General features: G+C 33.7%; 3 protein-coding genes across 4 annotated transcripts; 2 read left to right on the forward strand and 1 right to left on the reverse strand.

Annotated features, from left to right (window-relative positions):
- The first annotated feature begins 13,068 nt into the window (after positions 1-13,068).
- On the forward strand, positions 13,069-39,314 carry LOC124363195 (cytochrome P450 4g15). Its single transcript, XM_046818354.1, has 12 exons — positions 13,069-13,222; positions 23,268-23,507; positions 26,051-26,157; positions 28,174-28,447; positions 29,258-29,327; positions 31,389-31,515; positions 31,612-31,816; positions 34,493-34,602; positions 35,672-35,740; positions 36,628-36,796; positions 37,131-37,316; positions 39,057-39,314. The coding sequence occupies exons 2-12, from the start codon at positions 23,288-23,290 to the stop codon at positions 39,242-39,244; spliced, it is 1,725 nt and encodes a 574-aa protein (XP_046674310.1). The 5' UTR covers positions 13,069-13,222; positions 23,268-23,287; the 3' UTR covers positions 39,245-39,314.
- Positions 39,315-41,035: 1,721 nt separating this feature from the next.
- Positions 41,036-49,891, reverse strand: LOC124363196 (39S ribosomal protein L33, mitochondrial). Its single transcript, XM_046818355.1, has 3 exons — positions 49,677-49,891; positions 45,335-45,438; positions 41,036-41,208 (listed from the first exon to the last, which is right to left on the reverse strand). The coding sequence occupies exons 1-3, from the start codon at positions 49,718-49,720 to the stop codon at positions 41,099-41,101; spliced, it is 258 nt and encodes an 85-aa protein (XP_046674311.1). The 5' UTR covers positions 49,721-49,891; the 3' UTR covers positions 41,036-41,098.
- A 3,014-nt stretch (positions 49,892-52,905) lies between these two features.
- LOC124363197 (zinc transporter 9-like) lies at positions 52,906-103,778 on the forward strand. 2 transcript variants are annotated; one of them, XR_006922527.1, is made up of 15 exons: positions 52,906-53,078; positions 55,413-55,513; positions 58,138-58,377; positions 61,510-61,674; positions 62,558-62,750; positions 64,434-64,516; positions 78,210-78,339; positions 84,930-85,068; positions 86,339-86,494; positions 91,111-91,222; positions 92,751-92,961; positions 95,156-95,348; positions 95,443-95,560; positions 97,870-97,949; positions 99,064-103,778. XR_006922527.1 is itself a non-coding variant. In XM_046818357.1 (15 exons), the coding sequence occupies exons 2-14, from the start codon at positions 55,423-55,425 to the stop codon at positions 97,912-97,914; spliced, it is 1,872 nt and encodes a 623-aa protein (XP_046674313.1). In that variant the 5' UTR covers positions 52,907-53,078; positions 55,413-55,422; the 3' UTR covers positions 97,915-97,949; positions 99,064-103,778. The 2 variants fall into 2 exon arrangements, 1 of the variants encoding a protein (XP_046674313.1); XM_046818357.1 differs by having other exon boundaries at positions 52,907-53,078; positions 95,443-95,556.
- The last annotated feature ends 4,408 nt before the right edge of the window (positions 103,779-108,186 follow it).

Here is a 108,186-nt window from a genome sequence, read left to right on the forward strand (position 1 = left end):
ATTTCTAGGGTTGCAAAGGGAGAGATATAACTGTGGAGATGACACAGTCACCTCTATAATCATAAACTGTGTTTACCATACGTAGCGCACTGGGACTGGCTGCAGCTCAGTAGACGTCAGTGACTTCACAAACAATCATTTGGTTTGGCAGGTCCACACATCTCACACTGAGCTCTTTCATCATTCACGGTTTCAGATCAGAGTCAATATTTCTAGGGTTGCAAAGGGAGAGATATAACTGTGGAGATGACACAGTCACCTCTATAATCATAAACTGTGTTTACCATACGTAGCGCACTGGGACTGGCTGCAGCTCAGTAGACGTCAGTGACTTCACAAACAATCATTTGGTTTGGCAGGTCCACACATCTCACACTGAGCTCTTTCATCATTCACGGTTTCTGATCAGCATAATGCGGTATTATTATCTGTAAATTAATTTAATATAGCCAGTTCTTCAAAGTAGTCAAGAGGAATTCTTCAAAATAGACAATAGGGATTATTCATGGTAAATATAATGAATTGCTCAAAGTTGACAAGAATGATTCGTCATGGCAGGCAGGAGGAATTATTCAAGGTTAACAAGAGGGATTCTTCGTAGTAGCCAGAACGGATTCTTCAACAGGAATTCTTCAAGAGAAATAATAGGGATTGTTCGTGTTAGATAGGAGAAATTCTTCAACGTAGAAAGGAGGAAGGTTTAATGTAAACAAGAGGGATTTTTCATGGTATACAGCATAATTGTTTTTACTAAGTAATGAGGAAATCTTCAACGTAGACATGAGGAATTCTTCAAAACAGACAGGAGCAATTATTATATGCATTCAGGAGGAATTCTGCAAGGCGGGTAGGGTGAATTCTTCAAAACACTCAGGAAGAATTCTCTTAGGCAGGCAGAAGGTTCTTAAGCCCGATTACTACCTTCAATTTAGAATAGCGCTAAGGAATTTGTTTTGCCTTTGTAGTCAAATTTGATTTGTCAGGACTATTATTAAATGTTCTTCTTTCTAAACAAGCATAGGCGTGGAAAGCAAAGGACAGAGTGAACTGTGATCGTGTGTGATGTATTCCTACTAGTTTATATCAATTATGCGTTTATATCAATCTCAAGTTTGTTATTAATGGCATCTATTTTTTTAGTTAGCTCTTAGATCTCCAAGGCAAAACATTGTATTCTTTGCTACGTTATACAACGTGAATAGAATAGTAAACGAAGATTTATAACTCAGGGAATGTTATTTTTATTTTGTTTTGAGGAGAATACGTCCGAATATTCAATGTAGTAAAGGGCATTGCTATCAATAGCAGCCAAACAATGTGTATCCATAATACATCTGTTTTTATACAACTTTCGTATTTTTACACATTCCGACTATTCTTGGATCTCTTCAGAGGAGGATGGCTCTAGATTCCAGAAGTCAAGTCTGTTAGATTTCAGATGCTCCACCAAGAGGAAGATGAGCTGGAGCTAAGTCCAACATCCAATTTTTAACTTTTATTGCCTCCACAAAACAATGAATTCCGACTTCTCTTGGATCCCTTCAGAGGAAGATGACACCAGATTCCAGAAGTCAAGTCTATGACAGCGTCAGATTTCAGACGTAGTGCAGCGTGAACTGGACTAAGTGGAAGGTGAACTGGAGCTAAACCAAACATCCACTTTTTAAATTTTTGTTGTCTCCACAAAACAATGAATACCTAAACTACTGGTGACTGTAACATTTTACAACCAGATTTGAGATGCCAGAGATTGTTGACAAGAATTATCTACACTATTTAATATTATTTAAAGATACCCAACTAGGTAAATAATTTTAACACCGGTATCGACATCTACTTCAAGATCAGGGTGTGTTTGTGCTCAATTTGAACTGCTTCACAAGTTACAATGTTATCAGTTCTATGAACTTCTCAAATCGAAGAAAGCTCAAGGCTAGACATCTTTCAGGGAATAGAAACTATGACCAGTGGACCATACTCGTTAATCTTGCCCTAAGTACCGCCAATGGTAGTACTAGGCCTGGCCATTGGATCGTGCTGTGATAGGGTGTTCTCGTGAGATTTATGTAGTTTTTTTAAGAATTGCATGGTTATTAGTACCTCTTCGGTATGTGGCGCTCTTGTTGAAGTCGCCTCTTAAGAGCACGCGGCAGGTGCGATAACTGAACCCAGAAACTATTAGCTTGTTTACGCCGCGGCGCGGCTGTGTTTAAATATATAATCGCTTAGTACACGCTGTAACCTCTCTCTCTTGTGTAAGTCCAATTACGAGTGGTATGTGAACCGGGTATTTCTGTTTCCGGAGCACAAACATTGTAAATATTACCTAATCTCTTGTTCCTCGAAGTTTCTGGCCCAGACCGCCAACCTGAGCTGCTAGGAGGGGAAACTTTCTTTCTGCGTTATCGCTTTCCTTGTCTCGTTAAACCCGCTAGCAAGCGATGTTCTTCACAAAGACGTCCAACTGTCAGATTCAAAGTTTAAATCACACAAATTTTATCTGAAGTCGGACCCGTAAAATCGTAACGAAATTATTACCGACAAGTAAAATAAAGTAACTTCAACTCATGTGTTACTGCGCCGCAAGGAAAAATGCTACACGATTGTGCTCAGTTTGTTTACCACTGCGTTAGTCTACAATTTTCTCGTTGATCACCCATAAAACCAGCATTTAGCCATGATTTTGTTTGTTTCTGTCGTTTGGTCAGTAAAAATATTATTTTGACAATATTAATTTTTTATTGTATAAAAATATGACAACACGTACATTGTTGTTGTTTCGAATTATTTGAATGCAATCTGGATGAATCGTTCACTGCAGATAAATGAATAGTGCTGTGACCGATCAAATATTCTTATTTAAATTTTACTACAAGTACAGTCAGCGTAGGCTCAAGAATTAATATACCTAGAATATTTTGATTTTGTTATTAGAGCCTTGAACTATAATCTTAATAAGTACAGAGTAAATTATTCAGTCTAAGTGTAGTATGTTTTAAAGACAGTCCTGTCAGGATTGTTTCTTTCCTTAATATAAGATAATAACGAGGAAAGATATAATTCTATCCTTAATACGAAGGAAAGATACGAGCCGACTCCGTATCCTGAGACTCTGTATCCTAGGAGGACTGTCAGTAAATAAACCAGCCGCCAGACATGTAAATAAACATTAAACCAACGTTTGCTTAACATATACAGACCCACAAAGTGGCAACTTCCAGTCTCTTTATATATTTGTTTTACGGTGATATAACTGTTATTTATGCGTCTGAAGGTCGGTCTAAGTTTATCAAGCTAGAAAAATTATCTCGGAGAAAAAAATATAATATCATATTTTAACCCTTTTGATGCTATTTGTTTAGTTTGTATTGACGATTAAAAATTTCAAAGGATAACAGGATTGCGGAAATTTTCCATCGTTATATATTTCAAAAGGTATAATACAACGTTTCGAGGATTTGAATCTATTCTCTTCGTCAGGTAGGGGTTATTAATAAAAAAGCCATTGTTAAGTGTCACTTGTAATTAAGTGACAAAGCCTGGAGTGGACTCCAAGCAGCTTTCGGGTACGTTTGAACTCTTTTCATTCCCTTCTTTGTATTCTTTATTTTTGCATGTATCAATAAAAAAAAACCTGACGAAGAGGATAGATGCCATTCCTCGAAACGTTATATTATACCTTTTGTGATATATAACGATGACAAACATCCGAAATCCTGCTATCCTTTTAATGGCTATAATTTTATCTCCACAAAACTAATGTGGCTGGCGATCGATTTCTTTCTTAAGAAAAGAGTCTCTGTCGATTTAAAAAAAAAACAGGTAGTGTGCAAAGTAGCTATTGGCTTCTGCACTATAACTTGCAGTACATATAACGAGGGGATGGTTTTCAAAGAATTAAAAAATCATCAATACAAAATATTACAATAATATCAGCTATACATTTTAATAGAGGGCCTAACTCTCAGACCAAATGAGAATGGAGTAAGAAATTACGCAGGATCTGAAACACGTAAACTCATGTAAATTTCGATATATGTAAAGGAGTAAAAGGTGAAGTCAGAAGACAATATTTACAAGTCAATGATAAGTATGATTCCAAGACCAAATGTGGTCATACTAGGTAAGAAACAAAATCAATAATCTTTTTGAATCTTTACAGGCATTTGTCGTGTTTACAAAAATATTCTTCTATCCCTGACTGCCTAAATATGGCAAGTACATAATCTAAATTACAAAATGGAAACGTACATTTACGCGAGTCTGAGTAATAAAGGACAACTTTTATCAAATCTGTAATTTATTAAATTAATATGTTTGCCACGGACACAAACAGTAAAACATATTATGATCACAACACACAATAGCAACACATGCATAGACCAAATGTGTTTTGTTTGTAGCTTATTGATAATAATAACCAGAAGTGTATATCAGATAACACAGGTTGTATCTCATTACGCCACCACCTTCACCTAAAACCACCCAAGCTTGGTTTGATAAATCAATGCCGAATGAGACAAAAAGTGGCTGGCTGTAAATGAGATCACTTACCATACCGTAACGGAAGCTCCTCACATGATAGAGGTCAAGGCTGCCAACTGACCTCTCACTATTGTCGTCCATCCTACCTGAACTTTACGTAATCAGAAGTTGGCAAAACTGAGTGACTTTAAATAACCTATTGATTAATTAATTATGAGATTATTGGTCTCTTACTTTGTCTAATAAATTAATTCAAATTGTTTGGTAAGTGAATTATTATTTTCTGTTTAAAATCGTAATTGATAAAATAATTGAAGTGCAATACGAGTTCTGACTTTTTTGTGATAAGAAGCAAGCAGTAACGATTCCTCTTGGAAAATTCATCCAGTTTGTGATAAGCACCCGTAAGTTCACAGTTCACTTCAGTTATAATTGTCAACATTGCGAGATCTCTTTACAAGCACGGTCAAAACTTTGTGCATAACAGACTTTTACAAGAGCCTACCTCTTATCCGGCCTTCCCCGGACTGAAGGTCCGGCCGGATAACGATTTCCCGGACAAACCCGTGTGCTCTAAATTCATTATACTACAGTTTCCTGTAATTAATCTAACAGTCACACATTGAAAAACGACAAGTACCTTACAACTATATCGTTTATAAACGACGAACCTCAACAAACCACGAAAATCGGTTCAGTTGAAACATAAAATAGCCGTTCATTTCTGGACGATCAAGACCGATCGAAACGGTGTTTCTTTTTTTTAAATTGCCGGATAAAGGAATGCCAATGTTTTGAAACCAGAGGCTGTTTAATGCATTAACTGATTGAAAGACATTCGGTTAAGATGGAAACTACTGTGAATATTACCAGATATGGGTTTGCCACCCCACGTGTCGTAACAACCTTCGCTAAGGTTTGCATACAAAAATTTAAAATCTATGGCTCATTTGATTCTCGAGATGCCCTCCGTTCAGATAGACAGACAGATAACCATATAAAAATGAAGTTGACGCATTATCAGAAAACTCATCATTGTAGAAATGAAGATTGATGCAAAATATAAAGTGTACATGTGAAATCTTTTTCGAGATATTTTCCTACCACTTGGTTTTTTTGTTTTTTTTTTTTTTTTAATTAAATTTCGTTTTATGTCAGCGTTTAAATAATAAACCTCTACACACCAAGTCACTTTAAAATCATGTTGTATGTGTGGAGATAGTTAGGCTGCAAGTGTTAATATTTCACCCGTTGGAACCTCTCATGGGTTGTATTAAGTTTCCTTACAAATCTATTTATTCTGCTGTTATCTCGTTACCATCATGGTTATCCATATTACCAATATAAAAATATCCCTTAACGCTCAGTCAAATCCAATAGAGTGACATGCACCATCATCTAACTCAGTGCCTCTCATATAGAAATGAAGCTTCATACACAATTTCAAGTATATAGGTTAGTTTTTTTATAGAGATCGTGCGGACAGACAGACAGAAAGAAATTAAATTTTCCAGCCCTATACGTGTTAGATTTCGCTAAGCTCAGCCAACTAGAGAAACACTCGAAACACCAATTTGAGGTGATTTTTATTCACCTTTACAGTTTTTTTATCTCAGGGTTTCTGAACTGAAAGTGGACATATTTACAGTATTTTAATCAGAGTCGTCTGCCCGCATTACCGATAAATCGATTCGTTTGTACATATGTACTTTTCTTGTTTGCGTCTGTTTCCAAATGTATTCAGTTTCAATTAACTAGTTTGAAACCGAAACAAAAACATGTTCCGTTGGGATAGTTTGGGTACTGAAAAAAGATCAGAGATCTTACTGTATAAACGAGGACATTGCTTCTCATAGTTATATAAGACCAATGTCTTACTACATGGTTACACACCGGTATAAGTAAATACTATTCATACTGTCTGACTAAGCTACCAGCGTGAGTACAGTTCAAAAATAAAAACAGCGTCAAAACTGAGTTAAAACCTTCTACGAAAATAAATAATCATGGCGTTGAAGACTACCTAGGAACAACCCTTTGAAGAGTCCTACCAAACATGTACTACTATGACTATCTTATACAAAATCCGTAATTCATCTAAAAAAGGTTCGCGACTTATCTCCGTCTGATTGACTACTCCAAATCGCAGACTAATTTTCTTTTTGTACCCACTTCTACCAAAATAAGCACGAAATCAGTTAATCATAGACCACTCCCTCCTGAAGAGGTTCATCTTCTATTGTGGGAAGGGTTGATTCAACACGAATGTTGAGTTCACCTCCATTTCACCTTCCACTTAGTAGCACTTGATGAGACAATTAGTTCATCTAGATTACTTTTTTTGTTGCCCACGGGTCTCTGATGACGAAACGATTCAGGGTTCTTTTTGACCTTGTGCGTCACTTTTTGGATCTCTTCAGACAGAGATGTTGACTCCAGATTCCAGGAGTCAAGTCTGTGACAGCGTCAGATTTCAGACGCTGCACTAAGCATAAGGTGAAATGGAGCAGAACTCGAAATTCTTATCCATAGGCTACGCTGTTTTGTTATCAAACGAATCCCGAAGAGGCATTGAATAGATGAGATATCCGTTTCCTCGAAACCTGCCTGTACCTTTGACCTTTCCTAACAGTATTGAATTGCTGTTCCTGGAAGCTATTGCATAAGCCATCCAGTACTCTCGTTACCCTCTGAGTCTTACATAAACTTTCCTTACAAAAGCACAAATCTTTCCATTAGATGCACGATATTTTTTTCTAGTAATACATATGTGTATATTCGTGTGTAAGTTTTTGTTATTTTTGGAGGCAATATGTCTGTAATTGTAGAATAGATAGTTCTCTACGATGTACCCGTATTGTCGTCAATGATTCTATTTTTATTTTTATTCTTTCATTCAAACACAATCCAAAACTAGACAAAACATCGATGAACAGAACGTGGTAGTGCTGTGCTACATTCCGTTAATGGTAGTACTAGGTCTATCCATCGGTTCGCGCTTTGAACTGTTGTTCCCATGAAACAACGTTTCCTTTTTTCTATTTTCTTTCATTTTAATTACTATTTTGTTTTTAAAATTATGTAATCTCGTTGCTATTGCTAGATCTTCATTAGGATTTTCTAGTATATATGATAGGTATAATTGTTAATTTCGATAACTACAGCAATATCTACACATTTAGACACTTCAAGCCATTATTCAATTCTATACCTGCTAAGGGTTTTCTGTCAGAAATGTTCAAATTTTAATACTGTGGATTTTGTCATCACAACCCAACCAATTTATCATACCACAAACGTGATTTAATTTGTTGAGGTCGAAAGTTTTAACTTTTCAAAACGTTAATTCTGGATAAGCAACAAAATATAGTATATTTAGTTAATATTATAAATTAGTGTTTTACTAGAGGATTCTTTCGAAACAATAAAATTAAACGATCCATCAGTATGCGAAAACATTAAGCTGGAAATATTGATATGGTATAGTACTTTATGTAATGGTCTACAATAAAGGATGGAACAGAAAATCCATAATGCTAGCTTATAATACGCTGTACGAACAAACTTTCTCAGAATCGGAAATCTTTACTGGGTGACGAGTTATACAGCTGAAGAATGTCAGAAGAACCATCTAAGTTACACTTACTCAAGTCAAGTGTTCATATCTAATGTCTTCTGGTTCACATTGCGTACAAGCATTGCTATTTTGGTATATTCTTTTCGCTGTGAAGAGCACCATTCAGTCAAAATATGTGTATACTAGTGTGTATATATTATGACTGGCTATGCTCCTACTTATTATTCAGGAAGCAGCGAGTCGTTCGCCATGATCATGATATCCTAGTCCGATCGTCATGGGTACCAGTTACTCAAGGAGTTCCACAGGGATCGGTATTGGGCCCAGTACATAAACGACCTCCTACACGTTTGCTCATGATTATGGTTTACCTACGACTAACGGCTACAGTAGACATTACATATATCTCCCCCTTCACATCCACCCTTGGCAGTAAACTTGAAAAAAAAACCTGTTGACAGGTACTGGACTACACTAATGGCGATGAACATTTTAATTTAATAGAGACTACAGTAGCTTTGCTGTAAGAGATATATCAGTGCTACATTCCTTGGAGATTAGTTTGTATATACATACTATCTATTAATAATACGACTCTAGCCTACGCACAGGCTGCTTGCCCATGTAGGCTAATTTCCAAACGCTATGTATAATACTTTTGGTTATTTATTGTACATATATTTATTATCAATTCATATATTAATACTAATTGTAATAGTATTGTCATTGTAACGGAAATACTTTCTATCATTTCATTTTATTTCACACTCCTTGTCGAAAGCGTCTCCCATTCTTTTTTGCCGACGATACCACACTAACAGTTACACATTCAAAATTAGACGACCTCAAACGTTTATTGGTTCTAACTTTAGGCGATGCAAACCTTTGGTTTTCTTCGAATGGGATCAAATTAAATCATGTTATTAATTTTACGATCCAACTGTGAGGAAAATGTTATATGCAAAGATATAGTAGTGTCTTCGCAAAGTTTTTGGGTTTCGTAGTGAACAGTCATATTGGCTGTAAAGTCTCATATTACTTTTTTATCAGGTAAACTAGGCTCTGCTTGTCTTACCTCAAGAGACTTAAGTCCAGTTGTTAAAGTTGTACGCTTGCTTAGTACGTACACGTAGGCTATACTCTCCTATGAGATACGGTGGTTTTTGGGACGACTCTGTAGACTTCCGCGCAATTTCTAAAACTCGAAAAAGAATAACAAGAAGTATGTTTCAGTTACAGTACAATGACTCTTGCAAACAACTCCTCGAAGGATAACAGAATTTCGGACATTTGCCATCGTTATAGGTTACGAAAGGTATAACGATGGCAAATGTTCGAAATCCTGTTATCCTTTCAAACCTTCCATCGTCAATAAGAAACTGAAAACAAAGAACTCTGCAAAAATATGAAATTCTAACTCTGCCTTACATTTAAATTTACGAACTGCTATCATTTCATAGGTCAAATAGTAGTAAAATATAGTACTACCACAGTTACCAAGACACTGACCACTACCGGTTAAGACATGTCAACTTACACTATCCAATCTATGATCTAGCATTGTATGAACGGGAAGCATTTTACTCTTCGTTCAGATTATAAAATAAACTTTCTGTTCATTTAAATTCGAACAATCTACCACCAAATGCAGGAGTTCTTTAAAACAGCATCTTATTGTCCGGGCGTATTACAGTGTTTCGAAGTTTTTTAATGAAACATAAATTATTTAAATTTTTGTTCATTATATAGATGAGTAATTTTATTGTAGATTATATGTATTAATTTTAATTTATTTTAATGTAGATTAGCATAATTTATATAGCACAAACTAAAGTATGTTTACCTAAGCTTAAGCTTGTCATTATGTACAACATGACTAATAAAAAAGTTATCCCTGCCTCATTGATCTTTACTGATAAACATTTTGGTTCTGTGCCAACTCATATTTGTGTCGACAGAACAAGACGACCTTGAGATTATATAGGCAGGGTAAAGTCAAAACACCAACCCCCAAATGCCTCTTTGCACGACTCTCTGGAGCTTAATTTTAAAAGAATATTTTTTTTTCGTTACGACTCAGAGAGTCCCTAAAAACGTTGTTATTGGGTTTTCAATTCTTTTATTAAAGAAATATATCTACGTACAATCATAACGGGTTTTACTCAACGATTATTATTCAATCAACAGACAAAGATTACTTTCTTGTGATACTGTCACAGATATATTAAAGAACGCCTTGAACCTTTTTGAATATCTCTTTTCAGATTTAAGACCTTCTTACACGCTTATAAAGAAGTTTCCAAAGACACTCCAATACAAAATATGTATATTATCATTTACTCTCCGACGCCTAAAACGCGTTTAGCAACTCAGGAATTTTATAGTGTTGGCGTTTTCTGGCGTATAACTGGGAGACCACCCATTTTGCTACCGACACCGGAGCTGGGACTGGGATTGGAAATTTGGCGAGTGGTTGAGTTAAACGAATGTAAAAACATTGTGAGTTTGAGTGAGAAAAATTGTGGTGTGAGTGTCAAAATTATCAGTTGACTTTTGCAGCTTAATACTTTTTATTGTGTCCTGCAATACAAGAATTATATTCTACTTTTGTAAATGTTAAAGTGGTATAATCGATCTTGGGTTTGGAAAATATTTCTTATTTCTTATATTTACTATTACCCGCGGCTTCGCACGCAATCTTAGAACCAAAGTCCTTATATTACTTAGTAAAAGCAATTATTATTATGTAATATGATGGGAGTCATATAAAAAATTTAAAACGTAAGTATGCATACATCAGGTAGATATTATTTCAGTTCGTGATAAATAGTATCAGAGTTTAACTTAGTTATTACATCATGTTTAGCACGTGTAGGAGCATTTCTGGTTTTAATTAATTATATACATAACGTCACAATTATTATATCGTGTTTGGCACGTGTAGGAGCACTTCTGGTTCTAATTAATTATATACATAACGTCACAGCTGAATCTGCCTTGTCATTCCGATGAAGAAAACACAAATCTCAGATCACACAGGTCTCGGAAACTTACTTCGGTCAAAAGGCGTATATTTCCAGTCCTTGTCATATATTTCAGGTCTAAGATATTTCCAGTACTATAGTAGAGTTTGCCTTGTTGTTCTGACGAAGAAGAAATATATATACGAGTACTTACGTAGGACCGAGATGCCTACTTCGGTTAAATAGTGCCTACTTAAGACCATTTAAATTCACTTACCTACTATGCCACAGTTTAGCTTGCCATATTGCCTCGATCAAATTTTTATATATGTTCGATTATCTAGTTCTCGGAAATCTACTTTGGTCAAAATCGTGTTGACATAGTTGAGTTTACCTTGTCCTAATGAAGAAAATACACACATAAGTAGGACTGAAAACCCTATTACGACCTAGGGGAGAATCCTACTTACTTACTATGTACTTTCGGTATAAGAGGGAAATTCTTATTAAGGTTTTGCTACTTTCCAAAATAATCGTTATTAAAGTTTTGTTTTACACTTGTTTTTTTTTGTCTTTAGCCAGGGAAAGAATGAATCGTTGAGGCATGTTAGTATTCATTTCTCAGTTTTTCCATTAGCCATTGTTAAAATGTAATATCATAATGTCAAGGAAGCCCGCCAGTTTAAAGTAACATGTGAAAACATTCATAACTTTGTTCATTAAGGTTAGTTTTATAACAGTATTTAATGCATTAGATGATTTTAATTCGTCACTGGCGCAATCTGGAGTAAAATTTATATATTAATGTTTTATTTACTATTTGCATTACACTACCGATCAAGCACTGTTTACTTATTATTGATAAAATTCAAATGTAAACAGATGTTTCAGAAAGTTTGTCGAACTATAGCTGTCAACAGCTGTCAAAATACGTTTCGTTCTTATCATAACATTCGAATGTAAACAAACTAATTTTTTCAATTTGAATTCGACTTTAATTGGTGAAATGAATGTGTTATGGGTGGTAAAAAGCACTCTAAATGTTAATTCAGACCAAAAGCTATACCTGTTCCAAATTTCAGCGCAATCCGTATAGCAGTTTCAGCGTGATTCGAGGACAAACCTCCAAACATCCAAATATCCAAACATTCAAACTTTCGCATTTATAATATTAGTGGGATAGGTCATTAATATAACTATTTACAGAATTTTTAACTATAACAGAATACATAAAAAATTGAAATGTCTCTACCACTCCAGGTGAATGAAATTCATAACTTTATGAGATAACTTCCCTGAATACATAAAAAGTAGCCAAATTTTTTTACCACTCCATGTGAAAGTACAGGCATTTAAAGTTGAAAATTTAGGAAATTCTGTAATCAGGCCGAAATAAAAACGGCTGAAGGTAAAAATGTGAAATCTTGTAGAATGTACATGAGCATACTATATTGTACTATAGTATCTATATAGGATAGTAGAGTACTATAATATACTACATGCTTCAAGAGAGTGATATATTTATCTAAAAATCATTTAAATTCGTACAAAATTTAAAGATATGTCATTTTTTAATATTTAATCAAACCATTTCAATTTTCTTAAGTCATAAATGAATAACAAATATTAAAATCCCTAAAGCAAAATATTAAAACTCCCGTACATAATGCGAACATTCCACATTTTAGTTTTTCAGCCGTTTTTATTTGGGCCTGATAATAACATTGACTAAATTTTCAACTTTAAATGCCTGTACTTTTTCACCTGGAGTGGTTAAAACATTTGTATACGTTTGATGTATTCAGGGAAGTTATCTCATAAAGCTATGAATTACATAAATAATCTAAGCAATGATTTTCAAATTTGTGACTTAACAGTAAACATAACAAAGGGGTCTCTTCCTTAGTGTGACACTGTTTTATTTGCAGTGTACCTCAGCTACTAAATGAAATCATCCTTTGGGGCCCTTTAGGACTGCCTTTAAAATGCATAACTTTGTGAAAATGTATGAACTAGCGGAAATGTTACTTTATAGTAACATGTTACAGTAACACACGGCGCGGCGCTAGATGGACAACACTGACCACGACACTGTGCAAGTCACGCTGGACGCAGACTGAGGTCGGGTGTATATAAGGTGACCTCTGCAGAAGTGCTCAGTGTTGTCGCCTTCCCCCACGTGGAATACTCTACACAGGTACTATACTACACAATATCATTCTATACTATACAATATCTCCTTGCTAGATCGTATATTTAATATTCATCAATTAATTTTATTGTTACAGAATTTAGTATTAAAATCATTTTTGGACTGACGTCGATTATTATGTTAATAAATGTTCTAGATTTTTATGAACGATGATGGGAAATTCTCATAATGTTTAAAGTACTTTGTAGAAATATTTCAGAACAGAAAACAAATATGGAGAGAACTGAGATGGACCAAAAACCCAAATTTACATATATATATATATATATATATATATATATATATATATTTTTAAGCGTCCTCTTTGGGTGTAGAATTAAAATAGTCAGTTGCGTGTGTCGATCTGTGTATGCGTTCGTAGTCATACCAAATTGTGAAATTCTCATAATTTAGAGATACTTTGTAGAAAAATTAGAGAATATAAGAAACTATGAGAGAATTGTGATGGGCCAAAACAGCAATTTTAGGTTTTCTGTAAAATTGTCCACTTTTGGGGTGCGTAATGTAAATAGTGAGTTTGGTGTGTAAATCTTTCGTGATCACACCAAATTATGAAATTCTCATAATTTTTAAAGTATCTACTTTGTACAAAAATTGCAGAATAGAAGAAATTATAGAGAAAATGTTTATGGGCAGAAACTTCAATTTTTGGTTTTCTATGAGTTTTCTCTTTGGATGTCTCGATTTGAAGTGAGTTAGTGTGTCAATCTGTGCATGCGTTCGTGATCACACCAAATTATGAAATTCTCGTAATTTTTAAAATACTTTGTAGAAAAATTGCAGAATAGAGGAAATTATGGAGAGAATTGTGATCGGCCAAAAACTCAACTTTAGGTTTTCTGTGAAAGTGTCTTCTTTGGGTGTAACGATTTTAAATTTTGAGTTCCGTGTGTCAATCTGTGCATGCGTTCGTGATCACACCAAATTACGAAATTCTCGTAATTTTTAAAATACTTTGTAGAAAAATTGCAGAATAGAGGAAATTATGGAGAGAATTGTGATCGGCCAAAAACTCAACTTTAGGTTTTCTGTGAAAGTGTCTTCTTTGGGTGTAACGATTTTAAATTGTGAGTTCCGTGTGTCAATCTGTGCATGCGTTCGTGATCACACCAAATTATGAAATTCTCGTAATTTTTAAAGTATTATGGAGAAAAACTGAAGAATAGAAGAAAATGTGGAGAAAATGTTGATGGTCCAAAACTTCAATTTTTGGTTTTTTATGAATTTCCTTCTTGGATGTCTCGATTTGAAATAGTGTGTCAATCGTTATATGCGGTCGTGATCACACTAAATTATAAAGTTCAAATTGTAGAAAAATTGCAGAATAGAAGAAAATATGGAAAAAATTTGTGATGGGCCGAAACACCAATTTCAGGTTTTCTATGAAAGTGTCCAATTTGGGTTCCAGAATTTAAATAGTGAGATGAGTGTATTAATCTGTGTACGGGTTCGTGATCGCAACAGATTATGAAGCGAAAGGATCATTCGAAATTAAATATCGGTCAGCTTATTTTGAAAATAATCTACTTTTATATATTATTTTCTCATTACTGAAATGTTCGGAGTTTTTATATTTACTACAGTTTTTTTTTCAAAAATTAAAAATTTTCTAAAGCTAAAATACCTACATTATATAATTATTACAAATTTTAATATTATTAAAATTATTATTAATATTATTTAAATTATTAGACGTCAAACAGATGACATATACACTAACCCAAACATAATTGTTCAAATAAATAACAAGAAAAGAAGACAATCTGACGATTCTGATGTATTTTTGATTGCATTTATAATCTAAGCAAATATAACAAAATAATAGTTACATAAAAATAAAGTACACTAAGTTTCAGATGTTAAAAAAGGACACCTCTATCTGCTTTTCGGTCCAAACCTGACTCGTGCTCAATCTTCTTTCTAACCAGCGTTTTAAGATCGGTAAATAAATGCTGGTAGATTGTTTTTTAATTTAAACTACCTATTTCATAAATAAATTAAAACTTATTAGTTTATAAATGTTGAACATAACCTTAAATCACAATAATAAAATATGAAAAAGCTTATAAATAACAATTTTTTATTTTTAGACGCTTAAAGGTTATGATATAGGAATGTGGTATTGTACTGTATAGGTAAAAACTACCAAAAATTAGTACTTATTTTACTAAACTACTTAAATTTTACAGCTAGCGGCCAGTATGGTTTTAGGACCATAAGGATAATACTAAACCTAAAACACGTCTACGCTTTTTTGTTGTTGTAAAAATTATTAGAATTGTACCATTTTTGAGATACAATGAATACACATCTTAACGCCTAATAGTTGTTTTGCATTTTTATTGCTTATTCAAATAAAAGTTTCAACGAATCTATTTTTATTTTATCGCTGCAAGGTATAAAATAATCCAAAAGGTATAACATTTATAATAAATAATGTTGAATTCGTATTAATCATATTCTACGAGTATTAAAATTAAACATCTTTACATATTTACAAAATAAAAATAAGAACTTAGAAGTGTTTTATGGTTTATCATTGTTTTAAGGTTAAAACTCAGGGTGGTTTTGCTACAAGCGTCTCTAAGCCTATTAATACAATAGCCTATTTGCCCTCGGCGGAGTGTAACGGGTACAACGGTTGTCGCAAGATAACCGAATCAAGCAACGTCGAGCGTGGCTGCTGCTTGGATGGGTGACCGCTGAGCGATCCTGTCCTTGCAAGCAGCCCGGCCGTTGGTGGTGGTTCGGAAGTCACCTTTAAGCCGCTGGTCCTCAGATTAAGTGTTACAGAGGGCTTCTTAGCCCTAACTTCGCCTGGTAAATAAGACATCTTTACTTTACTAAAAAATCTTTGGAAACGAAAGCTTCTCTATAACGTCAAGACAAAGTCTGTGCTTTCCTAATGTCATTTTAACGGTTGTATAGTAAACGTGTCGTTTTCTTTAGAGGATCAGACACTAAAACCACTAACTTATCTAGTATCAGACGATAGGCCCACTAGCTTCTTAAGGGTCAAAGGCTATAACTGTAGGCTTCTCTAGGATATGACGCTAGAGCCACTAGAATCTTAAGAGTAGGACACTAGAACCACAAGTTTCTCCTTGTTTAGGTACTAGATCTGCCAGAGTCTCTAGGGCCAAACGCTAGAACCACTTGCATCTTCAGGATCAGACGCTAGAACCACAAGTTTCTCCTTGTTTAGATACTAGATCTGCCAGAGTCTCTAGGGTCAAACGCTAGAACCACTTGCATCTTCAGGATCAGACGCTAGAACCACAAGTTTCTCCTTGTTTAGATACTAGATCTGCCAGAGTCTCTAGGGTCAAACGCTAGAACCACTTGCATCTTCAGGATCAGACGCTAGAACCACAAGTTTCTCCTTGCTTAGATACTAGATCTGCCAGAGTCTCTAGGGCCAAACGCTAGAACCACTTGCATCTTCAGGATCAGACGCTAGAACCACAAGTTTCTCCTTGTTTAGATACTAGATCTGCCAGAGTCTCTAGGGCCAAACGCTAGAACCACTTGCATCTTCAGGATCAGACGCTAGAACCACAAGTTTCTCCTTGTTTAGATACTAGATCTGCCAGAGTCTCTAGGGTCAAACGCTAGAACCACTTGCATCTTCAGGATCAGACGCTAGAACCACAAGTTTCTCCTTGTTTAGATACTAGATCTGCCAGAGTCTCTAGGGCCAAACGCTAGAACCACTTGCATCTTCAGGATCAGACGCTAGAACCACAAGTTTCTCCTTGTTTAGATACTAGATCTGCCAGAGTCTCTAGGGCCAAACGCTAGAACCACTTGCATCTTCAGGATCAGACGCTAGAACCACAAGTTTCTCCTTGTTTAGATACTAGATCTGCCAGAGTCTCTAGGGCCAAACGCTAGAACCACTTGCATCTTAAGAGTAGGACACTAGAACTACAAGTTTCTACTCGTTTAGTCACTAAAGCCACCAACTTCTCAAGGGACAAACGCTAGAACCACTTGCATCTTAAGAGTAGGACACTAGAACTACAAGTTTCTACTCGTTTAGACACTAAAGCTGCCAACTTCTATAGGGACAAACGCTAGAACCACTTGTATCTTCAGTGTAAGACGCTAGAACTACTAGCACTTCCAAGGTGAGACGCTAGAACCACAAGTTTCTCCTTGTTTAGATACTAGATCTGCCAGAGTCTCTAGGGTCAAACGCTAGAACCACTTGCATCTTCAGGATCAGACGGTAGAACCACAAGTTTCTCCTTGTTTAGACACTAGATCTACCAGAGTTTCTAGGGTCAAACGCTAGAACCACTTGCATCTTCAGGATCAGACGGTAGAACCACAAGTTTCTCCTTGTTTAGACACTAGATCTGCCAGAGTCTCTAGGGTCAAACGCTAGAACCACTTGCATCTTCAGGGTAAAACGCTAGAACCACTTGCATCTTAAGAGTAGTACACTAGAACCACTTGCATCTTAAGAGTAGGACACTAGAACCACAAGTTTCTCCTTGTTTAGACACTAGAGCTGCCAGAGTCTCTAGGGCCAAACGCTAGAACCACTTGCTAAAACCGTAAATCTCCGCGTATAGACGCTAGAGCTAATAGTTTCTCTAAGGTAGGACGCTAGAGCTAACAATTTCTCAATGCTACTACTCTGATTTTATTTGTAACAACCAGAACGAAAAATAACAGGAATATTTATTTTTCTTCGTAAGCATGTTAGACGTGTTAGCATCCTATCCTGGTTTGAACGATGCCTGTATGTGTTGCACAAATACCAAGGAGCTAACGAAAATATATTTAGTTTATTATTGCAATAAAGTTCAAAACCAAATAATTTTGAAAAAATTAGAGAATATATTATTACGTAGTATTATTAAACATAACGGAAGTGTACACAGTGTTTTTGGTTTTACTACTACTTTCTAACAAACTCGCACAACAGTGGTGTAATCAATGGCACTTTTAGACATTTTTTAAGACGGAAAATAGAGAAATCATTTTTCCATCATGGTATTCCTCCATCATATTGAATAATCATATACAGTCTGATGTTTTACACAATTCTCATGCTCTGGTGATTGGTCTATAACACCATGGTCCAACTTTGACCAACGTGTTTTTTTATGACATTATTGCTCACGTTTTTATCCACAACGCACTCTGATTAGGCAAAATTTCTTTAGCTATCAGTGAAAATAACTTGTAATGATTCAATTACCTAAGTTTGGTTCTTCAAGTCATAATGTGAAGCATTACAATGATGATAAAATAAACATGTAATACAGATAAGAAAATAATGTATATCAAATGATGCCTGTATCATATAACGAAAATGTACTACAAAGAATTAAATTTGCTATAAGTTAGTCGCAGTACGATATTTTCCTGGATAAACAACTGCATCACGTACAAAAATTATGCATTTAGATGACACGGCTATTTTGGTTGCATAATCAGACAAAACTATAGTTTGTTTCCTGTTGTCGTCGCTAGAAGTAAGCGTAGTAGAAGATTACTATCCAGAATCTGGAAGATTACTTCCAGCTATCGTTGACTGGAAGTTTTGTCTAAGCGGAAAAGTACTAAATCTGGTACTGAGTATTTCCTTAATTATAACCGGCGGTTTTGCATGCAATTTTGTAGGCCTTGCACGTGTATGAACATTTCTCATTCAAGTGAATTATATGTCCGACGTCAATGTTGAGTTTCCTTGTTTCCCCGATGAAGAAAATATACGATTACATACATACAAAAACCTGAGAAGTCTACTTATGTCAAAAGACAATAGAGATGACTTTTATAACATTCTTTAAATTTATAGTAAAGTGAGATAGTAACTTTGTCTTTGATATCTGCATGACCGTCCATACTGACCAACCACTGCTTACCTAATATTTGCAAAAATGTACAGTTTAAAAAATATTTTAGCAAAATTTTTTAATTTTCTCCTCTGGATATTTTCTTACTCTGTGCACAACAGCGGTTGTACAAAAGGTTGAAATAAGAAGCATCGTTACTATTAATCTTACTCTATGCTTTCAAAACTAGGAATGTAAACAAATTGAAAATCGTGGTAAAATTAAATAAACATATTTTTACGAAGTCCTAAAGCAATTTTTACACAGAACAGTCAATTAATAATATTTGTTTGCTGTAATGCAACTTTAGAGACCAAGATGGGATTTTCTCAATTTTAGTAGCCCGGAGGTATTTTCGAAATAAGAACAGGCATATATGTTAACCAAAATGTTCATGCAAAATGTCAGTGCAATTTATTCATCTACTTTTTACGTAATTTAGAAACACAAACACGAATGCATAGACTGACATTAGATTATTATATAATAGTATAGATATAGACGATTACAAAAAAACGAAGTAGTTATTTATACATTACATCGTACTAGAGTCATTACAGATTGTACAGGATGGAAGAGTGTAATGCATAATGCATAGCTCAGTGAATGTTTGTATGGAAAGTGCTCCTACACAAGCTAGGTGAAGGCTAGACTCTTCTGCATATATACAAACACTATTTAACTGCTGAATTTTAATTAAACCTCCATTTCTCCTTTGTTTCTGCATTTAACCCGGATGAGAAGCAACTGTTAATCGTTGAAAATTTATTCAAGGAAGACTCTCGTAGTGCTTTTATTTAGAAAGTGCGCACTTGTTTTTTGTTGTCATGCTTGGTTTTGTTTGTTCAACTGTTTGTTTACTTTTTATATTTACAGTGGTATACATTTATTTAAAACAGGCCTCGGTGAAAAGTAGCAAAACTACCTGCGAGATTGTAAATACATAAATATAGAAAGTCGGTGTATACTGTCTAAATTGCTTTTTCCCCATTTATTTCATTTATGTATTAAAACTTAAAATAATATTAACTTATATTTAATGTTCTATTACACAGATAAGTAGTTTTTTGTAAATCATGATGTATATGAATGTTGAGTTTAGCTCTAGTTCACCTTCCTCTTAGTGCAGCGTCTGAAATCACTGACGCTGTCACAGACTTGACTCCTGGAATCTGGAGTCATGTTCGTCTGAAGAGATAAAAAAGTCGGCCAAAAAGAAGCTCAAATAACACTCTACTTTGTTTTGGCATCAGAGACACCTAGACTACAATGATGTAATCTAGGTGAAGATGTGCTATCATTATCTCATTAGTAGTGCACTATGATGTTCTAGACACGATCCCAAAGCACGGGTTGATTTAATGTGAATGTTTAGTTTACATCAACCCTTTCCAACATAGCTACGTTATTGGTATGCTGTATAATGTGGTGAAATTTAAATTTATTTTATCTTACAACAAAACAACATGGCGAATAATACATTTTGAATAACAATAATTTATTTATAAAATGATTTTAAAGCAAAGTACATTGCTCATTTTTGATGGCGTATAATCTCATTACTCTTGGAAAACACAATTCTTTCGATACCAACATCCCTTTTTGTCCAAAGCAAAATGTTCATATGACAACATGAAACTCATTTTTTGACAAATAGGGAATGGTGCGCAAAACATTTATTTTGTAAACCTTCTATTTTTCTAATTTTTACACGATAGCTAAAAAAGAATAGGAGGTTAAAACTAAAAGAAACTTCCCTTACTATATCCAACGAACCCGGTATATATTTAATTTGTGAATGTTGATGTGGTATGAACAATCAGAACGTGAAAATAATATATGCAGTATATGTGTGTGTGTATATTTAATATTAAATCGCAGCCTTAAAGACACAATTTCCTGCAGGCAGGAAAAACGGAATGCAAATATTCCTACATTCCACGATAAATTGCAAGTGTTTAAATGTAAAGGATTATCTATGAGCACTCATAATTTCGGCAAAATCTATATATATAAAAATGAAACTGTTCGTGTGTAACAGCATCACTCACAAACGGCTGGACGGATTCGCCTAATTTTTTTTTTTAATTTGTTCGTCTTGATCTGTAGAAGGTTATAGGATACTTTTTATCCCTTTCCCGATTCAGGATTCCGCCCCACTGGTTACAGAAATACCCGTAAGAAATGCATTGCAGCAAACATATGTTATTAAGTGAAAGAGTCTTTTCAAATTTTTAATCAGCTGTTCTTTGTAAACATATATAATGCGACAAAAAATATATTTATATATAAATTTCTTTACACTTATAGTTTTAAAGCATAGAGTAAGCTTAAGAGAAACGACAAATTTTGTTTAAACTGTTTCTGCAATCATAATATATAAAAATGAATGTTTGTGTGTTTGTCCTTTATAGACTCAGAAACTATTGGACCGATCACTATGAAAATTTGTATTTTTCTATGTAGAAGGTTTATACGCAATGCCCATTGATGTAACTAACCACCAGGCTGTACTGCAAGATATAAAAGTTATCAAAGCGCCTGCACATTATAAACTGCAATTACAACACAGTAGTTACGTATATTAAAATATCCAAACACTATTTGAAGGCAAAGAAATATACGGGCAAAGCTTAAGAGACGCGTGCGAAGCCGCGGGAAACAGCTAGTAAACTGTTAAAGATAAATATGTGATTTTTCAGTGTGTGATATTTCAGCACAATATGACTTTTATTTATAAAAAGATTACTACCCCTTAAATAGTATTTTATTGCAACGTGTAATTTTCTTAAATTTTATTTCATTTAAAAATACCACTTCCTTAGATTATACATAATTAAAAAACATAGGTATAACTCTGGTACCTACTGTAAAATATTAAAATTTAATCTTCAGCCCAAACACAGATACAAAATTGTCTAAATTTACACTTCAAACGCATATCCAAATATATCTTTATGTTTTTGGACCTGATTATAAAATTTTTGAAGTACACTTTAAACACCCACAATTTCGGGTAAAATAATCCAAATATTTTTTTCAACTTTTGTGTTTTTTTAGGGAAGTTATCTTAAGAGCTGTGAGTTCGAAATTTTAAAAATTTCTAAGGCAACAAAAACAAAATGGTATAACGTATCTGTTTAAAGTCTATTATTGACGATGGAAGGTTTGAAAGGATAAGGGTTTCGTATATTTGCGATCGCTATATGTTACTAAATGTATAACACAACGTTTCGTGGACTTACATCCAACCTCTACGTCAGGTGAGGAGACTACATATACATGTACTTAGAAGTCACAACAGCGGGAATGGACAGCCACTAAAAACCAAAGATAAAGATATGGATAGACGTTTGAAGTGGGAAAATTAGACAATTTTGTATTATTTTGTGTTTGGGCTGAAGATGAATATTTGTAATATTTTACAGTGTGTGCCAGAGTTATGCCTACATGTATTTTTAATTGTGTATAATCTATGGAAGTGGTATTTTAAAATGAAATATAATTTAAGAAATTTATACGTTTCCAATAAAATACAACTTACGGAGTAGTCATCTTTTTTATTAATAAAGGTCATATCATACAGCCCCCAATCATCCTTTAAATGCTTACTGAAAATCACATATTTATCTATAATTTTTTTATTTTGGCGAGTTTATAAGATTGCTCATAAATAATGCTTTAAATTTAAATGCTTACGATTTCTCGTGCAATGTTGGAATATTTGCATTTGGTGTTTCCTGCCTGCTGGAAGTTTTGTCTTTAAGGTTGTGATTTAATATTTTATAAAAAATATTCTTATGACATCCCGATTGCATTACCAACATTCTCAAATTAAATATATACTCGGTTCGATTATAGAAAAAGAAGTTTTTTAAAGTTTTAACCTCCTCTTCTTTTTTTAGCTATCGTGTAAAAATTAGAAGAATCTTGTGATAATTCCATGGCAAGCACCTAGTGAGTGAAATTGATGAACTTCCTTCTGCAGTAAGGTCACACTTGCTTACACATCTCCGGAAGAAACTGGACTAAGAAGAAAACTGTTTTTGCTGAGCGTCAGCGAAGCCTATAACCCGAGAGGCTGGAAATTTCATTTGTCAGTCTGTCTCTGTAATTGTCGGTATAACTTGTGTGACATTGACTGTTATTCTTGTCTGTAAGTTTCTGGTGTGATTCAGTTTGACAGCGAAGCGACATAATGGAACCGGTGGTGACGTCTGTGGGGGCCGAGGCTGCTATGGGGGCAGTGTCGTCCACAGCGGTGTTCGTCTACCTGCTAGTACCCGCCCTAGTGCTGTGGTACCTCTACCACCGCCTCAGCAACCATCATCTGTACGAGCTCGGCAACAAGCTGCCGGGACCTCCCGCCCTGCCGGTCCTCGGCAACGCCCTGGAGTTCTTAGGCCTCTCCAGTCACAGTAACTATTGCATTAAATACATATACCGTACATTAGACTGGTCGGTTTAGGGTATGGAGCCACTCTGTCCCTATCTACTACTTGATATTAAGCGATATAAGTAGGTTTAGATTAGGTCATCATAAATGTGTTACTGGTAGTACCAAAGATAAAGTTAACCTTTACGAGTGTTCACGTGATCTGAGCTTGAGTTTGGGTACTACCTCATGGGATGTTTTTCATTTCCGCCAGAAGTGCGGGGCCACCGAAGCTTTTATTATACTTGTATTTTCAATCTGTACTTTACCGACCTCAGATCACGTCCCAGATCGTAAAACATTTTCCGACGACAGATCACGTTAGACGATCTGCACGTGATCTCAGGTTAGGAAAGAACCGCTCGGAAATGCCCTTGGCCATCAGTAAGAACTTCGGTGGCTGCACTTCTGGCGAAAAAAGTAATACTAGTAAGTAATAAGTAGTAGGTATGAATATAGTGGTCTCCGTATAATACCAAAGTACCATTTTTAGCCATTGCTCTTTAAAAATGTCTTTTTCTCAAGAACAGATCAAACCAATTTTGATAATTCTACAAGGAATGATAATTCCTTGAAAAGATACTATCAGAAATATGGCTGAAAATAAGGAAAGGGGTTGTTACAGTATGTATATGAAAGAGAACTAAATAAAATCGCATGTTTTATTGCAGTAATATAATTTCTTTGCAGTAATATAATGTTTTTTTTCTTGCATTATACTTCACTAACAGCATGTACAGGGTGGCGTATATATCAGTTTTTCCATAAATTGGGATATTTGTTTCGATAAGTTGGTAACAATGTTAAGTGGCAGCAACACGGAGTAAGTTTACTGTTGTCTGTTCATATAATAAATTTGTTTTCTTGCCTAAAACTGTTTTATTCAATTAATCTGTAACGCATTTAAATTTCTCTTCTGGGTAAACTGACATTATAGCGCCACCCTGTATTTTAGCCAAATTGTTACTTTCGAATAGTTGGCCACATGTAGAGTATTGTATCCACTAATTCAGAATCCACTAAGTTCCTTGGAATGTACATTGATCGAGGGCTGACATAGGATCACCATATAGAAAGCGTTTGCTCTAGGGTTGCCTCGGGTATTTATGTCATGCGCAAACTTGCAAATATTTGTTTTACGGTTGTCTTAAAAATTGCCTATTACGGTCTGATACATCCACATCTTTTTTAAGCTTAAGATTATGGGGCAGTTGTTCCAAATAAAAACTTGAAAGAGATTTTAAATCTTGAAAAAAAAAAAACAGGGCGTTATCTTGAGTAAAGGACAGGACAGGGATGTCCAACAGTATAGAACAATAGGCAGAGGCAGCTTTAGAATCGAACAACACAGAACGCTTGCAGCCTCAAGTTGGTGTCAGACTAATCAATAGGCTCCCTGTATTCACTCGATGACCCAACTCGAACTCGAAACTCGATGACCCAATAAATCTAAAACTTGTCTGAAACACCTATTTGTGTCAAGGGCGTTTTATTCTGGATGATTTAATGATGAGCCGCTGGGAAGACAATTCTTGAAATGTTGAAAACATTATCAACATGAAGCCCGCGGTTCTGATATATAACAAGAGTTGTACGGTTTTATCTTGACTAACATTATTTAAATGGTGTATTTCCCTTACCTTGCTCTGTTAATATTGTCTCAACGCAATAAATATTATTATTATAGCTAGGCAGTAGGCTACTTATTGTACATAAGTTAAATACGTTGACTGCGACATAGCCTACGCCCTAGCGTACTGGACGGATAAGAGTACTAAGTAACATACAGAATAGAGGCGCGAGTTGTTGTTTCCTTGTCATAAATTATTGCTTTAACATGTCATTCCCTGTGACCATGACTGTCCTGTGTGTGCTGTAAAACTTCACATCCTTATCTTCAACTCCGTCTCGCTAATAAAGGAATGTTTAATTCACTCAACCAATTTGTTTGGGCTTGATCACCAAATTGTCCAAACATTTGTAGATTAACCTCCTATAATTTAACGGGGTCCGTAATAATCTATATTTTGAAATAACCTATAAAACCCAAAAATAAAATAGGCTAATGAGCCCAATATAGGCTACTGAAACAAACTCGTTTAGGCTACCTACATCGTAATAAATGTAGTCATGTCAGTTTTTATTGTAATTAGGCTAGGTGTAAATTTTAATAGCAGTCATGTTCAATCAAGTTGCTAACTTGTTATTGCATGTTCAAATATTTGAGGTATTGATAAACGCAAAGAACAAAAGTTATAAATAATCCTAAACTTCTAAAACCGTTTTTAATTTTGCTATACACTGAGATATTAATATTCTCACTCAAAGTCATTATCATCTATCCCTACCAATCTCTTGTCTTGTTATTTACCAAAAACATAGCTTTCGTTTTAAAAACCCAGTTTTGGTAAAGGTTACTTGTACCCATGTCTTTATCTAGTTTTATCAACTAGTCTAACATCACAATAGTTTATTTCTATTAGAAAATATATAAACAGTTTAATCGAATTTTATGATTATTTTCAGGGATGTTCCAAAAACTATATGCCAGAAGTTTTGAGTACGAGAACATCGCGAGGTTATGGATTGGACCACGACTGTTCGTTTTCCTCTCGGACCCAAGAGACATAGAGGTAGGCCTCTCAGTGTTATTGTGTCACTGAATATGTAACAACAATGATTAAGGCAGTCCAACGTAAATATATTGAATTAAATATATTAGTGCTTTGACAATAAATAGATCAAAGCAGTAATATTCGCATGTACGCGTTTCTCAATGAACTCTTAAGGACCAAATTAAAGATTAACCTATTTACGCTGAAAATTTCAATTCAGTTCAGAATGGTTAGGGAGGTTTCGTAATTTAAAATATTAGGCGTTTTCACGTATTAACAGAGTTGAAATATGAATATTCAAATAAAATGAAATGAAACGTTTATTCTCTCTTCACAATCAATCAATTGTAACAAAGCACCAATAATGTTATATTTCTATACCTAGTTTTTGATAAAATAAAATGTTAATTAATTAGGGTGTATTTTTATATTCTTGAAAACTAATGTTATAATAGAATGTACAGATAAACGAAACAGAAATATAAGCTGTTGCAGAACTGCTGAGGGAATAAATACACAAGTTAGAGAAGATAAATTCTTCTGTTTTTGCATGGGAGTCACCAGTATTTTATATTTTCAATGTAGATTTTTACTGTTTTCTCCTGTTAACCTAGACAAAAACAAACACACACATCCATACATACAATATGAAAACATATGCTATCACATGTAATATTATTGCAATAACTATTCAGTCGTATATCTCTTGAGGCAACTACTTTTGAGGCAAAAATAATTTACGCAAAAGTAAATTTGCTTGTAAAGCTATTTTTAAATAGATTGTTTTAGTTATTCTTTAGAGGAACATATTATTTTACATGTTTGGTTATTATTATTATTGTTTAAGAAAAATGTTGTATGTGTGTATGTGTTGTTAAATGTATTTTAACCATTTCGTAGTAAAGATATTAAAAGGTGAGAAAAAAATTGTATCCAAATATAATATAACTCAGATTGTACATATTTTGTCATTATAATGTGAGTACGTGGCATTTGGTTTTCATGAATGTAGTCTACACTAAGTTACGTCCCAGACCTACGAATCAAATTGTTCGCAACAGTCACCGAATCGTTCGCGAGCACAGGTGCGTCAAGTCGAAATCCTTTCTACTGTGTTTAAACGTGTTATGACTAACATGACTGGTCGGTAGCTCATAAGTCCCTGAAGAAACGTCAACCTCTTCCACCATGCCTTGGGGATCATTCTTTTTATTGGGACTATAGCAACGTGAGGTGACACCCAGCAGGGATCACTTCTGGCTGGTTTATACCTACCAGTTGAACCCAACACTGGGCACAGCAAAAACCGATATGCCACTTCAATCTGGGCAACCTTATGGATGTCCAGTAGCGGCACATCACTAACCGCAAATGTTGAGATTCTGGGGTTCATGGGCAATTCGATAGGTCTGGTCTACTGTGGAAGATGACTGTTGGAGTTGGTGGGGTTTGTTCCCTTACCTCAGAGGTTCTTGTTAACCTCAACAAGGGTGTACCACCCCCTGCCTACTTTGACTGGAGAGGCTGGTTCAGAGCTGGCTTCCCTTTCTTTCTTCCGGGATGACTTTGAGATTAGTGCCCTAATTCTTCCTCATGGATCTCGATAGGAAGCGGCCCCTACTCCCTAACCTTACCCATCCTGAATATCCTATCACTCCGGAAGCAGCGCAAAGGTTCTTACAGGACTAAGTGCAATTTATAAGCTTCTTGTCCTAAAAGAACAAAAAAAAGGTGGTGGGGTGACCGGTTGAAAATCAGGCGCTCTGAAAGACTGTGTATTTGCTCAGTCCACATAAACATCCCTGGTCCCTCTCGCAGTCACAACTCCAAAGCTTCGCCACGCTTTGGGCAGGGCTTCACTCCCAAAACTCGGTTAATCCAATATAGCATTGCTGCATAAAGTGCAACACAATTCAATTTAAGGTAGTTCCTTCTTTATTTTTGGTGTAATACAGTTGAAATTACTTTCCATTTTAAAAACTTATTAGGATTATACATAAGTAATTAGTTTTGTGACAACTATTTCCTGTTCAGCTAATTCTGGGAAGCACAGTCCACATCGACAAAAGCCCGGAGTACAGGTTTTTCAAGCCCTGGCTTGGCAACGGCTTACTGATCTCCACCGGAGAGAAGTGGCGAGCACATCGCAAGCTGATAGCACCGACTTTCCACTTGAATGTTCTCAAATCTTTCCTTGATCTCTTCAACGCCAACAGCCGAGATGTCGTCGAGAAGCTTCGCAAGGAGGGCGAGAAGGAATTCGATTGCCATGACTATATGAGTGAATGCACGGTGGAAATTTTATTAGGTAAAGTATGCATAAATTGAGTAGTTTAGTTTCTACTTCGTGTATCTTTCACAAAGGGCCCTTATTTCTATTTCCCCAAAATAGTGAATTTAAGAAAAGAACAATACTGAAAAAATTATGTTGCATTAATAGATATTAAATGTTGTATTGCATTTAAACAACTTTGTAATTGATTCTAGACGCCATTATATTTCTCAAATTATAACTTACACACACAAAGTTAGTTTGGTTCAGGTTGCAAATTGGTTAGACTTCCATTATTACATTCAAAAATGTTACAAGTAGCAAAATATTCTTGAGACTTTACTTTTATATATACATATATATACTGTATTCTAGTACTTTTTCTCCATTATGATGAACCAAGGAAAAGGTAAAATAAAGCCAAAGGTTGGTGAGATATTAGTACCAGTAAACCCAAAGGGTTGTGAGATGGAATGTCAGTAAAGCCAAAGGATTGTGAGATATGGGTGCCAGTAGTCAGTACGTTTTCACCTTTTTGTTTAGTTGTTATTGACTAGAGATGTTTTGAAAGGATAATATGATTTCGGACATTTACTATCGTTATATGTTACAAAAAGTTGTATACTTTTAATAACCAATAACAATGACAAATGTCCAAAATCCTACTATCCTTACATTACCAGTTTTGATGAAGATAGGATAGCAAAACCGAAGTCTGGTAAGTAGGTTTAATTTTTCTTGTAATGTTTGATGTAGCTTTTAATTCAACTAATCCTTGATTTTGTTATAAATTTCATTCTAGATATTTCTTTCTTGTTTACCGTTATGAATCTGGATTTATTTCAGAAACCGCTATGGGAGTCAGCAAGAAAACACAAGACAAAAGCGGATTTGAATACGCAATGGCTGTTATGAAGTAAGTGTGACATTTCTTTACGTCTTGCAAACCTTTATCAGATCTAAGACACAAAACGTTTCAGAAATTTGAAACTAATATTACGCTGACTAAAACATTTGGACTTTTACTTCTGATCTTATTGTTAATTTCATCTGTCTGTTCTACTAAAATAAATAACTCATATACCATAACATTTAAATCTAAAGAAATAATTAATTCACTTGAATGTTAACTAATTTATTACGAAAGTAGACCTAATAATGTTCAAACAAATGTAATGTTCTAGCTCTGTATTTTGTAACAGAACCAGTTTGCACTGTATAAACACACAATCTAAGTTCCTTGAAATTATTAGAGAAATCTTTTCTGAGGAAGAAGTTGATCCTGAGCTATGCTAGTTTTGGTCGTGGTCAAAATCGAGAGGGATGCAAATCATACAATGCAAATTAACTCTTGGTTCCTGGGCTATAACACTTGTACTTTTCTAAACCACTGTGTACACAGTGCTGATTATGAATTTTTGAACAGTTTGAACCGATTTTTGACAAATTTAGGTATACCACAATTGAACATTAAAAAGAAAGAAAATGTAGTTATTTTTACTTTTACACCATCAATCAAACAAACTCAGAATTTCAAATGTAAAATATTAATATTTATATCATATAGTTCATAGTTTTAGAGACAATCAAGAAGCTATAACTTGGCACCATAATAATGTGATTAACAATACTATTAATTTGACAACAAAAGTAACTCAAATATTACTCAGATTTGCAGAGCAATGCATGTGATTATTATTAGAAGATTCGCTCATTGCGCTATAGTACAATTAGTCTGGACTACACTTATAGATTCACTCATATTACACTACCATTAGTCTGTACAAATCTTAGAGTATACATTCATGTTGCGACACTACCATTAGTCTGGACTAATCTTAGAATATTCACTCATGGTGCGACACTACCATTAGTCTGGACTAATCTTAGAATATTCACTCATGGTGCGACACTACCATTAGTCTGGACTAATCTTAGAATATTCACTCATGGTGCGACACTACCATTAGTCTGGACTAATCTTAGAGTATACATTCATGTTGTGACACTACCATTAGTCTGGACTAATCTTAGAATATACACTCATGGCGTGACACTACCATTAGTCTGGACTAATCTTAGAATATTCACTCATGTTGCGATACTATCATTAGTCTGGACTAAGAGTATTCACTCATGTTGCGACACTACCATTAGTCTGGACTAACTTAGAGTATTCACTCATGTTGCTACACTACCATTAGTCTGGACTAATCTTAGAATATTCACTCATGTTGCGACACTACCATTAGAATATACACTCATGCTGCGACACTACCATTAGTCTGGACTAATCTTAGAGTATTCACTCATGTTGCGATATTATCATTAGCCTTGACTAATCTTAGTATTCACTCATGTTGCGACACTACCATTAGTCTGGACTACTCTTAAAATATCCACTCATACTGTGACACTACCATTAGTCTGGACTAATCTTAGAGTATTCACTCATGTTGCTACACTACCATTAGTATGGACTAATCTTAGAATATTCACTCATGTTGCGACACTACCATTAGAATATACACTCATGCTGCGACACTACCATTAGTCTGGACTAATCTTAGAATATTCACTCATGCTGTGACACTACCATTAGAATGTACACTCATGCTGCGACACTACCATTAGTCTGGACTAATCTTAGAATATTCACTCATGCTGTGACACTACCATTAGAATATACACTCATGCTGCGACACTACCATTAGTCTGGACTAATCTTAGAATATTCACTCATGCTGTGACACTAACATTAGAATATACACTCATGCTGCGACACTACCATTAGTCTGGACTAATCTTAGAATATTCACTCATGCTGTGACACTTGATTAGTTATGAGTTGTCTGGAATGTTCTGCACTGCATGCAAAATGATTCACTATTTAATCCACATCTGTTAATATATGTTATAAAATCTGAATAAAAACAATTGGAAATTCATTCTTCATCATTTGTTATGGTTTTTTTAGGATGTGTAATATTCTGCATTTGAGACAGACAAAGGTTTGGCTCAGACCTGAACTGCTGTTCAAGCTAACACGATACGGAAAGGATCAAGTACACTTATTGGATACGATTCACAGCTTAACGAAAAAGGTAACTGAATACAGTATGTGTATAGTACAGTTTTAATATCACAAGTAAATATTTAAGCACGCTTAAAATAAATATTCATACAATAAATGTTTACAGGTACTGAAGAGGAAGAAGGAAGAACATCAAAAGGCAAAGAAGTCAATATTAGAAAAATCATCTCTTGAAAAACTAATTGCACAAGACGAAGAAAAGCTGAAAGAAATGAAAACTAAGGCCTCTAAATCGTCTGCAGAAGACAAGTTTTCCTATGGCCAAGCTGCCGGACTCAAAGACGACTTGGATGTTGAAGATAACGATGTGGGCAAGTTGATAATTACTACTACAAAATTATTGTGAAACTATTGTAAAATCTATTATTACAAGGTCATTTTTAAAACAATAAGTCAATTTGTAAATATTATTCATTAGAAGTAACTAACCACTAATTAACTACATCAAGGTTAATAAAACCAGCCAGCCATACAGAAAACCCTAAGATTGGTTGTCTAATAATATTGCTACACATAATTAATTAGGTTTTTAATATAATCTCCATTGTTCAATATTACAGTACTAAGATAGGACCCACCAATCCAATAAACTTCAGTCAAACCAACCATATTTTTCTGAATATTCTAGGGCTTGAGCTGGAAAATTTTCTCGCCTGTCTGTCTGTATATCCGCAGGATATCTGAAGAAGGAATTCAGCTATGACTTGAAATTTTGAATAACACAGTACAACCAGTTCGATGATGGTGCATGTCCCTCCATGGGATTTGGCTGAGCGTTAGAAAAGGGTGATGTCTTGAGAATGAAATGAGCTGTATACTTGAAATTTTGTATACTTTACTTAGCTATAACTTCAGGTTCTGGCAAACTTCTTCTCCTGTCTGTCTAACTGTTGTGTATCTGTTTTCTTCTAGATATATCAAGAATGAATTGAGCTGAGATCTTAAGATTTTTTTATGTAATGTCATTTCTATGTAGACAACAGACTAACTATCTGTAGGATATTACGAGAATGATTTCATCTGTATACTTTAAATTTTGTATGAAACTTCAATATAGACAAGAATTAGTTTGATAAAGGTGCATGTTTATCAATATGATTTTACTGAGCGTTATTGAAGTCCACCACTTAGTAGTAGGCTGGCATATTTTTTTCTTCTGTCTGCCTGGGTGTTTTAACCCGAGAGTGGTCGCGCCTATGTCGCACCTGAATCCGGTCGCTGTGGGTCTAGGTGACCCGCAAATTAAAACCTTGTTATATCTGAAAGCTCTATTACTTATTTAATTAATATTACATATATGTTAATTTAGGAGCTAGTTAATAGAATTTAACATGTTTCGGAAACATTTTTTATTTATTTACATGTTATTTAAAAATTATGAAATGTATGTCACAGATCTTAGCAGTTTGTGTTGACTAATTTTCTAATGTCTGTATAAAAATCTAGTTACAAAATATTTAAATTTTAATGATTGTATTTATTGGTTTAAGATACAAAATACCTAAATAAAATTTAAAACACATACATTATTTCGAAATATTTTTAGTAAATTCTCCTGTCAAATTTAATAAAATAAAAACTAAAACCTAAGTAGAAAATTATTAGGTAAAATATTAAAACAACTATGAAGTATTTAAACCTTACCTAATATTGCATATAATTAATTTTTTAATAACTACATCTTAAAATAATCAAAACTTATCACTATTCTTAAAATATTATCTTGAGAAAAATTTTTGAAGTAAAACAAGTCGGGGACGCACTCGTTGAGACCTGAAAATAAATTACATTTTTCATAAAACTTAAAGATTAAAGATTTTCTCTTTAACTTGTTATTATAATAAATTATATTACATGAGTAAACAATATGAGGTAATCCTAGGTAATGTTCTCTATACGCAAGAGGAATTTCATCATCCGACACAGGTCCATCATTTTCCGAATCTTCGTCACTCTGCTCTGTATCTGAATTTCTGCAGGCATCGTCCTCTCTTTCTTCTATTTCATCTACGTCACTTCCAACATCAGTTCAGCTCCAGTTTCAACATCGGATTCAACATCTTCTTGCAGGGCCTGGAGAATTCTGTTTTCATCCAACACTACACGCTCTGCCGCTCTAAAGGGAGCACTTGTACTTGAGCCTTCAGCCATTTCACTTAGTTTTTGAACAATAACATAGAATAAAAAATTATATGCTATAAATGTTAATAAAAATACCATAAACGCTAAAAAACACTGTTCAAAAAATAATTTGATGTAAGACACTTTGATAACGAAAACGGTCGCTGCGGGTCACGGTGACCCACACGTGTCTATCCCGGACACCAGTCTCGCATAAACTGAACAAAACTGTCTTGAGTTATAGTGGGTGGGGAGGCAGGCAGGTATGCGAAAGGCCGGAAAAATTAATTTTTTTTGTATAGGCAGGACAGATGACAAAAGTCACGTGCGGGTCACTATGACCCACAGCGACCACTGCCGGGTTAAAATCTATTTTCTGTCTGGAGGACATACAAGGGGCTATACTTGAGCAAAGCCTGGTACGGAAAGCAAAGCTTGTGGTGTCGGAAATCCTATCTTGTTTCCATGTGTAGTAAACAAATACTGATTTCCTTCTCACTTTGTCTTATTAGAAATTCAGGGAATGCACAAATAAGCTGTGATTTTTATTTTCTCAGTGAAAAGTTTCCAAATTTAACATTCCCTATTTTTCATTAAACCTTCAAACACAATGTTTAGGTTGAAAACAAGAAAAACTACACTTTTTTGCTAAGCTTAAGTGGTGCTTCCTAACGTTCATTTCACACTTAGCACATAGGAAACTAATAAAAACGCGCATACATCATATTCAACATTTTTTCTATGGACTCAAATTTACTTCGCTTTTTATTTCATAGGAGGTAAGGAAATGTTAGAGGCTTATATTAAACTTCATGTCTGTCTTTAATACCTAAGTATTCATGATTATAAATTCCTCGTGTTTTTAGGTGAGAAGAAGAGATCAGCCTTCTTGGATTTTATGATTGAATGTGCTCAGAATGGAGTTGTCCTCACCGACGATGAGATCAAGGAGCAGGTTGACACCATTATGTTTGAGGTACTCAATACTTATTACTTAGTCGTTTACATCATAATGCAACCTCTATTAATTAATAAGTACAAACTTTTGAGGATATTAGATCAAATAAAGCTCATTATGATTGTTTTGGCAAGTCAATAAAATTTTGAGAGGAGTAAACATTGTATCTTAATCTTTATAACTTTGATATGTTTAATACAATTTTCTAATGACCTCTAGCTTCTAACCTATTTCAGAAAGAAATTTTTTCTAACAATAACTTAATGTCACAAAATTAAAATATATTATTTTAAATATAATTCCAGAAGTAAAGTAATAAAATCCAATTTTATGTTGTAAACCATCTAAATCTACATCACAAGATGTTGATTACTTGTACAGATTGATAAAAACATTGTTTTGTGGTAAAGAGATACGTAGATTTCGTATATAAAACCAGCCTATGAAATTATCTTAAATGCACTTAGAGAAAACTTCCACATCACTTCACCAAACAATATGACAGGTTTGTTGGTCACCTTGGTACGCCATTTTGTTACAATATGACGGTTGTTATTTACAAAACCAAAATTCACAACTCTGTTACTTATGAACCTAAAGAAAAAACAAAAAATGTTCTGGAATGCTTAAACACTTTTCAAAACTAAACTAAATTAGTTTCGATTCCCGATTCAATGTGCTGGAAGGACTTTTTCAAAATTATTTCAGATAGAAAAAAGAAGCTTTGGAAATGCTCAAAACATGAAAACTACCTCTGGATATCTAAATGACATCTTCTCTAAATAGTACTCTTGTAATGAGGTAGAGGTGGCAGTTGAAGTCAACATGGACAAATCAAACATAAATCGGATCTGAAATTCCTCGAAGATACCTAATAACTGGGTAACATCAAAAAATTAATGGTAAAAGGCCCAAAGTGTAACACTGAAACAACTGCTAAGCACAGCGGCATAGCACAAGTAAAAGGTAAATTTTCATAGAATAAACCTATAATGTTCCTACACAAAACACAGTGTAGTACATATACTAATTTGAATCAATATTAAATTAAATGCCAACTGTAGTCTATAGCATTTTTGTGTTACAGGGCCACGATACCACAGCAGCCGGAAGCAGCTTCTTTTTGTGCATGATGGGAGCCAGGCCTGACATTCAGGTATGTTGCAATCATTACTGATTTTAATTACGCTTTAATTTAACTCCAATTGTGTGTTTGTTGTTCACCTAGAACAAGAAGTAGGGAAGTAAGTCAGCATCTCTTTAGCACCAATCCATATTCTCGTGGAGGTTCCTCAAAGGACCTTTGTGCTGTTTTCAGAGTGACAGCATCCTCAGAGTGGATTAGGATAGAATAGTGTGTGCCTCTTGTTTACATCCCATCTTACTTTCACCATGAGAAGGAATAGTGCTCACTATGTCACTTGTCACCTTGGAAGAATAGAAGGCTAACTATGTTCCAGCCACATTCAGTCAAAGTGAGCAGAGAGGGTTAACTTCCTCATATTAAGGCTTTCAAAAACCTTCAACAATAAGGAAACCCCAACAGTATTCCAATAGTCACCCTCCTCAATAAACTTGTCCTATTAATCAATCCTCTAACCTCAATATCTCAGCATTTGCAATTACTTACGTTATGCTTCTGGTCTTCCGTTCGGTTGTCCAGATATAAATGACACATCAGTTTTTTTCTGTACCAAGTACAGATTTAACTCATTTACATTGAAACACATATTGAAACCAATATTTAAAACCTTTCGATAGCAAGGCCTCACAAAAATAACAGTCTTGAATATTGGTGTATGTGTTTCAATGTAAATAAATTAACAAGTAGCCAATACAAGCTCTATCTTCAACATTTCAACAAGTATAGATTTGTTTAACTGGCAAGTGTGAACCCTCTGGAGACCAATGTTGTGTTACAGTGAGTATTTCTCATCCACATAAAATGGCATCTATTACATTTTCTTATTTTTTTGAACATGTTAATGGAGATACATTTCCTGGTATAGACCATATGAAAGTTCACAATGAATACGTTTTCAGGAAAAATGTCTTCAAGAGGTTGATGCCATTTTTGGAGACTCAGACAGGCCTTGTAGCTTCCAGGACACTCTGGAAATGAAGTATCTGGAACGCTGCATCATGGAAACTCTTCGAATGTACCCACCAGTGCCAGTAATTGCTCGAGAGATCCAACAAGATCTGCAGCTAGGTAATATTCAGTTTGTTTCTCCTCACTGTAGTCCAGATTTTTATACAGGTTTTAAGTACATTCAGATTCAGAAATTCTTTATTCATAAAACAAATGCACAGAATGTACAATGAATAATAGTCACATCAAGAACATTTTTTTACATAGAAAGGAAAAGTGAAGCTTGCAATGCAATGTATGGCTATTTGATTTTTCACCATTCTTCATCAACTGGACACTATGTGATTGTCTCATATTAATGATTTACTTCACTAACGTTGATTAGTGTTTTCTGGATGAAAGCAAAAGAAATACTGTACAGAAATCATAACCTCAGACTGTCATTTGTTCACAGCCTCCATGGACAAAGTAGTGCCAGCACACTCAACGGTGGTGATTGCCACATTCAAACTGCACCGCCGCCCTGACATCTACAATAATCCTGACCACTTCGACCCGGACAACTTCCTGCCAGAAAAGTCTGCCAGCAGACACTACTACTCCTTCATTCCCTTCAGTGCAGGGCCCCGAAGCTGTGTTGGTACGCTTGAAACTCATTTACTCCACAGTACTTTTAAGTGTATCAATGAATAACGTAGAAAGTAATAAACTACAGTTCATGTAAGGAGAAATAAGGATAGTAGCCTTTAACCCTCCTTCTGGTCAGCAACTCATTTTGAGTTACTCTGGGCTCACTCTGTAATGACGTGATTCATATTGAGTACTGTTGTCATTTCCGTTCTTATGAATTTAACCATAAAACGGGGCTTTAACCCCGACAAATTCGATATCCCAATGAACTAAAATATCACAAGGTATTAAAATTTCTTATAAACCTAATACCTTGACTCTGGCAATTTACAAAATAGTTGCATAGTTAGAGCCGACGACAAAGTTGTCTGAAGGGTAAAAAACAACCTACATTTCTAAGTATCATACCAAAGGATGTTTTAATTTTGAATTATATAATTTAAGCTTAGATTCTACACCATTAGAAGAAATTATTTAATTTACTAAAGAAATTTTACTAAGATGAATATAACAAACTTTTTACTGAACTGTATACTTATATTTTGAAGTTAAACATGTTTTCCTTTTTTGTTAAGACATAATTATACTTGGATTCATTGAATAGAACTTGAATTTTGGATTACTATGTTATAAAATACTCATATATTGTATCTGAATCAAGATTTTATATTGACCAATTATAAAACATCGCATTTTTTGTTAATTTACAAAACTGTCTTGTATATGTAAGTAAAAAAGGAATGCCTTATATATTTTACACAGTGTTTCATATTTTCTTATTAGATGATAAATGTTGCATCTTTTGGCTATTTTGATAAAGCATGTAAATTTATAGGAACAATATCATGGAATAAGGTGGTTTTGTTAAATTTGATGCATGGGAACAGTAATTTAATTTATTGTCAATTTCAATACAAAGGGGTGTTGTATTTCAGGCAAAATTTTCATAGTAGAAAAAATAAAAGGTTGATATTGTTCAGAATGCTTTGCCTTGTGTAAAAATATAGGTTTACTAAGTCAAACCACAACATTAGACTATAGATCATTAGCCTATGTTGGGATGTCAATAAACAATTATAGTGATTGGTGTGTCTATTATGAATGTGGATTCAAAAATAGTATTTCCTCCAGTGTTTAAATAGTTATCTGACATTACCAAAAAGTAGAAAAATAATCTCCAATAAAACATAATGAATATTTAGTTTAACTCCAGTTCACCTCCCTCTTAGTGCAGCATCTGGAATCTGATGCTGTCACAGACTTGACTCCTAGAATCTGTGACACGGTTGCTCCACTTTAGAGATTGTGTTCAAAACACCATAGAGCACTCAATTGTGCACCTGATGAGACAATGAGAATACCTTTTCACCTAGATTTCACTATACTGTGTGACCTTTTTTGTCACCAACTTTTCTTAGATCTCTGCAGACAAGTATGACTCCAGATTCCAGGAGTCAAGTCTGTGACAGCATCGGATTCCAGACGCTGCACTAAGAGGAAGGTGAACTGGAGCTAAACTGAACATTCACATTGAATCAACCCTTTCCGCCATGTGTAAAATCATAATACTTAATTAATAAAAGGACCTGCAGAATTGTTTGCCACTACAACATCAAAGAATTTTACTTAAGTATTGTAGTTTTTTAAATTGTTTCAAAAGCATTAGTAAAATTAAACAAGAGCATCTTTTGTTAGTATTTAACAATGTTTATATGAAACCAACAAACTAATCACAATTTATTGTGTTAAGGGCGGAAGTACGCCATGCTGAAACTCAAGGTCATCCTCTCGACCATTCTGAGGAATTTCAAGGTAGTCGGTGGGAAGAAACAGCCCAACTGGCAGCTCCAAGCCGATATAATCCTGAAGAGGACAGACGGGTTCAACATCAAGCTTGTACCCCGTAAGAGAGGAGTCGAGGTGCAGTCGACCGCCTAGACACCCTAAAGTCAATATCTCAAAGTGTGATCGTTGTTGAAGTTTAGCAAATATATTTATTATCCTGTTTGCAAGTTATTGAATTTCCACCCACAATCCTCCTCAATAATCAAAACAGAAATTTACTTCCTATTCAATTTTGGAATATTACTCTGACACCATAATCCAAATTTACAAGAGTTAAAGTTTGATGTGTGACAGGGTTTGATAAATCCTTGCTTCTTATAATCATAAAATTTTTACAAAATATTGTGAGTTTTCAAGTGATGATGACAGTGTATTATGGTTATTTTTTCCTCACATGAAATACGGTATATTGGCATGGGGTTCTTCCTCCAAAGCAATTTCTATTTTTATATTGCAAAAAAGAGCTTTGAGAATCATAACAAAATTAAATTTTATATCACCCTGTAGGTCTATATTTAAACAGTTAAATTTATTGACCATTCCGTCACTTTATATATATGAGGTCTTAATGTATACCCATAAAAACTTACTTGATAATATCACCACAAAAGATCATGATTATAATACAAGACAGAGAGACAGACTTATATACCCAATCCATAGAACTAAATTATTTGAAATGTCCCCTTATTACAAAGGACTAAAATTTTACAATAAAATTCCAATATCTCAATCCTCTTTGCCTCCAGAAAAGTTCTCTATAAAATTAAAACATATTTTAATAGAGAAAGAATATTATTCAGAAACTGATTTTCTAAATGATGCAACCTTCATTAATTAAATTACCCCCCAAACCATATCAAAACATTTTGATGTATATATATTAATTCCACTGTATTTATTTTATCACTAATTATTTTTAAATGTGTTTTATGTTTTGTAAATTATTTTATTTTAGTGTAATAATAGCTACATCTATCTTTATTTAATTTTAATATGAATTATAATCTGTACCTGTATCATTAGAGTTTAATGTTTTATATACTTACTGGATCACTGTTTATGCGATTAATATTGATTATTTATCAATGAATTGTCAATTATGTTTATAACTTCTTTTAATTAGGATTAGTATATTTTAAACTATATTGACGAGTCACCTGTTCATTGTAGATTTTATCTACTACATTTATGTAACGTTACGTGACAATAAATTTCTGATTCTGAATCAATGTGGTCCTCAACAGAGAATTCTAATCAAGTTGAGGCGTCTTTTAGATCCCAGCAGACAAGAGAATTGAGTTGCTGTACTCTAGTAGTTCAATATACCTCGATATTTTACTTGAACCATAAAAAGACTATATAGTTACAGGAGAAAGATTGTGTCGTTTGTAAAATTCAAAACTATTTTTTTCCCACATAATCTTACAATTTCAAGAATTTCACCACTGTTGATAGGATAAATTTACATAAACCGTTCAATAAAAATGTCAATAATGTAAAATCTGAAAACCATAACAATAAGACTCGATATTTTTAATACATATATTTTGTCACCACTTGTCACAGTATGCTATAATCTATATTAAGATTATGTGCCAACTACTATTAAGATTATATATTTGTCTAAGAACATTTAAAATCAATATTGAATGATAGATTTTAGATAATAACATTTGACCAGGAGCTACATTTTCTTACTGATACAGCAACAAAAATCAGTAAAAACATACAATTTACTATATAATATTATCGTATTTTGTTATAAATGACAATATTAACACAAAATGAAATATTAAACTTTACTCTTTAGATTATCAAAACTATTTCAAATCTATGCTAAACAAAAATCCCTCAGAAAAGGGAAAATGAGAACCAATTTCATAAACAATGTAATGATACTTTTATTATCTAGGCATATTTACATGTGTACATTGAAACGGAACACTACTGGATTGCAAATCGAGAAACAGGTCTAAATGGTCGAGTGATTGGCTTGTACTTGGCTGACATGCTTTTCACTTTCTTCAGTTCTTTGTAGATTGAGTCTTGCTGAACTGAAAAGTAAAAAATAATTCATATTTATTAAAAAAGAAAATTATTGAAGTCAACAGTTGTAATTTATAATAAACTGAGTGTTTCCAACATGCCTTGCTTCATGCTCCGACGATATTACGTGGATCATCACTATATGAGATGCACAACACAGGTGCAAATCACTAAATACCACCACTTTCAATATTTTACTAAAGTAAGAACTAACTGACACATTTTTACAGACATCGTACAAATTATGCTTCAATACAATTTGCTTCAATCCATCTTGTCATGTAAGAATAACTTAACTGACTTTAAAACATTTTCTCTTAAATGATTTGAATGAGTTTCAGAACATCTTATGCACATTTTATGGAGTCAGATTTTGGGTCTCTATTAGAGATAGCAACTGTATTATTCCTTTCTGTGACTTGAGTACTATTCAGTAATGTCTGGATCTGCCGCTCATTCTGTTCAATATTACACACACGTTGAGGTTCATGAGGATGGGTTCAATAGGACTATAATGGACACCAGCCAAACTCACAGCTTTAGTTGTATCCAACAGTACTGACAATTTTCATTGAACAATGAAACATTAAATTATTCTTATAACAAAAAAAATAATAATGAAATTAATAACATTTTTAATTTTACTACATATAAGGAAAAACTGTTAAGGAAGTTAACAAAAACCCTCCTCTGCTCTCAAGGACTCATTAAAGTGCAATCTTCTATCATTGCAGTGATTCAGCTTGATTGCAGACTTGCAAGGTTCTGCAAGTGGTGTAAACATTTCCCAGCTTTCACAATCACAAACTGTGTGCAACTAACACAGGATTAATTAAACAAATTACAATGTATCCATTTTCATGCAATTAGTACGATGTTATTAGAACCATAACCTTATTTGAGGACAGTGCAATGAGAATTCAACAGGGGGAGGTTTTGTTTCATCTCCATATAATGTAACAAAACTCGATGAACTAAACAAGTAGTTCCAGACAAATCTACTAATCTCTATGATAGTACTTCATTGACCTATGATCACAATTAAAAGAATTATGTTGTTGCTTTTCGATGAAATAGGCTGGACCTTTAGTGGGAGGAAAGTTTGTTACAACTGGCAGAGCAGATTATGAATGATTAGAACTGATTATGAATGAGAAGGTTATGATAGAACTTGCCTATAATTTGGGATACAACACTAAGGAAAACATTAACTCTGTCAGCATAATCCGATGATACCTGACTCACTACCAATGCTAATTCCACCTTTCCTATCGCATTATACTAATTCCTACCAGTCTCAGTTGACAACAATGCCAACAGTTCACAACTACACAAGCCTACCCAATAGGCTACCTGTATGGATTCTTGAAATTAAATTAAATGAAAATTGGTTTATTTCCCCATATGGTACAAATATATATACATACAATATTTGTAAAACTATATATAAAAATGTAGCAGTATGATTATTATACTTAGTTAATCAATTTGTATCATATATTATATAAACAATAAAACCTCTCTGTATCAAGCCTTTTAAATTCCATTCAAATTTTTGTTATAGTACCTATTACATACTGGGAAGAGCCTAAATGGGTCAAGCTCCAATTCCTACGCTCCAGACATTAGAAAATTTCAATGTTTATAATAGGAAATTGTTTTATAGTTATAGGTAAAAAAATATTAGTTTTTTATTGTTAAAGATTAATAAAAAGGTTATAGAATTTATTTTTCATCCAACAGGACAGCAATGATAATGTTAACCGCATAGTCTTTTGATGGTAATAATACAAAAGCGAATATAAGAGTCAGTCTACTTCCTCGCTATCTAGCAATAGTAAACAATCCTTCACGCGCTTTTTGAAACAATTAAGATTAGTTAATTGAAACACATCAGCTAAGATGTGATTCAAACACATTTTACAGTATAAAAACATGGGAAATACAACACAAATATGTCGTACTGAATTTTTTATTTAATTTTAAAACTGTAATACCAACTTGTTGCGAGTATTGTGTATAATGAGTACGAGTAGTTGATGCAAAAAGAGTATGAACATGAGTGTATAAGTAGATAAGAATTGTTTGATGAATATTTGTCTTGTAGTCATTAGTTTAGTCTCAAACCAAAGTAATTCTGAAGAATATGATTTACTCTTAAAGAACATTATTTTTTAAATTGTTTTCTGAACAATATTTAATGGCCAGAGAATACTTTTGAAAGTGACACCGTACATGATATGGCAAACAAACGTTGGGATTGGACAAACACAAAATAATCCATTTAAATTTTTTTCTGTGAGAACTTTTGTAATTGTCTAAAGGCAAAAATGTACTTACAGATTTGATTTTAAAAAATTAATATGTTGTAATAACTAACCTCTTTTATTCCGAGTTGAAAATTACACCAAGATATTTCTATTTCGTTACTTTTTCATTGCAGACGCAATTGTTATTAAGAGCATTACTGTATCACATCTATGTATCTCAAGATCTTCTAAATTATAATTATGAATTATTATAATTATTATTAGCTTTCATTAATTTGACATGCATAAATTTGGTTTTGGAAATATTTAATGTTAAAATGTTATGGTATGAACACTGTTTTAAAGTAAAATGATCAAATAGAGCTTTCTCACGAACCTCCACCCTGTTCCACCCCAAAAACACTGTTTCATCAGCAAACGGAAATAATGAATCTAGACAAATCTTTTATATAAATTAGGAACAATACGGACCCTAGCATACAGCCCTGAATAACCTATCTCCATGGAATCACTATTTACTCCCCTAACACTCACACTTTGAATTCAGTCTTTTAAATAGCGTTTAAACCAATCTAAAGCAAAATCACGAATACCGAAAGAATTTAATTTTTTTAGTCGAATATTCCGGTCAATGAAATTGAAAGCTTTTTCAAGTCAAGAAGATCAGCATTGCTCGTTTATTACTTGTAAACGCATTGTTGATGTTCCTGTTTAACCCTTTAAGGAGTATGGACGTGATATGACGTCTTCTTTTGATAGGCTAAAATGAGTAATGGATGAAATCCAAAAAATTACGAAAAGGAGTAAAAAAGAAAAACTTTAAAATCTATTAAAAAATGTTTATTTACTTTTGAAAGCTTAATAAAAAAAGGACTACAATGTAAGACTACAAGTCCATATTTTAGTACTTTTTCTACCAAGTCGGTTGACTCACGTTCCATGCTTGTTTCATTATAATCCCCGTCAAAATCGTCAAGAAGGTCTTCATCTGAGTGCGAAACTTGATCTTCACTAACTGCAATTTGATCACTTTCACTGTAGTCGTAAATCAAATGTCATATTTCCTCACTACGACAGACTCGATTAATATTGCCTGCCATTTGGACAACAGTAACAAACTAGTTGGTTGCTCAACAAATATGTCACTCTCACAAGATAAATATGGCCACAGTATCCAGTATACAAGAAATGGCTAATATAACGTGGCGGCATATTCCAATAGCAAAGCGATGAGCGCGCAACAGGACCTTGAATCAGTGGCTTCTACCAGGTGGCTACTGCGATCTGGTGGTAAAATCTGATTACAAGTGATTGCGAGCACAAACATGGAAGTTAAGTATGTTGCTGACAGATGGAACCACTTTACAGACTAATCTACTTAAAGACAATCAGTAATAGCAATGCATTTACGGTAATACAAAAATACAGAGGCTAAACGTCATATGACGTCCGTACTTTTTTGGGCCATTATAAAAATATACGTCTTATGACGTCCTTACTCTTATGTAGAGTTTACACGCACTCCTTAAAGGGTTAAATGAAATAAAGCGTCTTTTCTTACATAGGAGATATGTCTAAAATCAGATCAGTCTATGCACTAATTGGCTGGGATTATTGTTACAATACCTTTTAAAATTATTGATCCCCTTAAGCTTTAAAAGTAAACAAGCCTTTAGCCTACATATTCTTATATACATTTATATAATATATATATATATATATATATATATATATATATATATATATACAAAATATATTAATAAATACTATTCTAGGAATAGCCTAACTAAAAATTATAAATTATGTGGGTAGAAAACAAAATGCTTATACACAAAAAATTAAATTAATCAAACACATTACTTACTTAGAGGATCAAATCGAATAATTTCCATTTTCTCTCCCAGCCGCTCTCTTATCATATTAGTTCTATGACCACTAACAACACTCTCCATACATACCATTATGTGCCTGAAACAGTTAAATATATTATATTATTTAAATATGTTATACTAATGTGTATAATTACAGTATCTTTGACAATTTATATAACTTATTACTTTTCAATTTAACTACACGACCTAATTTATTAAAAATTTTTTTATTGTCCACAAGACAAATAGGCTTTCTATAACTCCCACATAAAGACAAAATTGACAGTTGAAAAGTCGCTACACAAAAGATAACAACAACACAATGTTAATTTTGAGTTAATCTCCAGTTCATCTTCCTCTTAGTGCAGCATCTCAAATCTGTTGCTGTCACAGATTTGACTCCAAAGGGATATTTCAGTAATAAGTTATAATACTTATTATAAAATCTAATTATAATTGATGATTTTTATAACACTAAAACACTTGGAAATTACTAACTAGGCCTATGCTACGCATGACAAACAGGGAAACTTGGATTCTTTTTTTTTGTATTTTTTTAATCTCATTTAAGCCTTAGCATCAGCTATGCCGGCTTCGAAATGCACTGAGTTTTTATTAAAGTACAAAGTACATGATTGGATCTCCCTGGGATTTGAACCTGTGATCTCTCGGTTAGAGAGCCGAGACTATAACCATTAGTCTACGGAGGAGGACTAACTTGGGTTTTTATCTGTTTATCTGTTCACAATGAACAATTTCTTACATCAAATCTCCACTTCTATATATATAAAAATGAATGTTTGTATTTTTGTCCTTTATGGAATCGTGAACTATTGGACCGATCATGATGAAAATTTGTACGTATATGTATTTTTCCACGGAGAAGGTTTATAAGCTATGCCCATCCCTTTCCCGATTCAGGATTCCGCCCCACTGGTTACAGAAATACCCATAAGAAATGCATTGCAGCAAACATATGTTAACGTCTTTTCAAATTTTTAATCAGCTGTTCTTTGTAAACATATATTACACTTATAGTTTTAAAGCATAGAGTAAGCTTAAGAGAAACGACAAATTTTGTTTAAACTGTTTTTTGCAATCACTGTTAAACATAGACTTTACTATCCAGATAATACAATTCAAATTTGACGTAAAAATTCACCTTTAACTGCAATATTTATTTAATATAAACCATGCTCATGCTTGATCAGAAGAGTAATGCAGATATCATAATTACTATCTTACGTTGGCTAAAAATATAAAGAATGTTATAAAATCAACCTTAGTTGTTTTTTTTGACAGAAGTATGGTTCTCAAAACTCCGTGTGTACATATTCTCTCGATCGAGACAACAAAGCAAGCTCAATCGTGGCATCGGAGATATAACTAATTTAATCTAAAATTTATTATAGTAAAAAAAAAAAATTTACTAAGTAATATAAGGACTTCGGTTCTTAAGATTTGCGTGCGAAGCCGTGGGTAACAGCTAGATAGAGGCAGGAATATGGTACATACCTTCATAATACGCCCAAGAGGCTCACGATGGAACGACTATCAATTATCTCAGCAATGTTTAGAATGTGATAGAAAAAGAATAAGTGAATATAGTGTACTGTTTTTCAACGGGAAATTGCGTGCGAAGCCGCGGGCAACTTTTGCAAAAAATTATTGAAATGCGCAGCAAAGCGCGCCGGGCCCGCTAGTAGGTTATAAAGAGGAAATATCTATAAATTTTGATATATAAATCCTTTCCCGATCCAATGATGCATAAATCATGTTCATTGTACATTAGCGGAGTTTATTACAAGAAATTATTATGCGAGAGCATGTTCAAAACAAAAGTATTGAATAACGCTATAAAACCATCATTGCCAATCAAACAATTTTAAATAACAATAAAGCCTTAACTAGCCTATTTGTGCAGAAACTAATAAAAGGTAGCCTACCAATTTGTTGTCTAAACATGGAAAGAATAACTAAGCAAATCCCAGAAGGAATTACCCTTTTAATTACTCTTTAACCTTTGAAATTTCAATTCTTAATATCATCACTCATTGTATCCTCTAGAATTTTTAAAGTAGCTTTGTAGTTTCCAATAATAGCATAAAGCATTCATGATCAAGGACCTTGGGGTGGTTTTTACCCACGATTTAAGATCAACACACCATGTTAATGACATTTGTCTGAGGGCTTCAAGATCGCTGGGGCTGTTGAGTCGAACCTCCAGATTTATGACTGACTTGCGGACTTTGAAGGTGTTGTTTTGTGCCAACGTCAGACCCATCCTTGAGTACTGTAGCGTGGTGTGGACACCCAACCAAGTGGGCCTCGTGAAGCAGATGGAGAACGTCCAAAACAGATTCCTGCGGCTTGTTGGGTGTCGAATGGGTTTTCCCTTTAGGCTTGTCCCCCCTTAACGAAATAAAAGGGCTGCTGGGTCTTCACTCCCTTCAGTGCAGGAGGAACTCTCAGGATGCACTGTTCCTATACGGGGTCATAACAGGACTGATGGATTGTCCAGCCATCCTTGGCCACATAGGATTACGCTGCTTCAGTGGAACTAGGTCTAGGGACTTATTCGAGAGAAGAAGTCTGAGCAGTAATTACGAATGCCACAGCACGATGAACAGAGTCCAAATCCTAGGAAATAAAATCGCTCCGCACTTGGACTTTTTTACGGCGACCAGAGGTTCATTCAGAAAGGACCTCAATAATGTTCTATGTGATGAAAAAACATGCCTTTTTGACCTAACAGAAGTTAACACACACACACACACACACACACACACACACACACACACACACACACACACCCGTGAATCTGTGACCTGATACCTGATACCTTACTAGTGTTATATTATTTTAGGATTATTTATTGGGGTTAATGTTAATATTTAAGTTGTTGTCTTATCTAATGTTTACGCTTACATGTAATTATTGTTATGTTATATTATATATATATATATTATAGTTATTGTTTATTGTATTATTTATTTATATATTGTCATATTATCATGTTATTATTGTTGTTATTCTTATTGTTTCACATTCATTTGCTGTTAAATAAATTGTATAGTAACTGATTGGTTGTGACAAAACTTATAAAATTATTGAATATATTATTGGTCTATTATGACCAGTTGATTATATGCTTGAGCATTTTGTCAGAACCGGAGTTTTCTAGTAAATCAGTGATCATTTTTGCGCATAGAGTTCAGATCAATATATATTAATATCAATGTATTTAATTTCTTATTGTAAATCGTAGCCTGGTAAGTTTTTTATATTTATTATTTGTATGTTTAAGTTATTTAGATTAAGATATGGAAATTGTATAATGGATTTTGCCGTTGGAAGTGAAAATAAAATAAAAATAAAAAAATCAGACTCTGTGGACTTTTAAATGTTAGCAGATGCTTATGATTAGTTTCTATATACAATTCTTGGTGCTAATCAAGTTTACATTGTGAGGAATATTGTAGATATGACTTTACATCATTATGGAACTACTAAATCCAATAATAACATAAAAGGGTACGGTCCAATAAGCGGACCCGGTTTTTTTATATCGAAGAATATAATCATCGATACCTAATATTCGCATATCGAATCATAGACTATCAATCGATATAAAAGTAATAACAATCATATGTTTAAATTAAAATGTGAATTTAATGATAACAAATAATAAATGAACATAACCAAAATCAGGGAAACTCATAAACTTTAACTAAATGAAACAGAACGAAAACGTTTTTACTAAAGTTGTGTCCACCATTACCTTCTTTTTTTGCATCTGAAGACGACCATGTTAGCTCCTCTGACAGTTACATTTGTTACCTTTCCACAAATATCACATAATGGATTCTTAGGTACTAACCCAACATCCTGAAGCCATAAAAAACATATTCTATCGTCTTTTAAAGCAATTTCGTGAAGCTTCCTAAGATTGACGGCCATTTTAATACACAATGTTACGTGAAATTTAAAATATTACCTTAATTAATTGTATTATTTGAAAGTGTTTACAGCTGTTCATATAGATTATTTAAGTTGTTAAAAATAATTCATCAGTATCGATTGATTATATCGATGGTTATTAATATCGTTTGCCAATTTCGATATAAAAAACCGGGTCCGCTTATTGGACCCTATCATATCATATAGCAACAAACATTTAACTAATGAATTGGAACCTTACAAAAATAGATTATCTTGATATTCTGCTAAGCACTCTGGCCTAACCTACTCTTAGATTTCATTTCAGTACGAAACCTTATATATTATTTAGATGTAAAGCATACTATGAGTAAATTATTTAAAATGTACACTTACTTTGACTTTACTTTTTTCGCTAACAGGGATATTGTTAAAAACATCGTAGACTATATTATCCTTTTTGTAAGTTGTTTACTTCTGGCCTAACCTCAACCAAACCATTCCAAATCAACCACACCAGGACAGAAAAAAATGTTCCTGATTGTACTGTCAGGTCAGTACCAAGTACTTTAGTAGAAATCAACGCAAATTAGTATAACCTGTACAACAGTATGAAAGACTTTTCTACTTGCTTAAGTGCAAGCTTTAGTTATTTAGGACGCTCCCTTGCTATTAAAACTTAAATGATTGTTTTATAATTTGCAGTGCGTCTTTTCAATGTAGTTGAAAGTATACGATAATATTGAAGGAAAAAACGATCAAAGCAAATAAATAAAATATTGAGATATAAATATTTTCTGAAAATCATTATTATATACCGCAAAAACGATAAAAGTATTTTATGTGACATGACATAAGTGACAGAAATGGAAGAAGGCTTGTCAAACGACTTATAATATTAATCGCTTATTGTACTCTACACAAATACTATTTTACCACTTATTAAGGTCATATCATCCTTTGGCAACCGCAACCATCATCGAATTGAAGCAAGTACAAGTGATGAAATTACCTCAAGTACAGTGTGACAGCACCGTCACTATACCAAATACAAAACTTTCAAACAGGCATAAAGATGTTTAAATGTATAAGAACGCAGAATTGCCATGTATAAAAAACCTTGTTGTGGTTTTATTGCAACATTCGTTACCCAGTCAAGAAAAAAAACTGCTGGGCCTACTCTTTTACTTCAGGCATGAACCGACTTTGATTTGTTTATAGAGTCTTAAAACTAGTTAAAACAATTATTACAAGTAATTGAGCAATAAAAATTAACCATAATGATTAAATTAAATTAATAAGTTTTTCCCCTATTATAAGGGCTAAATGGCCCTCTTACTTAAGAATGTATTATGTCAATAAACTTCTGGGCTGAGCCAATCAAAGTTTAAATGAAATATTTGATCAACTGGAATGCAGGGCTTCTCATATTTGTATAAAAAATTACAATCATTGATATGCAGGACAAACAAATGTCAGAATACTTAAACCGATGTGACATATATCTCTTCGCAAATTTTGTGAGTCTACCTTATTACAGTACCTTCCACTGCTCCTCTGATCAAACTTGGAAATAGAAGCTTAAAATGAAGAAAAACTAATCAAATTACCGTTTTTAGGTGGTCGATCTGAATTCCATCTGTCCTTAGGCATAAAGCAAAACATATAAACCACCATAATAATTAATTACAAAAACAACTGCCATCACATTTTGGAGTGAGTTAGAACCTGGAAAGAGGGTGAGACTGGAAATGAGTGATCTGTAATAAGTACGATCAAAAGTTTCACAAATTTTAGATATGTGTGAGCGATGCACTGAACGATTGGGGGTTTAATGATTTATAGCTAACCCTTTACAAATGTGTAGCTAAACAGTACTGTTATATAGATGTAGGGCAGTTAGGAATCTTATCTTAGAGTCATGATAACCTGAGAGATCATACAAGAGTTTTTGGGCTCTCCGGAGGTTTTATGCTCCGCATGGCTCCGCTGATAGCTTCAGCTCCCCACCTTAGATTTCCAGTTTTCTATTGGTTCGTATTGTTGGATGTCAAGGACCTTATGGGCCAAACCCATGTTCCTGCTCAGACTTGACATTAAAATTTGATTTACAAAAAAAAATTGGTTGACCACATGAGATTAGGCAATATCCTTGTTAATTTATACATAAATATAAATATAAATTGAGGTTTCTTAAGAAATTCCAATACATTTTTGTTATAAAATATTAAAATTTTAACATGTTTTTGACATAATCAGATCTACCAAATGGAATATTAATCTATTTCAGACTAGTCAAGGCATTTTTCCCAAGCGTGGGCTGTGTGGTACACTGCTGGTACAGATTTCTCGTCAAGACCAGGTTGCTACCTTGGTCATATACAACAATTCGGTTAATATTCATCGTCAGTATCAAATTTTAGGTCGTTTAGCTCAAAATAAACCGTAATGAACTTTTTTAGCCCTGTGTCAAAACAAAATTTAATTTCACAAATTTAATATTACTCCCACATTGCTTTTGTTTCCATTGTAACTTATTCTCCCTTAGAGGTAACTGTAAATCAGGACCAACATGATAGCTAGGTAATTTGTTTCTCACTTCACCTATTCCTCAACTCGTTTCGCTCCTGCTTCGCTTCAATGTGCGGCGGGCTACTTATTTTTTAGCTTACAACATCCGCTTTCGCTTACATTCTCACTACTTACTCAACATTTTCTATTCATAACACAACTTTGCTGTTACTGTGCTATATAAATAAATAATTTTCATTGCCGAAATCATATAAAAACATATTGAATTTAGTGCGAAGTATAAGAAGGGAATAATAGTTTTAACTTCGACTAATAAAATGTAGAACTGAGTCATTCATCAGACATAAACTTTTGAGAATCTACACTGTATTTAAAAAACTGGGACACTTGTTATTTTTATACTTATTTGTTTACTTTCTAATTTTTGTAATAGCTATTACCGGGTTAATTATTTTTCAATTGTATTTTAGTACCCTTCAATATATTTTCCTTAAAATTATGTAACTTACTTTCTCAAGATCCAGGTGTCTCATTTTGGTGTAATAACTACTTAGGTTAGGGGCATACCCAGAACGGCCGTATAATATGTTACTTTGGTTCGGAGAAAATTACAGCAATACTAAAACGTTTAGTTTTATTATTACTATGGTAAAATATCAACAAGTTTTAATTGAAACGCTCAATATCTGTATAAATAAAGAAATCATATTTCTGCAATACATCATTCAATTTCTAATTTTTGGAGATTCATAACCAAAATTCACCATGAATAGACTAGTTTAGATTTCTTGGTTAGACTAGTTATATGGTGCAGTTATGACATGGTGTATTACCGTATAAATAAATAAATGAATACGGCATTGCCTTAGGACATTCTTGTGCATGAATTTTCTCCTTTAACATATCCTGGCGTGTGTTTGCACTTCAAATACCGAGTTCCATCTTTTTATTTATTTTTTTCTGCGTACTGTTTATTTTTCGTAATAGATATATAAAATAATAATGTATTTCTATACTAAGACACTAGGTATATCCGATAATGATGGTATTTGTTAATATGATAATGTTGGCATTACTGACTGTCAGGTTATTCCGTCTGCTTGTGTTTTGCCTTGTGTTAACTTGTTAATTTTGGCGTTTTGTTTTATTCGGAAGTTTCCTAAAATTAGTATCGTTGGGTTAATTACTTTACAGAAACATTATCATGCAGTACTGATTGATGACAGCTTACATCAAGTTCGATATATTGAAGAGTGAATTGTAACAGTAGGTGTCAAATATTTCAATAGATCTAAATGTGCAATTACATTTATAAGATAAAGCTGAGTTGGATAGCTCAGAGTTTAAACATCGCGATTTCTTTATCAAATTTGACATTTTAAAATAGTAAATTATCTTTATATGTTTGATTTTTAGTACTTTTTGCTAGGAATATAATCATGTTTAAGTATTAGAGCAAAATTCCTATTCCTAAATAAAAGAAAATGGTATACAACTCCTAGTTTAAAAATTTAAACCTAACCTCTGGGTGCTATGATGATTTTTGTGCTAGATCACTGATTTGTGTTCATTGCATCTTTGTTTAATACTAGAGATTTAATATAATGTACTATTGTTACCTCTTGTGTACAGGTTTTGTTAACACTGATTCTAGTGGCTCCTGTAATAGTGAATAACAGACTTGCAGCATCATTGTTTTACACTTGGAGGGTTAATCAATCTTGTTGGTTTCAAATTTTTAATTATGGTTATATCATTGGTTATTTATTGAGCCACCATTAAATTTTGGAATCTATGGTCCTAACAGGAATTATAGGATATTTGTAAGAGATATACATTATGACAACATGTATATTTACATTTGGACATAAGCCTGCAAAATTTATAAAAAGTAGAAAATTTTTGTTAGATTTTACAATATTAAATTTTCAAAAATTGACATCCTTTCAGGTCATATATCCTAAATAATAAACTTTAGGCTAAGTAGAGTACGATAAGCAGACCCGGTTTTTTATACTGAAATTATCAAATGATTTTTAATTATTATACCCATCAGTACTATATATTGTTTTAAATTATTGTGTACACTATAATTCACGAAAATGCTTTGAATGTGTAGGAATAGGTAAATGCATTAATTTATCACTGTCGGGTAACAAATTGGATTGCATGTTGTTGAAAAATCAATAAAAAACCAGTGCTATCCTTTTATGGATGCTTCATCTTACGATGCAATGCGTGGCATGCGTATAAATAATAATTAGATATTATATTACTAATAATAACTTGATAATATCATATTATGACCATATAATGTGTCCACATATATGGTCCACATGTAATACCGGTAGAGGTTTTTAAAACAAACTGTCTGTTATTTCTTCCTTCAAGAAATAGAAAAAATAAACTTAATTCTGGAAAATCTCTAAATCCATGCTAAATTTCATTCAGTGCTTTAAGGGTTAAATGTTTCTTTTTTTTATCATATAAATATCAAATAAGGAGACTTTTATTGATATATAGAAACATATCCACATCACTTTTATCTGCTGTGCATCTAAGTTTACACATTGTGTATTTAATTATTTTTAATGTCCGTTAACTAGGTTCTGATGTTAGTTCATCTAACATTTTCACCACATATCTTAGTTTACACATTAGTATTGGTCTGTTTTGGTTGATTTAATTATCATTAGCAAAATTTTGCTATTTTGTCTCTATATTTGCTGCTACTCAACTTGTTTGTGCATGTAGTATTGAATAATTTATACATTTTATTGAGCACAATTCTGAACATTTTTATAATAATAAATAAAAAAAAACAGTTATGAGTGATGGAATGTGTATGTTTATGACAGCAAAAGTATAAAGGGGGTTAAATTGTGCAAACATTCATTATTTGAATTCATTCACCAGCTACGTTTCAAATTTGGTTGAAATCAATCTATTATTTTAGTCCCAGCTGATGTTAAACACGTGCACATATATAGGCTGTGAAATTTCCCTTTTACAAACTAGGTTGGTCCTAAAATAGACTTTACTTTGAAAACCAAAATTAGATTTTTGGAATCATTATTAATGTCTTATTTTCATCTTTAAACGGTAAACTCAACAACAAGTCTATAAGGCTTATTTAGATAGATTTTCTAGAAATAATGTATAAATATCAAAAGAAAACGGTTTTATCTCTTGAAGATTTGAAATAATAAGCAAAAAAATATATTAGAGACCAAAACTCAATTCAAACTTTCAGAAACTTTCATTAAGTTTTTTATTATTGTTTTTATTTATTTTTATTATTTTTTATTAAAAAATTTATTAAGTTAATTAGTAAGAAAATAAAAGTATGTTGGAATTTCATATTCATTTATTTAATATTCGGCCTTAACTTTAAATGTTTTGGCTCCTAAAATACTTTTAAATTACCACAGCAGTAGTTTAGTTTTTCATTTCCAAATTGTAATATTTGTAGTTAATTTCATTCACAAGTAAATTTGTATTTGATTTCCAGTAGTGTTGGCAGGCATTTAATCATGTTGTAAGACAACCATCATATTTATTAATTTTATCTTTGACATTTCATTATGAAACCGTTTTCAGATACGTTACCATGATGAAACGGCCAGATATCGCAAGGAAACTATTTCATCAGTACACATCGAAAATTCTGTTTGAACCTATCAATAGAAAAATATACAGAAGTAAGTTGAACATGTTGTGGATCTAAATATAATGTATACAATTTAAGTAAGGAGGTATATTGAAAGATAAATTGTGTGTATTTGAATAAATACTACTTATAAATAGTTTATGGTTGTATAGAATATAAGAGAGTTTACCTCCAAATTGCTGTGCTGATCAAAAACATAAAAGAAATCGACCATAAGTTATTGCATGATTTTATGTTATCTAGTAGATCTAGTCCCCTATTTTGATTGTAAAATATCATAACATATAAATTATTAAATTTGCAGGAGAAATTATATAAAATGGGTAATATTGAGATCTATTAGTAAATATAAAATAATTGTAAGAACTTCATTGAACACTACTCGTGTTAACACTCTTGTAGTCATGTAATTTCCTTACTTAAACCTCTTTACTCTACTTCTAACATGTTTTTATCGTATTAACATTGTTAAAAACATAGCTTACTCCATTCTAATTGATAAAAATATAAATAGCCTAATTTAAACTCATTTGATAACTCACATTTCCATAGGTTTTGTGAAATAGCACTTTCTGTGATTTGTAAGACAAAAAGAATGCTATTTCCATTACACCAAGCCAGCTTTCACTATTTTTAGAATATTTAAATCAAATCCAAGTTTAGATCAGGCAAATGCCTTTGAATCAAGAAGAGAGTGCTTGTGTTGTTATTACTAATATGCTATGTAATGAGCAATATATAGTGACAGTGACAGATGGTGATAAGATTACCCATTGTTACCTCACGGAGCAGTAGTCTGACCTTGAACTAGTGTGTAGTCGGCCAATTATGACTCACACCAGATGAAGTATTGTTTTCAACATGGTTAACTTAAGAGCCGGCTGTACAAGCCATTGTGATTGTAGTTCCTTAAGAACAACGTTAACACTTTTACTATTTTCAGTAGTAGAATTAGGGACGTATGTCATTTTAAAGATATAATTATACATGCAAACGCTTTTTAGCTTTTTTCATATTTCTATAGGTTATCCAGAAAAATCTCAAATATTATTATACTTATTGTTTAAATATTCAAAAAGTATAAATAAACAAAAGTTTAAATATTCACTTTACTAAAATAAAACTTTAAAGCGTTTGGATTTGTTGTATAGATAAAAAATGTCTTCCTACTCTGTGGTAGTAATTATATCTCCAAAACAAAATCTTCCATAAATGCTTTGTTAAAAAAATAAGAACATAAAAGTGTACAGAGTTTAACATTGTTTTCATGGGATAAAGTCATGATCGTTTTACTACAACCAGCTGAAATCCGCAATGCGCTATGTAAGGGTGGCCTTCGTTTAATAAGGAAGTACTCGTAAAATTCTAATACCAAAAATCAACATTTCCAAACCACATTAATGAAACAAAACTTGTAAATGGTCTTTTTTCTAAATTAAATGAACGTTCAACGGATAATAAGTAAATAAAATACTAATTTAGAAAGTAACAATAGTTCATAAGGTGGTTATAAATAAATTTGAATTGCATATATTTGATTATTTGAACTGTTTCAATAATTACATAAATTATTGTGGTTCTATTCTTGTTATTGACAGTTATTTTTCATTCTGATGTTGAAAATCAATAGGTCTGTTAGTTCTTCAGGGAAAGCTGTACATATTGTGAGTATTAAGTTCAACTCCATTTCACCTTCTGATTAGTTGTAGCATCTGAAATCTGACACTGGCACATTGACTCCTGGAATCAGGAGTCACATCTGTATGAAGGAATCCATAAAAAAAATCTACGATGAAGACATTTGAAACGATCTCTTTACATTTTTTTGACATGAGAGAAACCTAGGCTTAAAAGGAGCTGCCTGGTTATCCAGCAGCTATCCAGTGTAATCCAAATGATGAGGTATTCTCATTGTCTCATCAATTGTGCACCTGATGAGACAATGGGAACACCTCGGCATCAGGATTACACTTCAGGAGTCAGTCTGTACCAGTGTCAGATTTCAGATGCTACACTAACCAGAAGGTAAAATGGAGCTTAACTCCATATTCGCGTTAAATCAACCCTTTCCACAATAAATACGTTATCTGTTTATAATGTTTTTCATTCAATGCCGCTTAGTTATTGTTAAAAAAACTTGGAAACTACAATCAATGCAATTTTGTATTTGGCTCATATTTAATATATAGATCTCACTTTGTTGAATTGAACAATTTAAATAGTAATAATCTAAGAGCATTTGAATTTCTACTGTCTGTTAATCAATACGGAATCCCTCAGGGATTTATTTTAGTACCATGTTTATTGTTCTGGCTACATCATCTCGCTTCTTACACTTTCTTAATTAAACTGTCATTCTTATATTACTATTGCTTAAGTAAGTCCATTTAATAAAACTTGTAATACAACTGCAAAAGAGTAATGTAAGGTTTATGCTAAAATCAAAATTGTTTAATTCAGCTAAGCATTATTTTTCTGAATTAAGAATTAAGTTAAAATATGATCATTAATTAACCTCTATATTTTTTGAAACATTCCTATATTAATAACTTTTTACGGTATAGTATTTTTATTAAACCTTTAGTTTAGCTGTATTGATACAAGGATAACACATATTTTGGGTAATTTTTAATTAACGTGATTGTTTTGATCCAGCTAACTTAATGTGTAATGGCAACTTGACGAGGATAATTCTTCATTGCCGATTCTTCACGCATTCAGCAAGATCATTTAGTTCTTCAGACAAACTTCCCGAAAGCAAAGTAGTTCAAACAGAAAACCTGAATCCAGATGTAAAAATAATCCAACCTGGATTACTTCCGAAGGATCCAGCGGGAAGTGTGCCACCAGCAGACAAGTCAACAGCGAAAGCTGTCATCCAGGAGACTCAGGCAGGTGAGGTGTATATCCAAGCCTACAACTGTTATTTTCTGATACATGATTCGAGACATTCGGTTAATTTTAACCGTTTTGTTGCCAACTTAACCGAAGTTCAGTCTAGAGAACTTTCAATTGTAAACCCTTGGAGCATTTGTGTGACTGACGTTTCGATTCGTAATGCGTAAAAATTCAACTCTACTACTCAGGGATTTTAGCCGTGGATTTTTCAGACATCTCATAGTGGGACATGCACAGTTATCGAACTCGTACATCGTGCATACGCATGAAGGCTATAATTTTGTGTCACTTTTTATTACCTTAGAGTTATTACTGATTTCACATTTTATCATTTTCATGCTCTTGTAAAACTTGTTTATACTTTGATTTTGTAACCATTCTTGATGAATGTTTGAGTAATGAAGTTATGAATTGATTGCCTCAATCTTGCCTAAGGAAAAATAAAGTTTCATGCAAAATTTCAAGTTTATTGCTCAATTTGTTCACCAGGTATTCCGCAGACTATTGAAAGACAGATGAAAGATAAATTTTGCCAGGTGTCTTAACATTATAATGGCATAAGATCCTGCAACCTATTATTTACGAGGGCTATCCAGAAAGTAGATTATGTTTTGATATAAACGAAAAACAAAGTACAAAAAAAATTGTAATATACATTTAAAAGTGACAATAAAATACTATTTTTCAACATGGTCACCATACTAATTTAGGCACTTATCATAGCGGTGAACAAGTTTAGAAATTCCAGCGTTATAAAATTCTTTCGCCTCAGACTTCAACCAGGTGGTCACACCCTCCCGCAGTTCCACTGCGTCACAAGCCAGATCTTCATTGCTGGAAACAGGTGTTATTTGCTGGGTGTAAGATCCTCACTGTAAGGATGATGTGGTAACATCTTCCACTTAAAAGCATCCAGGACTTCTTGAGTCCAATTTTCCGTGTGCATTTGGGCATAGACTTGCAAAAGCAAAATTTATGGTAACCTAATTTCTGTGCAACAATTTCGTCTAACAAACTCCTTTAAATATTGGAGAAAACTGAAGTGAGAATTCTGTTATTGTGTATGTGTGTCAAGCTTCTTTAATCTTTTCATCGAGTTTAGAGACAATTTCATTGGTCACAATTCTTGGCCGTCCACTTTATCATCCCATTTTTAAACCTAATACACCACTAACACACTCCACCTTCAGTAATCACATCATTCCCATATACTTCAGAGTTGGCGATAAATCTCAACTGGTTTATTGTGCTTAGCCAACAAAAAGCATATTCTTCTTCTTCTTCTATGGCGGCCTATTACCATGCACTTAAGCCTCTTTTGCACACCATCAGACCGACCAGTCTACAGTTTCAGCAGTTCTACAAACCACCGAAAACAACTGATCAGGTCCTCCTGGGAAAATTTGCCACCGTTGTCCAAACTACCAAAGTTGACTAACCACTTCCTTGCTATTATTGTAGGACAGTCAAAGAGCAGGTGTTTAGCAATTTCCTCCTACTCGTCACACATTCTACAGAGCAGATCCTCGGGAAGGATACCGACTCGGTGAAGATGCTTCCTCAGATGACCATGTCCCGTAATTAAACGCATAACCCAAGAAGTCACCGATCTACTTAGTGAGAAAAGGTAACCACCCTAGGAGAAGGCAACTGTAAAACCACTTTTCTCATTCTCAGACCCGGTTGTAGCCTTCACCTTCTCTCATGTTCAGTGTGAACCCATTTCAAGACAGCCCCAAAGGATTCACACCTAGAAATAGATTCACACCATCATATTGGATGCTGAGCCTAAGTTGGCCAGGGCGTCAGTTCTTTCGTTGTCAGAGATCCCCTCATGACCAGAAACGCAACAAACAGTCACATTGTTGATTCTGGCAAGGGAAGGAACAACTTTTTAGCAATCCCAGACAAGTTTGGTGTTGAACACACAAGAGTCCATTGCCTTCAATGCTGCCTGGCTATCTGCGAAAATGCTAATCATCTTACTCCTATACCACAGACAAAGATTCTCATGTGTACACTTCATAACCGCTGAGATTTCTGCCGGAAAGACTGTAGGATAAGGACCCATAGGGACCATCAGCTCCTTACATGGTCTCACCCTCAGGGTGTTTTAGAGCCGTCTGTAAACCATTCAAGATGTGCTGGTAGAAGAGGTTTCTTTCGCTCTGACCAAGTCTGCCTAGAAGGTATAACAATCCTGAAGAGTTTGTCAAAGAGAAATCTTTGTTTCATCAGATCAGAGATCATGTGCAGGGCATTCCCCTGGATCAGGATGGTAATTCTGCAGTGCCCCCTGCTGCAGCCCGAGGCCAACCAAAGTCCCACCTGCTAAAGACAGTAGGCACTCCTCCTGGGCATAGCCCGAATGACAATGTACAAGGGCTATTGGATTGAAGCAACAGTTTAGAGCTGTGCGGGGCGCTCTTGGAAAAACTCCAGTGATAGCCAACTTTTGGATGCTAGCCAGACCAGCTATTGCTGTCTTAGCCAAAAACACGTATTATTGAAAGCACTTCACAACTCGTGGAATTTTCACTTGCGTCACACATTTTTTAAATTGCTATTGTAAAACAACAAGGAGCGAAAGTAACCTCTCACTAGCATGGCTGGATAGCCACTGAATGGAGAAGAAATGCCCTGACATCAAAATGGCCATGATAGTCCTTCCCTAGTGGCTACAGAGCAAAACGTAATATACTTTCCGGATATCCTGCGTATTACAAAAGCAGAATCCAACATAAAATATACTTTTAAACATTTCACATTTATATGAAGGTATTTTATCGCTAGTCAATGAACCATTTTTTTATGTTTGTTGAATATAACTTATTGATATATTATTTTAGGAGCAAGGCATCAATATAATTCAACCACCCAGATTTTTATATCTTTGGCATCTGTTAAAAATATTGATTCTGACATTTCAACATTATTGTACACTTTATTATCTTATTCAATCGTCAGTAGTATAAAATGAACAAAAATATTTTTCATACAAGTTTTTTTTTTATTTTTTCAAAGTTAAAAAATGTAACAAGTATGTTAGGTTTTAATTTAACAATTTAACAATAGTAATAATAGCCTGTTAGTTGATAACATGGATTATGATTTTATTTTGTATTTCAGAAGCTGTTGAGAGAATAGCGATCCAGAAGGACGTTATTATCGTAGAGCCTGTTAAAAGCAAACCCGAGTTGAAGGTGGAACCTCCTCCACCTCCTACTCCTCCGGAAGGAGAAAAAAAGGAGAAAAAGACTGCAAAGTCAATAATTCAGGAAGCTGTGGAAAAAGGTATATATATATATGTGTCATCTTTTTAACACTATGAATATTATTGGAATAAAAGGGGACAGCGCATTTGTCTCCTATAGTAACATCTCATCAGGGCTTATGGACACAATCCAGTCACATAGCTTTTAAGGACTGTTTAGAATATAATGTTAGTAATTTTTCAAACATATTTTGTGTAGTACTTACAAGAGTATCAGAAATTGTAAATATGCATTTTTATTATGAGAAACCAATTTTAACACGTTCACAATGATGACTAATTTCCAGACTTTTTTATATGTTGCAGAATTTTTCAATAATAATAACATAAAACCGTAATAGTGTTTTTTACTTTAAATGACTAGGTATAACGAGAAAAGTATGTAGGCTTTGCATTTTTACAGAACAAAAATTACTTTAAAATGTTTTATCAATGTTTCCCAAGGGATACATAAAAAAATTAATTAACCTCAAAACATGTACCCTATGGAGTACACAATAGTCTGATGTATTAATTAATTTAACAAACCACCAAGACAGGCAAACAATAAAAACACAATAAGGAAATGCATAGCAACGTTTACCCCATTGCCCGTTACAAAAGCCCTGTGTTTAGCTGATCGGATACACAACGTCGTGAATGTGTTAAGTAACAGTGTGTGAACATGACGACATTAACAAAGTCATATATAGCAAATGTAGTGTTGATATATGGATATTGTTAATGTGAATTTATAAGAGGGAAAGAAATGAAAACGAAGGTTATAGAGTATTCATTTTATGATGATGTGTGACTGCCAAATCTTTTTATGGTGGGGACAGGTTATAATAAAAATGGGCTAATTCTCACTGTAACGTAGAATTAAAGTGATGTCTCATTTATCCAAAATGTTTTACTTTCTAGTAACAAAAAAGAGAATTCGAGTTGATCTGACAGCTTCCTCCGTCGAGAGAAACTTCATCACGCCTGTCAGAGCGATGTCTGACTTTCTTTTAAAACCATCAGATTTAGAAAACTTACGAGCTACGAAGAGAAGATCACCGTACGAGAATGAGCCTCCAATCACAGTCTTTTGGAGGAAAGACGTAGAAGCAAGGTAAGAGATTAGTGGTAAATATTTATTTTATTTTTACAAAAATTTTGTAGTTTATATACAAAATTTGCTTAGACATATGAAAATGTAGTTTCAAAAATTACGTAAAACATTTGATTGTGAAAATAATGTATCGTTATTGTTTTCCTTAATAATCAGACAGTACTTAAGTTGAGCTAAAGCTTGGCATGGATATATTTTGGAAATTATTTGTTGATAAAGTTCCATTCATCTATACTATTATATAGAAATGTAATGGTATCTTTCCGTGTGTATTACTCAATCACGTAAAAACTACTTGACCAATTGTACTGGAATTTAACATGGACATTCTTAGAGTCCCTGTTTAACATTTAGGCTTATTCCTGTTTCAAAACTCCCTCCGGGCTATGCCCCACGGGTCTCTAAAGTTGCATGACACCACACAAATATTATTAATTGAAAGAGCATGTTAAATGTAATAAATTGTTCCGTGTAAACTTTGTTGTATGACAGCATAACCATATGTGTAATTCATTTAAACTATTATTATAAATATGTTTATATTTATAGTCTTGAAAGCAAAGAGTAAGTTTGATAGTAACAAAACTTCTTATTTCAATTTTTTCCTGAAATCACTGTTCAACAAAGTTTATCCAGATAAGAAAACGTTTTAGTCAGTATATAGAAACTTTTTATTAAAACTTTTAAACATTATATAGCAAATATATTTGTATGTTTTAACAAGCATTAAGTATGCAGTGCTTGGTTAGTACTATAATGAAGATATCAAAGACAAAGTCACTATCTAACTTTTACTATAAATGTAGAGACTGTTAAAACCCAATTTAGACGTCTTTTGACCGAAGTAGGCTTCTCTGACATGTTTACTTTTTGATCGAGGACAAGGCAAAATCATCTATGGTACAAAAAAAGTAATAAGACTGAAGTAAATTTCAATGGATATAAATATACACCTTTTGACCTGGCAACAAGGAACACTCAAAATTGGCATGGAAAATATAATTCATTCTCAAGAACTAGAAGTCCTCATACACCAAAGCGTATGAAATTGCGTGTGAAGCAGTGGGTAACTGCTAGTATATTAAATTTTGTTGATTACGATTCCGGCAGTGTTTTATCAAATCTAATGATAATACAAAATTTTATTTTGGAATTGTAATCAGTCTCATTTATAATTATATCCATTATGTACCTAAAATTTAAATTTGGAGTTTGTTTCCCAAAAGTCAGAAAATTCAGGAGTGTAAGATTCGTTCTGAATAAATTCTTTGTTTGAAGTTTATTTTTAACAATGGAAGGATTGTGAAGGAAACAGGATTTTTCCAGACATTTGCCGTCGTTCAGTGAAACAAAAAATCAGTAACACTACATTTTGAGATCTGCAATCTGATCTCTTCCTCAGGTAAAAACTAACCGAATACATAATTACAAACTAGGTTAAAATGAACATAACATTTTATATGTTTATATAAAAATAAACTTTTAATTATGTATTAGGTTATTTTTTTACCTGAGAAAGAGATCAGTTTGCAGATCTCAAAACGTTACTGATTTACTGTGTTACTAATTTTTTGTTTCACTGAATGATGGAAAATGTCCGGAAAAATCCTGAATAAATTATTAACTTAGAAAACTTTTATATAACGCCTAGAATTTAATTAGTACCGTGATATAATTTTTCAGAGCAATTGAAGTTTGGGGTTCTAAAGAAAATCTAACCAAAGAACTACTTAAAAGAGATTTGGAGAGGAGATTTTATCAACAAAGTAAGTATGATTTCTTTAAAAAACTCATTCTTATGTGTAAGACAAAATTAATATTTCATTTATACTATTTTAATTTATGTTATGCTTTAATGATAATGTAACAGTTTATATGTAAGAATAAGTTATTATGTAAGTATAAACACTAACAATATTTTAGTTAAATAATAAAAATCTTAAAATATTTCATAATTTTAAAGTGACGTACTACTTAGTAAATTTTACATAGTTCATATTCCTTCATTTTAACTCTGTGAACCGTAACAACGCAACAGTCACGTCACCGCACTTCGTGCCACCCGCAGTAATGACGTCACTGTTGCGTTTCTGTATTTGTCTTAAAGTAGTGTGGACATATATGTTGCGATTTAGTTATATTTGTTAGTGAACTACCCCAATATCCCTCGGTGATTTATAGAAGCAAGTTATTGTAGTTCTAAACCACATGAATGGCAAAAGCGTGAAATGTGATTACTGCGCAGGGCTAATGAGCGTGGCCAGCTTGTGCCTGCCAAATGCTAAGTTTAGCAATGCGCTTTCACCTTTGTAATTTCAGCCGTTTCACGGCCACCAACAACTTGCTTCTTGATTGTTGTTGTTTTTGTGAAAAAACTATATTATAGGACAGGGTTTACAAATAGATCAAAGAAGGCATTTAAGAAGCTTCCTATTGATTACAGTGAAACCTTGATATATCAAACCTCAATAATTATATCGAATTACTTGATAAATTGAAATTTTCATTCTTCTTGAATGTGCCATTTTCTTCAATGCTAATTTTACCTCTACGGTATCTATATATCAAATTTTCACCATTAATCCTGCCTACTGTTAACCTCTATATATCGAAGGTTTAACTTAATAACCTCAATATACAGAATTTTCGTTATTAATCCTGCCTACTTTTAACCTCTACGTATCGAAGGTTTAACGTAAATAGCCTCTATATATCGAAGGTTTGATGTAAATAACCTCAATATACTAAAATTTCACCATTAATCCAGCCTACTGTCAACCTCTATATATCAAAGGTATAACGTAAATAACATCAATATATAGAATTTTTGCCATTAATCCTGCCTATTGTTAAATGAAAGAAGTTTCAGTTTATCAGTGCAATGAACCGAAGTACAGTACCATATTTTTCATGTTGACTGAAACCCCACTACCAACACTCCTTCGTTTCCTGTTGTCGCCAGTCACACTCCACGCTCAGTTTAATTTGGACATTACTCTAATTCGAGCGAATTTAAATTTATGGACAGTACTTGTTATAATTTCCTACTACACATTTCCCAATAAGTATTATTTATAATCAAGCCTACATTATTAATGTAGCTGATGTGACCTCTATATATCAGAGTTTACCGATGTAACCTCGATACAATGAATTGTATCAACAATATTGTAAACCTCTATATATATCATACATAGTCTACCCCAAACAGCCCAAATGTATTGAAAATCTCAATATATCAAAGTTTTGTATTTTTTCCACTGAGGTTCGATGTATCAAGGTTTTATTGTATTAAGGAAATTAGGTATGTTTTAAAAAAGTTTGTTTTATATCAGAACTGTGGTTAAATTAAATTTTTGTTGCAAAATATCGTAATGGTGTAAGAAAATTCTCTCCACTTTCACTCATTACAGACCATCAGTGAAGGTATAAAAAAATTAGCATAAAGTTTTATTTTATTTGTGTAAAAAACACAAACTTATAAAAGCAAAGTTTTAGACAATAGACAATAGACAATAGACAATGTACTTTATTTGCAACAATCATAGAGAATGGCATTAGCGTCAAAAATATAACATCACATTATAAGAAACAAATATTAGTTGTGTCAATATTATTACATGTTTATGTCAAAAAGTTCTCCAAGATAAAAAATTCATTTATGGAATAGAATGGGCGTTTCAAACAGCCAGGTCTTTAAATGTTTTCTTTATGTTTTCTTGGGACTTGATGTCAGCAGGCAGGCAGTTGAACAACTTCGCTCCCATATAGGATGGCTTTTCTTCAAATTGAGCAGAATGGTGTTGGGGAAGAGCGAAAGTCTGCAGCATAGCGAGTGTTGTGTTGGTGTACGTCACGGCCACGGGTGAAGTTATTCTCATGGGCATAAGTTATTACACTGAGTATATAGAGTGATACTACAGTTTAGAATTGAGTGATCAACAAAAGCAGCTCTACAACTGTCTCTAGACTGCAACCCAGCTAGTGTTGTATGCACTTCTTTTGTAAGATTAGGGTTCTTTGTATATTTGACGAACTAGATATACCCCAAACTAAAAATACCATACCGAAGATGTGTTTCAAAAAGTGCATAATAAGCAGTTTTTGCCGTCTGCACATCACTAATTGTCTTTATTCTTCGGATTACATAAAGTCCAGAACTTAGCTTCCTGCAGAGACTGTCAACATGCAGCGACGTAACTAGGTTATTCAGCACCCGGGGCAAACACCTATTTTGGCGCCCCTCCCCCCCACCAATTGAACTGAAACTAATTCCTTATAACTCCTCTTAAAAAGTGTGGTGTGTCCATCGGTACCGGGTACGCTACATTAATACTATCTTGAATCTTGATCTTAAAATACTCAACCTCAAGTTCAAAGTATATAGGCCTAAATATATTTGGTAAATAATAGAATACGTATTTTCAAAAACAAATAGTTTATTTCAAAACAACACCATTTATACTAAAACACTTATGATAGTAAATTATGTAAAATATTGATTTAAACATTTAATTGTTCTTAGAATTTAACTTTTCGGGCTTTTCTTGCAGCAAATGTACTGACAATCTCACTGAAGCATAGTTTTGAGGCTACTGGTGCTCAATGGAAATAATCCCCTAGGTTTGTCAGCCTCTGTTGCCCTGTTCAAATTCCGTAAATAATTTTTTATTATTTTAAGTTTACTAAAACTTCTTTCATTCGAAGCCACTGAAACCGGAATTGTCAAGAAGATCCGTAAGGCAGTCATTATGTTTGGATATACATCCTCCATTTTGTTCACACACAAAAATTTCAGAGATCAATCGAATTGGCTGTTTGGATATTTTGGTTACTAAATCCAAACCATGGTATTTGAAAACTTTCCACTTCAGTTGCCAATTCGTCTTTGTCCAAGTCTTCTTTATATTTGGAGGGCTAATTCAATTGCTTTAGCCTTTAGGTCATCCCCACTCATTGTTCCAAAGCTAGCTCCGTTGAGAAAACCAAACAAATGATTTATGTTTTGAATAGAGTTGAATCTTTCTCTGAGTTCACAAAGAATGCGATCGACGATTTCTAATAGCTGCTGTTGAAATTTCTTCTCTTCTGAGAATTCAGGTGCTTCATCTTCGGCATTCTCATCAAACATGCGCTTTTTTCTTCTCTTTCGAACTACTTTGAAATGAGGATCAAGGCCAAGATTTGTTGCCATTTCTTTGGCTTCTTTCATTGCAGCGTTTGAATAGTTTTGCCCTTTCCGAGTCTAGTTCAGAGATCAATCGACTGATGTGTTTGGCCGATCTATGTATGGTGATATTCTCCACTTGTAGGAGGCTTGTTCACAATGTCAATGCGGGTCAATTGCTTGTACCAAAAAACAGGAGAGAACTATAAACTCAAACTGCTTGACATTTTTCAAAAGATTAGCTGCTTCAGTTTTTGTTTCATCTGAGGTAGTTTAGGCTGGTTCTGAGGTCATTTAAAGCATTTATAATTTTACCTAGATGCTTGTATATAAAACTTGTACAGCTTCCCTCTTAGTCGACCATCTTGGTGTTACTTTGTAGTTTTAGAGATAGAGGGACATGTTTTAATAAAAACCTCCATCTATTGGTCGAGGAAGCAAAAAAAAATTGTACAAGCAGTTAAGAGTTCCAAAGTATGACTGTACCTCCCCTGACATACTAGCAGCATTTGCACCTACTAAATTTAAGGAATGAGCCGCGCAAGGCACAAAATAAGCCAGGTTGTTTTCGGCAAGAATCCTAGATTGGACGCCTTTGTATTTGCCAGCCATATTCGAACCATTGTCATAGCACTGGCCCCGGCAGTTCTTCAAATCTAAGCCATCTTTTTTGATTTTTCTCTGAAATTTTCTTGCGAAAGACCCAATCCAGTTTTTTTTCACCAACTTTTACAAAATCAATAAAACTCTCCACTACCTCCGGACCCTGTTCGGTGATTTTCACATAACGAAGGACTTGAGACATTTGCTCCAAATGACTTACGTCGGGAGTACAGTCAAACATAATTGAAAAGTATTTTGAAGCCTTGATGTCTCAAAATATGTTTTCTCTGACTTTTCCTGCAATAATGTCTAAAAATTCATTCTGGATGAAGCGGCGAAAAGTAACTGACTTGGCCTTTTTTTATGGCGAAGAATGTGCTCTTTCAGAGGTGCATGGTAATGAGATACTAGTTCAATAGTGTTCAAAAACCTACCGCATCTAGGGTCACTGAAATCCAGGTTTTCATTGGAGCCTCGTAATGGGCTGCCATTCTTTTGCTAGGTGTAAGATTACATCAATGATAGCATACAAAAACACCCTTCCAGTGTGCCTCTTCAAGTGCAATCATGTCTTGTAGTTCTTTGTCAATGCCAGAAACGTTTACTTAAACTAGATTCTAAATTTTTCCAAGCACAAAAGCACTGTTTGTGATTTAAGGAGTTCTCATGCTCAGGAATCCGTTCACTCAATTTCTTCCACTGAGTGAACCCTTCATCTTTGGCTAAAGCAGAAATCTTATGTGGATGTTGATGTTCAGTGTGCGAAAAAAGTTTGCATGGGATACAATACAAGGAATTGTTTGATTTGCTATAGACTAGCCATGTTCGATGTACTTTTAAGCCATTAGGCATAATTTTTGTAAACCACTCTTTAGTCAACTGTCTCCCATCTCTTAAAGTATTGTTAAGATCAGGTTCTATTTTCCCTTCATTCAATAATCTCGATACGAGAAAACATCTGTCTGCATCCGAAATGGTATTAGGCCACTTCCCCGGATCTTTTAGATCAATAGATTTAGTAGACTCACCATGGGTTGGATCAGTTGTCAAACTCGTAGACGTACCATTATTATACTTTTTGCTCCGGTTGAAACATCTCGATCTCTTCACCCTCGACGTCATCCTGGGTGACCGTTGGTACAACTGGAAGTTCTTCCAGCTGAAGATTTTCCGTACCAAGATTAGCATTAGTTGAAAACACGTCTTGGACTGCATCAGCTGATGACCCTCCATCTTCAAAAGTCGTACTTGTACTACAGCTGATTCTCATTCTGAAAAAAATAAAAAAATTCGAGTTACCTTCATTCGATAAAATAATATTATTGGTATATTTGTCAATTTGTGGTTAGAACTTAGCTGTTTAAAATTGTGCCGTATTTATCTAAAAGCATAGTTTAACGCTAAATTAAACAATACTGCCGACAAAGCATCTCCTACTATACTATTTTTTTTAAATAAATTATGACGTTCTTAGTTCTTGGTTTAAAGCGAAAATGTCGTCTTCAAGTGTGACGATGACTAGATTTGCTGCTTGTTAGCGTTTCTAAGAAATAGCTTAAGAAGAAGAAAGCTTAAACCCTGTGTTCAATTATATATTTTTTTAAACACAGATTCATATCAATTAGTACGCTGCTACAGTTACAGAAAAGTTAATTATGATATATTTTTAAGGTTTCAATAAGTTAATCATTAATCTGTATTAGTTAATAAATACAAAGTAACAAAGTACTGTATATCTATCTTACCTACCTTTACTGGTTTGTTTCATTTAGCCATGATGATAGAAGAAGAGACGAGGATTGATGTGCTTCTTTTTTTTCTCTCTTTAGCTCTTTTGCGATTTTCCGCACCAGACAGTTTTTTCGACATGACTAATATTCACAAAACGAAAATAATATTGCTAGTAACACTCAAAGAAACAGCTCCGCAACCCACTTTACGTGAACCGAACCACTGATGATGTATATAATGAAGTAGAAGTATGAACTATTGTCAACAATAGTAGTGCACAACTGCACAACATACGCAGTTAGTCTGTTAGTCAAGGTCAGGCCAGCGAGCATCGATGTGTTGTGTTTGTGGCAATGTGGCATGTGTGGTGCGGTGAGAGGGATGGGGGAGCTGCGGGTGGGAGCCGGGAGGGGAAGGAAGTGTCTGACGCCGCGCCGTCCTAGTGAGTCATTCCACAGATAACACAGTGTGCCCATACTCGTTCTGTACAAAGTTCATGCAGACCGTAAAACATGATTCGTAAATAGTCAGATAGCATTCATCATTTCACTTTGCATTTTCTTAGACTTAAATCAAATAAAAATAAATAAATATAATGATTTTTCTTTTGCAACACACCTCGCATTAAAAAATATTTTTCAACAATTTTTTATTAGAAAAATCTGTGGCCGTGTTGGCGCCCCCCCAACAACTTGCGGCCCGGGGCACATGCCCCGCGTGCCCCCCCCTAGTTACGTCGCTGTCAACATGAGAGGTCCAATTAAGACTTGTGTCAATTATTATAACACCTAGATACTTGGCAGCTTCTACTCTATCTATGTTAGGTAGAGTTCCCGCTTCAACCTTTCGTCTTTCCCATTATTAAATGTTGCGATTTTGTTTCATTTAGTACCAGGCTGTTCTGATGGCAGTACTGAGTGGCTACATTCAGTGCTATGTACGTTGACACTTTCAAGTGGCTCTGTTTCCTTGTTACTTAATAAAAGCACAGTATCATCCGCGTACATAATAGTGGTAGCAAATTCTTGCAGATACTTAGGCAGGTCATTTGTAAAAAGTACAAATAAAAACAGGCCCCAATACAGAGCCTTGAGGTACGCCTCTCGAGTTTTGTTAGCAGGCTAGATCTCACCGAACGAGTCATACCATTGTCCGAATGAACCAGCTGAACCAGTTGTTGTCTATCAGTCAAATAGCTGTCAAAACCAACTCGCTGAAATTCCAGAAATTCCAAGAGCTTTCAGTTTTGTTAGGAGTTGTTTATGATCAAGGCTGTCAAATGCTTTACTAAAGTCTAATAAAACAGATGCACAGGTATTGCCATTTTCAAGTTGATCAATAATGTGTTCTGTTAGACTAACTATAGCGGTTGATGTAGAACGTCCTTTGATAAAACCATGTTGCTGACTAGTTAGTAAATTATTTTCCAGGAGGTGAGTAACAAGACGAGTCAGGGCCACCTTTTCAAAAACTTTAGATATTGTTGATATCAGCGATATTGGTCGATAATTACTAGCATCAGAGGTGCTACCCTGCTTGAAAAGGGGAATAACCTTCGCCAATTTAAGCCTTGTTGGAAACCTCCCTTCTGCGAATGATCGGTTTATCAGTAGAGTTATTGGGTCCGTCAGTTCCATTACACAAAATTTTCAGCAGCTTCGAAGATTACCAAGTCAATTCCATAAGAAACATTTTGTTTTTAAAGAAGATATGATCTTTATTACTTCGTCTGAAGTGGTAGGAAAGAGTGTTAAGGGTGGAACATTATTCTGAGCAGTTACAAGTAGGGGTGGTTTTGGATTAGCCTCTAGAGCCTTGTCTGCCGCTTGTAACAAACCTAGAATTTATGGTAATTCAGCGATCTGGGTAGAGTCAGTAATTTTCCCTAATACCGGATCCATTAATTCCTTCGGACTATGTGATATTTTTGTTTCCTTTCATTATTTACTACTGCCCATAAGGCCTTTGACTTATTTTCTGCATGAAGAATTTTGTCTGTTATTTCTTTTACGCCTTAACTCTTTAAGTCTTAAATCATAGGCTTTCTTTTTAGAGGCAGTGTCTTGCTTATGAATCAATTGACCAGTAGTGTTGTATACAATCTGTGCTTGTAAAAAAACTTTACGTAGTCTTTCAGCCTCAGCATCTGTTATTTTATTTCTCCTTTTTTCCTTTTACTCTAGATTTTTTTAGTGGGCAAGCAGAATTTATTATCATTCCCAAGGTGTTGCTAAACAAAATTGTAGGCTGTGTCTGCATCTATAGCAGTAATCAGATCTTCCCATGATTCTTGTTGTAGTTTTATTTTAATGTCCCTCATGTTCCTTTCAGAAAAATTGTCGTTTTTCAGTCATCTGGGCTGTTGGTTTTACCTGCTGGTGGTGTGTGTAGCGTACAGAGCTGTGCCGTATGGTCAGAGATCCCCTCATCCAAAACTTCCACTGTTATTGTTTCATCTTCTACATTAGTACACACACAATCTATTGATGATTGTGAAAAAGGTGTTATGCGAGTGGATGGAAGAGAAATTCTGAACATACCACAGCTTCTCATTATATCCTCCAACAGCATGTTGTCTCTGTTAACGTTTAGGCAGTCTATGTTGATGTCCCCCATAACAATTATCGGACACCTCCATATCGGTACCACTTGTATGCATTGGGATATAATCTCAAGGGATTCCTCTAGGTTGCCTTGGTTTCTATAAATACCTGCAATGTACAGACACCGATCCTGAAGTTTTATTCTTATAAGGGCCATTTCACAAACCATCTCTACACTCTTCACTTCAATAGAGATTGGATCAATTAGAGTTATTAGTGTGTTTTTGCAGAAAATACCCACACCTCCTTTTTTATGAAACTGCCGACAGAAATCAGCAATCAAAGTATAATCAGTCAGGTTAGTATTGTGCAGCTGGTCATTGCTCAGACCATGCTCAGTGAGGATTAGAATATCAGGCTCAAGTCGTTGAAGAAGATGAGTTATTATGTCAATTTTGTTGCTGAGCCTGTCAACGTTTTGGTGTAGAATTTTTTAAGCGTTCCTTGTTCAATTGGGGTATGGTAAAGCTGTTTTCATTTTGAAATTGCTGAGGGCCGGTCTTGTCTAAAAAATATTTGTGCTGTTCATCTTCTGCTCGTGGTGGGCTCCGCTGGCCTGATTCAGATGGAGATTGTTGGCTTATAGGAGGCCGGGAATTGAACGTGAAATGAATTAGATTCAATGCAATCAGCATTCGGCAATTGATTGTTTGTCATGATCGAAATGTAGTAATCAATGTTTGTGGTGTAGAACTCTTCTATACTCTCATCTTTAGTTCGTGATCTTGCATTCATCGGAGGCTTTATTACTGAGGCTTTAGCGACTCCGTGTGTGTCTAAAACGGACGTCACCTGTAAGGTGTTACCAATGTTCAGTCCTGTGGATGCTTTAGCATTATTGTTACACATCTCAAATCCTTCTAAATTACCCATGTTGTGGTTTTTTACATTTTTGAGCTTGGAGAGACACACTAAAGAGGTTCTTTCCCTTTGCGTCCCGTCTAACTCCTGATTTCCTTTTGTTCCCCTGAGGTAGACTTATTCAGGGTAGAATCTAGAGGATCATCTTTATGTTTGCATTGTTGAGTAGATTTAGATGCTATAAAGTTAGTAGGTAGGATTCTTCCAGACTCATTTAGATGAAGGTGAGTGTTGTCTAGAAGTGCTGACATTTGTTGCTCCAGTTGGTCTTGCCTCCCTCTTAAGGATTAGCATCTCTGAGTTCACTGGACAAGGATTGTGGTGCAGGTGGAGGGGTGACTTCTATGGAGGTTTGGGTGGAGGTGTTTTTTTATTGCTTCCAGACTTTTAAACTTTTCTTCCATGGCATTATGGCTGTTTTTTAAGAGTCCGATTTCCAAGAGAACTGAGGGAAGGTATTATTTGTTTGATAGTCAGGGGCCAATGTTTGAGTTCCTGTAGTCCTGAGCCTCCTGTCAGTTTTTTCAGGTGTCTGTTGCTGCAGTGTCATAATTTTACTCTCTAATTCTTCAATCTTATTTTCATAGTCTTTAATAAGTTCGATCTGTTTCCCGTCATGGTTCCTCAAAAATAGTTTGTGCTTCAACCACATACAGTTTTTTCCTTGGTCAACTGTGCTTCGAGCTCGGATATCTTTTCTTGGAGCCTTTCCATATGTGCGACATACTTTCCTTCGCAGTTTTCTAACTCCTCTACTTTGGCTTCTAGATATTCAGTTTGTCTTGGAGTCTACGATTTTCATTTTTTAAGTAGTTGTTTTCCTGGAGTAAAGCGGATCCGATTTTGGCGGCTACTATCAAGCTTTTCCTCGCTACTCTGTGTGTCACATTCTGTCAGACTTTTTTCGAGTTCTTGGAGTGAGTTGCTTAAGGGGTTAAGTTCAGAGTTGCTGTTTATATGGGGTTTAGTTTGAGGGAGGTCCTGTGAGACAGACTCCGCCATTACTAGGGCTTCATTAAATTTTTTGTTTTTTAAAATTGTTGGTTTTTTGTTTCCCATGTATGTGCTTGTATTCTGTGTATAGGCATATGTCATTTTGTCTGATAATGGCGGTGGTGTCTTCCCCAAAAAATGTAACTGTGTATTTCATAGTTTTGTTGTTTTTCTGTAATTTCTTTTTATTTGTGCTGGCCAGTAGGGGTAACCTTTAATTTTGGCAAAGACTAAAGTGCCAACTTGATATAGAGAATTATTGTGTGTTGCCATCTTGATTAGAGGTGGGGCAGATTGATTAAATTCCAATAAATAAAGGTATTAAGGTCCTTCAGTAATTGGTGTGCTACTAGCAGTGAGCACATGTGCTGTTGTTGCGTCCACAACTTCAAGGCACTGCTTGATTCCAGTTCAAATACAGTTTTTTATGCCAGTATTGTTTGATTCCTATTTCAATTTGTAGAGTTTAAATACAGTTTATTAAGCCTTTTTTAGCCTTAATTTTATATAGATTGAAATACAGTTTTTTAGGCCAGGTTTGTCTGCTTCCTATTGTTAATTTTTAAACTTGAAATCATTAGCAACTACTCAATTCATCACCATGATACCAAGTTAAACCCTATCAATAAACTACTAAACATGTCTGTCAAGTAATTAATAATAATTATGCTATTAACTTTCACAAAACTGTAGGATTAAAAGAAAAATTAGATTAATGTCAAAATGGAAAACTGTTTTTTATAACGAGGTTTGACAGATTCCTCGTGGTTTAATGTTTTTAAATGTCAAAATGGAAAACTGTTTTTTATAACGAGGTTTGACAGACTCCTCGTGGTTAATGTTTGTAAATGTCAAAATGGAAAAACTGTTTTTTTATAACGAGGTTTGACAGATTCCTCGTGGTTAATGTTTTTAAATGTCAAAATGGAAAACTGTTTTTTATAACGAGGTTTGACAGATTCCTCCGTGGTTAATGTTTTTTCATGCGTCAGGTTGTAAGAGAATCAAGGTCAGGTGGGAAGCAGGTCTGTTGATTGTTGTCAGCTGTATAAGCTGCTGTCAGTAGGTCAGGTGTGGGAATGTGACGCTGTCAGCACAGTTAGCACTGTTTCCAGTTGTCACCATATGGCTTGAGTTTATTCAGTGGTTTTAAGTAAAGTATTCTAGACTGTGTAAATACAATTTTTGACTTGTAGTGTTTTATAAAGCTTGTTATTATGGTTTCATTGGTGATAAAGTTCTTTTATTGAAAAAAAAAATGCTTGAGATTAGATTGCAGTTTAGTTCTTGTGTTACAGTTAGTTTCTTATAGTTATCTTGGATTCTTGAGTAGATTAATTTTTCTTCAAGTTTTATGGTGAAAAATGGACTTACAGTAGTTCCAGGTAAATATCTGCACACACGGTGAGTAAATATTTGTTGTTGAAATACACACTTAAGTACACTTTTAACTGGGAGCCACTTCACCTTGACTGTAGTCAGTCAGCCATGTTGGTTTTCTTCAGTCACAACAGTTTAGTCACAACTGTTTTTTTCATTTCCACATGTTTTCAGCAGAGTTTTGCTGTTATTGGTCTCCATAAGATCATACAAAAAATAATCACTAAGAGAGATGTGTCAGAAGAGTTAGGTGTAAATTTTGGCACATAACTAAAAACCAAGGCGTGATACACTTTCTTGCTGAAATACAAGATACAAAAAATACAAATGAAAAATCCTGAATTTGTAGAACATCAATAGGTTCAAGCTGTTCCTTTAAAATGTGTTCTACCAAAAAAGCCTCATTTCTCTTTTATCATTATTTAGCACCATACCTTAATCATTAGTGTATCTGTTTTTTTTTTAGAGCTTTTATGTATAAAATCTTAGCTAAAAAAGACCTGTCAATTAAAAATGTAAAAATACTATATCAAGAAAGATAATGCTGTATTATTTTAACATAAATCAACCAAAAATTTGTATAAAATTAGAATGTAATTGTAGAAGTCCGCCTGTAAATGTTTCAATAGAGTGCCTGGTCATAGAGGAGGATGGCAATAATTCAAACTATTTCAACATCTGACTATTTTCTGTTAATTAGGGAGCTTATTAACACTGCATAACGAGACCCCTCATTCATAAAGTATGATTCGGCAGACTGGTAATGAAGGAAGTCAGAACACAGTAGATACTGATGGTGTACTAGGTTAACTTAAATTTTCCGGGAGAAGTCTTATGTCAATACAAATTTCAAGAATTTAAATATAAGGGAGAGTGAGATTTCCGTGTTGAATAAAATAATACTAAGGACTTTGTGTGGTCCAGAACAACATCCCTCATTCTTAGTTCTTTGGCTGACAAAGCCGATATCTTGACTATCATCCAAGTTTACTGTCCGAGATACCATCAAAATGTTGTTAACACAATTCATTTCTTGAATGAAATCAGTCAACAGATGAGATGTCAAACCAAAACCAACAATAACTTATTCAGAATGTGGTATTGGCTCTATACATTTTACATATATTTCACTCTGATCTTTGTATATAATACTTGTGTGCGTGTGTGTCACTAAACCCCTCCTAAAAGGCTGGACCGATTTTAATGAAATTGTTTTTGTGTCTTCAGGTGGATTCGAGAATGGTTTATATTTACAAATTTAAGCAGTTATCAATTAAATTTAGAAGATAAAAGATTTCAAAGGGCCTGCACATTATAAACTGCAATTACGATACCGTTTACGTATATAGCCAAACACTAATTGAAGGCACTGTTGTGATGTATATTTGTCTTTAAAATAAATTTCTGATTGAACTTAAAGCTTAAGTGTTAGACTACTTTATAGTAAATTATATGTACATGTAGCATACGTATTTTTATAATTTTGTTGTGGTTCGCAAAACACCTCAGCCTACAAAAAATTTCAAATTGTCCATAATTCAATTTATAAATATGAACAGTAATGACCAAGTAATTTTTATTATTTATTAAGCATTACTTGAATAATTATTGTGTTTGTACAATTAACTTGATTTTTTTTTCATACCTTACATATTAGAACCCATATAAGAGACAATGTAGACATTTACTTTATATTTAAAGACTGTTGTCAAACCTAAATTAGTTGACTTTTGACAAAAGTAGGGTTCTCAGAGCTGTTAATGTATAATGTATTTTCGTGATCAGGAAAAGAGGCAAAGTCAGCAATGGAACAAAAAAGTACTAACATCGAAGTAAATTACAATGACCATAAATATACACTTTTTAACATATCTTCTTGATGGTGGGAAGAAGGCAAACTCAAAATTAGCATCGGAAATATAATTCACTTGAAGCAGAAGTGCTAAGAGAGGTGCAAACGAAATTGCACCCGAAGCTGTGGGTAACTGCTAGTATTTTGACAAAATTTGTCCATTGAAAACCAAGAATTTTTTAAACATCACAACATTTTACCTTATTTTATGATAGGAGAACAAATAAAAACTAGAAATAGTATCCTACATTAATATTCTCGGGTTACAGATACTTTTACAACAAAGAGGAAATTGCGGGACTACAGACGAGAGAAGGACCACCAGAGGGAGCAGAAGATGGTGGAGACAGCTGGACTGTTTGGCCCTTCTGGCAAAGTTGTCCTTACCGCAGTTGCAATGTAAGGTGCTTATACACAAGCTTTATAGTTTCGTAAGGGTGTAACTCTTCTAATTATTAGTCAGGTGTAGTTATTAGTTTTCATGACACACTTTTGTTATGAAAATAATCCATGAAGGATTGTATAAACTCGATTAATCCCTATTTTGTATAATGTTTGTATTAAAATCGTAGTAACTTGTTGATTTTGCAAATACTTTTCTTTTAGTAATGTAGATACAGTATATTAGGGCATAATTAAAATGTATTGTAATGTCATATTAAAATACATTCCACCAATTCCATAGAATTTCTTGAATTTGCTAGCATCAAAATAATTGGTATGAAACCTCGCGAAAAAGGGAGCGGAGTCCTTTATGGTGGGGCCAGAGCCGGGTTGTGGGATAGCTTTCTCCCACAGTAAAGCTCTTATAAAAGATTAGGAAAAGAGGATAAGATACTTTAATTGGAGTAAGCCCTCAGGATTAAGACGATCAAAAATGTTTATCTCTCCTTATGCTAAAGAGTGGGCATTTCTCCCAGATCCCAGAGTAAGGAAGATATAAGAATGATATTAGGGATGTTGACAGGACATGGCCCCCTTGAAAGAAAAGACCTCATGAAGGTGAGCCTTTGCCAGACTGATGAATGCAGACTCTGTGGAGAAGAGGAGGAATCAGTGGAGCATATTTGGCTAAACTGTCCTGCCATATTTGAAATTCGGAAAAGATTCCTAGGGGCATATCTCCTCAGCCCCAAGGACATCAGAGAACAGGAGCCCTTAAATCTGATCGACTTCTGTAAAAGTCTCAAATTCTGAGGATACAAATACAGGGTGCGGCAGCATAACTTCCTTTTTTCAAAACTCAATAAAAACTATTGTATGCATCAGAAAATATTTATTTAGTTTTTATAATGTAGGTACATGTCTAAAGTTTTTATTTACATTGTTTTGAAGATCAAATCTGTTAGGTGACGTCCCCCATTCTCCATACATTGCATAAGCCGATTTCTGGCGTTTGTCATGACTGTTGTTAGCGTAGCAGGTGTTATGTTGGCAATTTCTTCTCGGATGTTGGTCTTCAAATCTTGTAGGGTTCTTGGACGGTTCACTTAAACACGGGATTTCAAAAAACCCCATAGAAAAAAATCACAAGGTGACAGATCGGGAGAGCGTGCCGGCCATTCCAAATCGCCTCTAATTGAGATAAGGCGCTCTGGAAAGTTTTCCCTCAAAACAGCCATCGATGCTCTCGAAGTGTGTGCTGTTGCACCGTCTTGTTGGAACCAAGTGTCCCCCAAATCCAAATATTCTAGCCGTGGGAAAAAAAAAATTCTGTACCATGTTTACATACCGGTCCGAAGTCACTGTCACTGTAACCTCATTTTCCTCAAAAAACCAGGGACCAATAATTCCAGCTGAGGAAATTGCACACCACACTGTGACTTTCGGTGAATGCAAAGGCCTTTGATGCAATTCTCGAGGGTTGATGTCAGCCCAGTAGCGCATGTTTTGTTTGTTAACCGACCCACACAAATGAAAATGGGCTTCATCGCTACAAAAAACAATAGCACCCTCGGGAACGACATCAAGAAGAAGCTCACACGCGTTCATCCGAGAATTGAAGTCACGTTCTGAAAGTTCCTGCACTATCGCCATCTTATAGGGATGAAAATGAAGATCATCACGAAGAATTCTTCTCACAGAACGATCGGATAGTCCAAGGGCAGATGCGTGTTTGCGCGCAGAACGCCGTGGTGATCGCAACATTGACGCTCTCACTGCTTCATCGATGTTCTCAGATGATCTAACGGGCCGAGGGGACTCCAGTTCTTCGTTTTGTCGCACTTGCAGTTTGTCTGAATGTAGTGACCCATGTAACAATTGATTTGAGGTCTGGGACGGGAGCCAACGGGGCTAAATTAAAGCGATTCCGAAATGCACGCTGTGTTGCAATAAACCGAACATCCGCTTGAAAAGTAGGCCTCAATGACAAAGGCACACTCTTCACTATTCCAACGCAGGATGGCGACTGAACCGTGTCGGGACAAAAACTTTACAGTACCCCCCTCTTGAATGAGACCACTAGCGCTCCGCTATGACATCAACTAACTGAATGGTGCGTATTTTAAAAGAGGAAGTTATGCTGCCGCACCCTGTATAAGTAAGGGAGGCGCAAAGGTCCTTTTAGGACTAAGTGCAGGGACAATCGTCTCTTTCCCTTAGGAAAAAGAATTGGTTTGAAAATTTTCTGTGATGATTTTTCTGGAACATCCACTACACATTTTGATTTTGTTATTTGAGAATGAGCCTCAGCTAGCAACTGTTTGAAATTGTTTGTTTTGGTGATGTTTGGGCGGTGTAAAATGGGCGATGTTCAGGTTACATCTGTTTTGTGGTTCTGTGTGGTGAATCATAACTTGAAAATTAATTAAACTTTGATGTTCTATTTATTTTTTATAAATTCTGTATTTAATAAAATAACTTTGGACGGTAACAGAATTCTTATTAAATTAATAATAAAAGGTATGAGTTTATGTTTCAAAACTCCCCCCCCCCAACCACTTGATTGGGCCCTGCTCATGAATGGCTATTTTGATTGTGGTGCAACAAAAATTTGTTATATACTTCTGGGATATTTTTCTTTGTTGTTTTGTGGAGCGACATGGTTGCAACAATTAGTTTACTCCAATACTGTAATAATGAAGATAACTTTAACCATGTTATTGAAAAGTAAAGTTTTTATAAATCTATACACTTTACATAATACGATTAGGTTTACATATCAGCCCATCAGCATTGCTTGGGGTTGTGTAAAAAATTTCAATTTATGGTCAGTTTCAATCTAGTATTTTATTTTACTTTTACAAAACACAGTAAAATACCAAGTTCATAGCATATAGCTTTTTTATTTTCAGTTGTCACAAGGATGATCTAGTTCGTTCAAGACAGTTCAATGTTTTTAGAATAGGACCTGTGCTCGGAAGCTCTTTTTTTACTTTCTAAATCAATTGAAGAAATAGAGAGCAAACCAGTGTTCCTTAGATCTCTAAGAACCTTTCAAATAAAAGCCTTTGATTCAATTTATGTGTTTTTTTCGACTCAACCGGTGTGAGCCTGCAACAAATAAGATATCTTATTGTACATGTACAGTATAGCTTAATTTTCGTTCTTTGTTAAGCATATCTTTGACAATTTATTAAAGTGTTATTTAGGAAATAAATGATTTTGTCTTGATTTATGTTGTATAAAAAATATATGATGTAAAAATAAGTACAGCAATATTAAGAGTAATTATAAAATTATTAAATAACCAAACAGTTTTATAATTGAATTGTTTTGTTTAATTTTGTTGGCATTTTATTTTTATCATTATTTTTTAATATTACTTTATATTATGATCTTGTGTAAACTAACAGTTTTATTCAATTATGGATCTGTTAGATAAGAAAACATATTTCTAACCAAGCATTTACTTAACAGTAACAGGCCTGAAATGGTTTAACAGTTATCAGTTTAATTAACACTCTAACCACTGGGTCAACCCAGGTTTAATTTTAAACCACAATATGTTATTTACTGGAAAAGTAACTCAAGGATATTTCATATTATTTCTGAACTAATCAGCTCTTGTCACTTATTGACAACTGTTGTAATTTGGAGACAAACACATAAAATTACCATTAACACATTGCTTAGGGAGAGTTCTTGTGTATTGCACCAGAACCTAAAGTTATTGGTTATTGAATAAATGTGTAGTATAACTTTATTTATCCGGATTATTTGGGACCATAAGTGATCCAAACCAACAAAAATCCAGATAAACTGGAAAAAAGTAAAAACACAATAGTTTCCAGATAATAAGGAATTTATTTGTTAAAAATATAACAGTAAAAGAATTATTATACAGCCAATTCATTATTTCCGTGTACAGAGATTAATTATAAAAAAAACTAAATATAAAAAAAAGAAAAGTTTACTTTTCCATAAATACACGCAGTCTCTTTTGATAAACCTTGGTACACTGCTTCCGGGAAGCACGGTTACGCAGACATTTCAAGGCCAATATTTTCACAGAAGAAGTGTTTGGATTGTCGCTCCAAATAAAACATCACCAGGTCTAGTTGCGCTATGGCACCAGAGTGAGTTTTGACATCTTCTGGTTCTTCATTATCAGTGTTGTTTTCGTTGCCTTTGTTACCTTTTAAGAACAAGCTGCAGATGCAATCTCTAATTTGGGTTGTTGTATGCTGTTGTTCGGTCTGAACCCAATCATTAACATCTTCCAAAATTACAATTATACACCTCTCGTAGGTCTACTATAACATTGTTAATTTTTTAATATATTGTACGTATTATTCTGAATGCTGATAATGTATTAAAAAATACATTAAAAATATTGTTTTTTAATTTATTATTTAAAAAATAACAGATCACCTCCACAATCCGGAGATCCGGATAAATGAGGTTTAGATTATGGAGGTTGTGCTGTATCTTACAATGTTAGGAAGCCTTTTATGGTCAAAATATGATGTCTGTTGTCTAAAATGTTGCTGTGGGTTACGTCTTAGATTGGTCCAGGATCCCAAGGCACATTGCAATAGGTTCAGGATCCCAAGGCACACTGCAATAGGTTCAGGATCCCCAGGCACACTGCAATAGGTTCAGGATCCCAAGGCACAATGCAATAGGTTCAGGATCCCAAGGTACACTGCTATAGGTTCAGGATCCCAAGGCACACTGCAATAGGTTCAGGATCCCCAGGCACACTGCAATATGTTCAGGATCCCAAGGCACACTGCAATAGGTTCAGGATCCCTAGGTACACTGCTATAGGTTCAGGATTCCAAGGCACACTGCAATAGGTTCAGGATCCCAAGGCACACTGCAATAGGTTCAGGATCCCAAGGCACACTGCAATAGGTTCAGGATCCCCAGGCACACTGCAATAGGTTCAGGATCCCCAGGTACACTGCTATAGGTTCAGGATCCCAAGGCACACTGCAATAGGTTCAGGATCCCAAGGCACAATGCAATAGGTTCAGGATCCCAAGGCACACTGCAATAGGTTCAGGTTCCCAAGGCACAGTGCAATAGGTTCAGGATCCCAAGGCACAATGCAATAGGTTCAGGATCGCAAGGCACACTGCAATAGGTTCAGGATCACAAGGCACACTGCAATAGGTTCAGGTTCCCAAGGCACACTGCAATAGGTTCAGGTTCCCAAGGCACACTGCAATGCCTTTACAGTCATGAGCAATAAATTAAACGTCTTGAAAGTGTGAATTGCCACACTAATGAAACCTGCACCATCTTTTGTTCACCAAGTTTATTCTACAATGTAGGTCCTTACAACTATAAGCTTTAGGCTAAATATAATATTTTTTTAATCCCTCCATAGTTTGTAGTTATATTTGCACAAGATTCACTTTTTAGGGCTGAAATTCCTAATGAAGGTATGAAATACCCTAGCTAATAATATTTTACTAACACTAAGATATTTGAATACTTTTTGATGTTTGAATACTTAGCAAAATTATAGGATAAGACTAAAATATGTATCCTTAAGTTTTTTATAGATATTTTTAAAAACAGGAGTTCTTTGAAAAGTTTGAGATTTTCAGACATTATCTTTAGCGGAACAAAATAAACAAATCTTATTTTTCCATTCAAAATCAACTTTTACAATAGTAAACTACAGTAAAAATATCAATCTTGGAATTTGACATTAAACCAAGAGAATGTTTAAAATAAAATTTCATACTTTACTTACTAAAAGATCCAAGAAGATTAGTAAATCTACAAAAAGTTTATTCTTCATACTAAATACTGTTTATAAGCCTATCGTACTAATAATATCAAATCTCAGAAGCAGTCGAGTCTGCTATGCTTTTGGTAATGGTAAACTCAAGGTCAGTTTTCAAAGGAAAAGAAGAAAGTCTTGCTGATACAGAATGTATAATCTTGGCTGATTTGCACAAAGTTTTACGTTGTCCAAGATGAAATCCAAGATTAGCATTGGGTCAATGACTAAGCATCCATGCATCCATTTGTTGGATTCAATGGAAAGTTTCTTCCCACACTGAGTGTCAATAGGTTCTAAAGCATGGTGTAATGCGTAAAAGTACATTAAAATAATATTATGCTTCATTACAGTTAATAATAGTTCTTCTAGACATAAAAAAACAATTGTATGTTATCTTCTCTTTTTGTATCTGTTTAATACCACACTCTGTAATCCTTTCCTATACATTCATTCCTCTTTTTCGTTCTTTTACTAGATTTTATATCGGTTTGTGTTTTCTGGTGTTGCCCACACATGGTGTGGCATCATCTGAATACAACGTATGTGTTCCGTTCCTGCATTTGATGTGCAATCTGACATGAAAAACGCTGTTGGTTGTTTGTTGGATATTTCATTGAGGAAGATTGGTACAAGTAGGTCACCTGCAACAAAAAGTGACTGAAAATCAATGGAAACAATGTACAGAATAGTAAGTGTACTCTTTTATGGAAAAATAAAACTGGCTTGAAAAAAGTGTGTATTTTTCTAAAGTGTAATACCCGGATATGACTTGTTAGTTAGTTTTTGTTATCCATTGATGTTCCAGAAATGGCAGCAACTTCCTGTTCAAGTTGTTTGCTTGGATATTTACTGGCTCACACAGCATGTTCTCGGAGTGTATTCATTCCTTGGCAGACACAATCAACCAGCTCATCCTTGCTTACGGAATACACAAATCTGTGCAGGTAAACTTTATTCCAATCACTAAGCTTGTTGGATTATTAATAAGAATGTTGAAATTTGGTTAAATGCCTGTATTAGAAATGTGTTTTAATAAACTAATGTCACATATCTAGCTGATACAGAACATTCAATCTCATTCTTCAGATAATTTTACTACAAACCAATTTTTAATCCTAAAAATGATTGAAATCGATATAAAATCAGTCTTAGTTTGGATTTTATTATTTCATGTAGTCTTTTTTTAAATGTCCTTTATTCATGGGACATTTGTTAAGAACAGCTCAAAATAGAATTCACAGAAAAATAATAGAGAAATTGTGGAATAGTAACAGCAAAATTAGGTGGATCAAGGAACTAAAGGAATACATGAAAGGGTTATAATTACAATATAAAATTTAAACACAAGACAAAGTAACTCAAAATATTGAAAGAGACACATTTTACATTACAGTTTTAAAGGAAAAAGCAGAGAATAGGAAGAAAAAACTATGCTACTACTGCTACTGCTATTAATGATGAACGACAATTACGCCTGGAGATGATGAAGAAATTAAGCTCTAAGAAAGAAGAAAGACTAACTATATATTGAATAAAGTGTTAGACCATACAATAAAAATTGAATTAATTAATTTGTGCAAGTATGTTGTTGTTAACATGAGTATATTAATTCTTTAAATTTCTTTTGTGATTTTGTTTTGTAAGACTTTTTTTGTTCTCCTAGGACAAGAAGCTTATAAATTGCACTTAGTCCTGTAAGAACCTTTGCGCTGCTTCCGGAGTGACAGGATATTCAGGGTGGGTAAGGTTAGGGATAGGGACCGCCTCCTATCGAGATCCATGAGGAAGAATTAAGGCACTAATCTCAAAGTCATGTATGTATCCCCGGAAGAAGGGGAGGCCAGTTCTGAACCAGTCTCTCCAGTCAAAGCAGGCAGGGGGTGGCACACCCTTGTTGAGGCTAGCAAGAACCTCTAAGGTTAGGGAACGAACACCACCAACTCCAACAATCATCTTCCACAGTAGACTAGACTTATCGAATTGCCCATGAATCCCAGAATCTCAACATTTGTGGTGAGTGATGTGCCGCTCCTGGACATTCATAAGATTGCCCAGATTTAAGTGTTGCATCGGTTTTTGCTGTGCCCAGTGGTAAGTTCAACTGGAAGGTATAAACCACCCAGAAGTGATCCCTGCTGGGTTGCACTGCAAGAGTTACTCAAGTGTGAATCTATATTGCTCAGCTCATTTGTAGGACTTTGGTGTTGTTTCTAGAGAGCAGACTCAGACCACCCGTACGGCTACACCAACATGAGGTACGTGTCATCACTCATCTCTGGAGTGGGTATCTTCTGTGTGGGCACCGGCCTGTCTCTGTACCACGGAGTCACGGGTCTCTTGAATCCTTCCGATATTGAGAATTTCTATTGGGTAAGTATATGCCTGATAGTGTATTCTTTTTAGTATATACTCAATTTAATAATATATGCAAGTTTTTTCAATTTGATTATTGGCGTACATACTCTATAAAACACTTTTTATATATAGTTGTTTAATAAAATCATATGATGAGTGTGAAAAATGTTACTGTTATTATACTAGGTAATTTTATTTGTGCATAAAAATTTTTTATAAAAACCCTATAACTAATAAAGTGTAACTATTATTAAACCAACATGGGAAAATAAAACAATTATTCCACAAAAAATAAAATAGAGCACCAGAAATCCAATAAGTATAAAACAAGGAATATAATAATGATGAACTTATAAGTGGAAGTACTATATTGAAAAACTAGATGGAACATTTTTGGCCAGCATTTTACTATACTTTGATCCTAGAGCAAACATAAAAATTCATTATAACAGTGTTACAGCATTTTAGTGTATTAAAATTTTGACATTTTTTTTAATACACTACTTTTTTAAATTTCGAACATGCTAATGAAATATCTGTGGTAAAATATGAAAAATGTGATAGTAACTTTTCATTAAATTACATCTAGTTTTACAAAAATATACACTTTACATAGATGGAATCATACTTAAGCTATAAAACAAGAGATTAAATTATGAAAAACACATATGAAATATTGTAGATAGAGCTTATATTGGTTACTGTTAACTTAATTACATTAAAATATAAAACCAATATTTAACACATTTATTGTTTGTTATGCCTTTTTTTCGTACGTATGTGTCTAACGAAGATAGCCTTGTTATCAAAAGGCCTCACAAAAAAATAAAAGTGTTAAATATTGGTTTTATGTTTTAATGTAATTAAAAAACATATGAAATACTTAATACCGTGATTAGAATATGTTATATTGCATAATTTCTTGCTTTGAATAAAACATAAAATACAGTAGCAATACAAATTTCATACTTAATTTTTATAAGTTAATAAAAATTTACTTTTTGTGGTACAGTGAAATTTGTATAAACCAAACTTCAAGGAACCATATTTAAAAAACTTTAGTTATTCTAGAATTTAAAATGTTTGAATTATCCAAGTTTGGCTGTAATTTATAAGTTTGAAAAAAAATGTTCGTAAGATGAGTTTTGGGGTTTTTATTACACCAAAGTGATAAATAAATATGTGGTATATAACTGATCAGAATTTTTATTTAGTTTTAAAAAGAAAAAAATTGTGTAAATACATATAACCATACGAAGCTTACAAAAGAAAATTTAATAATTCAATACGTGAAGTTAGCAACAGAAACCAGAATGAGTCCACTTTTGTGTCTGCAATGTATAATTTTGCTAGTCACACTCCTACTAGCAAAGAGGAAAAAACTACAGCTTTCATTAGCTCATTTCTTCCCAGATTAACCATTCACACGCGCTGTTGACAAATATAACCGCCAATTTTTATTTAGATAAAAACGCTGTTGACAAATATAACCGCCAATTTTTATTTAGATAAAAACGCTGTTGACAAATATATTCGCTTTTAAACATTGAGTTTATTATTGGGAGTAAGTAGTTCCCAGTTTTGCCGGTGGAGTGCAGCAGCTGCTGGAGCATAAATCACTCAATAGAAAAACACAGTAATAGTTTTCCCCACCTCCCGGTTGTCTCCAAGCTGCAAAATGGCGGCGCACTACCCATGCCACTGCCTGTTTTGCCAGACACTAGCACTACTGACAAACTAACTCGCCGGTTTAGTTCGTTCGCGGACTGCGAGTGGAACTGTTGTCAAATTGGTTTGTTACACACTTTGTTGCAAAAAGAGAAAAGGGGGACGGGAAGATGTGTTGTGTGTACACGCAACGGTTTACGCAAGGAGACCATTTACGTGTGCGAGACATGCACCGCCCGGCCGAACCTGCACCTGGATACGTGTTTCAAGACATACCACACGTTGACGTTACCTTGAACACCGTGATGGCTAATTTTAGATCTTTTTATATCCATTAATGTTTTATTTTAACTATAATATACATACTATACATATAATATACTATAATATAATATTATACACGACAGTAAAATTTCGTTCAACATTTCGTCAAATTTTTTGTGTTTATATTGTTTCATAAGTTAAATAAACGTATTAAAAAAATTATACTTTTTTCGTCCCCAAAAGTCTTTTTATATGTTAACAAACTCAAAAACAACATTAGCGTTGACTTTATGGAAAAAAAGATTTTGAGGTATATGTAGCGTTTGGTTATGGTGCGTCCCAAATTACCGTAGCGCGGGAAGGGTTAATGGTGTATAAATCGCACCAATACATTGACTCATAATATTGTAAGAAGTTATCATATGGGAGCATTAATAATTTGTCGACAAATACTATAGAAATGCATCAGTTGACTAGTTAATCTCAGTTAATAATACAAGTGATAGTCTTGTATCATTTGTTTATGGCACTTCAAGATAAGAGTGGTCTATAAGCCTTTAAGTGCGTAATAAACTTTGCATTTCTAACAGCAAGGTAATTAGCAAGAAAAGTGGGTTAGGAGTTGGTGTTCTGGTTATGTATTATCCTGATAAAATGTAATTACATCATTCAGCCCAACCAGCCATACAGCCTAACTCAAAAGTTGTCAGCTATATGGTGTAGAGTACTTTTATAACAAATGCAGAAAAATATCAACAAAGTAGGAGTATACCATGCCACATTTCATAGCAGGCTTTGGTGAGGTTTCATGTAAAAATTACAATCTATTGCTTATTTTATTCTGAAAGTGCATGTGGACAGATAGACAATCATACAAAAAAGAAGTCGGCACAAAAATAACGCATCATGGAACTCATTCTTCTAGAAATTAAATTTCTTACTAAATTTAAATTCTACATATAAAATCTTTCTTGACATATCTTGCCACATGATACATTCAGATTTTTGTCCATTAAATTGGGTTTATATCAGTGTTTAAATAATAAAAGCTTACACAACTAGTCAGTATAAAATGGTGTTTCATATGTTGGTATAGTTAAGCTAGATGTCCTATTATGTCACATATTTAAGTCTCTTAAGGGTTTATTGAGATTGTTTATAAATTTATTTATTCTGCTATTTTCTTGGATACATCATCATCATCATCATCATCATCATCTGACGTTTCCGTTATCACGGGTCGTCGTACACAGCCTCCTCCACTTTTGTCTGTCATTCCAGGTCTCCTCTTCCTCCACCTGCATTTTCTGTAGTCCCCTTCTCTCTATGTCTTTCCACACTTGATCCTCCCATCTTCCTCTCGGTCTTCCTCTTGGTCTTCTTCCTCTTTCCTCCTTCTCCAGTGCTATTCTAGGCATTGTATTATCTCCCATCCTCTTCACATGCCCCATCCACTGTATTCTTCTTCTTTCCATTGTCTCTTGCAGTGAAACTACCTTCAATCTTTCTCTGGTTATTTCGTTCCTTATTCTATCTCTTCTTGTAGTCTTCTCTATCCCTCTTAAAAATCTCATCTCTGCAGCTTGCAATCTGCTTAAATCATTTTTAGTCCACGTCCACGTCTCTGCTCCATATAATAAAATTGGTTGGAAATAAGATTTATACATCAATACTTTTGATTCTTTCCCAATGCTCCAACTCCACACAATCTTCTTCACCATATTAAAAAACTTTCCACTCTTCCATATTCTGTTTCCTATCTCTTCTCTTATTGTGCCCCTATCTGTTATGATACTTCCTAAAAGAAGTTTTAGGAAGTATCTTGGTTACACATAAGAGCAATTTGAAAATATTCACAAACACACCAAATCCCATGGAGTGACATGTACCATATTCGAAACTCAGTGTTCCTCACGTAGAAATGAAGCTTCATGCACAATTTCAAGTCTTATGTGTCTTGTTTCTTTTCAAGATATCTTGCAGACGGACAGACAGAAAGATAGAAATGAAATTTTTCCAGCCACATGAGTTATAGGCTTTGCTAACACTCAGCTAATTAATTAAACACAACATTTTTCAATGAGTATGTTGACGCTTTGTCTTTGCAACCATAAGCTATGTTATAATAATTAATTAGGGAATACTAACTCATTCATAACTTGCATAGTACAAATTTGTATCTAAGGATGATTGCATATAACAAAAACAAGGAATTTTAGCCTACGGGTCTTCTATTATTGACTCTTTTCGGCAACATTTAAATTCTTTTCTTCTATAATTTGTTTTTTTTTCTTTGATACCAGTACTCGACCACCAAAATTATTTGGTTTTAAATATAATATGTCTTTGAATAATATTACAGTTTTGTGAAATAGCTTTATCGGTCCCGCTATGATATTATACTCGGCTGGTCTTATTTCGTCCTAATCTGAAATTCATGTGCTTTTTGTAAAATATTGAATATTCTCATACAAATTTTCCTTGAAATTACTAGGAAAGTGAATAAGAAGTTGTGGAAAATACATTTTATAGCCTTTAAATTTGTGTTAAATTGTCACACCAGTTTGTTTAAGGTGTTTAATCTCCGTATTGTTCTTATGGTCTTCTAAAATGATGATGTTTGTTTTTTTCAGAATATTTGTTCCAATAACATGTTGCACAATAATTCAGAGTACTACTATTATACTTTCTGGTTGTAGGGTTTGTTGATTCTTGGCGGGTCGCTAGCATCTGAAGGAGCTACTCTGCTCGTGGCTTATAATTCAATTAAAAAGGGTGCAGAGAAGTGCAACATGTCCTTCGCAGAATATGGTGAGTGATGTAGTTTATAATGTCCGTGTTGACGTATCATTGAGAGCATTACATCTACACAAACATGTTTAGTTAAATTTAGTATGAGTTAAGGTCAAATCAAATCAAATCAAATTATTTATTGCCATTGATCACATTTGCATACATGAAATAGGCATTGTCATAAATTAAAATACTAAAATATTAAAGCACAGTAATAAAATACATCGTCATAATTTAAAATTATAAAATATGAAATATGAAAGTACAATTATGCAATAATCATATAAGAGCTCTGCATAAGACATGTCAATGTAGAATCAACAGAACATTAAATCTACTTCACAGTTGAGAAATTCAGCTAATGTATAAAATGGATTACTCAACAGCCAATTCATTAGCTTACTTTTAAACACAGTAAGAGATACTGCTTGCGCAGACTCATCTAATTTGTTAAAAAAGTTTACACAATTTATCTTATGAGATGAACCAATTTTAGTTAATCTATGCTGAGGAATATTGAGCTTAAACTTATTTCTTGTATTATGTACGTGTATGTCTTGCCTGGTAAGGAATAAGTGTAGGTTAGATTTTGTGTATACTAATACCTGAAAAATATAAAGATTGATAACGGTTAATATCCCCAAATGAAGAAAAAGTGGTCGGCAATGATCAAAAGGACCTGCTCTACAAATAATTCTTATAACTCTCTTTTGAATCAACAAAAGATCTCTCACAGATGTTGCATGACCCCAAAGAATCAGACCATAAGAAATATGGGACTGAAACAAACCAAAATATGCTGTTCTTAAATTAGCTGTTTCTAAAAGTAGTTAGTTAGTCTTTTTATTATAACTAGTAACACATAGTAAATATTTGTAAAATACATACTAGAGTATAATGTTTTTTCATACTCTCAAACCTTATGACTGCAAATAAAATATTTTAATTTTAAGACTTACTGTAGTTTAAAGAATAAAATAAATATGAAAGGTAATAGAAACATTTTAAATCTAAGCCTTACAAAATACAGGAGAGATTTTTGACAAGTAATTTCAATACATCCTAAATAAATATAGTTTTGTGCAAAATAAATAAATTCTTGTTATTTTTAAATGAAAAAAATGTATTGTACATTAGTTTAATTTTATTGCTCTAAAATAAATAAGAAACATTTTATAATATTAAAAGAATTAAAAAATTTTTAATGACACCTCATGTGTTTTGTAGTAATTTTAGTGCAGTAAGAAAGCATTACTAGTTTACTGTAAAAAAACTCTTCCTCACTTCTTTAATAAATGTCTATATCCATGACTGAGCCGCTCTTAGACAGCACCGTGCCTGTCAGAATTCAAACTTCAACTGTCGGTGACGATGCGGCCACGACAGTCTGGTGTCCGTGCGGACATGTGTGAACTTGCAGGTTGAAAACTGTGCTGTAATTCTTTCACTGTATGACGGCCGACACACGTGTCGGGCACGGTGTGGGTATGTGTGTCCCGGCCTTTAACAGTTGGCCACACTCGTACAATGTACTGTTCTGTAACAGTGTTGCGAGGCAGTGACCCCAGCGTGAACGTGGTGCTACTAGAAGACTGTGCGGCAGTAGTGGGAGTGGCCACCGCTGGAATATGCATGGCTCTCTCCGCTCACTATAATTCCCACATCCCTGACGCCATTGGCTCTCTCATCGTGGGAGGCATCCTAGGCTGTGTGGCATCGTTCATCATCTACACCAATGTTGCCGCACTGGTGGGCAGGTTAGTACACACTACCTTATAACATATGAAATATCCATGAATCGTACACTTTATTGACCGTTTTCTCCATGATTTGTGATACAAAGATGTGTAAGTTTATTTATTAAATATTTAATATGTAACAAAATACTGGGTCATTAAAAAGTTGAATAAATAAAAAAATAATTCAATACCAATTATAGATTAAAAAATCTTTGTTTTGTTGTAATAAGGTGTTTTATATATTTGTATAATATATTTGTACTCCACACTGTACCGAATGGACAAAACACAAGGGGTTGGAATGAATACTCGATTTGCAAAGTTTACTTGTATGTTTAATTATGGCAAATAAACATAAAAGCACCACTTCTACATGTTAATGTACTGTATTGCTACGTTGCTGCCAAATAGAGTGATAATGAATTAAATGATATCATGGAGGTGGGCCTAATGGTTCCAATGTTCTATGGGAATTTTGCATACAAGCTATATTTAAAACTTTGAAATTGACTTCCCTTCACGATAATGTCGACACACAAACACGGCGTCAGCATCTTGGCTCGACATTGCAGCTGTAGTCGGTAGTGAATTAGAAGTCTAAAAAACTAAGTTGAAATCAGAAACTCAGTTGAAATGAGAGACTCGAAGTTAAATAAGAGACTCGAAGTTGAAATCAAAGACTCGGAAGTTGAAATAAGAGACTTGAAGTTGAAATAAGAGACTTGAAGTTGAAATCATAGACTCAAAATTGAAATCAGAGAGAAAAATATGTATTATATCAAATACAACTAAATAACCAAACTAAACACTTTAAGCTGTTATAAGTACAATAAACTTTAGATCAATCGTGTTTGATCATTTGATCAGTTATGATTGAAGCAACAGTTATCGGTTGTTGCAAATGAAAAAATTTTGAATTCTCCTATTCTATTCAATGTTTTATGGATCCCCAGAAAAAAATCCAGAGGGTTATGTTTGGAATTCTTAGAAGCCAGAGCATGCAACTTGACCTATGTCAGTTATGGTTAGGGTACCAATCACTAAGAGTGCAACATACTGTATCATCAAAATAATAAAGAGAGAGCTATTCCTGGCTTGTTATCAAATTTTTTTAGAAAATAATTTTCAATTCAATTTGATTATTTGTTCAATAAAAAAAAGAACTGTTCAATTCCTTTGTTATTCATTAGTTCCCACTACTCATTTACGTTTAAAGCATCTAAATTGTTAAATTCTTTTTCTATTACCCCAAACCCTTCTCTTATTTTTGTTTATTTATGAAAAAATGTTGGAGGCAAAATTGTGTTTCTATAAGCAAATTGATATTATATACTAAAGAAATATTGACAAAATTCATCTTTCTTCCACACAGTTGTAGCCTGAGACAAAAACTTCTCATTTTTGCAGTTGGAAAAACAAAAGCAGTTGATCATAAATAAACCTAAAGGCTAAACCTAAACTATATCTTATACAGGATGATCGTAAAGTACTCAGGTAATGTTCCCAGACAAATAAAAACTGCTTATAGTGTATTTCAAATTTTAAATATTTTTCTCTGGAAGGCCCCCCAACTCAAAACTTTCAAATTTGAATGCCCATATGTGATACCTTTTGAAAGGGATTAACAAATCTAAATTTGACCACAAACCGAAATTCTGTATGTTTATTGGTTCTCAATATTTTTTAAAATTCTTAAATTTAATTTATAAAAGTAATCTATGCATGTAAAATGTTCAGCCGTATAAAACATTTAATTCTTTACATTTCCTACTGTAACAAATGCAGCTTTTGTGTTGTCACTGTGTCAGAAGTAACTGAGGAATTGACATAAATTTGTATTTTTGACATAAATTGTCTTGCTTTTCTTTAATTTAAGAACAACTTTTGCGTGTTTTCAATTTTTGGCAACACATTGTTAAAGTGATCCAGAAGACTTACTGGCAGTTAAAAAGAGTAGGTGAGATAACATCAATACCATCATGTGGTTTTGATTTCAGGGATGAAAGTTTGCGTAGGGCTTTCAATGCGTAGATAGATAATGAGTTAAGGAAGCTAAAATTATTCAGTCGTTTTTAAAAGTTCAAGTATTGATTTCATCTTTAGCCTTTTTGTATCGCTTGTTGATGTTGATACATTCATAATGCTATCCAATGTTACCTTGATTTTAGACAACTTGATGTTTTTCTAAGTATGTATCATTTTTATGTTAAAGGTCTATTCCACACGAATATCTGGAGAAAATAAACACTGAACTGGAGTCAGACGTAATGATCCGTGCCATCCACGATGTCAAAGGCATTGACATGGGCAACTCACTAATTAGATATAAGGCTGAGGTGGATTTTGATGGAAGAGAACTGACAAGGTCTTACCTGGATAAGCAAGATCTCAATCTGTTACTGGAGGTAAGCAAATTCTGTTTCCAAAATGATATTTACACGAGATACCTTTATGGTTTTAATCTTACGCTCTGAAGTAATACCACGAAACATTTTACAGGAGGTGAGGAACTTCAAGAACATTGATGAGTTCGAAGCTTTCATGTTGAAACACAGTGAAAACATTGTGGACATGATGGGAGGAGAAATCGATAGGATCGAAATGAAACTTAGAGTAAGTATATTTTTTTCCAAATCTAATCTGGGCAAATTTTTTGTATCTACAGGTATCTATTTTTCATCCAAACTTAATAGGATTAATCATACAGAAAGTCAAAAGTTGAAAAAAGCTCAGTGATTTTTTTGTACTTCTACTTTTAAAAACTAATATTTGCATTTTTAGACATCAGAAACTTTTCACTTCCTTGAGAAAGTAGTCTGTGTAGAATTTGAGGTCTCTTAACATTAAAGGTTTTCACATACTTTTCATAAACTATCACCATGAAGGAATGAGGGATTGCTGATAGATAAGTATTTTCTTAACTCTTTGTTATTGTTTAGGATTGTATTCTTGTAAAATAAACCATTAGAAAATTACAAAGCCGTTCACATAAATATTTAAGGCATCTTTATTATCACATTTAACTTTATCAAAAACTTTTTAATTGTTGGAAATTTTGTGGAGTTTTGTTATAAAATTAATTAACGTAATAGTTTAGGATATAACATACATGTGTGATAAGTTATACAGGGATCTATTTTGGGTCCATGCTTTTTATCAACTTTGGTGCCTGAAGGAAATAGAAAAGAATATTTGTGTGTAAATTATGATAACCTATTAATTATACGACAAAAACAGAAGGACAAATTGATGCATCCTCTTGTATAAATTGAACAAACTAAAAACAATTTAGTGATGCTATAAGTTACTATTATATAATTAGACAAATTTAATCCCTTTTTCTATGTTAAAAGTGGAAATGGAGACAAAATTTAAAGTAAGCTTTAATAATTTATTTTTATTGAAGTTAAAATTACGCAATCCTTAAATTATTGTACAGTAGGACCTTGATATATCGAACCTCAAGGGGATTTACAAAACTTCGATATATCAAGAATTTCGATATAATGGGGTTCGATATATCAAGGCTGTTTGGGGCAGACTTCGATATATAGAGGTTTACAACTGTTGTTGTATTATTCATTATATCAAGGTTAACTCTGACAGACTTCGATATATAGAGATCCACACCCACTACAATAATACAGTACAATTAAGAATCGTACATTACTTTATCGGGAAATGTGAATAAGAAATTAAACAAGTACATTATACATCAATTTAAATTTATTTATTTTTTAACTAAACGTATAAAGTAATATTATTACATAAATATGAATATGAAATACTGTAACGTCTTAAAAAGTTATGTTGTACAGTATAAATACACAAGTCTGAAATACGGTTCTACTGTACTGTATTTTAAATGTTTAAAATGCTACTGTAATGTAGGCTTACGTACATGTTATAAAGAGTTTGCAAAACTTATTTACTGTTGTTAAAAAAAATCTACTCGCACTAATCGTGGTGGTAACGTCCAAATTAAACTGAGGGTGGAGTGGTGATCCACCACTGGCGTCTACAGAAAACAAAGGAGTGTTGGTGGTAGGGGTTTCAAGTCTCGACATGGAAAATACGGTACCTACTCTACTTTGATGGTTGTTTGTTTGCACAACACGACAATACAGTACTAAAGTTCGTTTCGTTGATAAACTGAAACTTCGATATGTTGAGGTAATTATAAGAAAACTTCGATATATAGAGGTAAAAAATAGGCAAAATTATTGGCGAAAATTCGATATATTGAGGTTATTTACTTGAAATCTTCGATATGTAGAGGTAAAATTAGCATTGAAGTAAATGGGACATTCAAGGGGAATGACAAAACTTCGATTTATCGAGGAATTCGATATATTGAGGTTCGATATATCAAGGTCCTACTGTAGTAGATAGAAACTTCAATTTAAATAAACCAATAGAAATAATCAAGAAAAAATGGTAGTTGAATCAGTATATTCGCTTTAAGAGGAATATTATCTGACTTTTGAATAATATTTCTGCTTTTTGGAGTACATTAAAGAATAATCTGAAGCACTTATTAGTTCTAAAAAAGCTAAATAAAATTAAAATTCAGTTGTCATAGATTGTCTCTGTAAATGTATTTTTTTGTCAGATTTGTCAATTTTAACAATGTATGGGTCAAAAAAAATTTAATTTTTAATGGAGTTGTTGCAGTTACTTTAGGAATTTCATATAAGTTCATGCTTTTTAATATATTTTACCTTAAGGATTGAATGTATAATTTAGGTGCTTTTAATTTTTTAATTATTAGTGCAAGGCTTTTTCTGTTTTATTTCTATAAATGTTTTTATATACTATTATGTTTGTGGCTCAACTCAATCATACATGTTGCGCACTATTAAATAAATAATGTTTAAAATTGAAGTTCAATAAAACAACTAACTAGTGTTTTGAATTTTGTTACAGAAAAAATTTCCTGACGTGAGACACTGTGATTTGGAAATCTTGTAAAGCCTTGTTTTATATTAATGAAGATGCTGTGATAGGTTTGTATTATCTTTGATATATTATAAAGTAGAATTCTGTAGTTATAAGATGTTGTTATTATTTATTTTATTATTTTTCTGTAATTGATTGATTTCAAACATTATATACATGTTTCCTCTCTCTTATGTGATTTTACTCCTTAAAAGATTAACCCATGATTCAGCATTGTTATAAAGTTGTCCGCAACTCTCACACTTGCTCCAGTTTGTTCACATCTTATTATTTACTTAGTAAGAGAAAGGCATTTAAAGCCCTTAAGAACCAGCCGTATTGAAATGACCCCAAGCTTCACCCATTATGAGCAGTCGTAAGCTTCAAACACCGGGATCGTAAGGGTGGTTAACCTCGGCCTTAGCGACCATTTAGTTGTTGGGGCCTGAGGTCTTAGACCTTGAGAAGGCCCACGAGTCTCACACTGTATAAAGCCAAAAGATAGCGGGAAGCTCTCAATTTTGGATTCAGAGAAAGAACCTTTTGTTGTGAAACAAGTAATATCGAGCACGACCAGATAGGAGGCGATCCTCCTCAGGTAGCATACGCTGTGGTGCTCTAGGTGCTCTCGCGGCTGTACCCACTGTGTTATTTAAGTCCAAAATGTCATTTCACTCGGTCAGTAGAGAAAGCACGTCCTGCATTCAACCTCACATCATGTAGGGGCAGCTTCTCCAAGAGAAGGCAACCCTGTAGCGATGCGGACAAAAATTCCAGACAGGATGACAGCTCATAATACATGTAGTGTTTCAAGATATCTGTCTATCGTCAGTTGCATGAAGAAGCGCAAGACGTTGGAGTCACGGACGGATGATCAGCGTGATTCGCAAAGAGATAGATCATGTTGTGATGTCTATCAAGATCTTCTTAGCCGGGAAAGTTTCAGTAATTGAGTTTAGTCTCCTACACTGGCTTAGAATGTACTCGAAGATAGAGCAAGCTCTCAATCTTCATCTGAGTACGCTGTACTACTGCTGTATCCATGCTTATCCAGCAGGTTTCCAACTTACATCCTATATTCATTTACGTTATAATGTCATCGTTATATTTTATTTGTTCCTTAAAGAACCAACGTAACTGTTATCGTACTAATTTTACCACACCCATTTTCTGTCAACCCAGAGAAAATGCGTTGTAGCGGCGCTGTGATCTCCTCATGGAATGTTCTCGTCAAGCCTCACCCCGTCGACAGATGAAAGAATCTTCCGCTCCATTCTCCACCCGACCTAACACGATGGCTGTCACGCAGGCGTGCTGTCTACTCCAGACTATGACTCCCTCTGTCTGTACAACTCTAATGTCTATTCGCTAGCTAATCTCCCCTGTGTTGTTAAAAGTTACCTAACTTATTTTTTACCAATTTTTAGGTGTACAATCTTGCTTTTTTATTTTTATGAAATATAAATCAGCCATGTGTGTTTTTTATCGAGCTCGTCGTCATTAGTCTGTTATAAAGTGTATTTTTGAGATAAGAAATAAAGCTTTATAATTTTACGGGAACAATTCAGTGTTTGTGTTGACTTATTTGTGTAGTAAAAATAAAACCCGTTTTGGTACTGTATAGTGTAGAGTATATGTAATACTACCTATTTATTTTGTAACCAGCGATTTATAAAGCACTGTAGATGGTCATCTCCGTGCTTGGTCGTTGTTGTTTAGGTTATAATTTAAGGATATGTTATTGACTTACCGCTTTTATTTTACAATTTACACACCTATTATTGCTATGTGTTTATTTATATTCTAACATATTTTATCATTATTTCTTTTCTGCTTTTTTCATTATCACTTTGATTGATGGAACTCAATATTTAGTTGTAAATTCTGTAAAAAGTCTTCACTTGATTATTGAGTCCATGGTCGCAATAAAAATGCATAATGCTTTATGTATGTAATTACTTATTGACTGTTCATATATTTGTATATCAGAAATTGATAAAATATGGTAGATACAGCAATTCCAAATTTTTATTAAAACTACAGTTCAACGTATTTTTATTGAATGGTACTGAGGATGATGTATCAAGCAAATTGATGTGTACAGAATCATCGTTTTAAAATTATAAAAGTACATTAACAATTATTTTGTATTTTTTACTTTTGAGAGTTGTTTTATTTAAGTATGAAACTGTCACTATTACTAAAGTATGCCCATTTTCTACATTGGCAAGAATGAGTTCTGTGATGGTGCATCTCCAAGCATGGAATTTGGCTGAGCGTCATTGAAGCCTATCACTCAATAGCTGACTCAATATCTGTCTGCTGGGAGGATGTAGAAATTTCTTTTCTGTAGATTATCTGTCTGTCTGTCTGTCCACAGGATATCTAGAATGAAATGGGTGACTTGAAATTTTGCGTGCAACCTCAGCAAAGCTTGTTATGCGTCTGGAATGCCTTGTATTAAGTTATTCTTTCACATTTTGTATATATAGAGCATAATAGCTTAAAAGCAACATAGTTTTTAAACATTTGTAAAATTGTCGTTTAGTGTATTAATGCAACAAAACATAACATTTTTGCTTCCACATATCTAAAATGAAAACTTTTTGGCATACAAGGAATTTTATACTTATATAGATTTTTATCCTTATTACTTTGACAATTCTGAAAAAATTACAAAAAAAATGTATAGATACATTTTCAGTTGCAAGTCAGAACTTTATTTTTGTATTTCAAATTGATTTGTAATACGTTAAAAATTAAAGGACCACAACATTTTCCTAAAACTCTACATTTTGTAATACAATGCCACAGCACTTTTAGCACAGAAATTCATAAAATGACATGGCACTAAAAGGGTTAAGTAATTAAATTCCCTCCTATTTTTTACAACCCATCCAGCATTACTGTTTATACTATACAACAATATTAATTTATTTCGCTATTCATTAGTTAATCATAAATTAATATTGCCTATTGTAAAATTATTTAGAATGTTTTTTATCTATCTTTGTTTCCGAAATTACTTTGTTTTTGTAAAGTAGGAAAAAAATTTTTAAAATTAAATACAATTTTTTGGACGTCTTATACAAGACGAATGGCTGGAGGAAGCAACGTGTTTTTATTCATAAATAATTAATTTTTCCCTAAGAAAAAATATTTAAAACATGACAGTTTTTAGAATTATATTTAATTAAAAATAATAATTTGTTCCAGATAGCAATAAATAAAAAAAAACATGCATCCCAGAAGCTGTAATTCATGTACATACTGTGAAAAGTCACATTTTTATCTTCAACCTTTTTTATTTCAGCTTAATTACAAAATTGCCTAAATGTTTTACTTTAAATGCCTGTTACTTCTCTTGGAGCAATAAGAAAATGGTCCTACTTTTTCTATTTTCAGGGAAATCATGTTTTAGGGTTATGATTTTAATAAAACATATTTTGTAACAAAGATTGGTTTATTAAAGTATTGTCAGTGAACATATTAAAGAGCAACAATTTGTATTCTAATTATAAATTTTGTATTGATACAACTTTACTATGTGTGTTAAAGTTGAGAAAAATAAAAATAAGCATTGATGCTACCATACAAATACGTGAGGGTTTTTATTACGTAGGATGTCCTGTTTACAATTTGAATGACATTAGGTCTTCCGATTTTACCATGTTGGAGTGAAACACAAGTTTTTGTACTTGAGTGAAAATATCGGATTGTTTGTATCATCAGCTCCAAAATGGCCACCATCCTTAACTAAACACATTGTGCTCTTGATCGCCTTGACGCATAGGTTTCAACAATATGTGTTACCTAAGCAATTAAGTGAGTCGACGGATGTGTGACAATAACATACCCAAACTTTTGTAATCGATTTTACAGTTAAATTGTAGATAATTTTCCTGAGCTAATAGTCATGCTGCAGTTGCTTGGCTATGTCAAAGTTGACCTTGACTGAGAAGAAGGTGTTGTCTCAGGGCATGCCTAGGTACTAATGGTGACAGAAATAGGCCTGTGAATCATACCTATATAAGAAATCTGTTAAAAATAATATGTTATAGTGCATAGAATAATATTCAAGATGGTCATAAATTTAGTTGTAACGAGAATTTCTTGAGAAGAACCTAGTAATAATTTGTCTAGTAACCAGTGTAGATTTTATCACTAAGAACAATGCTAATTCTTAAACCACTTTACTCCTTTTTTTTAATTTTGTGAATTATACCAGTAGTTACAACTAATGTACATCCAACTGTTTATTTTAATCTTCGATAATAATTGCTATACAGAAAAAATTTCAAAAGATGTTTCCTTTAAAATTATAAGCAATAAAGTAATTTTACTACACACAAACTCTGAAAGAGAATGCGTTATAAAAATTTTACTTTTAGAGTGACACATCGTGTAAAATTCAGCATGGGTGTAATATGGCAAAAGGTTTAACGTTTTTCTTAGTGAACAAAACTGGAGACCATTTCAGTAAAATCATGATGTTCAATGCACATTTGTTAAGAGCTAGCTGCACCAAAGTGATCCTTAGTTGTGGCTCTTAAGAGCACTGTTAAACTTTAACTGAAACTGCCGGTCATTTTTCCTAAAATTTCAAAAAATATTCTCCACTAATTTTTTTTCAAAAATTCAATAAAAATGGAATTACAATTATTAATCACTTCTCAAAGCATACTACTCTTTTATGCAAATAATAGAATATTTTTTCATTCTACATTGCTCAGCAACAAAAATGTATTAAGGCACACGTAAGAAGGTAATAAAAAAACTATGGACTTTTAATGTACTCAAGTTTGCTTTCTAAAGACATACAATATACATATTTGACTTATTTCAGCACTAAAAACTTCAAGGCGCAGCGTCAACTGACCATGTTTTAGACTATGTAGCGTCACAGCTGATATCAAATACGGTATTCGTAAATACAAAATTCAGGTCACAAACAGCAGAATAAAAATCTGAATACCAATAGGTTGTAAAGTATATATAATTGAGTTACTACATGAAATTTCATGTTAAAATTCCGACTTGAATAAAAAAAAGGACTTAGTCGGTACTACTCGGTACCAAACCGGCAGAACCAGGGTTGAACACTTTTATTCTCAGACTTTAGCGAAAGAATTGTGGTAGATGATGTTTGTTTCTAATTATGTAATTATTTAGCACAAAAACACTCTTGAAATTTTTTGTAAACTGAATGCTTTTTAAATGGGTAACAATGAAGTAAAAAATGTTGTGATACATTTTTCTGAACAATCAATCAATATTGAAAATTCAAAATGCTTTAGTACATGTATTACTTATGTAGTTAAAATTACCCATTTCCCACGATAATTCTACTTTTGAAAATGAAGATGTAATAGAGTTAGAGATTGAACATTGTTATTATGAGACTAAAATCATTATGGTTACCAGTATTCCAAGTTTTAGAAAGGCCAATTTTTTCTATATGTAAAGTTTTAAAATGTTGTACTAATAAACTTCAATGAACGTTCATATATTTTCTATTGATTTGTTTACAAAATCGTTAAAAAAAAAGTATTTTCACCAAATGCATGAAAACGTGTCATAATTTATATTGTTTAAAACAAGAACTCTGGTAGCAAAATATTTAAAGCTTTGTCAATAAGCCTTTTGAACTTTGTTTTGTCTACAATTAATATTAACATTATATCCCAGGTGCCGTGAATAGAAAAACTTAGTAGTTAAGATTATGCCAGGAGTAACGACTGTCAACGTTGATATTTAACTATATTTACAAATAGGAATATGTTGCATCTAGTTATTATGGATTTTGTACCATAATTTGTTAGAAATAATCGTCATATATGGTATTCCATAGTGAAATGGTTTGTTCTTTTTGTTAATAAAAGCTATAATTTTTTCAATTGTTATTTTATTTTACCTTACAATTTTCTCTTCTCTGAATAACAACTAGACTGGAAATACTGTGTCATAGCATTAATACCCTTTTGCAATTAGTACACAAATTAAAATCAAAACCATGTACAATGTAAAGATGAGGATGTTACATTTCATCCATTCCGTCACTATAACTCGTTATACCAAAAGTAACAGCTAGATTGTACTTGCTATGGATAAATGACATGTTATGTCGGCTAGTAGACAAAGTTCAGTAATTGTTGATTAGTAAAATTATGTTTCATTACTAAGGAACAAGTTTAAAAAATTTTATTTCAAAAGTGAATAATGCATGACTGGCTAAATGCATGTGTATCGACAAAATGCCAACTTTCCAGAAAATTAAGAGAACTGTTCTAATTTTTCATTTTACATCTTGATTATTAAATTTATTTATTAACCCTCAGAACACCTGCTTGCCGATACCGTCAATGCTTCGGACGTTGATGCGCAAGCCTTTACATTTTACATATTTATTTCACCAGCTGTTGAATAAAATCCATTTTTTTAATTTTCTTTGTAGCTGAAGACACAACTTTGATTTAATATTCTATAGAAATAACGATTTCAGCATATGATTTTAATGTGATTATTTTGCTGTGTTGAACAGCACGTCATGTTGTCATGCTTGTTATAAAAAATAAATATATCAATAAAACCAAACAAAAAGTAAGTAAATACTTTGAAATGGGCATACTAAAGTGTATGGGCATTACTGCAGATAAAGTATACAAATTTTAAAATATTTCATTGTGTAGGTGTAAAAAAGCTATATTTGAACACAGCTAGGGTTACACATTTATGACGATGTAAGTATAAGTTACAGTTTTTCAACAAACAGAATAAAAATGTATTTTGAAACACTAAAGTAAACAAAATTTTGAATTTAAATTAGTAGGTTGCCATGGAAACACAATTTTAGTATTGACTTCAAGGGGTATACCTAACAACATAATGTTTGATTTTTTAGATTATTTTTCTACTTTTTACAAATAAAATAGCACAATATCAGATACTAATTTATGATTGGTATTTGGACCATAATGGACATTATACAGAGTGTAAAAAGTCCCATACTTGGTAACTCCCAAACGATTACAGGTAAAGCAATAAAACGGTACATCATTACTGCACCTAAAAATCTACTTTTTGAAAAGTTCAATTTTTTTGTCATGTCAGGAGGATGGCCGAAAGGAGTCGGAAGAAAACCCTAAATGAGAGCATAGGTCGAGTAGTACATCAAATTAAAGGTACGTACGAGGACCTATATTGTCAATGTTTCAAACTTTAAACCATATAATTTTTTAAAGAGTGAACCCTTTGAGGTCGGAATTGTGACATTTTACTCTACTAATAAATACCTTTAATTTGATGTACTACTCGACCTATGCTCTCATTTAGGATTTTCTTCTGCCTCCTTGTGGGACATCCCCTTGACATGACAAAAAATGGAACTTTTCAAAAAGTAGATTTATACGTGCAGTAATGATATTTCAAGTTTTATTGCTTTACCTGTAATCGTTTGGGAGTTACCAAGTATGGGACTTTTCTTTACATTCTATGTATAAATTTCTTCAGTATTAGATGCTGAATAATAATAAATTAGTATCTAACTGATATTGAACTACCTATTTTATTTGTAAAAAGTAACAAAATAAACTAAATAAAGTTAACATTATATTGTTATACCCCTCGTCGAAAAAATTGGATTTTTCGGACAATTTTTTTCCGGAGCCCGGGTTCTCAGGGGTGCCGGACCGGGCCCCACCACATGTACTCGTATGTGAAGGGACAGTGTCGACGGACGAGGTAGCTCAATCTAACAACTGTAACGCTATTATAGACTAAATTTGTAATATCGGCAATTACAATTTCGATAAAACTGTGACTATTGCTTTAAAAATAATAATTTTACTTTTTATCGTAACAATAATAATAATAACAATCTCGATCTACGAGTATCTATTTATATCATGCATTCTAGCTGAAAAGTTAACAATAGTTCCTGCGATCAAACAACAAATACCTCAAACACTTGCGTCCGGCCTGACCCGATGAACCAAATATGGAATGCCGATAGAAAAGACGAATTATCTTCAATTGAGGATAAAAATAAAATTTAAGAAAGCTTGTAAAGATTTTTCTCACAATCATCAATATCTAAAAATAATTTCCACCAGACAATTTCCATAGACTAGATATTATACATTTTAGAGTACACCAGATTAATTAAAAACAATACTTAGAATGGCTCGATTAATACGATTTTTCCGTACTTATATATTTAGCTGTTGTCAACAAACAATTAATGACGAATAAGTTGGGGGTTTTACTTTTCCAGAAACAAGTTTTCGTTTCTATTTTGATAAATATACTTTACTTATTTATTTTAATCTGATATTTTATTCCTTGTCCCTTCGTACCATCCAGCTCACTCCACTACGTTATTGGTTTCTCAGTAACGTAATACCAGAGAAGCGTTACCAGGACTGGTCCGTTCCTAGCACCAGAACTGCTAGTTTCACCACTTTAGTTTTCGTGGTGTGTTTATTACTTGCACGATAATAGCATCGGCTGTTACTCAGTAATCTAGTATGTTACTCAGTAACCAGATTACTGAGTAACATAATACCAGAAAGACGTTGTAAGAACGTCAATATTCAGCCTACCTGTTATTAAAATAACGGTGTTACTGGTAACACGTTACTCTGGTAATAGGTTACCGCTGAATAACGATGTTACCGCCAACTGCACATTTTCGTGGCTCCTACTATAGACAGTTTTATACTGAGTATTAACAACATATTCCATCTAGGCAGAATCGCTGCTTATTATCTCCAACGATTAACCAAACACCGAGGAAAATCTATAATTGCGATGGTTTTAATATAAGGCTGTAGAAAGTAGAGAGAGTCAATCATTATGCAGGCCCCACATAACCTAACCGAGGCCTGAACATCAGCCTCCAGTGTGTTCATTGGCTTTGTTTCCGGTTTCCTGGAGATAGCAACCCAGATGATTTGCTGCCTACACGCGTAGATAAGGGTGATTATTAATCGTGAACTGAGGCTTCAAACTAAGTGGGCGTTGATGGGGGTTCAAATTGTGAAACCGTGAAATTCGAAACATACATGTGGAAAAAGTGTTGGTATTTTTTGTAATGTCTGCCGGAATAACTCTAAAAACGAATGTTTTATTTTAATTCAGTGTGAACACATAATATGATTATATTTTGAAAGGATGCAAATTTATTTTGAATCATAGTATGACAAAAAGAATTAAGTATATGCTGTTGCAATCTAAAATTAATGATTTATTTCTCATGGAACGTACATTGAAATTTGTTTCAGATACAAAAATATTGTTTATGACACCAAGTTCAGGATATTTTATATGCATTCCAAAACACACCTTTAATTTTGGCCTGGGCCATACATACGATGTTGTGATTTTTTCATTTGAATGGCCGCCATATTTGAACAAAACAGTGTAGGCCTACACTTTAGATGTAATCGATACTTTAAAATCCGTCCGGGATACAAAATAATTGTTTGTTACAAAATGTTAGGTAGTATTATGAATGGATTTTTTTCTCTATGTCTATAAATAATGGAGTTGTGATATTTGTGAGTTTTGAACGATTGCCATAATGGAATTTAAAGACGTACAAAACTGACTGACAAACTTAGCTGAAATATTTTCAAGATCCAACGTCAGTACCAAATAACAATTATTTTTGGATTTTTTTACTTTATGTAAAATAACTATATAACATATATTTTGAATAGAGGGTGGTTTTAGGCTCTGGCAATCAAGTTCGGTGAAGTTATGCAGAAAGTTTCGGTAAGTACAATAAGGACATTACAGGCTGATTTTCCCATACAAAATTTACCTAGAGCCTAGCACTAAAACATAAACATCTTACCGACAAGCTAAATACCTTATTTGTTTGTTCTATTGTAAAAATATTACTATTTTTTTAATTTCCAGAATTTGCCATTTTGCAGGAGTAGGCTTTTTTTTATTAGCTTTAAGTTTCAAAATGAAACAAAATTTTAACAGTTATTTGAGACTATTTATTATGAAGAAAAAACCCGATAGCAAATTGTGATTTTTCTAATTACAACTAGAGCAAACTATCGCGCTTTAAAAATGACAGTACAGAAACAGCAAACTTTCACTCTGCTAACGGCTCTTCCCTTTTCGAGTGAGTTAAAATTAGCACACAGAGAAAGAGAGAGAGAGACACACACACACACCTGTCTAGTGAGAGTGTAGGACGGGTCACGTAACCTAATATTGGCTCAAGTATAATGTAAATATTTATTGCCATTTACGTTGATTCGTATCTGACAACAGGTATAGGCTTAATTG

This window comes from Homalodisca vitripennis, chromosome 5, assembly GCF_021130785.1.
Source record: "Homalodisca vitripennis isolate AUS2020 chromosome 5, UT_GWSS_2.1, whole genome shotgun sequence".
NCBI lineage: Eukaryota > Metazoa > Arthropoda > Insecta > Hemiptera > Cicadellidae > Homalodisca > Homalodisca vitripennis.

Coding starts and splice junctions, on each gene's coding strand:
- LOC124363196 (XM_046818355.1), bottom strand. CDS start 49,720: ATGTTTTTAACAATATCCCTGTTAGCGAAAAAAGTAAAGTCAAA. Junction 45,439..49,676: donor GCGAAAAAAGTAAAGTCAAA/GTAAGTGTACAT, acceptor TAACTGTTTCAG/GCACATAATGGTATGTATGG. Junction 41,209..45,334: donor TATTCGATTTGATCCTCTAA/GTAAGTAATGTG, acceptor TTTACTTTTCAG/TTCAGCAAGACTCAATCTAC.
- LOC124363197 (XM_046818357.1), top strand. CDS start 55,423: ATGATGAAACGGCCAGATATCGCAAGGAAACTATTTCATCAGTACACA. Junction 92,962..95,155: donor GTTGCCGCACTGGTGGGCAG/GTTAGTACACAC, acceptor TTTATGTTAAAG/GTCTATTCCACACGAATATC. Junction 95,349..95,442: donor ATCTCAATCTGTTACTGGAG/GTAAGCAAATTC, acceptor AACATTTTACAG/GAGGTGAGGAACTTCAAGAA.
- LOC124363195 (XM_046818354.1), top strand. CDS start 23,288: ATGGAACCGGTGGTGACGTCTGTGGGGGCCGAGGCTGCTATGGGGGCA. Junction 35,741..36,627: donor GAGCCAGGCCTGACATTCAG/GTATGTTGCAAT, acceptor ATACGTTTTCAG/GAAAAATGTCTTCAAGAGGT. Junction 37,317..39,056: donor AGGGCCCCGAAGCTGTGTTG/GTACGCTTGAAA, acceptor TATTGTGTTAAG/GGCGGAAGTACGCCATGCTG.